Source organism: Athene noctua, chromosome 2 (assembly GCF_965140245.1).
Source record: "Athene noctua chromosome 2, bAthNoc1.hap1.1, whole genome shotgun sequence".
NCBI lineage: Eukaryota > Metazoa > Chordata > Aves > Strigiformes > Strigidae > Athene > Athene noctua.
Genome location: NC_134038.1, coordinates 28,036,840 through 28,181,018, shown reverse-complemented (window position 1 = coordinate 28,181,018; position 144,179 = coordinate 28,036,840). Strand labels below are relative to the sequence as shown.

At 37.5% G+C, this 144,179-nt stretch overlaps 2 protein-coding genes across 4 annotated transcripts; both read left to right on the top strand.

Moving 5' to 3' along the window:
• Positions 1-6,753: 6,753 nt before the first annotated feature.
• On the top strand, positions 6,754-19,140 carry OTUD6B (OTU deubiquitinase 6B). Of its 3 annotated transcripts, none has more exons than XM_074898739.1 (7): positions 6,754-6,898; positions 10,200-10,354; positions 12,217-12,312; positions 13,698-14,010; positions 15,607-15,668; positions 16,340-16,446; positions 16,957-19,140. In XM_074898739.1, exons 1-7 carry the CDS (start codon positions 6,808-6,810, stop codon positions 17,039-17,041), a joined length of 909 nt encoding a protein of 302 aa, XP_074754840.1. In that variant the 5' UTR covers positions 6,754-6,807; the 3' UTR covers positions 17,042-19,140. The 3 variants fall into 3 exon arrangements, with proteins under 3 accessions (XP_074754840.1, XP_074754842.1, XP_074754843.1); XM_074898741.1 differs by having other exon boundaries at positions 10,200-10,358; positions 12,221-12,312; XM_074898742.1 differs by lacking the exon at positions 12,217-12,312.
• A 22,366-nt stretch (positions 19,141-41,506) lies between these two features.
• On the top strand, positions 41,507-111,992 carry SLC26A7 (solute carrier family 26 member 7). The gene is made up of 18 exons (XM_074897640.1): positions 41,507-41,699; positions 57,621-57,731; positions 62,433-62,605; positions 70,901-71,065; positions 78,029-78,181; positions 79,555-79,637; positions 81,235-81,382; positions 83,460-83,573; positions 86,621-86,698; positions 88,138-88,233; positions 95,251-95,357; positions 97,535-97,625; positions 102,305-102,442; positions 104,200-104,248; positions 106,727-106,827; positions 109,678-109,732; positions 109,820-109,923; positions 111,957-111,992. Exons 1-18 carry the CDS (start codon positions 41,507-41,509, stop codon positions 111,990-111,992), a joined length of 1,995 nt encoding a protein of 664 aa, XP_074753741.1.
• Positions 111,993-144,179: the final 32,187 nt, after the last annotated feature.

Sequence of the window (144,179 nt, the reverse complement as noted above, 5' to 3'; positions counted from 1 at the left end):
AACCTGACCTTGAATGTTTCCAGGGATGGGGCATCTATCACCTCTCTGGGCAACCTGTTCCAGTGTTTCACCACCTTCACAGTAAAAAAATGTCTTCCTTACATCTACTCTGAATCTATGCTCTTCTATTTTAAAACCACTATCCCTTGTCCTACTGCTACAGGCCCTGTTACAAAGTCTGTCCCTCAAATTTTCCCCCCTTTGTCAAACACTCCTTCTCCAATTCCCTCTTCCATTTTCTGTACTAGCTCCAGACATTCCTTCCTCTTGTCACAGCCATGATCTCTCTCCAACCATCACCTCTCTAGGCCAATGTCCCTTTCACAGCTCTCAGACAGAGTTTTCCCTTTCCCTTCCCTGTGTCTGGGTCTCTTTTCTGAATTTTCTGAATCTTTTTCTGAATCTTCTGCTTATTTTTGACTTGTCCTTAGGGTATTTAAGTTAGGCAGATTCCTTTCTTCCCTCCCCAGGTACCCAGCAGATGGGAGCATGAGAGGTGCGCTCCAGTACTCAGCCCTGTGGAGGGTAACTGCAGCCCAGCATTGGGATTAAAGGATGAATCTAGTTTAGAGCTTTATGCCTGGCCAGACTGTGCTCCACCAGCCTGTGGGACCAGTCATATCCAGGTGGAGCAGTGCCAGGGCTGCTGATGCAATCTTGCATGCTGACAAGCAACTTGGAAAAAAATGAATCTGAGAATAAAAATTTTATGGTAATCTTACTGTCTGCCGTATTCATACTAAACATCTTTCTGATAATCACAGCTAATAAAGGGTTTGTTTTGGTGGCTTCCTCATTTTGTGCTCACAATTTAAATTAGGAGGGCAAAATCTTATTCCTAGCTACGAGTTCTATGCATGGCATTGTAGATGAAGGTCCTACTTACAGATCTACTCACAGTGGAGCTGTACACTGTGTGGGATTTGAAACTATTCACAGATGAACAGCATTAGGATTGTTACCCAGCAGGTTTACTCTTGAACCCCCCTGTGCCCCCCCCCCCCAACTACTGTTGCATATGCTTGCGTGTGTAGGTTCTCTGCTCAAGTACATCAACAGTTTGTCTGACATGGACAAACATTTTTGGTTGAGTTGTGACAATGATGGAGAGAATTAACCAGTGGCATGCATGCTGGAGAACAATGGTCTGGACTAAAGTGTAATTGTATTTTATTGATACAAGAATTATATTGCATGAATGACAGGACAAATATTTAGTCGTTTATTTGTCTTGAAGTCTATGTACAAGTAAAATGCAATTTTAGCTGGAATGCTTACTATTTAATGCTACTTTGAGAGTCTCTGAGATTATAGTAACTGTCCAGTTATACTTTTTAGCAGTTTAAGGAGTACCTAGAGTCCCTCTTTTCTTCTTTTTCATTATCATGAGATCTGGGAAGATTACCTGGCAAAAAAAATGTCTGCTTAACATGCGACACTCTTTTTCATTGTTTTATAGCATTAAGACAAACTATAGTTGGCAACTCCACAGTCTAGAAAGTATATAAAGAGCATAGTGAAATGACAGAAGCTTCAAGGTGTTTAGCAGAGAGGGGATTATGGGCCAAGATTCTTGCCAAGACTGCACCAGCAAAATGTGATGACATTCAGTGCTAAACCTGATTGACAGTCTCTGCTGAATGCATTAAGTGACTGTACTTAAGTACCGGAAATCCCAAGTGTTCAATTTTAAATTTTTTTTCTACTGAAAAGCAGTGTGAAGAGCTGGAGCTGGCCTTTTTCTTTTTGCTTATTGTTTCTGAGCATTTAGGATGCATTCAAGTCACCTGTTGAAAAATATAGGTCACATCTCTCAGTCATATAGCCAAGAAAACTGCTCAAAAATCCATACTCCTGGGTTTTCATGAAATCTCACCATTTTAGCTCCTGAGATTTAAGAAAGCAAAACACTGGGAAGCTCAATACATTTGAAAAAGTTGGCAAAATTGTGCTAGCACTAACACACACATTTCCCAATAGCAGTCTTCAGAGAAATCAAGGATGTCTCCAGGTAACAGCCACAGTTCATCCCAGCATTTGTAAGATAACTGCAAATAATGAGTGACCCTGAATCTGTTTGCATGAAAAGAGACCCAAAATTCTTTTTACACCTTCTAGTGCTACAAAGAGAAAAGGTAAATACATGGGTCTTTGTGAGCTCCAAAATGTCAAATCCAGAAATAAATCTCACTATTTTGTTTAACTGATAAATATGACTCATTGCAGATTTTATTGATTGGATTAGCATTAGGTCCTGATGCTTGTTAGATTTGCATTGAAAAATTATTCGAAAACAGTTTCACAGATGAGAGATCTTAGCTGCAGATGTCCTACTGCGAATATGTTAGCACTGTTTCCAGCAAACATAAACTAACAACAGGAAAATCTCAGCTAAGTCATTTACAGATATAAGTGAACTTTCATACAACAATATATAGCACATATACCACACTAGGAGATTTTAGGAGCCTAGAAGTATGTGCCATATTGATCGTCGTGTTCTGTGGAGGCTCCATTGCAAGGTCACGTACACGCCTTAATTCATACAGAGTAATTGCAAATCTTACTACCAGCCAATTTTATGGCATAGACTAAAGTTTAGCTACTTTTGCTTCAATATCTGGGATCAAGTGACCCAGATTGACTAGTTATATAGTCCATAAATCAGAAAACTCTCAACAAAACCTCACTGAAACAACAGAGCCACTTTATAAGAGTTTTGTGTATAGCTACAACCCGTCTAAAATTCACTTTAATGCTCAGCAGGAAACACCTTGGAGTGGAATGAGATGCATGCTGGCCTAAAAGCAGTAAGACAGCTTGTCTGCTTGACCAATGTTTTATATAATTTAGCTGAGTAAGATCTGGATATTCATTACTGCTGTCATGAAAACTGTCTGCTACACAGCATTAGCTTATTGGTTTTGCAACTGAAAAAAAAAAAATCAGTATTTTTGGAGAGTGACAGAAGTACCAGGGGTCCCACCTTCACTTACTCATAAAATACCAATGAACAAATGGTCTTTCTGATTTCCAGCATGCTTACTAAAGCACTGTGAAACAGCTGGGAGAAAGATACTAGAAAGGATGTCAAAGTATATAATACTTTAAATAGCCACTGATGTTTTCCTTCCCAGAAAAGAGATAGGAAACAAGGAGAACACCACAGCTAGTTAATTCAACATCCAAGTCAGCTGTTATTAAAGGTAACCCTTAGTCACTGACTTCAGTGATTAACGCAGCCATATTCAGTCACATTTCAAAAATGCCCTGTAATTCTGAAAATTTCAATTTTGACAGTGTGTAAGACACTGACTGTGTTTAGTACAGAGCATCTTGCAGTTATCACTGATTTCAGTGGGAGGTTCAAGTTCCTACAGAACAGATTAATGAAGTCACAAATTTTAATATCAGAAAGGGTCATTACAGTAATCCGGTCAGATGACTTTGAATTCTGAGAGAATGTCAGTAAATATTGCTTGCATGGAGCCTATAACTTACAGCTGAGCTAATATACCTATAGGAAGGCTATCAGTCTTGATTTAAAGACTTGTGTGACAGTGAACCTATCACATCCTATATAAAGTGCTTCACAGTTAGTTACCTCAGATTTCAGTTCTTTTTTTTTTTTTTTTTCATTTCAGCTTCTAACCATTATATTCCGTTATGACCCTATCTGTTAAACCACCCTTTCCACGCAGGAATCATAATTAGTCGAGCTGAGCTTACATGCAGGAAGGTTTTATTTAAGTGGTTTGTTTTCAGAGAGAAAAAAACACACAGAATTGGGGGGGGGGGGGGGAAATGCAGGTACATGATCCTGATGAGCTGGCAGCTCAAGAGGTCCCTGAGGAGCCAGGGATCCTAGGGCAAGGAGGCAGGAACAGATGGGGCCCCTGGGAGAGGTAATGCAGGCAGGGAGAGGAGGTGGCACGCTTGCAGACCTGTTAATCCTGCACGAATGTCATGACTGCAGGTCCCCATGATGACAGTTTCCCCAAATTCAGAATTTTTTCCTTTTGTAAGTGGATTTCTGAACAGCCAGAAGCCTTTGGTCTCCACCATACGTGCACCTTGTATGCCATAGGCATACCCTGTGATACTGGAAAGCACTACTTTCTCAGGTCTCAGCAAATGCCTCCTCCTGTTGCTTGGTTGTTTTTCTCTAGCGCAGCTGCCTCTTTCCTTTGGTATGCTCAAAGCAGCCATCTTCATAACTTGCTATGTTGTGTTTTTTTTCAACCAGTAATTGGCTATCAGTTGGTTGTTTATAATGTTAGGTCCTTTGTTTTCAATGACGTTTTCAAGGCCTTTGCTGTTATCCCACGTTAAGCTCCAGTTTGTAATAGCTGTCTGGCACAAAGCTCCAGTTCACAGGGCAGGTTCTCACCACAGGTCAATAACAAGCCCCACAGGCCAGGACCAGGGTCTTGTGAAGTTGGCACTGAGCCTGTGGCCTGCTGCTAGCAAGAGTAGTCTCTTCTTAGTAGCTTTCATTTGCTCAGTGTTTCACAGCAGCAGAGGAAACTCATCTTCAGCTGGCTGTGCAGTGTGACCTCCCCAGCACTGATCATATAATTATTCTCTAAAATGTCCTCCCTCATACTTAGTGTGCCCTAAAATATCTGTTCCCATGTAACTTTAAGTTTAACTGTATTAAGATATGTGTTGTTCACATGAGGCTAGTGTATCGTAAGATCATTTTAATCAACCTACTTTCATCATCACATAACACTTCACATTTGGTCTCCTGAGGTATTTATTTGGTTGCTGATATTCTATATTCTTTTGGATTTCTGCTAAAGGTATGGCAGAAGTCTGGGCTAAAACCAGTAGTCACTGCAGAGACCTCACTGGATGTATCTCCTCTGACTGGGGATAGATGTGCTGGAGGGAAGGATCCTTTGCTACCTTTTTTTCTGAAAGATTTAAGCCTGTAGACCTGCAAAACACTGGAGAACTTAGCCTGCTTGAAGGATGGATTGGGTCATGTCCAAACATCTAATCACAGTGTCTTGTTATAGTAAAAAGATAATGTGTTTTTTTTCTTTGCTGTAATTTTATAATGTTCTAAAAGAAATTTAAATGCAGATGCTATAAACCAGTATTTATTATTTTAAAATACACAGCATTTTAAAGAACATGTGTTAAATGTCAGCATATTCATATGGTTATACATGTGTGGACAAATACATGTCACTGACAAACTGATACAGAGCACATATACATGTTAGTCAAAGCAAATCCAACTTGGATTTGTCCTTATTTTGGATTTGCCTGTGGTATACAAAAATATTTATAGAGTCACCCTAGTGTTTTCCAGTGCTAACCTATTTTCCTAGCTAAAAGCCAATGGTACCCCTCTCATTCTTTTTTGGATGAGACTTTTTTTTCCTAGCTGGTCTGTGATTTGTTTTATTCTAGCAGGCTGGGAAAAGCAGGGAGAGGTAAGGGAAAAATACATTTCCAGGTATTGATATACAAATCTGAAAATTATTAACATTTCAACAGAACTGTAAAGGAGATTAAAAATTGGGTGATCGTATACAGCAAGAATTCGATTCATCACCTTATGATTCTGTTTCCTTTCTTTGCAATTGACAGTATACTTCATAGAATGTTTTAGGTTGGAAAAGACTTTGAAGATCATCAAGTCTAAACCTAACACTGCTAAGTCCACCACTAAACCAAGTCCCTAAGTGCCACATCTATGTGTCTTTTAAATAGCTCTGGACGGGTATTCTTGTAGAGGTTCTGTTGATAAAAATGTAAACGAGTAAGAGCAATTGCGAAACAGTTAAGCACAAACTTACTGTTCCATTACCAGAGTTTTTACTCACTTTGAATAGTTTTAAACCCAATTAAATGAAAGTTTATAAATTGTATCTTGCCCAGATGAACTGAATGTTCCACAAAATAATAGTGACTTAACAGAAAGGCACCTCACCCCACACTGGCACTCAGCAAGAATTTGTAGTTCCCACTTTGAGGTGGGTATTAGACCCCAACCACGACGTCTGGATTTTACTGTAATAAAAATGTAACACTTTATGAGAGATAATTTCACAACTGTGAAGAGACTGAGGAACATCACAACTTGGAAAATCAGGGTCTATCTGGGTATTTTTTAGCTTTAAGTAACTTAAGATAAAACACTTGCACAGAGCGCCCTCACTCTGTATTCTGCACAAAAGTGAACAGGTTATTTTTTTATTTTTTTTTCCTTAACGAGATAAATCACATAAAACCCTTAACCAATTCCCTTCTCACCGTCAGCCTTCCTCTTTTAATAGGATTTACCTCTAGTCGAGCTAAGCGAGCCTTTTTTTAGGGAAGACATGTCCATGGAAGTCCTTTATTGGGCAGATCGAGCAAACAGCTCCGCAGTTATTTTTGCCTGGATACACAAATGAAGGGGAGGGGTGTCGCTTTCCCCCTAAAACCGGCCTTTTCCGCCGCGCTGTTCTCGTGCTCCCACAACCCGGTAAGAACAGAACGCTTCCCTCTCCTGCCCGCCTTTCCCGCTGGTGGGCGCACGGGGCGGCCCCGGGAGAACGGGCTGCACGGAGGCCAGCCGCTGCCGGAGGGCGGCAGGCAGCACACGGAGCAGCCCCGCGGCGAGGGGACGGCCCGGGGGGCGCGGGAGGCAGCCGCCCCGGCCGGGGAGGGGACGAGTCTCCCGGCCCGGGCGGGGCCCCGCGGGCGGGGGCGGGGCGGTGCTGCCGGAAGCGGGGCGAGCTCCCGCCTCGCGCCGGGGTCGGGGGTCACGCGCGGCGCCGCCGCGGGGTGAGGGCGTCCCGCGGGCCCATGGAGGGCTCCGGCGACGAGGAGGCGGCGGCCGGCGGGCCGCTGCAGCACCTGGTGAAGCGTCAGCGCAAGGAGAAGCGGGAACTCCAGGGTGAGGGGCGCCGCGGCCGGCGAACGGCGGGCGGGGGAGAAGGCTCGGGAGCGGCGCGGCGGGGAGCGGCTCCCTCAGGCTCCCGCCTCGCCGGGGGAGGCGGCGGGGAGGCGCGGGGCGCGCTCGGCGTCCCGCTCGCAGCCCGCTCTTGCGGGACGCTCCGCGGAAGCGAAGCTGGAAGCCCCGGGCGGCAGCGGGAGAAGCTCGGAGCGGGCGGGCGCGTTCACCACGGCAGGGCTGTGGGAAAGGAGGGAGCAGCCCTTGCACCGCCTCCGCAGGGGGAAGAGGACGTCGGCGGTGAAGACGTTGCGCCTTGGCAGAGGCGTCAAAGCCATGCTTTGCTGATAGACCTGGTTCTTGCCATGCAGGCGGTCCGCTGAGTTCGCCTGGCTGTCATCTTGGGAGCCTAACAATGCTTGAGAGCCGTAACGTAATGCTAGACCGTTAACGTTATATCAACATTTTTCTACGCTGCTTATAAGATGAAGGAGGTGTGTTTTTGTAAGGCATTTTAGATTGAAGAGCCTGCATTAGGGTCCTTGCTTCATCCAAAGTGCAGTTGATTTGGAACTTTCATGTTCTGCCCAGCCACGGTCAAGTGTCTATAGTAGAAGAGCTCTGTGGTCTTACAGTGCTACATTTGAACTGATCATGAGCCACATTTTAACTATCCCATTACAGTAGATTAATATCATTAAGTAGTTCTGTTAGCTAGATTCCACTGAGTTTGATAGTTGATTATAACCTTTTTGTTAAGCCTTTCTTATTGCTGGTGTATTGATATGGCCTTTTCTTTGTTTTTTTTTCTTTTTTGGTATGTAATGAAGTAGGTCCATCTGCAGCCTTTATCAGTTAGAGGGTTAGAGAAGAGGATAGACACTGTTGGGCTGCATGCTGCCATTACATCTATAGGGATTTACTATTTTGAGATGCCTTTTCCTCAAATTTGGTTGAAATTGAAAAGAGGGGTTAGGAATCAAGCATTGTGATTAGGTGGCTGGAGCACATGGCACATTGATTGGGAGAGTGTTTTGCTGATTAGGGATAGCAATTAGACACCAGAGTGAAAAGAGCAGGCATATTTTACTTAAAATAACTAAATAATGTAACAGAATAATACAGATAACATACAGTAAGAAAAGACAGAACAGCGTGCTTAAACAAATAGGAAAATACAGGGTAATACATCAAATCATTATTACCAGAGAAAGAGAATAGTGATTAAGAAAGATCCATCACCACTTGCATACTTTATCATCATCCAGATCCGCAGTGGCTGGGGAGCCCCGGATACAGCAAGGGTTTGGAGAACCTTTCCCTGCAAGTGGGGGATCCTACGTGGTGAGGCTTCCAAAGTCTTTGCAAACAGGCCCAGCCTTATATACCTAAAAATCAGCAAGCCAGAATAGCTGGCATCTTTGTTTTAAGCGGAAATATCTGGTTTTTTTTTCTCATGTTAGATTTCCCCAGAGCCTGGCCAGGGCTCAGGGGAGAAACTAAGGGTGTTTCCCACCTTATCTAATTGATTTATGAGCAGGGTCACACGCCAGGTCACAGGGCCAGACAGCTGTCTCTGTTACCCTGTTATCTTGCCTATACACAAGGAAAGATAAGGATATATATATATATTTTCAAGATAAACATGTTTAGTACAATACCTGCTAGTATAATGGTTATCATCTATAAAATATACAGCATTCATCTATAGGTCAACTCTGGCTTGGGCCTATTGTCCAAGCCTTAGCACTTCAGAGAGGCTGAGGAACAGAGGGTTCTTCCACCTAGAGAAGGTGATAAGAGGGTATCTACTTGCAGCCCTTCACTACCTAAAGGTGGCAGGGGTATACAGAAGAGAGCGCCCTAGTCTTTCCAGTTAGGAGAGTCAGGTAATATGTAGGCACACATTTTCCTATTTGAAAAATACATTCCTGATAAGTGCAATGATTAACTGTGTGACAGATAGAAAAACAGTTGCTCATAAAAATTAATGTGAAGTGTGTCTCAGCCTCTGAAAATCCAACATCTCCTCCAGTTGATGGTCCTTGTCTCCACCACCTCCCATATACTCTCCTTGTATACTTGCATGTGCCTCTTAGGTCCTGGATTTCCTGCTCTCCCATTATGTTAATTTTTATGAAGAGCTTTTTTGTCTGTCAAACTTGGCTGATTCATCTTTAAGGCTGAATGCTTAACATAAATCTTTCAGGGTGAGCATTCTTGACGGCCTCCTCTTGAAAAGATTCATTATTATCGCCATTATCTTCAGCTCAATCGTGTCAGTCAAGGATGAAGGACAGGAGAAATGTACAGGCGATGAATAGCAGGCAGGGTGTTAAATAATTGGTGCTGTAACTCTAAAACAGTGAATATAGAAGTGATGAGAGCTAGCAGGGAGTGTTCATGTAAGAGCACAGGCTGTGAAAGCTGTGTTTGTTCAGCCTGGAGAAGATGACTATGGGAAATCTGGTTGTAGTTTCCACGGTGTGATGGATGGAGCCAGACTCTTCAAAGTAAAGTGTAGAGAATGGACTAGAGACAATGATTGAAAGTGGTAACAAGAAAAATCCTCATGAGAAGAAAAAGGGAAAATATTTTCATAACAAGAATGGTTAACCATTGGAAAAAAACTGCCCAAAAGTGTTTCAGAATGTCCATCCCTGGAGACTTTGCACAGTCATCTGAATGAATTCCAGATCAATGTGAATTAGCATAAGCTGATGTAACTTTGAATTTCAGCCCCACTTAGAGGAGAAAATTGAACTAGATGACCTCTGAACATCCTTTCTAATCAAACTATGATTTGAGAAATGGAGCCTAAAACTATTTATGGAATTTAAGCAAGTGAAGGATTTTTTCCTTCATGAATACCCATTTTGCTTTTAGAAACTTTAATTTAAGGACAGGTAAACTCTGTTTTTACTTTAATTTGCTGCTTGTGTGATCAAAAATTTACACATCTTTCCTGTGACAGGATTTGAGATCTCAATGCCCACATAATCTTTTTGTAGGCAACAGACTGTGGTCTGCTGTGTTGATGAAGTTCATAAGTATTTATAATAGTAACCGGGCACAAATTATTATCTTCAGATACAATGTTTTAATCTTTTAAGAAAAATATTGTTGCTTTAAAATGTATTGATCGTTAATGGGCAGTCTCATAGCTAAACTGTTAAAGCATACTAATATGCTGATATTTGTAATTTTTTTTTTTTTTTCCGGTATGACTTGCAGTTCTCTTCTGCAATGTCTGTGGAGTATGTATATTTAGAAGTAATGTTTTATTTCACTACTTCTCTAACAGCAAAAATTCAAGGCATGAAAAATGCTGTTCCCAAGAATGATAAAAAGAGACGAAAACAGCTGGCTGATGAAGTTGCCAAACTAGAGGCAGAACTTGAACAGAAGCACAAGGAGGAATTAAAGGAGATGAAGGAAGCTTCACCTGAGCAGAATAAGGTAGGTGCCTTAACTTTAGCTGAAGTTGTAAGATACAGTATGCGTTAGGGCTTCTTTAACTTTTAAAAATGATAATGAAGTAACACTTTAAAGTATTTCTCCTTTTCTTTGTAGTATTAGTAGGTCTTCATTTTTGGAAAGATTCAGCTATTACGGTGGGTGGGTGTTGCCAGAAGGGGCATTTAACAGTGGGTTTTTTTGTTGTTGTTGAGCAGTATTTGGTTTTGCTCTTAAGTCTCAGCCATTTTATGGGGTGTTTTTTCAAGTTTCTGTTACATTGTCACTCTAATTATCAACATATGTAGACTACCAGATTGTTGTTGGCCTTCAACAGGCATTTGACTGATGCAGCGTGTTTTGTCTATCAACAGTATAACTGACCTTTTTGTAAGAAGACACTTTCTGTGATGATAATTGTCTTCTGCCATGTTAGCAACACAGCTACATCTTTAAATGCTTCCAGTTTGCTGTTTGATGGCAAACCACTTAGTTTTTAACAGAGTCTTAGCATTATTCAAATTTAGCTGCAGGAAATATGGCCACCTGAGTAAACTATGTACTATTACTTGACTGACAGAAAAATTCACCTATGTTTTAGCACTTATTAATAAGTAGAGTGTTGGAAACTCCTCTCATAGTGAATTTACAACCCATGGACTTAATTCTGTATATCCAGTACAGAGAAGAACTCTATTTGTATCATGTGCCTGAGTTTAAGGACCATTTGTGCAAGTAGACCTGTTCATATATGGAAATAGAGCTTATGGCTAAATTGGTGCAATACAGTTATCTGTGAATGATGCTAATGCTTCATGCTCATACGTTTCTTTAAGTGTTTCCCTGACAGTGTGTGTCTTTTGGCTGTTTAAGTCTTGTAAAGAAACAAACAAAAATCTGTCTGCCTGATGCTTTCTTGACTGATTTTCTGATTAGTAACCTAACAAAGAGTTAAGCTGAACGTACTTTTGTTTGAAAATGAGAGTGCAAACAGTTCTGAATGACTTTTAGGGAAACAGACTTGATTGAGAAGCGTCTGATGAGAATCCTTGTGAAAAAATGTTTTTTCCGGTTGTGAAAGTTATGACCCTATAACAACTTGGAGTCGTTTTTAATCAGATGATTAAGTAGATGCATAAACATTAAACATAATGCTTCTGTTTACCTGTGTCTTAGATTAGTTTAAAGAGTTTGTTTTATTTTGCTAAATGAGCTGTAAAAACGTTACCATAGAGAACCTTTCAAGCTAAAATCCTTGCCCTGGACATAGTCTGCCTGAGAGGATTTTGTTTTGAGATCTATGGTTTCTTTTACTTTTCAGTCTTTCTATTCATATTGAAACATGTCCATGCTTCCAAAGGTGACATCCAGTTCATACTGTTACAGGGTTAGCTTTGTCATTTTTCTTGGAAAATGTCAGCTCTCTGTCTTTTCTAACTGCTGTGTTGTGCTTTGGTGTGGAAGGTGGAGCCTTCTCCTGACTTAATTGGCACAGAACTTGATAATGGCTGTTTGGGTATTTCAATCGATCAATGTGATGAGGAAAACTCTCTGTTTCAGCCAGTAAGCAGTGTTCACAGTTCAGTGTGTAAGCTTGTAAGAGATTAAATTTGAGATGTGCAGTTCATAACTGTCTCTATTGAGATTACAGAAAAAGTAATGAAATGCATGACAGTGGTTTGAGATGCAACGTGCTTTACTTTTGACTTTGACGGGTTCTGTGCTCTGCACAGGTCTTTGTGGTTAAACTTCATAAATATACCCTGGAGTTACCTAGGAACATAACTTAAAATTGTTTCAGGAGATGCACATCTCAGTTACCATTATACTAATAAGAACACTTAACTTTTTTTTTTTCTTTTTAGACAGATTCTATAGCCGATGGGGTTGCAAATTTAGACCTTGAAGGAGCAGAGCAACAGATTCAGCATCCTCGAATATCAAAAGCACAGAAGAGGCGGGTATGACTTAACATTTAAAAATTTAACAGATATTTGATTGAAATTACATTCACTTAAACTTAACTGTAATAATCAAAGTTTGCAGTAAACAATTTTGCAGGGGACATTACCTGGCTAATTCACTATTGATGCTGTACCTACTGGGTGCCTTGAAAATCTGTAAAGCTGCTACCTGGAGATTTGTAAGCATTTTCTAAATAGCTGTACATCTTTACCCTCAGCCATGAGCTGGGAAATCAGAACAGGTCAGGAGATGGGAGCCAGAAGAAAACAAATTATGTAAAGCAAATTATTTTAAAAGAACTTCACTAAAAACATTAATAAAGAAGTAATTGAATTAGAATAATGTAAAATATTACCTGGAAAATATGCTAGTAGTAGAACTATACACATTTAACAAAAGAACATTAATACTGAAATTCTTATAAATTTTTGATTTGTTAAGAAACACTACCTGGTGTCCAGGCCATTAGGGTTGTTAAACTTCAGTTTAAGTCTTGTTAAGCTTCGGACTGTGATGGATTAACATTCTCACTGTATCTGCATGAATCTTGGTTCAGGGCCAGAGGAGCGCTGCTTTATTGCAGTCCATCCCCAGTTACGTGATCATTGTTGCAGAGCTGCCTTGTAACAGATGTAATAAAAGGATGTTCTTAATTCGTGGCACGATGTCTAGGTACACTAGAAACTGTGTAGCCTAGTTTTCCTATATTGTGGTCACCTAAACCAGTCTGGTCTTGATTTGTGGTGAAATCTAAGTGTGAAAGGGAAAAGATCATTCTCCGTACTGCTTCCTTTTATATTTCCTCATTTACTTTGACTCTTACTCCCTTATTAACTTAAGCGTAAACTTACAAAGCAGTCTCTGAAAGTAATTTTTATGTTACATGTTATTACATCCCCTGTAGTTCTCTGCGTATGCATTCTTATCCATTCTTTAGGTTAGGAGCAGTCTTTTATGATGTATAGTCTAGCCTGAGGGAGTTTCAGTTTTGTGACATTCGTGCCATTATGCAATCACATGCGTAAGTGGTAGATCCCACGCTTACTAGGAAAGAGCAGTATTTTCTGTTTAATTAGAATTCCCATACTCTAGTTGTTTGCCAGTGGTGAAATAGGTGATCCTGAAGAAACAACTACTATTAATAGCCTTTGTACATGTGTTGTAAGGTGTTATTTTGCATGTTGATTCACTTACATTTGCTAAAGTTTGTGTTTAGAAGGTCTCTAAGATTCAGTAGTACTGATTCTGGAGAACATTCCACAGCTATGTATGTACTGAGAAAACGTTTGAAGAGTTAGAAGCAAGCACTAAGCCAAGAACTGTACAGGCATCTTCTAAATTTTAACATTTGATGTAATTTTTATGTGGTTTTAATCTTAAGGAAAAAAAAGCTGCCTTGGAGAAGGAAAGAGAAGAAAGGATAGCTGAAGCTGAGATAGAAAATCTAACGGGTGCTAGACATCTTGAAAGTCAGAAACTTGCCTCCCTCTTGGCAGCAAGGCATTTAGAGATTAAACAGATCCCTTCAGATGGACATTGCATGTACAGAGCAATTGAAGATCAGCTCAAGGATCGACAAAATTCCTGGACTGTTGCAACTCTGAGGAACCAAACAGCAAAGTACATGCAAAGTCACTTTGATGACTTCCTGCCATTTCTTACAAACCCTAGTACTGGAGACATGTATAGCAGAGGTAAGACTTGTGGCATAAGAGATTTTGAAAACTGTTAAAACTATTTCTGATAATTGTTGATCTCAGTTACAGCTGAGTTGGGACTAATCCATTACGGTGTTTGTTTCTGAACTCTGTTACTTTGTTGGTTTGACTATGTTCTGTGGAACACAGAATTACGATCTGCTGTGAAACTTGGTACACCTGAATCTTTGTAATTTATCTTGTTTTTAAAAAATTTTTTTTTTTTAAATAATCTAGCAAACATTATTCCCTGTTTAAAAAAAAAATCAGAACTTGCTGGTTACTAGATGGTAATAATATTCTGCCATGTGATTTAAGTTGTATTATAAACAGATTGTCTACCAGGTTAGGGATGATTTTTTGCCACTTTTATGTTGGTGTTTTCAATTTACATAGGAAAGCTGTTAAAAATGAGTGTGAAATTCAAGCAAATTATTTTATAATGGTTTGCATAGATGCTTTTTCTTATTCTGCAGTTTATTTTCACTGTTTCTAATAGGTCTTTTGGAGCCCTTTCTTATAAACATTAAAAAAATATAAAAGCATTTAGTGTGGAGCAATGGTGTCAGCTGAGTAAATGCAGTTAAATGGAATTTATGCATTTCTTATTTGAGCAATACATGGTTTATTAATTTCTTACTGTGTGTATGGAACACCATGGAAATGACTATACATGTTTTTAACTTACTGTTACATTCATTTAATAGTTATTGCTGTGGATTTCACTTGGTCAGTGGAAGCTGGTGTGAAGTAGGAGGCATCTTCCCCTTGTTGACTGAGATAATTGTCACAGGATAAATGTGCCCCAAGAGAAGACTGAATGAAGTTCTGCAGAGCAGCAGGGAGTGGTTTTCTTATGTCCCTTAAGTCTGCTATAAGGCAAATGTATGAAAAACAATTCTGAGCAGTCTTCAGAAAATCTGTTCTTTCTTTATCAGAAGCTATTCATAAGGTTCAGAAGGCTGAAAGGTTGTAATTTATGTATTTGGAAGCTTGGTTTCTTTAGAATATAATCTGCAAAAGGTTTATTTAGCTATTAAAGGAACTGTTGGGAATAAATAATTAAGAGGTTAAAAACAAGACAGGTAATTGTAAATAATAAAAACCCAAACAACAGTTGAACCACATAAAGTTACAAGATTTTAAAAACATACCTGACACCTAGCTAACCTAAGAAGTAAGCACACTATTTGCTCCTGGATTATTTCCTAGAGTCTCAAAACAACACCCTCTGAAACTTAACAGGAAGAGTTTTCATACTTGTTGTTTGTCACCATACTTGCAATTTCATACTTGTTGTTAACAGTTCTCTACATAAAAAGTTTAAAATATAAACCTGTACTTCTTTTTATTGCCAAACTTGGTTTTATTGCATTCTTCAGTCTTAATTTTTCTTTCTAAAACAGTTACAGGTTTTTTGGGGGGGCCTCTGGTGTTTTTCTTTTCCTTCTCTTCAGTGAGCATCCATATTTTCCTGTATAATGTGTTTGGACTTTTTGGGTTCTAGTTCTTCATTTTACAATCACTATTTTTCCTCAGTTGCTTGTTCTCCAATAAGAGAAGTACTAAAAGTTGTCTTTTCTTTCCCCACAGAGGAATTTGAAAAATACTGTGATGATATAGCAAATACAGCTGCATGGGGTGGTCAGCTGGAAGTAAGTATTTTACTGTTAATTTTTATTTGTGAAATTCTGGAGTGGGTGAATATACCTTCAGAAAAGAGCTTCTTAAGAAAAACTGCTTGAAGGCATACATAGTTATAAATAGTTTATCAAGAACTTTCTCCTATGCTTATAAATTGTTTTCCCAAGTTAGCAGCTTCTCTGATTGTGTGCTGTTGTTCTGATGTATTTGATGATATGCAAGTTAATGAATTCAGTAGTTCTGAGTATCATTAGAAAGAGTGACAGTATGAGTGAGGGAAGATATTTTCTAAGGAGAAAGCATTTTATTATGCAGATTTACCTTGTAGCAGAGCTGACTAGAGGGGAGCAATGTTAGACTTTTGTAATGTAAACCAGAATCTGAGCTTGATATAATACATATTTATTTTAGTTTGTCTTATTTATTGTTTTATGAAAGAGTAGTTACCAAATTACTGAAGCTACCTCAGTGTTACCTGTGCTGTCATCCAAACAATGCTTAATTTAAGGCCACGTGTTTTCAATTAAAGTTTAATTTTGCTTATTTTAATAAAGTTTGTTTTCTAACAATATTTGAAATGTTATGCCTGAACTCATGTCTGCTAAAACTAAATGACATGTCTTACTCTCTCCTCCCTACATTGGATTTAATCCTATTATTGAATTGTTTTTATGCCTTAAAGCTAAGGGCTTTGTCGCACATTTTGCAAACACCTATTGAAGTAGTGCAAATGGATTCCCCTCCTATTATTGTTGGTGAAGAATATTCAGACAAACCAATAATACTTGTGTAAGTATGTAATTTTATCCCTTCTTAAAATTAGTGCACTTACTTCTGTAGCAGAGGGCTTACGTGCTCTTTTATTTTCCGTTGTGTATCTGATGTTGAAACACTGCTTGAATAATGATCTTGCAGGTCAGAAATGATGTTTGTGATTGACATACTTAGTTTAAAGGTATTATAATCAGAGTTGACAGTCTGAAGTGTGATTCAGTCACTGCTTTATAGAATGCTACAAGGTCATTTTTACCTGTTATATCAATTTCACTATTATTTTGTAATTACCTAAGATGCAGTAGGAAACATTTTTCTCTTTGAAGTTTATGTCAATCTGTGCCTGGAAGTTGTCAGAATTAAAAACTGTCTTTATTAATGCTCCCCCGTTTAATGATCCTATATATTATCTGTGCTAAAATTTGAATTTATTTAAGCTCTTTTCCAGTGATGTTCATGTTTGGCATGACACATATTTTTGTTAAACTGGGCACTAATTCCATATTTCTTTTTTTTTCTTTTTAGGTATATGAGACATGCCTATGGATTAGGAGAACATTACAATTCTGTAAAACTTCTAACAGACAGTGCTACAGAAAACAGCAGCTAGCACACAAGTGTCATAAATCCACATGGGTAACAGTTGCATTGTGATATGTTGGGCTCTAGACAATTCCCAGAAAGATTGGAAAATAAGACTAAATGGAATGGACAAAAAGTGAAAAAAAAAAAAACGAACCCAAACATATAAGGTTTGAGCAAAAATCAGAAATAGCTCTTGATTTAAAACAACCAAACCAAAACCACACAACAGTATTTTGAACTGGATACGAATCCTGTTTAGAAGATCTCTAAAATGGTGGTTGTGTAGATCAGATTGATTTTTTTTTTTTTTTTTTTTTAAGTAGAGCTTCATCCCATGCTGCACTGAGAATACTGAGTAGTAAATATTTTGTTAATCTGCATCTCTGCTGAAGAATTAAGGTTACCTGAAGGTTCCTGTTACATTATTTCTGGCATATGTTGATGATCATGGAAGAGTTAAGGCATTTAAAAGAGTTGATTTTATTTTGATTGATAGAATATGCTCCACAGTGTTTCTTTAGTTCTGTCAGGATCTAGCTTTAATGCTGCAGTAGGGATCCCCTTTATTTGGGCAGAGAAGAGCTGGAGGCAAATTCAGTAGTAGAATATCCTGCTTGACTGAAGGAATTGCGGAGTCTTCTTATTTTAAGGACTTTCATCTAAGATTTTACCAAGGTTTGAGGACTTCGGTACTTTTTTTTCTTTTTTCAGTTGACAGTAGGAACTGAACACTTGATGCTGTTCCTAGTACTGAATCTGTAAGAAGAGTACTGTTGTTTATGACTATACATCATAACATTGATGCAAGTTAACTGTGCTGTTCGTCTTTCGTAGTTTCTCATCTGTGTATTTCAATGATACAATAATCTTACAAACAAAGCTCCTTATTGTCCTCACTTCATGTAGTGAAACTCATCTGGACTCGTAGTTTCTGGATCTGTTGATCTAAGAACTTCGTGATCTGAAGTGTGATGTTTTATAATGCTTAAACCAGCTGGTTGCATACAGATATAAAAATAACCACCTTGGGTTTTGTCACTAACTTCAGAGGTGATGTGCAGAAGAGTTAAGTTTTTCTTTTAATTGCTCCTTATGATGCACGGAGACTTGAAAGGTGGGTTTTTCAAAATGGCTTGACTTTTTACATTAGAAATGTAGATTATTTTTTTTGGTCTTTAAATCACTGTGAATGTGACTCCAAAATTAGCAGCATACTGAAACCAAAGTTATAATGCAATTGTTTTTTAACGATAGAAGTGATTGTTTTATTGTTTTTTAAAGCCTCAGTCAATAACATGATAATTGTATTTTAATGCTGAGGAGTTGGCTTGGAGAAAATTTAAACACCTTTGCCCTAATTTGAGGTTTATGAGCTAACAAGCCTGCAACTTTTAGTCCTTCAGTAAAGCTAGTCAGCAGATTGATGTTCCTGGGAATTACAAATGAGAGAGACTTACTTAAAAAGGAGCTAAGTGTTCACTTTATGGATCAGATTATGTCTGATTTAAAGCACTTGGAGAGGGGAGGGGGGTGGAAATCAGTCAATCATAGCAGGGGGCTTTGGACAAGCAGAACTTAAATTATGACTTCTTTAGACTGGTGCATGCCAGGAAAACAAAGTATTAATCAGACCAGGAGTTTTTATATTCTTATTTATCTGATACGGTATAGTGAATAGAGCTGTACTTACAGCAACTGGTTTACTGTAGAATTTGGTTTACTACCTTGATTGTATAAAATGATGTTTTTAATTTCAAACCAAAAGTCAGATACAATGGTATGGGAAAAGTGTCTCTAATTCATAATACCACTGAATTTCACTAAAAATAATTAGCAGAAATACATCCATATTGCTTAGAGTTGGTGTGATAGGAAATGCACATGCTGCTTTTTGTAGATGCCCTGTGAAAAAAGCTCTTTGGTTTACAGGGTTTTCATTCTTGTTTGATTAACTGACAGAAAAGATGCCAGAATGGTGGAATGCCTGTACCAACAGTTTGTCCTGTTGAAGATGTTTACAGTTTGTATAAAGTGAAATAATGTTTTAATATCGTGAGTGAAAGATCATTGCTCATGCTGTATGGAACTTGCCAAAAAGTAATAAATTGGTTTATTTGTGGCAGATTTTGTTGTGCTCACTTTTAATTTTATTCACTTCTTAATTCCTAGCAAGTTTACTCATTTCATTTTTATGACTTTTTAGGATCCTGCTGTAGTATGAATGCTCCAGTGACTGACTGTTCCTATTCAAGCAGTCAAGGCTTTACCCTTTATGAAATGAAGGTTGTTTCTAAGTAAGTTTTTTTGTCCTCAGCATATTAGTGGTTAAATTGAACTCTTCTGAAAAGCTGTATTTGAAAGAATGATCATAAGAATGATCAGGTGAAATTGAGCGGTTTCTTTGTCAGATAACCTTTTCTTTCCAAAATAGCACTATTTTATGTATTTAAGTAGCTTTTTCTGCTTATAGCTGCAATGCGCTGACATCAGTTTCTTCAGTCCCTCGCTCTTTTAAGGGCTGTTAAGTCGGTCTTTTGTATGATTAAATGAGGTTAGTTTCCCGTAGGAACACTCATGTGAAAGAGAGAGAAGTTCTCTGGTGGTCTGCAGTAAATGGTGTACGATATTCTTAAAAGGAAGAAGGGTTTGCTTTGGAAGCCATGGGTACAGAGGTAGGCCCTGAACTCCTGGGGGCGGGGTCAGGGGGCGCTCAGCTGTTGCCACGGTAACAAGCGGCAGCCGCCGGCCTGGGCCGGGGCGCTGGGGGGGGCGGCTTGGCCTGGCCTCGCCTCTCCTCGCCTCGCAGCCACGCTGGCCTTCACTGTCCGTCCCCTTCACTTAGTCTGCTCCTGGCCTCTGCTCTGCCCCGCGTCCCCCGCAGGCTGGGCTGTGGCCAGCGCCAGAAAGTGGGTGGGAGATGGGTGGCAGAGCGAGGGAGCCCAGGCCTGTCCTAAATTACTTAAATATTCCACTTTAAGGATTTTTTTAAGAGACATAAGATGCAATGAGGCAGCGATTGTTTCTTATGTGCATGTCTACAATTCTCATGATGTGTTGTGTTTGCATGTATTAAAATATTGCACCAAAGCTACAACACCATAAAGAAGGGGATTCTTTTCATAACCACTTGCCTCCAGGCATAATTGTCACTAGAGACACTTTTTGCCTCCTTTCCGTGCTCTGTCCTTCCCTCTCCTCTTTTTAACAGGCAGCTCAGCAGGAGCTGTGACAGGCCCCAGGATAAAAACAAGGCTGAAATTGGGTCTATGCGGAGCACATGGCCTTAGCTCCTACTCTGTCTCAAGGAGAAGAGGTGCTGGCAGCAGGGTGACTGGGCAGATCCAACGCTGTGGGGTGGTGTGTCCCCCCCCTCTGCTGCGCTATGCTTGATGTAATACTGTTATGAATCACAGAAGTGAGAATCATCATCGCTAAGTGCAGATGGGATAGGGGCACTGCCTGTTATGGTTGCTAGTGGGGCTAGTTTTGCCCAATTTTCCAGCCTTCCTTCTCCACCAGTGCTGGTTGCCTTGCAGTTTATGAAGTCACTTTTGTGACAGCTGAGTAAGTGGAGCTAGGCAGCGTTTCTTTCCTAGGCGACGTGGGTGGTTGCAGTGCGGACAAACTGTGGTGTATTGAACATACATGGGGCGGTCCTGATCAGACATAGTGCATAGGTGTGCTGGATAAATGGTATCTTCAAGGGTGCAGCAGCCTTCCTGCCAGAAGAGTGAATGCTGAATGCCCCAGAGATAACCTGAAGGCTGTGGTGAGAGTGGACATCCAAATATGCTATCTGCATTGCCTAGGTAGTCTACAAGACTTCAGTCCATGACAAGTATCCTGTGTTCATTACTTAATCTGTTTAAGTAACTGAGCAGAGTTAAAAATAGGATGTGAAACATGGAAGGCATTTTCTGGGCTTTTCTTGGCTCCAGCAAGAACACTAACCCACCAATTCCTTTGTTTTGAGAGACTAATAAAAGGAGCAGATGGGTTATGATTAGTCATTAGAGGCATATGGTATATGTACTTCTGAATACAACTAAAATCCTTAGCAATTGTCTCTGTATGTTATAAACAGGTGTATAATAAGAATTGTTCACACATCAATTTTTCATTAGATTTCCAAATAAACTGATGTAATCTCTACGTTTCTGATTAAATAAATACATCAAGGTTTTGACTGAAAAGCTTTAGCCTCTTCACAAACTAGAAAAATCGGTGTGCATAAGCTTAAACAGTAACAAGATAAAAAACATTCCCAGGGAGTTACATTCTCTGTAAAAGCTCCCTGAACTTCATCAGTCCTGCAAATGTTTTGTCATGATACCTGAAGAGATTAGATATGTGCAGAGTCTGAAGATGCTGTGTTGTCCAGAAATAAAGACTTTCCAGGTGTGAGTAATGCTGTTCTATCTTTTTTAAACCTTTTTTTTTTCTTTCTTTTGGGGAAAAATGTCTTATGAAAACTTTTGAGTAATATATCTTTTTTGGAAATGATTATATAAGTCATGAAAATGCACAATATTTACATTCTGAATTTTATTTGAATTTGAGTAAGCTAAGGGTGTGGAGATCTTACATTAATAATTTTTCCTTATATACATATGTATCCTATAAAACTCAAAATATGAATGAAACCTCAGCAGTATAAATAGGCGGTAGTTTTACTTCCCAGTAAGGCTTCATTGACTTGTGAAAGAGCAAGGGATGAAAGCATATCTCCTGAAGAACAATTTTTATCTGTATGCAGAATGTTGGAACACAAAAAGCCAAAAGCAGAATAGGGAAAGTTGTTGCTAACTGGGGATACCTGAATGAAATGTACAAAATGATCCAGTTTAAGAACAGTGAGGCCAGAGAAAATACGAATGTGAGAGCTAGAATAGCTACAGGACTAGCCAAGCAGAGAGATGGCAAATTAAGCTAGTAGCCTGTTTTCCAGAAATGAAACATGAGCTGTGCAGGTGCGTTGTGTGTTATCCACAGAATCTCTTCCTATGCTAAAAAATGTTTCTAAAGGGAAACAGAAACGAAGGTAGGTGTTTGCAGCTTTTCCTGCTTTTTCTAGCTCGTAACTTAATGATATGAAAAATATCAATATACAACTTTTTACAGGTCTTGTGTGTGTATTTACACATCATGTGCTTCTGAACAATTGCGCTGTATAAGCAGCAGCCTCAAACATTCAGGATTTGATGAGCTCCCCAAAAGAGAGAGCTGTTTTGTAGCTTCACTGGAAGACTTCATTGCACTTTCTTCATTGGTTGGTAGAACTGTGGATTACTTCAATGAGTTTTGAAAAATTTAACATTTTAATCTCTGGTAAAATATCTATCAATATTAGGAACACATAGTCCTCTCGTTCTTCCAATAAATAGTTTTCATATTTTCATCAGACAACTAGTCCTCATTTGCTCTACTAGATTAATCTTGCTACTTGAGTGACAGTTTACTGGAGAGCTAGAAGTTGTCAAGTTCAGCCCCTTTAAAACACCAAAAAAGATCAGTATATCTGAGATTAACACATAAAATTGTCTTATATTTGACTGATTTTAGATGTTCTTTAATTTTGTTATCTATGTGTTTCAGTGCAAATCACAGAGCAGTTTTAATAGCAGACTGTCTCGGCAGTGAATGTCTTGCGTCCAATTTTTCAAATTAAAGTTGACAAATTATTTATTAAAGCACTGTACAAATTAATTATGTATCAGTAAATCTTAACTAAAGAGCCTTGAAAATTAAAGGAGCAACCTCACTTCTGATTTTGTATTTAGTACATCCAAAACCATTTTCTTTTGAAATATAGAAGGCTGGGAATAGATAACCCATAACTATACCAAGTAACTCAAATTACGGAACTACGATTTTGCATGTCACTCATCTGCCCATGGACATATAAAAATAGACTTAGTCTTAAAAAAAATCTATTCCACATATTTGGTACTCCCCCCCGTTTATTTTCTAAATCACAACAATAGTTAAGCAAATTTCTGAAGTCAGTGCTGAACATATTACTGGCACACAAAGCACATGACATTCTGTTCATTCCTTTAATGGCTTCAAGGATAGTTTAACCAAGTATTTGAAGGTCTGTACACCAATATTAGAGATAGGATTAAAATATCCTTTACTTTTTATCTCTTAAGTATAATAACTTGTTTTTAAAATAAAGCCCAAGGTGAGGGAACATGGGGTTGGAATATGGGTCTCAAAGCTGGGCAAAAAAAATCTTGACAAGGTTATCAGTGGCCTCAATAGCATATGTTATTATAAAACTGAGCAAGTACCTTCCAAGAGTTGGTTTACAAAATGTCAAATTTTGATCATGCTTTTCTAAAATGCAGTACAAAACAGATGAGTATGTATGAAGCACAATTTTTGTATATCTTAGTTTTGAAGGGATCTCTGGTGGTCCTCCCGACTGACATCCAGCTCAGAGCAGCACTAAGTTCAGATAGATCAGCTTATTTTGTCTTTCACTTTATTAGCACTGTCCTTCTGTATGTGGAAAAGGGGAGGAAAGGCTACTGAGAATGCTTGTTCTGTGTGTTTGCTTCAGGCTGCAGGTCCCTCTTTCCTGTGGCCATGCTAGTGAAATGGACCACATTTCTCAGAAATTATTTAGCTGAGGATTTCCTCAGTTAGATCTGAGTTTTACAGCTTCTTAAGGTTCAGCCTCCAAGGTGAGGGAGACATTTGTTTGGGGTTTTTTGCTCACTTGGTCTTTGATTGATAGAGCCAGCTGACAGACTAGAACAGCTTTAATGGTATTTCTGGTTATTCAGCCTATTTACAATGCTGGTGTGTTGCACTCAATAGGATTAACTCACCTGTTGCTTATTCCTTTAGACAAGCCTTCCATTCTTATCCTTAGCCATGCATTTCTCATATGAGCTATCATACTTTGGGCTTTTCAGATAAATCATCTTATTGGAAAATAGCTGAAGCGTTGCAATGATGGGGCTATAGTCTCTCTCTGCTGGCGCTGGGGACTGTTGATGTTGTTATTGAAGAGTTACGCCTGTTTGACCTCAGTCCTTCCTTGAGACTCCTAGAGCTCCAATCTGTGTACTGTGGTGGTTGTGAACATATCCCATGCAAAGAGGTCATTTTACCACATTTGAGCGGACAGTGAGCACCCTACATTTTCCACTTGAATTTCAGTTTGTTGATTTTAATTTGTATTTCCAATGATCTTTTTATAATTGCACATCCGTCCAATTTAACAGCTGCTACGCATCTCATTAAAGCATTTTCTACTTCTTGCACCTTATTAAATGAAGGTTATATAAGACTGGACTGGACAGCAGTGACTTTGTCACACAGCATTAGCTGTCTCACTCAGTGGATGCCTTGTCCTTTTGTAATTCACAACTGAGTCTATCTATGTCATGGAGCACCAGTCCCAACAAGTATGGAGTGTTTCTGGCAGACTTTATATGTGGCATCAAATACTTTGTTAGTTGGACATGAACTACACCAATTATTACACAGAAATCACGCATTTCATAAGCCTTTCAGCACTTTTGAAAAGATTTTTCCATCTCAGAGGAGGTAATAATTTCTCTGCATGTGTATTTCTTACTGCCTCTGCTGTGACTGCCAGTAAGAGTCCCAACCATATGATGATTTTTTTCAAAATCTGGACTTCATCCATGAGTATCTGGACTCAGGCCAGGGAGCTATATCACATAGTTGTAGTAACAACTCTTGATTATTACTCATAGAGTCCATAATGAAAAGAAGGACTTGGAAATGGAAGGTCCTAAATTCCGTTGCCATCTCCCTCAGCCATCCAGTCCTCGAGACACACTTTCATATATATTTACTTTCTGTAGCAGTGATAATCCTAGCTTTTCCCTAGATCCTCTTAAAGTTACAGAGTTTTGGGAGTAAATGATTTGTGTGTTGCATAATGAACTTTCAACCCCATATGAAATGATGTAATGCAGTTAAAGAACTGGTCTCGAAAGAGACTGAAGTGGATATGCCTCATTCCAAATGTGTGTGACTTAAAGGATCCCATTATGGAAAAATAAATGTAGCTTCATAGCCATAATTACTTTAGCCGAAATGTTTAGCTGAGCAGCAATAAAATATACATCATCTTAATATTTATTGTTAATCTTGCCAATGATTTATATCATGCAAGCTAAAATTACCTCACCAGGTTAGATAGAATGAAGTCAGTGAAAAGCAGATAAACTTGATAATTTAAGATAGATAAGCAGATTTTTTACTGTTTACTATATCTTATTGTAATTTATTTAAGTACTAAAGAACAACATGAAATTCCTTCCTTGTAGCTCTGATTGGTCCTGCTGTGGATGAGTTCAAACAAAATAGATATTTCATAACTGTAAATATGCAGAATTTTATTTCATTTGGAGGGCTGTATTGGAATGTGTAAGATTTTAGGTTAAGAAATACCTCCAGCCTTGAAATTCTTTGATAACTCATGGAAGCAAAGCAACAGACAAGAGCACTTCACCATTTCGTGGTTTTCTTTTCTTTTTTTTTTTTTTTTTTTAATGTTTCTGTCTGTACTGCTTGGGAGAGGACTTTTTTGTGTAGGTGTTTTTCTTGCTCTCTTTTCATCTGAGGGAAGTCAGTGTGGTGGTGACAGGAACTGGAAGTATTTGTTAACAGCAGAAAAATCAAATTGTGTATTAATCTACCTTTTTCCAATTGAAAATAATTATTATTTAGATCAAATGTACAGCATTTATACTTATCAGAATGTTTTCAAATACTTTAGCATAAAATTAGATAATTCTATTTCATCAGCCAACAATATATTTTCAATTTGACCTTCAAAACAGTTTTTGTAGCATCATTGTGCAAGCTGGGTTTATCAGTTCACTAAATTTTTTTAAGCATTCCATAATGGAAATCAGATAAGCAATTTCATTAAAATAATAGAAGCAGTAATTCAGACCTAAAATTTTGAGGAAAGAAATTCCATATGTTTTTACATATTTTTGTCATTGTTTGACATTCTGTAATAACTTGGAGCAATATCTTAGTCCAAGGTTTCAAAGAGCTACACGGTCACTTAAGTGTGCTAGCACTTATGTTCTGTATGCCAGTCAATATAGTAAAAGACAAATCTCTTCAAAACAAAGGCCTGATTTGATAACCTGTTTGCAGTTATTCTTAGTTTTTGTTATCACTGAGTTGTAAATGATGTGTTCTTATGCAAGCCTAATTATTAGGAGTTGCTGTGAATGAATGGTTGCTCCTTCAATGCTGTCAGGTGCATCTTTGTGCTCGTTATACAGGCCAGTGATTTGCTATGGTCAACAAGGTCATAGAGGTTAAATGGCTTGTAATACGATGAACTGTACAATAGGAAAGATAATTGAGTTACACGTGGATGTGTGATGAGAAATTGAGATGGAATTGTAAATCTCTAGGAAGCGTATGTACTGTTCAGCATAAGCATACATTTCTATGGAAGTAAATTAATTTTAAAGTGGCCACAGTATTTGGATTTTAAAGCTCTGTTGTTTTGCTGGTTCTGGATGATCCTAGACAAGAGGGCTTAGAGTACTTTTCATTGAAGGACTTAATATTTGGTTGGTTTTTTATACAGCTGTCCAATAAAAAGCCTTACTCTGGTTTGTAATTTATAGGTTTGTAAGGAATTTTTAAGACACCAAATATGAACGCATTTTGGGTTCCAGTGTAGGTGATGGAAGTGAAGGTTGAAGGTGGCCAGCACCTTGGAAACCCAAATCTCTTAAGAGCCATTTGAAAGTGGAACTCCTCCCAGCCAACATTAATATAATAGCTGGATTTCACAATAGCCTGAACAACTTCCCAGCTGGTTGTTGCTTCTGCTCCCATTTCTGTAGACACAATTAACATTATAAAAAAAAGAATGATAAACCTGAGGATCTGTTTATGGCATCTGTATAGTGCTTACCTTGTTATTACTTATTCATTTCACGGGGCCTGGAGAATTACAGAATCATCTCAGTTGGAAGGGATCTCCTGAGATCTAGTGTAACCACCTGCTCAGGCAGTTGAAATCTCTTGGTATGAGCTATGGATAGAAATGCAGTTAGGTTTTTAAAGATGTTAAACTGAATGTTGAATAGAGAGTAACATTAACTTGATTTTTGAAGAGAGCAGTTACTAACCTGCTGGAAGCATCTCGCAGCTGTGCCTTGACAGGGAAGGCAGGACAGATGGCTGCCACAGCCCACTGCCAGGAGTCAGGGTGGTCTTCCTCTGTTGCCACTCTGACTGTCTGTCTGTCCCATCTCTTTAGCCTTAGGCTGTCCAGGACCAGAGCCCCCTCTAGTTATATGGGTGGTCAGTCCCAAGCCATGAAGCCAAGTGGCACAGGCTGGCTGGTGTCTGTGTTGTACTTCACAGCAGCCTGTCCAGTGCTGTGTGGTGCAGCAGTGCTTTAGCTCTCTGCTGGACCCGGCATGGTGTATCCGTGGCTCTAAGAAACAGCCTATTATTTGTGTTCTCCTCTCATTTAAAAGTTTCTGAAATAATTTGAGGGCTGTCCATTTCACCAGAGCAATGTTTTTATAGGATGGAAGTGAAGGTATGTGTGCATGTTTTAGAGTGCAAAATGAGGATTTTTAGGGGTTTGTGGGGATGGAAAATCTTCTGGGATGCTGAAGGACTGGGTAAGCAGAAAAAGACAGAACTGATATAACCTTATTCATAATGACTTTTGGTCATGTTTTTTGAAGTGAAACGTCCCCCAAACTTTTCTGTTACCTGCAGCCCAAAAGATCCAGGGGATGAGCTAAAAACGAAACAGCATGGACACTAAAGGATCCAATAAAAAGTTAATTTTCTGGCCCTCAGTTACTGATTGGTGTGGATGTTTTCCATGAAGTCCCAGTTAGTACTGTACTGCAGTACAAATAATAAATTAATTCCTTCTTCATAAATTAAAAATAATCTAAGTTGCTTTTGTTGTCTCAGAAAACTGTTTTCTGCAGCAACATTACTGTCTGCTCCACTCTCATTGTTGCATATGACACAGCAGATAACAGTGGCCCCTATCCTAAGGATCTTTACATTTAAATATTAGTCTTGAAGACAAAATTTGAGTTTAAATTGTGCACTTGGAAGCCTTTGTGCCTTCTAAACCATTTACAAAAACCTAACATTTTACAGGATATTTGACAGAATAAGAATTCAGCAGTATTGGTAGCACAGATTTGTGGAAAGTGATTTTGAAATACTGGTGTTATAGCTTTTCTTCAGAAAGTACGTACTTCTTTTCAGAAGAAAATTAAAATAAGCTGAAATGTACATCTGCTACCTATAGGGATGGTGCTGTTCTCCCAGCCAGCTTGGTCATGGACTGATTGCTGTTTCTGTGCCATAGAGCAAGCAAGGAATGCACTCAGTAGATCAGTCAGATTGCTCTCTTTGGTATTGTTTACAATAATTGTGAATTAGTTTCCTAAGATAGTACCTCATTTGTGGTCAAAATAAAATGTACACCAGATGGAGAGAAAATGAATTCTGAAGTAATAATCTATTCATATACATAATTATTCCTTGTAACTGTAATGGTGATGTTGTGTGTTTAAACTCCAGCAACAGATAGATCAAGCAGATGACATTGCTTAAACATTATTCAGAGTTTTATTGGGTAAATCATAAACAACTGATATATGATTGCTTTTTGACTGGCTTCTTCCATGTGTTGTAATTTGATATTGTGATTAACATTTTTTCATTTAGAAATTCTGAATTCAAATTTTAAAGTTACAGAAAATGTTTGGATGTGCATAGAGTGTTACTTCTAACAAGTTTCAGCATTTTCATTATAAGTCCTACTTCTTTGTTTTGAAATTAGCTTTTAAAATGTGATGTATAGATGTCAATGGAGAAACAGATACATTTAAAAATGAAAAAAAAAAGATCAGGTTTGAAATGTTTGAAGGTTTTGTTTTTTTCTGGAACAACTTTCAAGAGGCTCTTACACCTCACAGAAAACACTGAGAAATCATGAACTACTTTATCTATGGAAATTCTGTATTAATACTCTGGGGTTTTTTTATTCCTATGGACAATTTCATGTGGAAGCAAGATTTTTACTTTCTTTTATGCTAGGAAACCAATTATTTATGTCATTTTTCTCGCCCCTGAAATTACAGTTGTTTATTATTATCCTTTTGAAATTATCATGATATTACAAAGACAAAGCTGATCTAGGAAACGTATTCCTAAATGTAAGTATAGAATTGGTCATTTGAGTGGGATTTTCAATGTGCTTGAATTTAAGGATGTACTTAGTACACTTCTTCAGGGTGGCCCAAAGTTACTTATTTTGAAATAATTCTACTAAATCTACTACTCCTATACTAGATACTTGTAAAGGCTTAAGAATAACTAAACAGAAGTTCCACAAAGAGGTGCAGATTATTTTTCTATAGGTTTTCTGTTTAGAATAAAGGATCGCTGGAGTGCAAACATTTCTGGAGACTTTTGGCTTCATGATGGAGCCAATGGAGAATTCTGGCATGGCCTTTTCACTTTGAACAATGAGAATGGCTGAGAGACGATAAACTTCTTTAATACTGTTGTGCAAACTGTGAGGGGTGTCTCAGTAATGCTCCAAATATTCTGACACCTTTCTGAATCTGCACATTTCAGCAAGAGAGCAGTTTAAAAGCAACTTAATCAGGTTGATACAGTGCTTAGGGATATGGTATAGTTGAGAATGGTCAGTGTTATGTTAATGGTTGGACTAGATATCTTCAAAGTCTTTTCCAACCTAGATGATTCTGTGATTCTGTGAATTCTTTTCTCATTTTGAGGTAGAATAAAAATGTAAACACAGCATATTAAATTCATATCCTTATCACAGTAAGAGGATGTTAAGAAGGCTATGGGAGGTGCCCAAATGTATGGGAGTGACAAAACAAGAGTTGGTTGGGGGACCTTAGTTGTGTTTTCCCTTTAAGGTCTTTAGAAAGGAAGGTTTTCTGTGCAATAAGATTGTATTTCCAAATAGAAGAAGATGAGCATCAGACTATTTTCATAGCTGCCTAGTTTAAGATATAATTATGCATGACATAAAAGCGAATTATTTAAAAAATTTTTAGATTTAACTCATTCATGTAATGTATATAGTGCTTTTTCTTTGGGTAGGGCATAAATTAAAATCCGTTTATGATGAGGAGAAAAATATATTACTGAAGTTTACAGAAGTGCTGTCACAGAGCAAATGTCCTTGTGGGCACTTGCACAAACTTTGTCTGTATGTAGGAAGATATCCACACATAGAGGTTTATCATTTATAATAGAAACCTCAGGAAAACATGTATACATAAATAATTCTGTAAAACTTTAAAAGTTCTTTGTAAATTATATACAAATATAATTCCTGTCCAATACCAGTTTGATTGTTAAATTTAGATATTCTAATTCACACTGAAATGCCATTTTCCTTTCCAAAAGCAGCTTCATTACAGCATCAAGTTTCACAGTGTTTCCTGTTTGATGTTATATTGACATTGTTTTAAGTTGTTGATTCTTTAAATAACACACTTTACAAATAAATAAGGCAATATCAAAGTAGTAGGTATTAATTATACATGCAGATAAAATAAGTCTTTGATGGCAGACAGGGCCCTCATCAGACACTGGGCTCCAAGATGCATTGAGACAGCAGGAGATAAAAGAAGAGTTGGAAAACGAAATCATGGTGTGGTGGTTCTGGTTCTAACAGCTGCCCAAACCTTTGGTGTCCCAGCGTAGGTTCCCTTTACACCTTTTTAGTTCTTTACAGTCTGCGTAAAGTAGCGTCATCAGGCATCTCACTGCTTTACCTTCTCATAAACTTCTCTGTAATATTTCCTCCTTCTATTTTTAGATGGCCAGAGAGCATCTGAAATATATTATGCACTGTTCTGCCTAATATCTAACTTAGAAATATCACAAATTTCTCAATGAAAGATTCTGTTGAGGGAAGCAATTCTAAACTGGGAGAGTGCAAAACGTCTGTGAGAGAAAAAAATTAGTAAATAATTGCATCAGCGCATTTGAGCACATGGGACGTATTTTAATGGGGTGGAAGGGAAGTGCCTGTGTGGAGTATGATAGTCAGAACATAGAAATCTGAATAAGAGGAAAAAAACCCAATTTTAAACCAGTGGAAGACAAAATCAACACAAGAGCTAAAAAGTCTAAATTTTAAAAATAGCAATAGAAAAGGAACTGTGAGGCAAAAAGGTGAAAAAAAAAATGGTTTGTGTCAATTGCAAAAGTAAGAAACTAAACAAAGCCACCTGCTAAGCACCAGAATCAGCAAACTATCCAGCCATATACTCAAGTGCATTTGTATTTAACAAAGCACTCCACAGTCAGTTAAGTGATCACTGGGGTCAGGAGAAATCTTTCCATAACTGCTATAAGAATTAATCTCTTGGACATTTTTTTTTTTTTTCCTATTTCAGTAGTACGTAGATTTTGTGTCCCCATTGTTTATGGGATTCCAGAAAGTGGGGCTGAGAAAATGATTTTAAAAGTTTTTTAAAGTTTACATGTGAAATTTTAAATGCATGTACAATGAAAAGTACAGTCTTCCTGATTACTTTCCAAAATGTATTTGAAAAATTTACATATAATCTTTGGCAATGCATCTTGCAGGTTCTAAAGTATTTAGGAGAGAGCACTGGCATGGAATAATCTCAGTTGTCTGTGCTTCCTCAGCATGACAAGGGAGTGTAGCAATTTCATAAGATTTGGAACTGTCTAGGGCAAATCTTGACTATTTTGGAAAACAATTGCAGTTCTGCAGCAGATGTCCAGTAGCAGTGGTATATTTCTCTTAGCCTTATGAGCACATTTCAAACAAACATTTCAAACATCTTAAAAGCATGATTTAATTAAAGTGTGCACAATTCAGTCACAAGGAATTAACCATTTATTTTTAGCAGATCATGGCCAAAGGTCTTACTCTTTCTCCCCACTCCGTCAAGCAGGATGGAACAGTGTACATCAAAGCCTCACCAAGTGCATTGTCTCATCTTTATCAGCTGTTCACTCTCTAGTTGGTGCTATTTTCATATTCCTAGGAAAAATGCGACATACTGTGTTGTGAGATGTAAATAATTTTCCTGGAACTCCAAGCAATGGATCATGTTTCAAAGCGATGAGGCCCTTACTGAGACTACCTAATTTACTACTATCTAATATTAAATTGTCTAATCTGAGTAACAGCTGATGCTTAAAGAAAGCAGGAAAACATAATTTTCTTCATCAATGAGGTCATTAGCAATCACATCAGAAGAGGAGTATATCTTAATCAGCATGTGAAGCAGAGGTATAAAGACAGAATGCATTGCACAAGATCTAGAAGAGCTTTTTCTGCAGTAATTATAGACCAGTAACAATTAGGGCAAAAATGTCCAAATGTTAGAGTCCAGATCATGCAAGTCTGATTGTACATAGAATTACTTTCTTACATAATCAGTTGTATAAATTGTACATGGTTGCATAAAATGTGCAAGTAGCTGCATTTTGTTGCGTTGTCACCTCAATTATTCTGTATTTTTAATGCAAATTAAAATGGACTGGTCTTAGGAATCAGGGAGTATAGATCTGTGTAGTGGGAACTTTGAATAAAATATATGGACTCATCTGGATGGCGTCTTTGAATGAGAAATCTCTTTTTCAATATATATTTTCATGGCTTCTTAAGGGCTTGGCATGAATTACTGTCCACAGTCTGGGTTGTTTTTGTTCCTGACACCTTGGCAGAAAGTGCTGGAGAAGTAGCAACAAGGTTCCTGATTTCAGAGCACTTGGCAAGTATACCAGGGGATTTAGTTTGATTTATTTCTAAACTGTTGGAATTTGGAATTACCTTTTATATATATATATATATATATATATATATATATATATATATAAATCTATGCATGCATGTATGGGGTGGTTTAAATACTTTCTTTCAAATTTAAGTATTTTGTGTGTGTCAAGTTCACTAAGTGCCAAGCAAGGATGAGACTTTTTATTGAAGTAAGCAAGACAGTTCATTACAACTGTTTGTTGTGTGAGTTTTGGGAGGTCACTAACCTTTTTAGTAGTAAAGTTATTAAGAAAAATGTTCTTATGCCTCTATATATCTTTATGGCTTATTTCTGGAACCAGTAAAAGTTGATGTTATAATTCAGATTATTACTAGCACAGATGTTTTTGTCTTCTCTCTAACTTCTTATCCATGAAAGCATTGTATAAAATACATTGGATTTTCATGTGTACTTGCTGATGATTCTTAAGTCAGTTTAGCAAACACTAATTTTGGGGAGGGAAAGCATTTAAGTTTTTCTGTCTTGTGCTTGAAAAGTAGCCCTTTTTTTATGTAGTACACACTGCATTCTTCATGTGAAACTTTCTGTAAAGTATACAGACTACAGGTTAGTAGTCTTATAAAATGCCTTTTCAGATATTTTAAATTAAAATGAGGAAACAAAGGACTATGTGAATTTGTTAATGCTTTTAGATTGGGTTTTTCAAGAACTATTTTAGCTGTCCCAGAGGCTTCATGGAATTCACTTGACTGTGGCCCTGGAATTCCAGCGGTTTGCCATTTCTGAGGGCAGCAAGATACTAACTATTTAAATACTAAGTTTTAATTATTACACTTCATAGGCTTTCCTTTTTGAATGGCCATGTTTTCTGTCATGTGTTGTAAAATCTATTACCACTGTGATTTATATTATGACAGCCTACAGATCTGGATTAATATGCTGCCTTATAAATACACTGTTAATTTAGTTTCCTCAGTGAGGCGATTAAGTATCCATTTCAGCTAGCTGAAATTAAGCCAGTGAGTAAAGTACATGGACACTCTAAAATTGTTGATTTTTCTAACTACCTTTTGTACTGAATGATGTGTCTCTATAAAATACTTTGCAGCAGCACAGTGCATTGTGAGAGTGGGTAGAAACAAGGCATTTAGGAACTTTCACACAGAGGAAAAGGAGTGTGATAAGAATATCACGGGATACAAGAGAAGGGATTTTATCCGCTAAGGGTCTGGAGGGCAAGGTATTGCTGATTATTCAGATCGTGGTGTCTTCTCTCTGTAAGGATGTCAGAACAAAAATTTACTATGGAAGGATGCTATGTAAATTAGGATAATCTTTGATTTTGTTTCCATCCTCTGCTATAAGATGATGATTCAAGAGAGAGAATGTGAAAAACTTCCTACATTGCTCACAGTGTTTAATGCAGTGTATGTTTTGGGGAAGAAATGGTAACCCAGAAGATGCTACAGGAAAGTGACTCTTTCTGCACCACTTTCAAAGCAAAAGGGCAGTGATTTCACATTTCAGCGTTCTTTTCCTCCTACTTGAAATTTGTTTTATTGATCTATTATATGACTATTAAAATTATTCTTTTTCATGACCCTGATGGTAGCTAAGGTTTTCCTGTTTTCAATGCACTCGCAGGCAGTAGAGTTACAGGCACAGGGGTAGCTTTCTTCTTAGTCACACACTGCTACTGTTTCACTAAAATGAAGTTTGTTGCACTTGCCTTGAATACACTTTTTGCATCTGAAGGCTTGCAAACAACTTATGTTGTCTGTTGCTATAAAAGACAATTTTTTTGATTAGCTTCATGTGTGGTTAGTTTTCTAATAAGACTGCCTTAGTTTTTGAGTCCACTTGAATGTGAAGTTAACTGAAGCAAGAGACTCTCATGTCTGAGGAACAAGCAAAGGAAAGTAATAGAGTAAACAGACCAGCCTGTTGTCATAGTTGAACAGCAGAAAGACAGGAGGCAAAGCTCACAAGCAGTAGCAAGGGAAATTCTGTTTGAATACGTGGGGGGTGGGAGGGTGTCAGGGAATGCAGTAAGGGGGTTTAAGCACAAGAACAGTTTGTTCCCAGGGCTTGTAAAATCTCCATCATTGAACATTTGCAGAATGCTTCCAAACAAGGTCCTGAGCAGCTTGGTCTGCCTTTGAAGTTATCCTTTCTTTGAGGAAGTGTTTGGAGATGATCTACAGAGGTTCCTTTTCTCTGAAACCATTCTATGATTCTAAGGATATCTGGAGATAAAGTTCTTCAAGAATGCTTGTTTCATGATAGTTGTTCCCAAATAATTCTCTCATGACACAAACCATAATCACTGAGCACCTAAATGTTCTCCAGTTGATGAGAACGTTATATTCACTCAGGTAAAAAGGAACTTGATGTATGAACCCTTTGGTGGCTTGGGAACAGTGAGTTGTGCTTTTTCAACACAGTGACATTCTAGACCTATCTGCTGTCTGTCTAATTCAGAAGGCTCTTGCACCTGAATTCCAAGACGAATGGAGCCCTGTCATGGGAGGTCAGGTTTGCTCTTACTCAGCTGTGTCAGTGCCTCAGTGCCCTGCAGCCTTTGGTGGGCCAACTCTCAGCACTGTTGGTTACAGGTTACGTTGCAGACAGAGATGGATACTTCTTCAAGATGTGTTTAAATGCTCAGTACCCACCGAAATGAAAGGAAATCTGGCACGAGCAGAGGTTTTGAACGTCATTCTCTGGTGGTCAAGGCTAGAACTGAAACCAGTGAAGAGCTGCTTCTGCAGTGTGGTTGCTCCATCCCACAGGCTGCTGAGCCCCTGCCAGCCCATAAGGTACACAAGGGAAGGAGGTCACTTGAGTTTGGATCTGTTGGTTTCCAAAGTTAAAATTATCTCCTTCCATTGTGTGGCTTATAGGCAGGTTTGTGCACTCAATAACCAGAATATCTGGTTTATGCACTCTGTCTTAACATTTGGGTAAGTGAATTAATACGAAGAAACTGATGGTTGTGGTTTAAACGTTTTTTCAACATGCGTTTCTGCATGTTGAGACCTTAAACAGCATCTCTGTTGTACAGATGAGTCTGTGTCAAGGCTAAGATTTACCACAAAGTATTTGTTTAATGTCGGTATATGTGTATGCATATTTATGTACTTTGGCTATAAAGATATGTTCTCAAGTGTATGAGTTTGTAAATCTCAGTTTCCAGTCCATTCTGTGATATTTATTACAGTTTAAAAAGAAAAATTTAAGCTTTTTTTACTAATTTGAAGGTAACCTTCAAACAGCTGTTAGACACAACCTTAAAAGAGAATGAAGAGTTGTTTTTTTTTTTTTTTTTTTTACAGGTGTTTTCCCTAAGAGATGGACACTACTGGGTTTCGTATGCTCATTTTAGAAGTGCTAAAGTTATTTAATATAGCTTCCCAATAATTTTAAATATTTTTTCTTCATTAACACTTGTATGGCAATTTATTAGCAGACAGCTATAAGTATCTCGACAGGAATGCAGCTTAGGAGGATGGTTGCATTATTAGATTTTATTATGGTTTTTGTCTGTTCTGCACTTGCTTTTTTCATTCATTAGATGAGCTGAGAGCAAACTGTACCTGAGCATTAGGAGCTCCTGTGATTCAGTACCTTGCTAATCTCTATCAGTTGACCTCCTGTCTTAAATTCCTGACCAGTAAATAAATTTGAAATGCAGTAAGTAAACCTTTTATTGATGCAGCTCTTTGATTTTTAACATACTGTTTAAACTATGTAGTTAATATTATCCAGTTCAAAAAACCATGATGTCATGAGGCAGTATCAGATGTAAACAGTGCTCTTGGGCCCTGCAATAACCGAAGAAAAATACCAAACGAAGCCACTCGATGTCAGTGTTGCTTCACACAGTTTTGGGCAGCGCAGCATCATTAACGGTGCTGAAAAGCCCGTTTACCTCTGTAAAGATGTTAAAGTCGAGCCCAAGCCATTTGAGTCTGGACTGACTTCTCCGTTGCCTGGATGCTCACCTTTATATTGTGATAATACTGAATACTCTGTGGCAAAGGGGCTATTAATGTCACTGTGGTGGCTCCTAAATGTCCGGTATGATGAGGGATGGAGATTTTGACTTAATCTGTTTTGCGAAGGGTAAGAATAATATATTTTTCAATTTAGGTCCACATTTAAGTATTGAAGATTGAAATCAGGAGTATTTTTAAAGTTAGGTATTACTGAAAATAAATGCATTGCATCCAGCTGTGGAAGATATATTATCAAGCTTTGGAGTTTGTGAATTATGTTTGGTTTTGATGCACCAGAATTTCAGAGGGGGAAGTTCCTTAAATTTCAATAGTAAATAATTTGCATACTTAAATGTGTGCTTATTCTGTGACTTAATTTTTTATGTAATAAATGTGATTGATAGCCTATTTTTTTTACAAATTCTCAAAATTCAGGAATTTTTTTGGAAGGATTTTTGTCACTGGTTTTGTGTTATTCCATTTGTCAGCACTCTCTTATCATTCCAGTAGCTTGTATAATATTCTCATGTGCTTATTCTATGATGTACGAGTTGCACACTTTAGTCTCTTTGAAATAGTACCTATCACCCCTTATTTTAAATCTGACTTCCATTCCCATCCAGCTATGCTTTGTCAAACATACTTGGAATTCTTAATAGGTTTTTTCTTGGAATTTTGGCCATCTTTCCTAAAGACACAAGCTTTGTGTGACCAGGATTTTTGCCTGTCTATTTTTCTTAAGTCTTTCATCTGAGTATCCTCTTAATCCTTTAGCCACCGTCATCTGTATTCGACAGAAAGATAGCAGTATCAAAACTGAGTTCATAGAAATTGTTGGTCAGGATAGGGGACAAGGATGAACGGAAATTTTTTTCCCCACTGAAGAATAGGTGAGGGAAGCTCAATCATTATATATTCAGAGCTCAATCATATTCTGGCAGTGGCCAGCCAGCCAGAAAGGTACATGTGTCTTTGGATTAATGATAGCATGTACTTTCCCTTGCCCACTGTGGGTAGATGAGAGAACATGGGGAAATTATTTGGATGCACTGAGTGTTCTTGGGGAGCAAATGATGTACATCAGCAGGAAAATCCACACTGGTTTAATATTGGATGTTTGCAGATATTTAGTAAGTGATCTGTCTTCCTGAGAAAACTTGCAAAGAACAAGTCACATTTCCATCATGGCATCTATGCCTGCCTAAGGTATGAATAAGTTCACTGAACTTCTCTGAGCATATGTAAACATAAGTATAGTTCTTGAGCATTAGTGTCAGTTTATGTGAGGACTAAAAGCAGTTCTCATGCAAGAGTCCAGTGATTCCCTACAAAAGCTGCTTCCATATGAAGGGGAGATTAGGGCTTCTATCTCAGTTTGTCAGAAATTTTTCTTTTTGAGGTCTAGGTTGGAGTAAGGTGTTAGATTTTTTTTTTTTTATATATTTTGGGACCAGAGCTAGAGAATCAAACCTCCTACCTCAATATATCCACCATGTGTGTAAATATCCAATGTATGTAAATGTCAGAGGAGCTGATGAAAATATAGACTGCCCCCACAGACGTTACCCCATTTTTATGGAACTGACTATAAATCAGGTTTGAAAAGACCACCAGACCTGATCTGTGATACAATAATTCTTTCCTTTTGTATACTATCTGTATTCTAAATTTCGACATGGTAGTTTTCTTTTTAGCATTGTATGTATGTACGCTACTAGAATCATACTTTTGTATATTTCCCAGAAAAAAACTTGAAAAATAGGCTTTAATTGTATAAGATAATCAAAAGAGCTAAGTGTAAAAAAATCTAACCTTACAGCAGTGTGTGTATGAACACACTGACTTAAATGTATAAAAACAAAGATTACTCATGCTTATCCTTTGGTGTTCTGGAAAACTAAGTTTTATATGCCTGTTTCAGGAAAGGAGAGGGTCTCAGTCCTGACAGTTCAGGTACGTCATGACACAGTTGGAAGTATGACAAGTTTGCATAGTCTACGAGTTTATAGATTATAGGTTAATGAAAGCCACCTGATGGAAAAATGTTTAAATATCGTGTGTGTGTGATATGGTATGTGTTTCAGTTAGGATATTGCTGTGTTTTAGGAAAGTAGGTTTTGATGTTTAAGATTCAAATGTTGGATTACTGTGTAGTGAAGTAGAGACTGACTGTTATGCATACCTGTACATCTGTTTTCCCTTAAAAATTTTGATTTATTTGGGCAGTTGTAAATGATATGCTGCTTTGTGTCCTTGCTAACTAGGAGTACTTTATTAATTTAAAAATTACAACAAGGAACAATGTTTTTCAAGACTAGTGACGATGTTATCAACTCCAGATTTAATGACAATACAATTTTTCACTCATCAAAGTAATTGTTGGAGTAAAACAAAATTCCTGCACAAATTCCACATCAGCATGGAAATCCCGAAGGCTTCACATGTGCGGTTCTGTCTGCATCTAACAGGGCTTATTTTCAAGTATTGGTTGTAAGATGTTTGCACTCATGCATGCACACACCCATAGAGAGAAACCATCCTTGTGTTATTGGCGAGGAACAAAAGTCTGTTGATATATCTAATCCTAGGAGTTCAGATACTAATCTGGTATTGATGAAAACTGTCCAGATTTAATGACTCTGCAAAAATGAGGTGGGAAAGTCTCAATTACAGACTTTTTCAAACAGCTTCAGCATTTTGGTGTGAGAAGTTTGAAGAATGGAGTGTATGTTCTTGTGTGTTCAGTGGTGGTTCTTTGGTTTCATAATAGGGGTTTTTTGACTGTTTAGCATATCCAGAGCTTGTGGTGAACCATGTTTTGGTGTTTTTGTTTTTGTTTTGTTTTGTTTTATTTTTTTAAATGGAACTTATCTTCTTTACACAAGTACCCATATTTGTGTACATTTTTGTATACACATAACTTATGTGCAGATATGTATTCTGATCTTTTTTTTTCCCCAATAAATGCTATTACAGCTAGAGGTAGTGAATGCTTTATCAAAACTAAGCAACCCTGATAGCTGAGTAACTGAGTAGAAGGATTCCTGTCTACTTCTAATCACTGAAAGTAGGGAATGGTCTATGTTGTGAAACATTTGGCACCCATAAAAGCCTTGATTATGAAGTCCTTGAACATTACTTTCAAGCTAAAAGCATGGACACACACATAACACAAAATTCAGATTTAAAAAAAAAATAAAAAAAATCAATGCTTAGAAGTTTATTCCAGCATACAGAAGATAAACCTTTCTTCTGTTTCTTTTGTTTTTTAAAAAGTGTACATGATTAAAGGATGGGCAAGGCAAAGAGTCAGTATGCCTGGATCAGTTAAAAATGAGGGTCTGTCTTAGGCAATCTTTTCCCGCTGTTTTTTTTTTTTTTTTTCTCTTTACACTTCTAAGGGACACAACCGTGGATACCACTTGAATGTCAGTAGAATGAACAGTGGTACATTTGCCCTTGTGCTTTTCTCCCTATTGCATTTGGAAACACTCTCATTTTTCTGAAGTTGTTTTGGATGGACATTGTTTCAGCATCCTTCATCTGGATAAATATATAAATAAAATGGAAATATTTAAAAAATGTATTTATTGCCTACTGTGGAATAGTGATTGGGAAGACATTTCACCCATATGATGGATCTTACATTTTAACTTAAATGTTTTTGCCATCCAGAGATACAAAAAACTTAGAGGAAAGCCGCTAACTCCTTGCTTCATATCAGATGACATTTAAATGTCTTGATGTTTAAAGCTCTTCCATGCTCTTATCAATTTGTGTCTGAGTACTTTGTATCATACACAAGGTGCATGACGTAATTACAAGATCAAAAGTTACTTGGTGAAATGCCTTCACTGAGAGACTCTTTGCTGGGTGTACTAGCAAGAGGAGAAAGGAATAGCTTTGAAGAATGATCGTCACAAGCATTTTTGGCACTTTCCACGTGGAGCTGATAGCTTGCAGTCCATCACTGCACTTTGAGCTTGTTATATTAAGTCTGAGTCTTCAGTTTACAGAGGGAATCTGTGAATGTTTGCATCAGGACTTACTGCTACCTGGTGTTCTGCATTTTCTACATAAACAAGCTTTTTACTGTCATTTAGAAGACAAAAGGTTGATGGAGTAAAACAACCTTGCTAGCACCAGGGTTACTAAGGACTTCATGCCCTTTGACTGCAGCCAGAAAATCTCCCCCCAGGAGAGGCAAGGCTGCTCTCCTGGGCTTGGCAGAGAGATGCCTGCTCTGCTGGGCACTTCCCGCTTGTATTAGCAAAGCCCAGCCTATATCGCACACACACCCACTAATACCTCATTTTGACACTGGACTGAGGCCAAAACACAAGCATTACAGGGAATATAAAGCAGGAGGTTACTGGAAAGAATCACAAACTAATGTGAGACTAGACCAAATTTTTTGCAAAGAGCAGAAAATATGATCTTTGCTATAAACAGTTCTTGCATTTCATGTAGCTGTTTATACGACTGAATTGTTTAATAAGTGTTTTTATTGAGTATAGTTAGAAAGCAGCTGCAGAAATCTTAAGTGCTTCTGTTGTTTTTTTTTTTTTCTCTGTAGTTTTCGAACTGCAAAATCTCAGAAGAAAACTGTAGACTGACACAGATTAGGGTGATTACTCAACTGTGTACTCTTGTGGAAGAAGAACTGCTTTTAGGGGGGTGGGAATGATGACAGGAGCAAAAAGGAAAAGAAATGCAATCTGGAGGAAGATCCAGGCTGTTCGCTTTGAAGATATCAAAGTCTGGTGTATGAGAAGGCTGCCCATCTTGAAATGGGTGCCTGTCTACAATTGGAAGGAAAATTTGATTCCCGATACAGTTTCTGGGATGATGCTAGCCATCCAACAGGTGACTCAAGGTACAGTTAACTCATTTCAGATTTGTACTTTGAAATCTGGTCATGCTGAATTGGTCTGGTCTTTTTATTATTTTTTTTCCTTTCTTGTGTAATATTGCCATAAATCTTTGGTTAAAACAAAGACATGCTATATAACTAGTGTTGGTTTAATCTAATAAAAATATAAGGAACAAATATATAGACTTATGCATATATAATGGATGTACAAATGAGGATAGAAATATCTTGTATTATTGTGCTAATTTCTATGAGCTGGAACTTTATATCCCATGCCTTTGACAATTTTTCAAAGACTCAATATAGAAGATAAGAAAGCAGTAACTATTCACACAGCATATGGTTATATACAAAGTTTTATCTGTTAAATGACCACCTTTTTCCCTATTTCATATGAAAACCAAAATATATCTATGTGATAATTGCATGGTAAGAGATGCTTTTCCAGAAGAAACATTGGCATTAATACTATTACTTGTGGAAGCCCGGAGCACAGCAGGAGAAATTAACAACTTTTTGTGCATAAAGGGTGCTCCTGCCAGAGACATTACCCACGGAGAGGATCTGCCTGCATCTTCAGCTTGTGTACTTCATCTTCTGTGTTGATTTAATACTGTATTACATTACATTTCTTTTCAAGCAGTAATACAAAGTAGGTGTGGAGCTAGACTCAATTTAAAAAAAAAAAAAAAAAAGAAAAAGTTCCTAAAACAAAAGCCTGCACAATGATCTGCAGAAACCTAAAGTCCCAGTAATCCAGGTTTGTAAAGTGATTGCTGCTGGAAAATAATATTTTTTTTGTCAGTTTTTATGTGTCTTTGATAATGTTGCTTTCTTTTGGCAATATTTTATATTTATTTCAGGCAAGTCACAGCTTCTTATCTGCCTCAGATGGACTTTAACACCTTCCCTTATATAAATTCTATGTTTTATTTCTTTAACAATTCCCCATATTAGATATGCTTAGCTATCATTTGTGTTGTTAAATTATAAGCACTCTTTTAATCGGGTTATGCTGGAGCTGGAAACAACTGATTTGTGTAAGTATTTGTGCTTTTAAAGTAATTAGGAACATCTGCATTGGCATGATTTAACTTTTAAGATCCTTAATACCATAACACTGCAAAGTACATAATTTCACTGGTATGTGCATATACAACAATTGTAATTAAAATCTTGCTAATAACAGTAGGTTGAAATTCGTCAAAAGTATTAAGTTAAACAGCAGTTCTGCACTGATGGTAGTTTTAGCCAGGATTTTCTTGTTTGAGTCTTGTACTAAGAAGTAATTTTAGTAATTTTAGAAGATCCAGTGAAGACAGAAAATACTTGTTTTGTTTTTGTAGATTATTTTGAAGGACTCTAGAAATAATTTTATTCTTATTTTATGTTGTTTAAAAACAAATACTTTGGAACTCTTCCCTCCTGCTGACCTGTTCTTCCTTTCTCTCTCCTCACTGCTTCTCAAAATTTCGTAATGATTTTAGAGAATGGAAAAGGACGAGCACTAAATACCAAAGCATTTTATAATGTCTGTGGCGAAGAACTTGAACACAACATATTTATTTAGACCCTCCTTACGTTACCTCTTTGCTAGTGTTGTAAGCCTTCCAGTTACCAGGACTATCCTTTAATGTTTTCACAGAGTTATGCAAGAAAATAAAGGTGCCATTTGCTATATAGCATGAAAGGAAAAGACCCCATATTTTGAGGTCTTATTGTGTCTGTTTTCTTCCACCCACAAAATAAACCAAGAAGGTTTATAATTAAATGAAAGGCAGAAATTCTAACAATGACAGGAAAAAATTAGTAACCAGTGATAACTGAAATGTAGAGCCCAGTGTCATTTGGTGTTGCAGCAACATGTTTAAGTAAATTCAAGTATATGGAAATAAACTTGAGTTATGGAAGTATATGGAAAATTCTGAAGTTGTATTTGTATGCAACAGTTTTCTGAGTGATGAAAACTGCATACTCCAGGGTGGAGAGCAATCCAGTAGCTTGAGAATAATAAAGAAAGACCTTCCAACTGAGCTGTTTCTCACAGTTTCCTATTGTGGGATTTCTTACTGATCTGGCTTTGGCCACGTTCAGATTATTCAGGCTGGCAACTTCTCTGATCTGGTGTAACGTGTCCATGTTCCAACTTCTAATCCAAATTTTAGATGATGTAGCTGGCTTCCCTTTGTAAAGGAAGGAAGGAAAGAGGAAAGTCACTGTCCTTAGTGTGTTATAGTGAATGCAACAAAGATAATGGTTATAATTGCTCCTCACATAATTTTCAGAAATCGTTTCTGGAGAATTCCTATTCAATAGCAGGTTTTCATGGCTGCCTTATAAGTAAGAAAAACAAAAGAGCAAATTAATAGAAACATCTGCAATTAACATATGCAGATAAAGTTTGCTCCCCAAAAGTCTTTTATAAAGGTATAGGATAGCTCAGCATAGCTGTTCTTATGCCATCTTTTATTTTGGATAAAGTTCTAAAGAGATACTACCATTCGTCTTCTGATTTTCAGGGTTAAAATTATTAGTTTCTAAATGTGACTTAAGCTTTCAAACTCCTGTAAAATACCTTCAAGTCAGCTACTTGAACACTGAAACTCTTGAGCTCATATATCAGTTTAGGTTTAAATGTCTTCCCTCATGACACACGTAAATTAAAAACTATGTCCTGTGGTGACAGTCTAGGAATGGTGTACAAGAAAGGCATGTTACCTGAGTATTTAATTGTCTTTACTTCCATGTAGTGTGGAAGAAGTGGATCTTTAGAAGGTAATGTGTTACCTTGCCTAACACTGAACTAGCATAAAACCATATGCCTCTGTGCCTAAGGTGTTATCCTTACTCTCTCACAACGTTAGCCAATAAAGAATATAATAATTACAAAAGAATCCATAAGAAATTATGTAATTTCTGCAGAGAGTGAATCTTCTGATGCTAATTTTCAAATATTTGAAACCTGTTTAAAACATGCCCAAGTCATATTTGACCATTCAGAGGGAATCCATTGATCAATTAATGGATCCAGTATTGAGATGGGGGAGAGGAGACCAAGGAGTGTAGGAAGATGGGAAGGAAAGGCATGGGCTTATTGTGATGTGGCACTTGGCATTTGTGATGAAAGTAATTGTTGAAACCAAGCATTCATTCTCCAGGTGTTCCTATAGTTGTTTCATTGTCTGTTAAAAATGCCAAATTAATCTTAATTCGAGTTCCAAAATTCACTGCTTAACTCTGCTGTCCTACATACCTACTGAGACAATACTTGTATGGTCTCTGTGTATGTCCTCTAATTTTAGAGTCCTTTAACTAATTCCACAGAAGATAGAGAAAGAAGTGTTAAAGATAGTTTCTACAAATTTTATGAAAATGGCCAGTGCCAACAGATCCTACAAGATCTAAAAAGTGATAAGAGAAACTCATACCTTGTTAGGTATTAGATGTTCTGTGTAGAAAAACCCCAACCAAACAAAAACCAAACACCAAGCCCCCACCCCAAAAAACTGCCAACCAACCAACCAACCCACCAAAAAAAACCCCACACCAATTGCTGGAAAGATTCAGTTGGAGCTTGCACTGTCTCAGACCACAAAGTCACTCAGCCATGACTCAAAAACAGTAAAAGAAATTAGGCTTCATTAGTTCCACCTATCATTTAATATTAGTTCTAACTGTAATTTAATAATACAGAGCTCAACACCTTATTTTTCAGATATAGAATAGTTCTTTTTACTCTGATACCTAAGGTTGAAAAATAAGCTTTGAATCTAAAATGAACTTAGTCATCCAGTCTTGAAATTTGCTATATACTTTCACAGACAGTTAAGAAATTTGAGCTTTCATGTTTTGGTAACCACTACCTAATTTGTCTGCTTTTCTCAAAAATCTGTTATGGATAGACTAGAGCAAGATGTCTCTAAATTAATAAATAAATCCTTAATTTGCTTCTTGGACTAGCACTTCATTGTTCTCTTCCCTTTCCCTTTAAAACTTATTAATATCCCATCAACGGTCATCATATGAAGATTTTTCTTTCCCTTTCATTCTGTGTTCCTCACCCATACACACAAATTCAATTGCTAGATCCATGTTGATGTCTCATAAGTGCCTCATGCGTTTTTTGTTTGTTTTTTGCTTTTTTTTCTCACTGAATTGAAATTTTGCTAATAAAACAAAGATTCTGTAGTGTAGGTATCTAATTTTCAGCAAGCCATTCTTGCGTTCCTTACTAGTCAATGGAGATCTAGTTGATAAGAGTTAGTGACATTTATGGTGTTCAATCTGCTTGTGGGAGGTTGTGAATGACTGCCTTTACATCAGTTCTTTCATTCACTTATTAAACTGTCTTTATCTTGACCCACAAGTTTTCTCACTTTTGCTTTTCTGATTCCCTCCCCCATCTTCTGAGGAGGAGTGAGTGAGTGGCTGGCTGAGTGCTTAGATGGTGGCCAGGATCAACCCACCACAGGCGTGAGTCATCTGACTAAATCTGATCGTATACTTTACTAAGATTGATTTATTATATTGGTAAGATTTCCACTGAGAATAACAGGGGACTGACTCAGGTGTAGACACAGACTATATAGACATCAAAATTTAGGTGACGTGTCTCAGCCATTAAATCTGTGGCATTGTGGGTAATAAATGGTTTATGTTCAACATGGTTAAAGGGAGGTCTTACTGTTTTCTTTCCTGTAACTCATTCTTTGATCTGTCACAATAATACCAGAATTCTTTTTTGTGGCTTTTTCATGTGACCTGGACACCACCTACTTGTACAAGAAGTGCACTTTGATTAAGCTGTGTCTGAATTTTTCTCAGTTTCCTTGCATGATATTAAGATGCATTATGATGCAGTCATTCCATGTAGCTAAATCTCATAAAGTTGTCACCGTGCTTTTTCTGTAGACTTCTGAACATGCGCTATAGCCCCTTCATATCTCATCAGAATGCAGCTGCTTAGCTCATTTCCACAGACTGTGGTAACTTTTTATAGCACTAAGCAAATTATTCATCTTTACTTTCAAGGCCTTTCATAGGTGATCTTTCCTGTCATCATTTATTCATTACAAAACTGTTGATCCATCTCTCATTTTGCTAGTCTTCCTCATCCAATCTTGTCTTTTCAAACAAATAGCTTTGTGCCTTCTCTCAGGATTTAAATTATGTTGGTTGGTACATCACATCTCAGTATTTGCTTTTGGATTATGTTTAGAATGTGTTTGTTTTGTTTGTTTGTTTTGGTGGGCTTTTTATGGGCACAACTATGTATACTATTCACAAAGACTGGCATCTAGAAACCATGTAGGTAATGCTGCAACCCATCAGTAAGCTCCTCTGACTGACATGTACTGTAAAAAAGCAAGTCTGAGTTTGTCTGAAAAATGCTATACAAATATACCCTCTGTTGTGTAGCTGAGTTCATCACCAGAGAAATTATTCCCAAAGTTAGTCTGCCTGAATATGTGTATTAGTGTACATAACTTATTTAGGTACATCAGTTCTCTATGTAGTTAGGGAACACAAACGTATCTGAAATATTTTGGTTAGGACAGGACACTATATAATGTGAAAATTAAGTGCTCAGCTTAACATCTGAAGTTGCCTTACGTTTTCTGGATGTAGGTAGTGTAGGTACCTAACTTCGTACAATGTCAACCCTTCCCCCTAAGCTGCTTCTGAGAGCTCGCTTGAGGTTTTGATAATTATAATCCATTCTGCAAGCCGTTAATGACCAGGGAGACTCCTGCTTAGACAAATACATGATTTAATTTTGTCATTCACTGGGTGATGAGAATACTTGCACCTTGCACTTTTTGTTATAGCATCTTAGAGCTCTTTACACTGTCCAGTAACAGAAAAATATATGGGGAGGGAAATTAGAAACACAAAAGTCCTTTTTCTTGAAACATAGAAATGACTCAACCAGTGCTGTATTGACAGTTTAAGGTGCAAAGTTTAAGTTTCAATTGTTTACTATTAATATGAATGTCCAATATCACAACTGAGTTAGACCCTTCCAAAAAAAACCCCCAAACCACAAATGTTTTTTCAGCCTCAGGAAAAAAGAAGGCAAAAGAATGACATGGGGTACTTCTGCTTAAGTATTTGGTATAAACTGAAGCCTCAGTACAAAATTTGTACTTTGTCTTAGTTTTCCTGAAAGATGATAATGTTGCCCATGTGGGAAATGGTCAAGCAAATGGGTATATAACCAAGATTAAACATAGAAAACAAAACACACTCAGATAAAGGACTGAGATGGGTAATCATCAGGATTTTAAATGAATCGGTAAGTGACACTGCAGATCCAGTAACAAGTACCTTTGATGATTCTGTCAAATTTGGAATGATATTCTATGACTGGACCATAGTGAGTACAGTATTGTATCCAAGTTACAAGTCTGCAGATGAGGGACTGGACCAGATGCAAGCAATGGAAGTATATTTCCCTTTAATAATAATAAAATAATATTTGCATGTATAGTCACAAAGGATACCAGAGTGATCGATTCTTCTACCCAGTTCTGAAGCAAGGCTCTAGGACAGCTAGTCGGTTTTGTTTCAGATTTATATACACATTCTAAAGACAACTCTGCTGATGCTCTCAGGTAGGGGTAGTTTTAATGCTCTGTTGGAAAATAATTACCCTATTTGAAAAGAATTCGTTGTTAGTGGGTTAAGAACTGCAAAGAAGTGGATGACTACAGGTAGTGCTGAGTGTTGATCCGTTGTCTGAAATATAGTGAATCCTGTTGATCCTTTGTCTGAAATATAATTTTGTTTGCCTCTCTTCATGGAAGATGATTTCAAACTTCAGCAGAAGAAAAGTCTAGGAGAAGGATCAGAAAAACAAAGTTCATATTTGTGAGAAGACTTAAATTGATAGGACGGGCTAATTAAAACCTGATATTTTTCCTTATCAGGAAAGGCATTTAAAGACAGTTACAGCACATGAACAAATGAGTATAAAGTAGCATGAATATGTTTAGACTTGAAATTGGAAGTAGTTCTAAAAATACTCCGTTAAAATACTGGGATAAGAAGATGTATCTCATCACGTAATTCCATTCATAGATGTACTAAATTACATATTTGCCTGTCATAAGAGGGAACAAAACACAGGCCACAAGGGTGTTCCTTCACAAGTTTATGTTTCCTTTCAGTATCTGCTGCTGCTCAAAAAACTGGGAAGTTTTGAACTGAGGTGTATCTATTAATAAGTTAAGACAAATGTGTGGGGGTTTTTCAAAGTAAAATACTGTCATTGTATTTCTGGATTCAACCTTTATCTTGTTAAGTTCCTGATATTTGGCTGGATTCATAAACATTGTGCTATTTGTTTTGATATATACATCTGTCCATGTGCTATACTGCATATACTCAGTAGTTGCCCATGTGGAAGCATTAGGATGTAAGATTTGGCCTTTGAAATTTGTTAGATTTGGGACTATGGCACTGTTTGTAATATTTTTAAAAAAGACATTTTTTATAGTCAGCTAGCACATGGATATACTTCATATAGAATTTATATGTAGTGTTATACATTTGCTGCCTTTCCTATGACCTATCATAAATAAGAAATGCTTTGGCTCAAGCAGGTTTTGGTGGGCTGCTTTTTTGGGGGGTGGAGGGCCCTTGAGATATATTTCCTCTACAAGTGAAATATATAGATGGCATCTGATGAAATCAGTATTGTTATTCCTGCCAACTTATTTTTCATTCTGCAAGCCTAGTAATAACTCCCTGAGGACTGATGTGTTTTGTGTGTTTTAATTAAAGTTAATTTAATCTCAAACTGGATTTATTGCTGAACAACTAATTCCTTAACACTGGCTGGAGACCTTGCCATTAAAAAATGAACTATACTGCCTTCATGCATTCCAGAACTGGTGCCCAGTGTTTTGGAAGGCATCATGCCAAAAACTCATATATGTATTTTTTTTAGCTTTTCATGGAGGAACCCCAGCTGTGTCTTCTCAAGGGCGATGGTTGCTGGGATTTTTTTTCAGGCTCTGACCATAAATGTAGACATAAATATACTCTGAGCAGACTAGCTGGAGCTAATAATTTTATTAAGAGGAAGAGCTGTCTTGTAAATATACATCTGGCATGTAAATAGCATGTGTAGATGAAATTGAATAAGCATATTTGGAAACAAAACCAGAAAAATTTCCCAGAGAATGCATTGGAGAATCCATATAGTTCATAAATGATTTTGGAAGAGATTGTCCAGCTGAACTCTGTTATAGTTCTCCCATACAAAGAATAATGATGTAAGCTGATCATGAAATGTAACATGTTAGTAAGTAAATGTAGGGCTATGTTTCATATTGTACAACTTTAGAGCAGAGGAGAAAGGCACTGATGCTGCTGTGCACCCAATATTTAATTTCTAATGTCTATTAAAATTCTTCCAAATTACACATGTACAAATACGGACCTGTCTGAGAGACTGCTAGAAATGTGAATTCATCTTCTGAACGACGTCTGAATCCTTTAGAGCCCAATGTCCAGGTACACTTGTCTTAGTATGACCAGATAAACTGTGCAGATGTGCGATCGCCGTGCCTGGGGCGTGCCTGAGCACCATGGACAGAGACTGACAAACCCAGGGAATGTTCATTCCCTGAAGGAAGAAGAAATTACTTCACCTAGAATATTCCAGATCAGAGAGAGCAGGAAAAATCTTAGTGCTCAGATCCTTGGCCACCTATTTGTCAAAATGGATGCCCTTTTCATAGATTTCAAAAAGTCCAGTTCATCTTGATTCAGTCCTGTCATCAGTCATTTATGGTCTTTGTTTCTCCACAGTGTTGGTCCTTCTCAAAAGACTACCACATAGTTACCTGCTTGCCATTTGCTGTTTATTCTTGCTGAGATGCAGAGGGATTTCCCTATAATCTACTTTCAAAATGCCTCTTTAATTTTATTTTGGAGATGGCTAGATGCTTCAGGTATTATGGCTGACCAGTGTATAATAGTTCATAGAATTATAAAGTTTCTGTGGTGTTCAGATATAGTGTCAAATCCGTTCTAAAGAGGTCTAAATATTTAATCTCTGATTATCTGTCAAGAGTCATAGCTTTTTTCCGTGATCTCCAATAAAAGAAATTAAAATACAACATTTGTATTTTCTGTCTGGTTTGGCTGTGTTCAAGCTTTTTTATGTATAGAATATCAAGCTATCAAATAGAGAATTCATAAATAGAATCACAGAGTCATCTAGGTTGGAAAAGACCTTGAAGATCGTTTAGTCCAACCATTAACCTAACACCGACCTTTCTCAAATACACCATATCCCTCAGCGCTATGTCAACCTGACTCTTAAACACCTCCAGGGATGAGGGCCCCACCAGTGCCCTGGGCAGCCCATTCCAACCCCTAACAACACATTCTGTAAAGAAATGCTTCCTAAGATCTAGTCTAAACCTTCCCTGGTGCAACTTGAGGCCATTCCCTCTTATCCTATCTATTACTACTTGGTTAAAGAGACTCATCCCCAGCTCTCTGCAACCTCCTTTCAGGGAGCTGTAGAGGGCGATGAGGTCTCCCCTCAGCCTCCTCCAGACTAAACACCCCCAGTTCCCTCACCCGCTCCCTGTATGACCTGTGCTCCAGACCCTGCACCAGCTTCGTTGCCCTTCTCTGGACACGCTTGAGTCATTCAATGTCCTTTTTGTAATGAGGGGCCCAAAACTGAACACAGGAATCGAGGGGCGGCCTCACCAGTGCCGAGTACAGGGGTCAGATCCCTTCCCTGTCCCTGCTGGCCACGCTATTGCTGACACAAGCCAGGATGCCATTGGCCTTCTTGGCCCCCTGGGCACACTGCTGGCTCCTGTTCAGCCGGCTGTCAATCAACACCCGCAGGTCCCTCTCTGACTGGCAGCTCTCCAGCCACTCCTCCCCAAGCCTGTAGCGCTGCTGGGGGTTGTTGTGGCCCAAGGGTAGCCCCCGGCATTTGCCCTTATGGAAACTCCTCCAGTTGGCCTCAGCCCATGGCTCCAGCCTGTCCAGGTCTCTCTGCAGAGCCTCCCTACCCTCGAGCAGATCAACACTCCCACCCAACTGGGTGTCATCTGCAAACTGACTGAGGGTGCACTCGATCCCCTCGTCTAGATCATCAATAAAGATGTTAAACAGGAGTGGCCCCAAAACCGAGCCTGGGGGACACCACTCGTGACCGGCCGCCAATTGGATTTAACTCTGTTCACCACAACTCTTTGGGCCCAGCCATCCAGCCAGATTTTTACCCAGCGAAGCGTGTGCCCATCCAAGCCGCGAGCAGCCATTTTCACCAGGAAACAAGTGATGAAGTCAGCTTGTTTCTTTTACTGTAATGCTTGCATATCCTTTCTATTGAACACCAAAATGCAGTCAGTATCTGGAGATTTGCAAAGTGGCAGTATAGAACAGTGTCTTCTCAAATATACCTTTGATGTAATTGTCAGATGGTACACTGGGAGAGTTGCATTTCAGATACTGTGAAATACTGTGAAATACTGTGGATTCAAGTACTCGGACTAATAGAGCTGAGATGCTTAATTCTCACCAGACTGAAGGAGACAGTTGCATGGGAAGGAACTGTACTGAAGCATCCTTCAAAAAAGAGAGAATGGTTGCTAAGTCAACATTGTGTGGTCTCTGAAAGATTTATGATACATTTTTCTGAATCTGTCCTCCCATCTTTCTTTTACATTCTTCATTTGCCTCAGGCTTCGAATGACAGAAGAACTAAGTAATTATTTTAAGCTCTTGGTAGCTCTTTAACTGAGTCAGACAGAAGGTACAGTCCAAATGTGTAGCCCCAGCAAATGGTGCCATTAGGAAACAGAGATCTCACAAGCATGAGGTGTATGTGTGCACTATTGAGAGAACCAGTACTGAGCTTTCTAGTTTTTGGAGGTAAATGACATTATTTCCAAAGGATCATTTTGTGTTAATAGCTTTTAACAAGCCAGTGTCAAAGAATCTTCAAGAACTGTAGGTTTGTATTGGAAAATTGTTCAGAAATATAATACTGGAAATGTTTTCTGTGGTTTTATTTTTTTCTTCAGTGAAAGTTAGCTATCCTGGAGTTACAAATTAAAGCCTGTGATATGAATCATTGAGTGTCTGATTTGTTGGTTCTCCAAGAAGGATTGATAGGAGACTCATTAAATATGTGTTAATTCTACATTTTAGGGCATCTACAGGAAATACCTTTCTTACTACATAATTCAGCTTTGTGAACAAAGGGAGATTTTTATTTTTTTTTCTGAAATGTCAGAGAGTGACCCCAACTGCAGATAGCATTTTGAGTGGTATAAGACGTATTAGTGTCATTTTGGGTTCCCTAAACTTGGGGCCTGACCATCTTATTATAGTCACATATAAGAAAAGGTTACAATAACAAAAAGTTATTTGAATATATACACTATCAGAAAAGCTTTTACATGTATACCTTTTCACAGTGAATAGTAAATGATACAAATTTTGAAACTCCTCAAATTAATTATAGACTTACTACTTTTCCTGCTTCTTCATTTTATTTTCTGGTTTGCATATCATATTTCTAAATGACATGGTATAGCTTTCCTCAGAACATATGTATGTATTATGATCATATTTCCAGATGCAGAAAATGGTTAACTAGTTGACTATACTCTGATGATTCATAATTATTTCTATGGATTTTTTTACTTTTTTTTTTTTTTTTTTTTTAATTGCTGTTGTTTTGGCACTAGTCTAATTAGCAGAAACTATCAACTTAAACTGGGGACCCTTCTGCTGTGGTAGGACATGACCTTGTTTCTATTTGTACCAAGCTTGTTATTTTGTAGTTATCTGCATTTGACATTTACCAACAGTAGTGCAACATCTCTTGCTTTTCAGCATGGTGTGCCAGAGGACTGTTACGCATCTGGTGCTAGTCAGAGAGCATGGTTTTCAATGTTATCTTATGATCAGGAGGTAGTTAAAGCAAAGAACCACAATATTAATGTACTGTATCTGTACTTACTGCTCATTCTTTGTTTGCATTTCTTTCCATGGAGTTTATATTCTTGTCTGAAAACCTTAATGTCACTGCCATGGGGGCTTCTCCATATTACCAGTGAAGATTATGTGGGATCCTTATTTTATGATATATTTCTTTTGAGTGTTATTACTGTTTGGAATGAAAAAATTAAAATAATGCTTCCTGCCATTTGACTAGTTCTACAGCATATGGAATGCATTGTTTAATATGAAAATTAATTAAATTAGCTGAAATATACTACTGATTATATCTTTTAAAATATTTAAACCTTTAGAACATTATATACCTAATCAGAAAACCTGAAGTCTTTACTAATTCTGTTTTGTAATGCCTATCTGCTCTTGCACACAATTGACACAAAAAGCTAACAGAGCTAGAACTGTTTGTTAGACTGGTAATTTTATCTCTGTCCTGACTGCCATGACCTCACTGTGAAAAAAACCCAAGACAAGGCTTCTAGAAATTTAGTACAAAAAGATTGTGAGTAGTTTACACGTGAAAGGGAGAAAACAAGGGCTGGATTTATCTGTCTGTAAAGAACAGATACTTCTCAGCAGCAAGTCTGTAAGTAAAGCAAAGTTCCTGTTGGATGCTGGGGGTTTGTTGGGCAGGGTAACCCTTTTTCCACAGTTTTACAGGACTCATGCCAGATTTCTGTTGGCCAGTTCTATGATCATAAGGGTTCATTCAGGTTGTGCTTTGTTCCCCTCAGCCTGTGTCAGAGAGCTGAACTGAGATGTTGACCTATTTTCTGTTTGTGATCTAGGGCTGTGTTGAGCTTCTTGTCCTCTACCCACAACATGTACAGTTTATGCTGGATCAAACACAGCCTGTCCATAATTGTCAAATGTTTCAGATTCAGAAGGTCTCAGGAAACATGAAAGCAAAGTAAACACATGTAGAGAAGCAAGAATAGGCTTTTACAGGCAGATGGTGACAGGATATTTTGTGGTAGCTGAACCCTTGTTTTCCTTGTAAATGTTGAGAGGAAAGAACAATGTATACTGTTCTTAACCCTGGAGTAATTGGAAATATTGAAAGGTAAAAGAGCTAGTAGTCCCTCTTCTGGAAATATTTTAGCTTAGCCTGCAGTATGTTACTGTACCCTTCAGTTTTGTTTTGTACAATTTCTAAGCTAACCTCCTCTTGAACTGATTGATAAGGTTACTTAGGGTGAAAATCTGTTGAACTGTGTAGATTTTATAATGAAAACTTCAAGGTCCAAAGTTAATTCAATTGAAGCACAAACTTAAAAATTATATGAACATAATCTGTTTTCTGCAAAATGAACTTGGTATTTCAAAACATATCTTTCAAAATTGTTAACCTTTCCTAGCAAAGAGGGAGTTTTTGTGCTTCTCTTGTAGTAACCGATGGAGTCCAAACATTAACAAAAAAAAAAAAAAGCAAGGAGGAGAGCATGCAAAGAAACTCACTGAGGTGAGTTCTCTATGCATTGTGTAGCTGTTCTGCAGTGTGTGAACAGTACTTTTTGGAAATAGGAATGTTTTCAGATGAAAATGTTCTATATTTGTAATTGTCTGCTTCAGTAATAGAGAATTCCTTTTATTTAATGAGTATCTTAAACATAGAGAATTTTGCAGATCTTAACTAGGATTTATAGATCTCTTCCCAATAGTTCTTGTAAAGTACATACCTGGCTCAGCATTCAGTACAGAATCTTGTGTATTTCCCTTATGCTTGTCCACACAGAAAGATAATTTGATTTCAATTATGTTATAATTAAAGTGTGGCTGAAGTTATACAGATTTTGCTGGTTCCTTTACTTTTTGAAGAGTAAAATAAATTAGTCTTGTGTAACGTTTTTGGGTTTTGTTTTTTTGCAAGACAGGAGTATCTGTGTGAGTAGTACCCTATTAGCAAATTTATGACACAATTATTGTTTCATTTTGGGTTTGTTCATAAAATGGTTATAATGAAAGAGCTTTTCAGTGTTGAACAAGCCTTAAAAATCTCATTCTCCTTTTTCTTGATTTTTTTCCCCATGCTCACTTTTGTCTGGATAGGGTCATGCAGTTTTCTTCTGTGCTGCTTTTATTCTTCTCGAGCACACTCTTCTGTGTTGCTCTTGAGTCAGAATCTTCTTTTGCATCTATTGATTATGTGAACATGGATGTAGAACTATAATTTCAAAGATCTTTCTGGTTCATGATAGTGGTGTGCTAAGAGAAAACCAGAAATGATGATCAGTAGATATGCTTAATTAAAAGGCAAAAGGGCAGTGAAGTTCATTTCTGTTTAAAAGAAGGCATCAAAGTTTTAAGACTGACATGTTTTAAAAGTTCTTCTTTACTCTCCAAGTCATAACTGATAGTGCTACTTTGCTGAGCTTGGTGTGGATGAAGGTGATCCATGTAAGGTCCATATCGGCAAAATCTTCACTGTGATATTTTTCTGAGAACAGGTGAACTGCAAGGTTCACCTTGTCTGTTTCACAGAGAACTTGACACTTTTGGTCTTCTGGCATTTTATTTTTTCTCGCCACCAAGTGCTCTTTATTACAGACTCAGATGCAAATTCAAGAAGCAAGCTCTTGAATCAAAATGCTCAGAATTGCTACTGAAATCCTATAAACAACAATACTCTTTGGCACCCTCCATATTAAAAACCCCATACACCAGTGTTTCAGGTAACAAATGCTTTCTGGAGCAGTCAGGAAAGTTTGGTTAGAACAATTAATCCTACACATTTGGAGATTTCAAATGTATACAGAAGGCAACTCAATGTCATAGATCTGAATCACTTCTGTCACAGATCATGAATGGTCATCCTCCCAGTACACACACATATACACTAGCTTAGACTGGTCACTCAGATTGAAGGTGGACTTCAGAAAAGCACCTTGTATGTGACACAAGCCAATCCTGTCTTCCCTGCTGCATGATAGGAATTCACCAAGATTTATGGAGCAACTCTGCCAGACAATTTCTCCTACTCTTAGTTTTTAGAGTGAAAATGAGAAATTACAGTAGAGGCTGTTGGTCTGAAGCATAGTCTGGGCAGTCTCTCTGATGACTTGCAAGAAGTCAATGCAGACTTGCTTGCCTTCTTAGGTATCTGAAGTCGAACAGCAACCAAAGCTGCTGCTTTGCAGGAATGTCTCTGTTAAAAGATGATTTCTTGGCATATTCTGAGACTTTCTAAGAAAAACATGAATTCTGTCCTCTATAGCTAAGCAATGAAAGTAACTACTAAGCCTGTAAAGTTAAATCCTAACCAATTCAGTTCATTCTCTATCTCAACGTGAAAGTCAAATACTTTCTGTTTCTGGACTGACAGCTTTATGTAACCAAAAAAGTGTTAATATCTAAAGGATAAAAAACCCCCAGGCACCTAAAGACAATGAACTCTGGAATATTTCTTTTGTTTAAGAAATTAGAAGAAAGCAGACTGAAGGGACTCCATCCAAACCAAAATTATAGGTTTTGAACTGTTTGTAAGAAATAACCATCTGACCGCCTGGAGCCCTGGCAGTCTCAAACCCATGTGTGATACATGGGGGTGAAACAATGCTGCCTCCTCCTGTGAAGATGGTCTATTAAAAAAGGTTTGGGAACACTGATGGAGACAACCTGGAAACATGGTAGCTGGTGCCATAGGTTGTATCTGTGCCCTGTTTGTTTCTGCTGGTGACCAAGACTCAGAAGTGTGAGGACTTTGGTAACAGACAATAGATGAAAAACCTTTCACAATTCTTCCTGATCCTCATTGTACAGTAGTTGGCTTATGCTCTAAATTTTTGTAAATGAAGGTGGGTTTTTTCTTATTCTTGATAAAACTGTAGACATTTCCTCATTAAAAAAAAAAAAAAAAAGCAAAAAAAAAGCAGAACAGTTTTATCTTCATATAGTGAAGTAATTCCATTTAACTTTCTATAGGGCTGGCCTTTGCGGTTCTGTCTTCAGTCCATCCAGTTTTTGGTTTATATGGCTCTTTCTTCCCTGTCATTATATATGCCATATTTGGAATGGGACATCATGTTGTGACAGGTAAGTGTCTATTTGCTAAAAAATTTTTCAGAAAAAAGGAATTGGAAACTGAACTTTTTGTTGTTGTTATAAGATCAAGGAAAATTATACTAAACAGAAATAAGATGGTTTTGTGCTTCTTTTTACAACTATTTCTGCCAGCTCAAGTACTTTAAAGAGCCTCATTAAGAATATATTGGAGTTACTCCTGCCATTATAATATAATATTGCATTGACACTTCCTTTGTAAATGTAGTTTACTAAGGGTTTTTGTATTTTAACTCTAGAAATCTGCTTCGGGCTATGATTTTAACAAAGAGCTCAGCCAACGAGATACATGCTAACAGGAATGACAAAAGGCTCGTCTGCTTCTTAAACTGTAGAAAACATACTTCTCACCTGGCTAAAACACAAACCTTGCATGTCTCACAAAAAAAAAAAACCTTTCTGTGCCTATTATCTGCAATTGTATTAAAGCTAGAGAGTCTCCAAATGAGTTCAGTACAGCTCCTGTCCACTTGCAGAGTAATTAGGCAGCAAAAGGTGCTCCCTGGTTACTATGCTAGTAGTTATGAATTACTTGTTTACCCTCAGCACAGCCAACAGCGGCTGCAAGAGTTGAATGACTAATCTCCTAATAGGTTGGTGATGCTCTGTTTCTGACCCCAAAGAACAGCAGTTATAGATGGTTGCCAGCATATCCTGGGTTGCATCAAGAGAAGTGTGGCCAGCAGGTTGAGGGAAGTGATTCTCCCCCATTACTCTGCTCTTGTGAGACCCCACCTGCAGTCCTGTGTCCAGTTTTGGGGTTCCCAACATAAGAATGACATGGACCTGCTTGAGCAGGTGCAGAGGAGGCCACAAAGATGATCAGGGAGCTGGAGCACCTCCCTTATGAGGACAGGCTGAGAGAGTTGGGGTTGTTCAGCCTGGAGAAGAGAAGACTCTGGGGAGACCTTATAGCGACCTTTCTGTACTTAAAGGGGCTACAGGAACGATGGGGGGGACCTCTTTATCAGAAGGTGTAGTGATAGGATGAGAGGTAACAGTTTTAAGCTAAAAGAAGGTAGATTTAGATTAGCTATAAGGAAGAAATTCTTTGCTGTGAGGGCGGTGAGACACTGGCACAGGTTTCCCAGAGAAGCTGTGGCTGCCCCCTCCCTGGCAGTGTTCCAGGCCAGGTTGGACGGGGCTTTGAGCAACCCGGGCTAGTGGAAGGTGTCCCTGCCCATGGCAGGGGGGTGGAACTAGGTGATCTTTAAGGCCCCTTCCAGCCCAAACCAGTCTATGATTCTATGAAGGGAATTGGAAATAATACTCATGAGATTGAACCACAGATTCTTTGGTGTGCAGTAGTGGACACTTGGTGGCCTCTGAAGTTTGTGGGAAGGATGAGACAGAACCAGTAGTCAAGCACAGTAGGACTGGGTAAAGGGGAACCGCTTCTGTGGTTGTCAGAAGATTTCAGCAGGAAAGAGGTACATTTTCCTTGTGGAATAGAAAAACTGGAAGGAGGAAAGATGGTTCTGGGTAATCACACATAGAATGAACTCTGCAGAATCTGATTGTTCAGGTGTATGCACCGACAAATGTTTTAGTAAGAAGTTAGCCATGTATTTTAAGCACCTTTTTTGTTCATACTCAGTTAAATTATTAAAAATTGCTGAATGGCTATAACTTGTCTTACAGCAAAGGGAAAGATGAAAGTTTTTTCTCCCTAAAGGCACAGAAAGTATCCGGGCCTTCTGATGCCTGAAAAGGATCTGTGGATGCTGTTAATAACTTGATGCTGTAATGAGTGATGACATGTACTCAGCTCATGTAAGAAAGAGAAGCATTCAAAAAAAAAAGAAAATTTGGAATTTTGAAAATAATTTTGACACTTGAGAGGAGATAGATTAGTATATTTTTTGAACTTATTTTCATTGACTATATTAAAACATGAAACTATATTAAAAATTGTGTATTGTCATCAGCTTGTTTATATAAGATTATTAAGAAGACAAGAATCTATCACATGATCCTATGTAGGAAAGTAAGTAAGTATCTGTCTGACATAAAATCTAGTAATGAAAACAGATGATCAAATGGGTAAGTACAAGAAGCTAAGGCTGATGTTTTATCCTTAGGAGGGAATAATGTTCAGAGAATGATTTGCTGAGAGTCCCACCACTCCATGGCTGCAGATTCCTGCACAGTCCCTGGTGTGGAAACCTGTTCCTTTCACAAGTGTCTGTTCCAGAATTTAATCTTAAGAAAAAAAGGAAGCAAAACAGTTCTCTTGCAGACATGAAGATTTTTTTAAATAAATGTGTGTGACATATGCTGTTGATCCTTTCAGTAGAGATGTCTCATGCACTCATCCCACCAGCCTTGGTTAAGGCATTATGGTGTGCAGGCTGAACTGGAGCTATACCTCCTGCCTCAGATCGCCAAATGCTCCAGAATTCCTCACGTACATTGGCAACCGCCTCTTCTCCTACCAGCGTTTTCTGTAAGATCAGTGTGGCTCTCCATAATTATAGAGGCTATCAATGTGTCCTTTGTTAGTGAAGTCAGTTATGTTAATATGAAATGGAAAAGTATCAGTGGCCCAGTTCTGTCAACTTTTAACCACTTGAAATGTCTCTTCTGTGACACAGCTGATCTCCTTTAAAAGATTACTCACCTGAGCAACTAACACCTACATCTTTTACTTGACTGTTTTTGGTATAATTGATCTTGGAACATCCTCTGAGACAGCTTCTTATGTCATAATACCACATATAGATCCTTGATTTCAGACAGAATTTTATGTAAACTTTTTTTTTTTTTTAAGAGAAAACAGGTTTAAAAGAAAAAATAACAATCTGAAAAGCAAAATACCCAAAACTATCCTGAATGTTGCCTGAAAAAAATGTATTATAGGGCCAGATCAAATGTTTATCATGATTCAAGAAAGAAAATGTGATCCAAGAGAAGCCTTCATGGCTCAACAGGAAAACTAAGGGGACTGTCATAAGGAAGAGTTTGGCACTTGAAAAATGGAAAGCTTGATCAAATGAGGTGAGCAGGAAATTAAATGTGGCAGGTCAAACATATGCAGGAAGTTTAGAAGGCTAAAAAAAGGGATTTGAAGAGTGCCATGGAGAGGATGACCAACTGATAGTTAAAGTTTTTTAAATACATCAAAAGCAAGAAGCCAGGAAAGAAACTGGTAGGACACCTTTCTGACAAAGGTGTAACAGGGATATTCTGTAGCAAGGCCACAGGACTGTCAAGTTACCAGTGTAATTTAATCTGTCTGTAGGGAATCCTGGGAACTGCAGACCTGTCTTGCACCTCTATTATTACAGACTATGATAAAAAAAAAGTTCACTAAAAGATATCTACAATCAGAGTCTGTTGGAGAGGAGTTAATGTGGTTACTGTAAAGGAAAATCCTACCTCAGTAACCTCCTAGAGTACTGTATGAGTGTCAGTAAGCACATGGGAAAAGGAAATACTTTGAATATATCAGAATGGTCGAACAGCTACTGATAAGGTTCCACACCAAAGGTTACTAAAGAAACTAAGTTGCCCTTGTGATAGAAAAAAAGTTCTTTTATTAATTATTAGCAGGTTAATGGATAAGAAACAACAGATAGGACTTATTGGTCATATTTCAGGGTAGAGGTGTCCCTAGTAGGTTCCTGAGGAATTCATGCTTGGAGGTTTACTCTATGAAGGCCAAGGTGAAAGTAGAACGGTGTTTACCAGGTTCTGCAACAGTAGAAATTAAGGAGATTTCAGTGAAACCGGTGAGAGATCATTTTAAAAGACTTTTAAAATATAGTTTAAAGAAAATAACACAGCAGATGGTGAACTTCTGGAACCTGGTCCCAGAGGACATTGTGGAGGCAGAAGTACAAGCAGGTTGAAACAGAGATTCAACAAATTCATGAATACTAGTCCATAAACAAGATCTAAATGGGCTGGATAAGGATGTACTTCCCTAAAATGACAGCTGTGAGTGCTGGAGGATTATGAGGGAGATGGCCTGCAGAAAATGGCCAGGTTTGTGTGATTTCTCTGGGTAACATCTCCAATTGTCACAGCAGGAAAGAGAGTACTGGGCAAGGTGGACTATTGGTCAAACATAGTAGGGCATTTCTTATGCTCTTAGAGCTCTGCATGACATGTTTGTGCTTTTTAATATTGAATTATCATCCTTATTTATCTATACGTCATTACACGTGCTTTATCTCTCAGCAAATAAAAATTTCTCTCATAATATGCCTCTATTTATTCGAGTGGAGGCTGCTGAGATATTGAACATATACATCTGCTGACTATAATGGGCTAGGTACTATGTGTACAGTGTGAATTAATTGCCCTAGAAATTTGAATAATAAACATTTGAGATCCTCAAACAAAAGCTGTTTCATCACACCCAGAGAGACTTAAAAGGACTTCAGATAACTTGAAATCATTGTGAATTGTTGTGTTTGAACCTCTTTTGTTAACATGTCTAAATGAATATGCTCATAAAAAAAAATATAAAATCTCTAATTCACATATGCAGATTGTATTTTACATAAAGAAATGTGAGTTACATAAAAAGATTACCTTAAAAATTGTTCTTAGCATGACAAGAATGGACAAAACGGCACTTTCACTCATAATGGTCAAGTTTTGAAAAAGATACCATGAGTACAGACAGTTACAGAATTATTGGTGACTAATGTCTGGCTTTTTCTATAGGAACTTTTGCTTTAACTTCCTTAATATCTGCCAACGCAGTTGAACGTCTTGTTCCTTCAGTCAGCACTAATTTTACTACAAACAATAATTCAGGAGTTTTGGGCCTATCAGAGTTTGAAATGCAGAGGATTGGAGTTGCAGCAGCAGTTTCTTTTCTAGGAGGAATCATTCAGGTAAGTGGCAAATACATATTCTGTATGCTACTGATGCATTGCATTTATGACAGCTATGACTCTTGTAATTTTTTTTTTTTTCACTTCTATGAGAAAAACTGACCATGGGTCTGGATGATGAGTGATGAAATTAGTGTGTTTTAAGAATTTGTTTCTCCTTTGTTATGATGTAGTAATTGCCTGTATACATGCTCCTAGGGTGTTACAATATGAAGCAAAACCAAATTTAGTCAGCACTAGTATAATATTCAGTCACTGCTGGTGCTCCCTTTTCTTTCTCCTTCAGAAACAAAACATGAATCAGCTCCTGGTAAGCACTGACATATTCATGTGTTTTTCTATTGCTCTTGGCTTGAAGAGAAATACTATACACTATTCAATAACTAAAAACAGTAGGAAAAATCTTTAAATTCTCTTTAGAGCTCACACACCCATCATTAAAGCAAAATAAAGTAATAAACCAGATGTCTTCAAATGGCTCTCCAAAGCTTATTCAAATGATCAGTGGTCTTTTAAATTTTTTCTTTTTTCCTATTCTGACCACAAGTGCCGAGTTCCTTTATCTATTGCCAGTTGCTTAGGTCTTCAAAGAAGCCTCCCCTCTTTTCTTGTAAATATTAAATGGAAGAAATGTTCTAGCACTTGACTTTGCAATGCCTTCCAGGTGCCTGGCCACCTGAAAGAAACCTGAACCCCTGCACTCGGTGTTTTGGATCCCTCTACCATGCAGAGGATGAGCTAAGAATCCCAGAATGAGATCTTCAGTGCCCTGCAAGGTTGACAAGAACTGGGGCTTATGCTTATATTAGTCAGTAGGATATATCAAAAAGCATGGTAATTTCTGTTGCATGTTTTTCATTCTTTTATTGGTTACAGAATTATGACTTGGGGTAGCAGCATGAGAGAAACCTTACAGACAGCATATGGAGTAGAGCTGATGCTGATTGTACCTGCCTGCTACATGTGCTGTCCCATTGCACCAGTGTGTGCAACATAACGCTGCATCATGTGCAGGATACTTCTAACAGCAGAGTCCTCTTAGCGGGCACAGAGCTCTTCACATGGGAGCGCTGTGCTCACAGCCTGACTATCTCTTATGTCGTCCCCAGAGAGGCTTGAGTGTTAAAGGCCAAAATGCCTCAAGCATGAACTTGATGCCTGCATTTGATCTAACTTCAAAATCTGATGCAGAAATTTCTTGCTTAGCTGCTGCAGAATCCCATTAGGTGTGTAAATCCTCTGGACATCTTACTCTTTCATTCCGAAAAGTTCTGCTTTTTCATATGCCTTCAGCTGCTCCACCTGATTTATCTCAGCCTATGTCCTGTTTAAGCTTGATTGGAATGAGAAGAACTAAAATCCTCTGCCTGCATCTTTAAAGCAGGTCTGATAGGGAACTGTGCCATGTGCATGGACTCTTCTCCCAGGTCAGTAATGCCACTTGCATTAGAGTCATATTAATACAGCAGGTGCTCATAGTGCTGCCACTAGTCCTTTATGCAAGTTTAATGGTTAGAGACCAGATTAAAATACTTATTTCCTAGAGGATTGTTTTAAAGGTACTGATTCATGATATTCAAGTGAAGGTCTGGATCAAGGCTGTGATTAAACTTTGCCATCATCTCAGGTGTTGTTAAGTGTAGGAATCTATGTTTCTCATCATGATTCCAGTCTCCTGGCTAACAGTTGCTGCAATTCCCAGATAAAGTGACAGGGCACATCTTGCTGGTAGTGGAGAGCTTAATCAGTGACCTGCTTCTACTTATCAGACTAAACTAAAAATTAATGAGTAGCCTGGGATAGATGAGGTACTCAGGGACAAGAAGAAGATGATGTATTTTGGAGCCAGTTTTCTGTTGAAGACATCCTGAAATACAAAGTAGAATTGTTAGTACAGTTGTGACAGTACTTCTCTGGGAAAGGAGCAGACCTCTGCTATGGTGTCTGCCCATAAAACTGTTTCTTTATGCTAAAAAAAAAAAAAAAAAAAAAAAAAAAAAGCGCAGTGCTGGAACTAGCCACTAATTACACAAAAACAACTGATGCTATGACTATTCCATATCTTGGGCAGCTTCCACAGGAGGGATGAAATGTTCCTCTCCAAACCAGCTGGTTCCTTCTTAGAAAGAGTAGGTAAAGACCTGAACGTCCTTGGCCAGAAAAATGATTTCTTAGTATTTTTCCAGTAGCCTGGCTAAGTAATTAGCAAATAATGTTAAAGGAAAAAAAAGAAAAAACACATTAAATAGTGAGTTACAGAGGGAAGGCAAAGGGAAGAGGTATTTTTCTGAGGCGAACTGCTGTTAGCTGATTTGTGTTTTGTGAAGATCATAAGTGTGCATCTCTGTGTGAGGCAAGCTCTGAGCGGGCTCTGTGAACCTCAGTGCCATCAAAACATGAAATAAGTTGGAATTAGTTTCTGATCACCAGGAGCTCATGCCATTTGAAATTTTGGGCTTAGCTGCCTAAATTTTTCAAGTAGATTCAGTTTCCTGAGTGTTCATAAAAGAAGGAAGATGTTTAGTTATTTTAAGAGGCATCCTGATGAAAATAATGTAGTATTAAACCGAAAAATAAGTAAACATAAAATAAAAACTGTAATTACAAAAGCATTTAATATAATGCATTCAAAGAGACTATTTCATTTTTTAAAGCAGAATAGAAAGTATAAAGCAGATTTATTTATTTTTTTTTTGTTTATGTAAGTGCTACTCTATAAACAGGGCATGGAAAGCTAATCATGTTCATTGAATTATTCCCTGATATTGAATACCTCAGAGGTATTTACGGGGAGAGGAAATGACAGAATATAACAGATGCCTATGGAATGATTTTGTAATTATAACTGGATGATGCCTTTACAGCATCAAAAAATTCTCAAAAAGTGTTTTTGGGTAAGATTTTTTTTCCTATTATTATGTTATACATGCAAAAATGCTTGCATAAATATATGTGTCTATAAAAATCCCCAATATACTAAACTGAAATTCAGCATTGAATTTGGTGAATAAATAGAGGAAATCTGATTGCAGTTCAGAGTGAGAAAAAAATAATTTTTTGTCCTAGAAAAAAATGTAGTGTTCTCTTAAGAACCACAGCACTACAGACTTCAGTTGTGCTGCTCTTCTGTAAATCAGAAATGGCTGGTTATTGCATTCCAGTCTTCTGTTTTTATTGGTAAGTTTTTCAGCTGCTGTATTTTAAAAACTTATAATTAGTTGCTGATATACAGTATTGGAAAGAAAAAATATTTCTGATTATCTGGAGGACAGATTTACATGGTATATAATCAATTTGCTTCATAATGAAGGAGCACATTTGAATATGAATTGTGGTTTTGTAAGGCTAATATTCTTGTCCAAAGGTTTGTTTCCCTGTGGGGAAAACTGTGCTGCACTGCTCTATGTTATACATAGTCATTTATTAAATACAAACATGAGTTTTAATTATACAGTGACAATCAGGAAAAGAGTTCATTTTTCTTTTACAGTGGAAATAACTTCTTGCAGGGTCATATTCTGTATCTTTAAAAGGACAGCTGGGCTGGGTGGCAGTCCTGGTTCCCACGATTATGGTACAGCATGATACATGTTAGTACACAAAGACCACAGAAAGAAGTCTTTTTTGCGTCCTGAAGTGAGGAAAGCTCCCTCCACACACCATCAGAAGCTACCAATCACTCTCAAGCAACTCACAGTGAATTTAGGAGCTGTAATTCCAAAGACCAAAAGATCCCAATTACAGTGTCTATCAAAACAGACCAAAACCAGTTTTAAATAGGTGACTCAGTCAAGCTGAACTGTCTGTGACTGACTGTTGGTCTCCAGACAGTCCATAGATGTCTTCACCTTTGCAACCTTTGATTTTGAGGTAACCAATGCAACATACTAAATAAGAGGCTTGCAGTTTGTACTGTTGCCTTCCAAGAGATACTCCCCATGGCTGACTTCGTCTTCTTAGCCCATGCAGCAAAATATCTGAAAGAGTACCCCACTTTTTGATTTAATGGTGAAAAAAAGCCATACCTTCCAGAATGTGGAGTTTTGGGGTATTTAAAATTTATTCTCCAAAACTGAATTCATGCAGGAGATAACATTATATTAGCCTTTCAATTACTGTGGACAGAAATTTTGAGATTAGTGATTTCCAAAGTGCCTGTTATGTGATAAAAATTTTTACTGGCCATAAAATTAGTTTGACTACACAGTGAGATTGGAATTTTAATAATAATAAACTGTGTGTGTTGTCATGGGAAGAAAGTACTGAAAGTGGACAAGAACCAAAAGGGCTTAAATTAATGAACATGGGGGCTTTGCTTTTCACAATTACTCATTTCTCTTCTCCTGGCTAAATCCTCATTCCCTTCTTCCACTTCTCAGGGTGAAATTATGGAGCAGTGAAGACAGCTGCAAGGAAAGGTTCCCTTTGCATTATCTTTCTTCCATTCTCAACTTAAGGGGTTTTTTTCTTCTTTTTTTTTTCTTTTTTTGAGATCCCACCTTCCACCACTTCTGTCTAATCACTTGGTTTTATAATTTGTTCCATAATATTTTCTCCTTTACTGTGCATTTATTCAAGGCTTCTTGCCTTCACTTTCTCTTGTGGTTTTTTCCTTTCTATGACAGTTCCTGATTTCATTCACAAGAATTTAATCAAGACTGCATAACTGGTGAAAACAAAATTAATCTCAAGATAGTTACTTCTTAATGAGCCTTTTAACATAGTGTAATATACTGAAAAAGCTGCACAAAGAAACTGTAGCTATGCAACTTTCAAACCAGTTATTACTGTGATTGTTCTCTCTCTGAAATATTCCTTCATCTCCTACAAATTAAATTTTGAAAAATGAAAAATATATGATCTTTTTTTCCTTTTACAGTTTAAGAAAAGGCAGTATTCGTATAAATAATGAAGGAGAAAACTATTTGCCTTTGGCATTTTCTTGTACATTTTTTGTTGTTGTTCTGTCACTTCACTGTCAGTTTTCCCTGTAGTTTTTCTGCATCAAGAAAGAAAAAAATCATACAATATATCAGAAAATAAGATGAGAAACCCACATCACAACCACAGCAAAGATAAAGTGGTTTACTAGAAATTTCTTCAAGAATATTGAACTTTCTACATTTTGATTATTTCTTAGTGGGTGAAAGATTTTATGACATAATGCAATGTGATGCAATCATGTGCTGTCAGCTCAGTTTAGTTTCAAATGGTGTTTATGCAAAAGACAGTGTCAGCCAAGCTGTTGAGCTGGATGTCTGTTCCCAGGCATGGAGGGTTAACTGGAGAGTTGATCTGGGCCTCTATAAATCCTAAAAATATTAAGTACATTTGTCAAGAAATCTCCCATGCAACTAGATTTGGGAGGCTTGTTTTAAAACAAGTTTTTCATCTAAGCAGTTTCTGTATATTGCTCATGTTGCAAGGACAGCAGGAGTTTCCCATACCAGTTTATGCTGAAAATTACACCCTCCTCCCCAGATATTTTCTGTTCTGGTTGCTTCATTGTTAGTTCTTCACCATGGAGGGTATATGGATGCACATTATATTTATTTAACTATAATTTAAATAAAGAGTAGGATGTACATGCTGATGAAGCACTGCCATTTTTTCTGGAAGTCCTGAGCTACCTTCTGCGGTGAGATACAGGGGACCAGCATAGGCTGCTGCTTGTTTAACTGAGTGGCTACAGAAACTGTCTACCAGAAATTATACTCATGGATTGGATATATTTTACATAACTCATGATTATAAACAATCAATAAAATGTGTGCTTGAAATATATGACTTTTTAGTTACTGCCTGCAAAGCAGGGTGACACCCCACTAAAATGCTGGAGATTTAAAGTAAAAAAAAAAAAAAAAAAAAAAAAAGTAAATGTGAGAGTGGTGCTGAAGTTGTTAAGTTCTGCATTCATGACATCATTTCTCTCTAATTCACCATAATAGCTTTCTCTGAAATGCCAATATTATCTAATATTTCTCTGTGATATTATGTGCTTCATAGAATTGTCTCTGTCGTTTTGAATCCACAGCTAAACATCCATCTCATTCTCTGGAAACAGCTGTTACACAGAAATTTCACATCCATACAATGCAAACTGATCTTAAAAAAACAAAAATTCACTAGGGAAGGGAGAGTTTGTTTCTTACTGAACCTTGCTACTGTGAACAATGTTTTAAATGTATGAATAAGGACACTCAGAACAAACAGCTAAACAAAATATCTGAAGTTAGTAATTAGCGGTTTTAGGCCTGACTTACTAAATTACTACTCATGGAGGGTATAACAGTAATTATCATTGTTGGGGTCCAATCTTGAATGGCAATCAATGTTCTAATTGTTTGTAGTACAGAGCCATTCACATGCTATTAGTGGGAAATAGAAAAAAAAGTCTCAGATTTAATCTCTCAGATGAAAGAGGAAATTGCTCACTAGAGGTTTTTGTGGTAAAATAAAAGCCACTCAGTTTGGTATTTTTGCTTCTTTTGTGCTATTATACCCATTGCTCACTACATACAGGTGAGATTTAAGGTGAAAAAAATAAATTATGTGCAGGCATAAAGAATGATAACATTTGGCAATAATTATTTTAGTTTCAGAACAAAACAAAATAAAGCAGGGAAGACTAAGATATATTCCAAAAGGATGATATGGAAAGGTATGGAAGCACAAAATAATCGTTTTAGAAAATAAACAACTCTGTGCCAAGAGCAGGTACCTTTTCAGGCAGAAGAATAACAAATGCAAAAATTATGGAAGTAAGAAATGGCTTTTTTATCTAATGAATCTGCAGAACTCATTGTAAGAGGACATAAAAATGGAATGTAATATTTTGATATGGATCAAAAAAAGGATTGTTATGCTAACCACAGTAACATCTGTAGGTGTGCAAGAACATTTTTCAAAGAATTAAGAGCTGTCAAATCTCATTCTTCAGAGGAAAAGAGTGAATGCAGTCTGGAATAAGGGGGGAGAACATAGTAGTACACAATGGTACTTTGGGTATTTGTCCTAAACTCCTACAAAGTATCTACAGTAGTTCTAGATTCAGCTGTATTCCAGATTCCTGAATTAGGGAGGAATATTATTCTTTCATTATACGCCTGTACTAACTTCTGTAAAAGTTGCAATGAAGCTGAAATAATCTTCAAGGTCAAATATAGTTGAGCCAAAGTCTAGTCTTTTTTTCTAGCAGAGAAAACCAGTTTCTATATAGGATATTGTTTATGAAATCGGGTGTTGAATTTTTCTTCCTGTTTTAAATTTTCAGATTGTGTACAGATATCCTACCTTAAGTTATTTCAAATATTTCTCAAATGCACAGGAAGTATATTCTAAAGGTCTTTAAAATAGCTTGCTTTTACTATAAGTTTATAAAGTTTGTTCATAGAGAACATAAAACTATATAAACATCCCTGTTTCTTTGTAAAGTAGGTAAGTATTTTTATATTCTCTGTCATCTGAAGCAACTTCTGTTGGTCCCTTGAATACCTGCACAATCAGAAATCTCAGTGTATGAAACTGATGTAACTAGAGATAGTGGACAGGTGATATTTGACCTATTTGATATTATGATAATGTAGCATGAGTGCACCAAGTATCACGGCGTATTGAACCGTATGTGCAGGGTCAGTGGGATAGCAGGAGGCTAAGGGTCTGTGGGAGGAGCAAAGTACTTGTGTGGCTGCGTGGGAAGGGAAATCTGATGGTGCAGCAGGCTGGGGCAGGGCATGGCTCTGCGGGATGATGGAGCTCTCACCATGAGACTCATCTCTCTCTAGTTTTAGCACCTAATAAATTTGGTAGCTGTTGAAATTACTAACGTTGGGAATCCTGATATCGACATGTTGGCAGCTGGTAAACTGGACCAAGATGTGGCCCTTTGCCTACTCAGGCTGAATAGCAGTGGAGCAGGAATGAGTCTTAATATACCCCCACCTTTAGAGTTGCTTTATTTCATGTTGCTGTGTTGAATTGATGTTTTATAGTGTTTAGTGTGCTCACATATTTGAGTAGGAGAGAAAAGCACTGCACGAAGATGGTTTCTCTGAGTCTGCTTTTGTTACTAAACTAATGTTAGAGTCTGGTAAATTAGCAACGAGTAAGATAATTCAAGTAAACCCACAGAGTTTCAATGGGTTCCATTTTCAACTAGTTGTCCCTCGAAGGATTTTTGCTTTTTGTCTTTATCTCATTTATCCTGCAGTTTATTGAAAGGATGCTGGCTCATTGTCCTATCCCCAGGAAGCTGCATTTATTATATTTGATGATACTCATGCCTTTGCCTTTTAGGTAGCGATGTTTATGCTGCAGTTGGGCAGTGCCACTTTCTTATTAACAGAACCAGTGATAAGCGCAATGACAACAGGAGCAGCTACACATGTTGTGACTTCGCAAGTGAAATACCTACTGGGAATGAAAATGCCATATATATCGGGACCACTGGGTTTTTTTCATGTGAGTTCAGTAAAAGAAATGGATTATTCCATTAGCTAACATTTTCTTAAATAACTATGCTATTTGGCTATATAGAAGTGTAAGAAATTTGTTATGCATGTCTGTGAATGAACAGAAGGTGTAATACCAAAACCTTCATCTTGCTAGGTCTGTTTATTAAGAACAGATTAGGAAAACTTGATGAAGAATTAGCAGGAATGGGTCCTCTTTTGAAAGGATACAGTAATAAATTTAAAATATGTGTATTACAGCATCAATAATTCCATTTATTATCCTGAGCAATTACACACTTGTACAGGGAGGGTTAACTCTTTCTGGATCAACATGTAGGAGGGGTATATCCTATTATCATTCTCATCGTATTTTCTTCACATTTTGAAGAATGAAACCTGACCACCATCGTGATAAAAGGAAAATTAACCATGATTTGTAGATCTGCTATGCAAAAATTACTCTAGATATGTTACGTATTGCTTTATGATATGCTATTACTTTGCCATAAACACAGCAAGTGTATGGCTTTAACGTAAATTTTATAAAATGCATACAGCCTTTCATAGAATTTCATGGTTACTTCCATTGGAAAGTATATATTGTTGGCTGAAACCTTAAAGGGCAAAGTTCTGTAATCTTATTGTATAAAAGATATGAGAACATATTCTTTATGGTAGCTTATTCCAGTAAACCCCAAATTTAAGTGCTATGGAGCATAATCTCTTGGCAGAAGTATTAGTAGTATTACAATAGTATCTGTCAAAATATTTTGATCATCATAAAAATTTATTTACTTCCTGAGGTGATATTTACATTGCACTGATAGCAATAAATGAATCGATTACCAGATGAAGTGAGGCTTCATCTAGTTAGTCACTATATTAAGATACCTTATTTAAAAGCACTGACTATTTTCTTGCACTGCTCTGCAAGTGCTATTTCCTATTATTTTGGGAAATTTGTTAATGTGAGCTCTGGGATAAGAAGATGTTGCTTTTTATAATGTTATTTCATAGTATTTTATAAATTTGATAACATTTTGTATGGATAATCCATTGGTAAATTTTTTACAGGACCAATCTATTAATGAGAATTAGGGACATGTAATAAACACATGTGATTTATCTCTAGGGACGTAACTAAAAGTGTCAGCCATTTTTATGAGTTGTCAGTTGGCCTGTGAGACTGTTACAAATGATTCATCATATATTAAAATATTCTTTAATTCTTTAAAAACATTTTCATAAATACTTCTTAATATAAAATGTGACAAGAATCTTTTTCGTGGCGTTTCTGTGGAGACTATACTTACATATAGGAATATTGTCATCTTGTAGGGGTGACACAGCCAAGACATAATCAAAATACACATTTTGAGCAATAATAAAGAACAGCAGTGATATTTCCACGTTGGTGTGCTGATGATATCATAAATGAGGTCATTCGAATGCTTTGAAAGAAACCTATTCCCTTATCCCTTGTATTTTTTAATGTATCTGAAAGAAGTTTTGCCCTTCACTTTAAAAATCAAACACCTTTGAACATTTTCCAAAGAAAATTTTTCCTGATATTTTAAGGTTCTGAATTGCTCTGTAGAATTGTGTGAAAACAAATAAACAAACAAAAACAGCTCTGTACAACTTAAAAGAATAATTAAAAAGTATCCGAATTTAGAAGGGACAATTTTACCATACAGATATTTTAAAAGGTTTCTGGTATCTGTTTAGACTAATGGGTTACTTTACAAGGTCCAGTATCTCAGTCAGATGCACTAGATTTAGATTTTAACAATCTTTTTTTTCTTTTTTTTTCTTTTTTTTTTTCCCCTCTGGTGGTAGTTTCATATGAAAATTATACTAATTAGATATCTGTTAATGTGCATATGTGCACATGCGAGTGAAAGGCAAATTTGGCATGTCTTTCTGGACACATTCTTTACTGCAAATTTTTGAAACCCTAAGACTGGTATTTTTTGCTTACTTTTTTTTTTAATTTCTCCACTCCAAAACACCTCCCACTCACAAAGCCAATTGCTTCGCCTCAGGCAGCCTTTGGGTTGGCAAAGCAAGAATAAGAATGTTTAATAAAGTGTGATAGGGGAGTTGAAAGTAAAGCAAGCCAGTGAAATGAATTCTTTATAGAAAGTGAGATCATGATTAAATATGTAAAAACGAACTTTGCATATGGAGAACAAATCTACTACACTGGCACTGAGCCTCTGGGATTTTTGTGTTTACAAAGAGTTTATGTAATTTATTAAATTTGCAACTGAGCTGCACATTGCAGCATCAGTTTGCATTTTGTGAATGGGAAAGGCAAGGTGAACGTGAAGAGAAAAATGGTGAAGGAAGACTACATGAGATCTAATTTTTACTAGAGACAAGAAGAGCATCAAGTTTTGCTTAGTAACTGAAAACAGAAAAACGTGTCTGTATTTGCCTTTTATCCGTGTGTAGATATATTTATCCTTCCACGAGTTTCTGAGAAAATGCAGCACTGCAAAATGAACTGCAACGTAACAAACCCAATTTACAAAAGGGTTTTTTTTTGTGGTTGTGTTGCAAGTTTGTTGCAAAATCCTTGTGGCTGTGCTGCAATTAGCTGAAAAAACCTTCATGTTCCCATTATCAGTCCTTTTTTTCCCTTTTATTTCCAGTTTGTTCCCTATACAGTTCATAGTAGTTGCCTGTACTTTTTTCTCACAGTGTTTTGTATTTGTTCAAGAAACAGCAGAATGAAACATTTTTGAAAATGCAATGAGGTCATCTACTCTCAAGCTATATTGTTTTAACTAGTATGTTCCTTTAATTCTTTTGTTTGCTTCAGCCTCATTTTAGAACTAATCTTTTGGGTTTTCATGTGTACATTAAAACAGAAGAACTCAGAGAATTTCATTAATACATCAGAATACATATACTTTTTAGAATATAAACCATTACAGTGTTCATTATTACCCTATGACAGTATGTGAAAATATAGTGGCACTCAAAACCATTAATCTCCCATGAGATTAAGGACATTCATTGTATTCAGTGTGCAAAGTTAGAATATTATTTTTTTCACTTATGTGCAAATTTGCATCAATTGCCAAAGTTCACTGATTCCTCATAATATTGCCGAATCATTTCCATTAAAAATCTTTACACAAAACTATCAATAAAAAATAAAAAACAAATTACAAACGGCTCAATATATGATTGCTGTATTTTTAAATTTTGTTAATTATATAATGACACATTCCTAATTATATAATAATTAGTAATAATAATTAGTATTAATTCTACAATAACACAAAAAATGGCTTTGTACAGTGCAATATCAAACTAAATTCTGCTACAGAATTTCTAAATTATTTCAGTAAGTGCATCATCAACATATGTAAAATACTGAATTAGTAATAATATTTGTGATGAAAACATTTGTAAATATTTCTTTTGCATCAGGTGCCAGTGCTATTATAAACTTCACCTTTAGGTGCTTACATTTAGGATTTGTACTTTCAGCTCATATAAGTACAGTAACTGCCTGGACAGTATAACATGTGAACTGTATAGTATAGAGTGATGGCTAATGTGTGATAACCACATTCATGTGTAAGAGCCACATGCTCTTTCTTTCTGAAGAACCTGTGAGTGGCTTGTGAAATGGTCATACCATCAAATGGGTGTGTTTAGGTTATCAGAGAATGGTTACCTGGGAACAGACTAGTCAGTGGAAGTTCTTCAGTCTGATGTAGTAATTGATTTAATATTTATGTATTACTGTCAGAATAGTTTTGGTGTACTACAGACATTCTGAGGATAGGGCTGCTGGTGCTACTGAATTTATATGAGCTCTGAAGCATTAGTAGTCTTATTCTTTTTGATTTATTGGCTGATGTAGGCTACATACTGAAGGGCATGATTTGAAGAGAAAGACCAAATAATACGTTAGGATGTTCTTATAAAGTCTTTGTTGCAAATTCTGAAAAAGCTGTGATGATCTACAAGATTTGGCTATGTATTTTAACAATTAAATGGAAGCTTCTTTTTTAGTCAATTTGCAAAGAAAGACAGAAATTCTACAAGCTTAAGCCTATTTCTTTGTAAACTTTTATTAAAATTATATTTATTCACCCAATCTTATGTTTCATTTTGTCTAGGAAAATCAAATTAAATGTCTTAAACACAGAAAACTAATGCTGACACTTCAACTCGACACTGTTCATTCCAAAATAAGCTCACATCTCTTTGACAATTAGGAATCAAATCAATTTTCCCCCTTTTCTTACCACTTCACCTTAGATCTAGCTCAGCATTTGGTGAGTTTGTGGGCACAGTTTGCAGTATAGTTTTCCAGATTGCCTCATGTTGTCCTAATTAATCACAGCTTCTGCTTAGGCACTGAGCCAAGTCCTGTGCTCTCTTGAAAATGTGTTCTTGGAAAATTATGGGTACAGAGACTAGTCCCTAGACACTCAAGACACAATCCACATATTGTCTGATTACAGTGGGGCAATGCGTGGTTAAAAACTGTGGTTTGATTACCATTCTTCATATTTATGACATATATAGATCATGTTATTTAACAAGTTGATTTTAAAATGTTTTCTTGTGTTCCGAGAAACATTTGTGCTGGGTTATGCTGTGTATCCTTAACCAAAAGTCCAAGGGCTAAATTTCAAAGGACTGGACTAAATTTTTCTCTTTATGAGGAAAATTACATTTTGTGCCTTTTTATGGGAACATTTTTATTTTTTAAAAAATTTCTGTTTTTTCTCATAAATTACGATAATATTCTTAGAAAGTATGAGAGAGGAAAAATCAGGAAGTTGTTTTAATTTAATCATTCTTTAAAATGAGCATCTCTCTTCAAGGAGTGACAGAATCAGGTCAGTAAAAAATAATTTTGTCATCATATTGACCACCTTTCTGCTAGAACAGTGGTCTTTTCTGAGATAATTTTTTCTAGTACTTTTTCCTGTCCAATATAAATATATGTATTTAAGCTCCAAACTGTCAAACCTTGTTAATATTATACATGTATTTGAGAAAAGGTTCTCTGGACAGAAAATTATTAATCTTTATTTTGATAAAAATACAAGTGTCATTTTTCTTTTATTTTAGTGGTTGTCTTTGTCATTGACAGACAAAAAAAATTTTTAAAAATATTTTTATTATTTCAAGCCTCTGTTGCTTGATTTTATTATCCTTTATGTTGTGGTTTAAGAAGTTACTTGTGATGCAGTCTAGATCTACATCCTAGATTTAACTCACGTTCTCTCTATGGTTTACATTTCAGGCTACACAATAGTTCCTAGAATATAAATGCAGATTTCAAAGGACTGAGGGTACTTTGGTTTTTTTGTCCTGCAGCTTTAGTAAGCATAGGTATTTATATTCTTTTTCATGCCTCTCTGTTCCTCCAGGAAATAGACTATTGCTTTTATTCATGAGACCTGAAAACAACTTGTGATAAGGATCTGATTGTTTATCAGGACAGAAGTTCCCTCTAACTTTCTGCGCCCCTTCTAACCACTCCAGTAAACTTTTAAATTTTTTCATTACTTTCAGTTAATCTGTTATCATACTGATTTATGCCTCATTTTCTGGACCCTCAAATTCAGAGTAGAACTGAAATTACAGTTCACTCTATCATCTGTGCTGGTGTGAAGGGAACTGCATTCTCCTGAATGAAATCCTGATGAATACACTGTATTTATCATCAAAGATCCCTGTTACCCGTCACCAATGGTCATTCTATTTTTATTCCGTATTTCTTTTGCACATGTTCTTTATATTCAGCACCATGTTTCCTTTCTTCATCATAGACCCAAGTGTGTTTTTCTACCCATGTTGTACCACACCTTAACCTTTGAAAAGCTGAAGGCCTCCCATTTGCAGCTCCATAGCTCTGCTTCAGTCTCCTCTTCCTCTTTTAGCACTGTCATCTGCCTCTCGCATGCAGCGATGTAGCCATTCCCCGACATCCCAGAGCCTGCGGCGGCAGGACTTGGAACCTTGTGGCCCAGCAAGCCCCACCACTTGCACCCTTGCACCTGCAACTCCTGCACCTTGCTGTGGAGTTTCCCCTGGAAAGCACTTGCCACTGATGTCTGATTCACTCCTTCTTTCATCACTCTCTTTTTACCTCTTGCTTTGCCGCTTTTAAGTTTATGCTAAGGAAAGAAACAGGGCTTAGTAGATAACATTAGTTATTTAAATAGCCAATAATTGACAGCTGATTAGTATGTGCAGCATTCAGACCTGATCACAGCATGCTCCATGGAACACTGTTTGTGTAATGGGCAAAAGCAACCAAGAGGGGACCGAGTGTGCCCTGCTGAAGCTATACAGTTACTCTGGAAAAAGATATGGATGGATCCCCTTGTGCCCTGGAGAGGATGTCCTGAAGAGGATGCTCATCCAGGAAGATTCCTGTTGCTTCTCCTGTCACTACTGCATTTTTCTTTCTTTTGTTCTTCCTTTCTCTCCTCTTTCTCCTTTCTTTCTGTCTTTTAGAGTTTTTCCTCAGAAGTAACTTTTCCTATTAGAATTGATGGATGTTCTGAGCTATGGACACTAGAACTATGGAAAATAAATCTTTGTGCATGGAAGCGCGTCTCAACGTTTTTGTGCAATGCTCACTTATCACACTGAATTTAATAAGACTGAATAAGGAAAGGATACATATCACATATACTGTAAATTTCTTGTTTGCTTCTACCAATAGAAAACTGTAATTCATATGTACGAATATTTGCTGCATTTTTTGAGTTTTCAAACACCCATAGTAATAGTAAATTGGTGATTTTCTTCCTTGCATAATCTTAAGTGTAGGCCAGTGTTGTCCAATGACTCAGGTCCTGTAGTATTGATTCAGCTCTCACAGATTATTTAAGATGTGTGAAGTTGTGTAGAATATGCCATGGCATGTAACCCAAAATGATGTACTTTTTGATCTGTGATTGTTATTTGCCATTCACTGTAGATTTATGCCTACATATTTGAGAATATCAGATCAGTTCAGTTGGAGGCTTTACTTCTCTCCCTGCTGAGCATTGTGGTGCTTGTACTTGTTAAAGAACTGAATGAGAAATTTCAGAGAAACATTAAAGTTGTTCTTCCCATCGATCTAGTTTTGGTAAGTACAGAATCAAATATCGGACTTTTTGCTTACAAAGCTTTCAGTGGTTCAACTAATCTGCTGAAGTTTACTGTGTTGTCTATACTTACCCACAGCCACACCTGCCACTTATTAAATGGATAGCTAATTTTCATGACCGTATGTTAAATGTAAGAACAGGAAAGAGTTTGGCTAAATAATTAAGACGTGACATACGTTCCCAATTTGTATAATATTTTTCATGTGTTTACTACTTTTTACATAATCACAAGAACATGAAGCCTAGAATGTTCAAGTGTAAGAGGTTTGAAATAGAAAATGAAAAGTACCTGGCACATTGTAACTCCAGGCAAGTCTTGTGCTGAGTAGCTGTGGATTAGATGTTGTTTGTTCTTTATCTGCAACAAAGTTAAATAGCTATGCTATTTCTTTCTGTAATTTTACTTACTGTTTTCCTTTCACATGGCATAGGCTAAATTGAAATTAGCTTTCGCATTTTAAATCCCTGATTTAAGGATTAAGGTGTAATCAAACAATAAGCAGCAAGACAGAAGGTTTCTGTTTTTCTCTAGTCCTCTAAAAGAAAATTTAAAAAATGAAGGTGCTTTTCAGAGTGGATCATTACAATTACTCTTCTTTTGCTGTAAAAAATTATTTACAGAAGTATGATTTTTCTTGGGCAAAATGCTGGAAAAGAAGGTCGTGTTGTTCTAGTCTCTGCTCTATTTCTGTGTTAAATTTAAACAATACTGAATAAAATGTTCCAGCCAACTGAGGATCATAGACTAGAACCTGTGCTTGTTCTGCTGGAATTTGTGTGTTCATCTCATAAAAAGTACGGGAAGTGAATTTGAACATCCCCAGAGCTAAACTTTCCACTCTCTCAAGCAAGATTTATACCTGCTGGAACATAAAAATGAGAGGCAGCCACATCTTCTGCTGTGTTTTGTGTCAAAGTTGACAGAGAACATCAACTGAATCAGACCCCTCAGGACCACCTAAATTATGAATTTTTTTTAAGCTGCTCATGTGAATGGCAGTGGTCTGGGGTGCGTGGTGCATAAAGGCAGTTTGAACACTGGTTGGCAAGGTTCCTGAGGCTTTACAGAGACTTGTACAGATCCCTTTCATTAACATAGAACATACAAACTCCACTACAGTCCTTGTTCAGCTATCTTTTCTAAATTCATTATTGTGTTCAGATCTTAGTTTCTTCTGACTCTCTTCCACATTTGCAAAAATTTTCATACTAATACTTCCCTGTCTTACTGGATTTATCTAAGGATAAATGCATGAACACTGTCATGTGCTTAGGTATGACGATAATAGGGACCATGTGAGAAGCTAAAAGCAATAGAAACATAACATCTTTTTCTGTGTTGAATCAATAGATAATTACTACATCCACTGCTTGCTACTATGCTGATATGGAATACGTGTACGGGCTAGAAGTTGTGGGACATATTCCTGAAGGGTAATGTGTTTTTTATTAGCTTGTGGCTTTTAAGTATGTTTACTTCTGAGAACAGTCTCTGAAGAGCTAGAAGTAGTTTTCTGAAATAAGAAATGACAAAAATCGATTGTGTTCATTTCCAACCTCCTCAAATTCTTTCTCACAATTCAACCTCATGTTAACAAGTTATATCTGTATAGAGATCATAATTAAAATGTAGACTTTCTTGCATATTTTCATAGCTTTTTTATTACTTTATGGAATAAAAAATAGGTACTGATGATGTTTGATGGATGTATAACAGGAGGGCAGAGCACTCTATATGATTATTGCAACCTGCTTTTTGAGGGTTGCCCTTGGCTGTTGTAGCAGAAAGGACTTGTGATGAGATAAGGTTTGTAGATTACTACACTTTGTACTTCTCCACTCACTTATATAGTAATTTTTAAAAATGTGGTTTCTGAGGAATTGTAAAGGATTTAGATATGCTTAATCAAGAAAACAGCATTCTGTCTATTGATATTCTGACTATTGGTATTCTGATATTGAGATTCTGACTTTCTCCATGACCTTGAAGAGAAGGAAAAAAAATCAGTACAATTAGCTGGAAAGAGAAATTATATTAGATATCAGAGAGAATGTTCAAACTCTGAGGCCTGGTAAGGAATATCACAGCTGTTCTGTGTTCTCCTCTTTGGAAATTGCAGGGTTTCCCTAAATTTCACAAAGTACAAGTCCAATACAGCATGAGTGCATGTGTGGGAGCTTGCACTGTTAGAAATAAAATAAAGAAAGTTGCTGAGAAATACAATAGTTTTTAAGTATTTATGGCATACTATTACATGCTCTGTATCTGAGATTAAAACAGTGCTAAGTGTGTCCTTTCAGTATGCGTTATGCACAGTTAAATTATATTCATGAAGCTTTAATTAGGAGACTATTTTTTGTCTAACCTTGTATGAGAAGATTCTGTAGTGTTGAAAAAAGAAGCAAAGCTGGGATCATTCCTATGTATTTTTAGGTATTTACCTGAAATATCTAAGTGCCTTGTCAGGGGAGAGCTTTTAGGCATAGTGATTTGTGTTGTGGAGAGACTGAAACCTTTATGTGAACTACAGAGACAATCTGGGCTGGTTTGGTTCTTAACTGAGGCATTTCATTGCAGTTCCCATTAGAAGGTCTCCATTAGATGGAATAAATGTCCATACTGTCCATAACCTACATGCATACTAAATCGTTTAAAAGTTTTAAATTAAGCATTGCAGGAAAGCCAACTATAAAAAAGAAAAAATATACAGCAGAGTCTCTTTTACTGAGCATTACAAAATTAGGGAAACATTGCTGATTTCTTCTGTCAGTGAAGGAGATAATTTATAATTTCTCAAATTGAAGTTTGTAAATAGAATACTACATCTGAAACTGTTTCATCTTCTTCTGAAAATTCTCTGAAATTCCCCACAGATCCTACTAGTCTAAAATATTGAAAAATGTCACCTTAGAAGTATTACAAAAATTATCTGTGTATGCAAAGATTTTTTCTCTTGTATTTTCATGAATTACCAGTATATTGAGGCTATGTATCAGGCTTTGCAAATGAGACTGTCTCTATTTTTTATAGATTACCATCACCGAAAACACCACCCATGAATGTCGTGCCTGAAGTAGTCACTGAAGCTTTCGGAGTAGCACTGGTTGGTTATGTAGCATCATTGGCTCTTGCCCAAGGCTCTGGTAAAAAGTTTAAATACACTGTGGATGACAACCAGGTAAAGCTCTTTCTCCTTACTGTCAGTAAGATTTGAAATTGCTTCACCATTTTGGAAATGTATTATAGATGAATGCCCAGTAGGAAAGGGTATGCTCCATATGACAACCTGAGGTCTTCCAGTGACTACAGTAAACCCAAATCTAGTCCAAACTATCTCTGCAGAACGCCCTAGGTGGTTGAGCTGCTCCTTTTGGGGAAGCACATTCTTCAAGAATAGTCTTGTAGTTTGCATTTGGTGCAACATTTGAGTGTTAATGAGTTTTCCAATGCTCTAAGATTAGATAGCTTCTCCTCTGGCAGCTGAGCTGTTAAAGACAAGCTGAGATGGTAAATCAGACAATGACTAAAGAAACAAAGCAGTTCTAAAACCAAACCATCTATTTACAGCCCCAGGACATGTCTGACATTATAAAATGAAGTTTATGCAAAGTAGGTCTCATCCAAAATTTGTGTAAAAGAAGCAGGATGGGTTCAGAGAGTGCTACCAAATCTGCAGCCATAGGAGCTTTCTATGTAGAGTTCCACTTTACAGTGGACATGCTTAAACAAAAGTGGGATGTTACTTTCTGCACTACCCCACTGATCGTCATGGTACGTGGGTAACTCCAAGCTAATTGTAGATCCATGGAGACAATAATTCAAGCACTGTCGTAAGAAACACTCAATTTTAGATAACTGACAAGAGTGCTGATTGATGAAAAAGCTGCCTTCACCTTTCTCTGAAGTGGTTTAAGATGAACGACATAAAGTTGAATGAGTAGTTTGTTTTGCAGCTGGAGGTCTATTTGAACACCTACCTAGACAGGTCAGTCTTGCTACATCAGCTCTTGTCCTTTACAGCTCTTATGTCACTGGGAAATATGGTGGGAATGTTCTTTTCTACTCAGGTCTCTAAAATATTTTTCAGAGTGAATATATTGGACCATGAATTTCTGTTGATCCTTCAGAGCCATGTTTTCTAGGGAGCAGAGGGAAAATGCTTTGAGCTTAATACAGGTCAGATTTCAGGGCGATATGCTGCTTTGTCTCAAGGGAGCTAAATGAGCACAGCAACCTGTATGTCTTTCTGTGCTTTTGGAAATCTTGTAGCTTACACATTACTGAGGTGTTGGAAATTATGTGTATGTCTGCACCAAATAATGGAGCAAAAGAGCAAAACCTCTATGAGAACAGAGACTACAATGGCAGCAGAGTGTTGTAGCTGTATTGCATTCAGGGGCCAGGCATAGTGCTCTGCATGGTAGCACGTGGGTGTGTGAGGCTGTGTGGGGAGCTTTAAGGTGGTTCTGTCCTGTGTTTTGAAGACAAATTTATGATCAGGAGGTGGCCTGGCTGCATACAATAGCATTTGTGTCCTAAGCACTTCTAGCAGGACTGAGGTCTTTTCTTACACATGGCCCTCAGCAGACAAATGAGCTCCTTACAGTCTGGGGAAGAAGACTTATGCTAGGCAGCCAAGTTGGGGCACTTTCTTAGAGAACACTGTTCAGCTGTGCAGGGTGGTTTCTCCACTTTTGCTTCTATAAATCTTTGTTCAGACATGTCTGCATTTTGAGTGTAAATAAACACCAAATACATTTGTAATGAAAGACAGCATGCAGATAGTATTGCTACCATACTTCACTTTCACTAAAGCATCTCTAAAAAAAAAAATAAAAATCAGTGGCTGTCTTTTTTCAATAGAATCATAAACCAGAAAAATCCTGGACACTGTCCAGATCCCACTACTTGAGATGCTGGCCTGTTAAAAATTAGATGGGGATCAAGATGTAAATATTTTGGTTGAACTTCGTCTTCAAAACTTAGCAATACCATTTATTCTCTGAACAAAATGTGCCTCCTGCTTTTGATGAATCTGGTGCAGCAGCTCTATCATTCAAATTAGATATGAGTTGTGAAAACATATATTCTGCTGGGAGATCTTTTATCATGTACATATGTGATTTTTTTCCCCTCAGAAATATGGCCATCCTTTGTCATTGCTAATATTTACGTAGGGGACTCCTTTGTTGGCAAGAAGCATTGAAATGACAGAACAATAGGAAAAAAACATATTCTATTTAACAACTTTGCAGGAATTTTTGGCTCATGGCCTCAGCAACGTGATTCCCTCATTTTTCTTTTGCATACCAAGTGCTGCAGCGATGGGACGGACGGCACTTTTATACAGTACGGGCGCCAAAACACAGGTAATGGGTTAGAGTGAAGTATGTAGGAGAATTAAGGAGGATGATACTGCTCACTGGAACTGATTTATCCCTTTTAACTCCCTATTCTCCCTTTTTCTCTCTCCTCGGAAATGACTCTGCCCTGTCATTTTTAACAATCTGCATGGAATTGCATCTGATCAGCAACTGTCTTACTAGGGAAACTAATGCTTCCACTTATTCATTTTTACATTTTTATTTCAATATAAACTCTAAAGTCTGTGGCAGTAAAGAGGTTAGAAGTTGTGTTTTCAGACTGCAGGAAGCCACACATAAGCCATTTCAATTTTACGTGAATTTGTCAGCACTGTAACAAAAGTGCCCTCTAATGGTGTTTAATGCATTTAATGGTACAGGCTAAGCTGAAGTTTTAGAAAAAGATCAGTTTTAATTTAGTGCTTCTATCTGATTTTCATAATACAGTGAAAGTAACCTTAAGAGCTGCTTGCTAAAAAAACCCCCAAGTAATCTCCCAATTTCTGCCTTGTGACATGGTGTACTTGTCCTGTCCCTCAGTATACACTGAGCCCACAGAGATGACACTCAGATTTCTAAGGATTTTTTCGGCTACTTCCTACTGTTGGAAACTGAACCCACAAGTTCTTATTGCAGTAGCTCAGAAAAGAGGGAACTGCAATTGATGAAAATGATGATAGTGACCCTGTGAGTCTGTTACCTGTCATAATTGTGCTCATGAACAAGAGAGCAAACTCCTCACCTGTGACCTTTGTGTGTGATGGCACCACGTGGGCCACCACAGCCGGGAGACCCTTGGGGTAGCCCCTAAACACAGCCTCTTCCTTCTTCCTCCGAGACCAAAGGGTCCATCAGTGGCATCTTGCCATATAAATGTTATGTTCTTTGGAGTTTGTTACTATGGTCTTTTTATAACTGTTGCTCTTGCCTGTGTAAAGGACATTGCTTGCAAGCAGAAGGGTAATGAGGTACAGCTGACAAGGCCAAGTACAGTCTATAGGTATTGTCTCTTCTCGAAGACCTACATGACCTACAATTATTTCTCATGCGGATACCACAATATTAAGAAATTATACAGGGCTTTATTTCAAAACTCTAAATGTTAATTACTTGCTAGTTAGCCACACAGTACTCTGAACTCAATTAATCATAATGAATAATTTATCCAATAATAATCTTGAAAAGCATTTACATGCAAATAGTTTAGCTACCACTTTGCTGTTAGTTATTTCATATCTTTGAGTTGGATTCAGTGTCATGCCATGTGCCCTTATCCTCACAGACATCCTCTTCTGTTACCTGTTCACAACAGTACAGTTTGCAGTTGTACTGCATCATGGCTTTTCTAAGGAAACTTTAAGGTAACTTGAAGGCCTATACCCTGAAGACATATAAGGTATTTGATCAGTTTGGCTCTGATACATGTAGGCAAAGACACCATAGAAGGTTATTCAATATATGAAATGGAAAAAGAAACCGCCATACTTTGATTTCAAGGTAGGAGGAAGTACATGGTAAAAATAACAAGTATCTGCTTGGTTTTATCCATTGGTTTCAAAGTATAGAGAAAGTTAATGTGCCCATCCATTAGCACTGCGAGAGTACTTTAATAAACATAAAATTCTCTCTCCTGCCTTCTTTTTGGAAGGCAGCACATCCACTTAATCCTCTACTTTTGGGGCTGTCTAGGCAGAATGAAGAGATGAAAAGAACATACTAATAAATGTTGGTCAGATCATAGGCATAAGGAAGCGAGGAGTTGCTTTGACTACATAGAGAGAAGTCAGTTTACTGTGGCATATGTCATGAAAGAAATGCAAAGAGCCTTTCAGGGGCTCAGAGCAGCCCTTTTTTCTCCAACACCTATACCTGGGATTCAGTGATGTCATTTGTTCTTCAGTGATATCTTTTCTTGGGAGAGAACAGCAGTGAAGGACTGTATCATGAGCTAGAAATGTTCTTCAAATAGAATCAACACTTTTTTTTTTTTTTCTTTTTTTTTGGGGAAGGCAAAAGGAGGGAAAAGTTCCGTGTGACTTTACCAGCAGATTTTGTGTCCGTTTTTCTGTAAAGACTCTGTCTATACTTCTTGATGGTATTTTTAAGTACACCATGGCTTTAATTTTCTAGTGTTTTAACAACTTGTCTGGTTTTGTTTTTAACAACTTGTCTCTTAAAATGAAACCTAATTATTTTAGTAAAGAAACATACTATCAATATAAAAATAAAGTGAGCATCTGTCTACTTATCATCAAAAACCTTCTGTGAATCTGGACTGTATCTTAATGAGGCCAAAAGTACTCTACTTCGTGAGCAGAGTGGAGTAGGAGACTGCAGTTTTACTGCAGTTTTCCATCAGATTAATAACATATAATACTGTGAAGAAACATATTATTCTTAGACCATATATTTGTCTGGATTCATGTCACCTACATTAATTATAATTTTTTATATATATGAAAAAGTAGTTCCTCCATTTTCTAAAGCAAAGTCCAGTGACGTTAACATAAAATCACTGTGGTTTCTGATTTAACACAACCGTTTCCTTTCAGTGTTGATCCCAGTAAAAGAAGTTAGAATTGGGAAAAAATGATGACACAGTTCTCCATATATAATTTTTGCTCAGTGCTATGACAGAGTTGTTATTTAGTGCAACATAGGGTGTATGGCTATAAATACGTTACAGAATGACAGTGGGTGCTGTGAAACTTCTGGGATGAGATATTGCACACTCACACACTCCATGGAATAACCAAGTATGTAGGTGATGCTGTGGTCTGTGTCTATGTGCTGTCAGCAGGGTCAAGCACAGATGTTGCGATCTCTTACTATGTTTTCACTGTAGTTGGCTGAAGGTAAACACCAGAGATTAAAACTGAAATTATATGCATCTGCAACCCATGGATACCTTAACAGCTAACACCTTCAACATCCCGTTCTTGCCTTTATCTACAATATTTGATACTTAGTCCTTTTCACACATTTTAAGGTTTGGTTTTGGTTTGGGTTTTTTGTTAGACTAAATGATCTGCTTTTCTTATTTCTTGTTTTAGGTGGCTTGCCTTATCTCTTGTCTATTAATACTTGTGGTGATCTATGCAATTGGACCTATGCTGTACTGGCTGCCTATGGTACAGTACTTATCTTCTTTTTTAAAGATTACATCAAATATTTTCTAATTACTTAAATTCTTTAAGGGAAAGATAGTACTATTTCTAGAAGAGCTCTATTTAATTTCAATGGAAGAAAGAATGGTAAGGGCACAGCAAGTCTCAAAATCAAAATACAAAGATGACAACATAATACATATAGATTTTACACATGTATAGTTGTATATAGAGGCTATCATGTAATTATATAAGAAAGCATTTCTCTTCTACTTACTTTTGGCACATAGTTTATGAAAAACATATATCCAGATTGCTGTGGATTTGTAAATTGAGAAAATGTGGTAGAAATTAATGAAGATCCACAATTTTTCTCCAGTTATAAATATGATGTATGACTTTGCTTTTCAAATAAATTTGACACAAACGCTTGTAGATAATGATCTAAGATTAATTACAGAGATATTATGAGGTATTCTTATATCTCTGTCATGGAATACATCTTCTACAGTAAGAGTCTGTAAAGCAATATGGTGTGTTTTCACATAAGTTATATCTAGCTTTTGGTATTACAAATTAATAATTAATTTTAACTAGAGGCATATCAAAGATGCATAATACAGCTCCAAAATTATCCATACTTCTGCCATGTTTGTACATGAAATTTTAACACAACTGTGTTTTAAATATTCTTTGTGCTGTTGTTTACATAGTGTCACACGAAGGTTCTCACTTTTCAACACAGATCCTTTTATGGTTTATTTTAAGTAAGGACACTTGAAGAGGGGTGCACAATATGTCCTTTTTCTTTCTGCACTGCTTTCCTCCCTTCATTTTTTTATATGGATTATATGTAAATGTTGATTGGTTTCCTGTAGATTTTTTCCCCATATTTTTAAAAAACTTTTCATATGTTGCTTTCTCAATATTTTACTTTTCAACCCTCTCCACCTGAGCACTGCAAATCTATCACTTTGTACTCCATCCTTTATGGCTTCAGATGATTTCTTCATCCATCTCCTTCCCCTTTCAATTTGGAGAACAAGAAATTATTTTGTTCAACTTAATGGATTTTTTGCTCTACATGCCTTCTCTAGGTAGTGACGAAGGGGAATTAAAATTCCTCACTGTGTAGAAGTTGGGTCCTGATTTGTTTCTGAGTCCCCTAAACTATAGCAGAATGTGGTTGGTCTGGTGATGCATGGAGAGTCTTGGGAAGTCCTGAAGATTCTGTCATTTTTTTCACAATTAGGTGGCTTATAGATTGCCTTCAGGAAAAAAAAAAAAAAAGGTTTGATACTGTTAGGTTTGTGTCACAAGGAGACCTGTGCTCATCCCATTTTTTAAACAATAACTTCAGTTTTTTGATAATTTAATTATAATATTGACTGCTAAATTGAAGAAAGAGCATTTGTTTTCACTACCGAGTCTGCAAATGGATTTTGTTTTCTATTTCTTTGCAGTGTGTGCTAGCAAGCATTATTGTTGTAGGCTTGAAGGGGATGCTAATGCAGTTCCGAGACTTAAAAAAATATTGGAATGTGGATAAAATAGACTGGGTAAGTGAACTTAATCTAAGAAGGTTTTCCTGAGACCTGCTAAATAAACTTTAATAGTTCTGTGGCCCTAGAAGAGGTAAGTGCAAGCCATTATTATTATTAGGGGTTTTGTGTACTATCAGCTTATTTTCTGTCTCAAGATAACAGCATCTGTAATGTCATCTGTATTTTAAAAAATGGAAGTTTACCAAATGATAAAGAATCAAATATCAAATCAAAAATAATTTAATGCTAAATATGTGTATACAGGTAGATCAGATTAATCTCAGCAAGTGTGTGTATAATTTTGTATGCCTTTTCTAACTGGTTAGCGTGCTTTTGCTATTGTAGTATTATTGAAGATATTATGGTACCTTTGTCCTCTGGGGATACAGAGTGACCGTACAGGACAAACAAAACTGGAAACACTAAAGGTGTAGAAAGATAGATGTCCTGGGGTGCCTTATCTCTTTCAGACTTTGCAAACAGTATATGTATTTTTTCATCATAATGAAAATTCTGTGGTATGTGAGGAAGAATACATCAGAAAAAGCAGATAGATGGAAAGAGACACAGTATGAAAATCTGGTTTAATGCAGTCTGAATAGTCTGACTACATTTGCACAGAGTTCCTAGCAAATATTAAAGATGACTCCATGTTTAGGAAGGCTCCTGGATTTCTATTCAGAGGGACGGTTTGAATGTATCGGCTAATTAGTGGAACTGAAACCTCTATCTGCATACATAAAGACATACTGACATCCCACATAGCTTTTGGAAATTCTGTTTATGCGTTTTCAGTTATCAAATGTTGAGAAAGGTATTTTGGCCATATCCTTCTTCTCTGTGGTAGGAAATATAGGTTACTGGAAGTAATATTGTACTTTGTTGAATTCACCAGTGATTTAGTATTCTACAGCATTAATGATAAGTATAGACTGAATAAAACATTTTTTAATAGAGTACTAGATTTCAGTATGGAAAGTAGAGCTGAGTAAACAACATCGTTTGGCTATGTGAGATTTTTCACAGCTCATCACAGAAGACTAATTATTTTTTTGTATCATCCAGAAGAAAAGCTCTGTCTTTCATGAAATCTTATGTTCCTCAAGCAGCAAAATTCTGAAAATATTTTCTACTATTTGTACTGTATTTTTTCTTCAGTTTAACCCATATTACCAGTGACACAAATGCCAAATAATGTGGATCAAGAACAATTTTGGGGACAGTGGACTTAAGAAAATTGATAGTTATGGGAGAGAGAAATAGCTTCTCTATCTGTGCATTGAGATAATAAGCAGTTAAGTTTTCCAACAGGACATTTTGAAATCTCAATAGACTTGATGCATCTTCACAGATAGACTAACCTGATTGATTTTTGCTTTTGTGGTTTTGGCAGAAAAGAATGGGTGAGTAGTTAGTTATTACATCTATGACATCTGTCATTATTTCTAAGAAAGGTTATAGAGAGGGGGAGTTTTCTGGGTTTATCTTTTTGACTGAACATTCTTCAACAATGATTTGTCTTCGAGTAGTTGTACCATCAGTCCTTAATCTGACAGGGTAAATCATCTTGCTTTAAATAGCATAATGTAAAGTAAGGCTGTAAATGTTGATCTTACATTGCTGCCTGGTCTGAGGAGCCCCACCAAGACCAATGATTTGAGTAACTACACTGGTGTTGATTTTGGCCTGAAAAGATTCACTTCCTCAATTGACAGCACATTGGAAACAAATCAGTTCCATTACCCAGGTTATCCAAAGTGTTTTGAAGGTAGAAACTCTAACAAAACATGTGGAAATAATTAGCAGCTGTCCTTTCTGGAACCGATTCTTTGAAGGGTGTGTGTCATGTAACATAGAAGTCAGGTTTGTTATGCTTATAGGTCTGGCAAATGACAGTGCATGGAAATGGAATGTTATGGGCTTTGTTACCTTGTTCCTTCACACTTCTTTAAGCTTCCCATTCAACACGAACAGGATGAGTAATATTTATTGATTGATTAGTTCTTCATAAAACATAATCCTCTTAAATATAAAAGGTACAGCTTGAAAGATACAGCTCAGGAGTTGGACTAGATTATCCTCATGGGTCCCTTCCATCTCAGGATATTCTGTTATTCTATGAAATCTCTCCTTTCAGCCATGGATTGCTTTTTCTTGCAGATATGATGTTTAGCAGCAGCTGAGTTCAAAGAGGCAGCTGACAAACTTAAGTAGCTAATACCAAATATTATCAGCTGAATATTACTGTGTATATTCGTTTCGGTTTTCTTTCAACTTGTGTTCTATCAGTCCTCTGAAATGTCCTGTTTTTACATCCTACCTCTCAAATCACATTTGATTTCTTTTCAGCTAGAACCCCCCTGCCTTTACTCCAAAGAGCCCTTTACTGTCATAAACAGTATTCATATGAACCTCAAATGTCTCCTGGTTCAGTTAAGGTCTTCTGGCAGTCCGTATACCATCTTGGATGATTTCAACAATTTCAGATCAATAATTGCTCTACCCCGCTATATATGTTATATACATAACTGTATGCATAACAGTATTTGTCCTCCCTCTGCTGTCTTCATCTTTTGGCTGTTTCCAAAGTGATGATTCAATATGGTACCTGTGTTTTGTATGAAAACAGTTTCTCTTGAATTTTTGCCTCTTCTTCAGGAGATACCAAGAAGTTGATCTGGAGTTTGTCTTTAAGTGTATCTCATTTTCCAGGTCCTCAGGTCAAAAATTGATTTCTATATCCTTCCTGCAAGTTTAATTTTTTATGCAGGCCTACTTCTTGACTGATTTCTCTTTTCTATTCTCCAGTTTGATAGTGCACTTTTCTAGTATCAATAAAAAGGCCAGTGGAGTTCTTGTTAAATCTTGTTTTTAAGGCTGAGCATCCCAGATAAGATGCAGCCATTTAAGCTAGGCAAAGACTACTGCCTGGTAATTGACTGCTGAAGAAAAATTTTCTTTTTGCTGTTAACTTGAAAGTGACCAAAGATGGGCAAAAATTATTTCAGAAGGTGATGCTTTAAGTGAAAAATGACAATAGAATAGGGGTTATTTTCATTAGTTAATTATTTAACAGGGATTTGGGGTATTCAACAGAGAAATACTATGGCATCTAAAGAGAAAAAAATGTTAAAAAATTGCACAAATTACTTGGCCAGGAAATGACCACAGCTGAGATAGACCTAAATAGTATGTGTGATTTATAAAGCTGAAGGAATGGCAACAATTTATGGTAAAAATTACACATTCTCTATGTGGTATTGTGATGTGAGAGGCAGTTATAGAAGTATGAATTGTAAGTGTATGTACTCATATTAATATGTAAGGATGTAAAGAATAATCCTAATTCAGCAATTAAAGTAGATGCAACAAGGAGTGTGTCATTTTCGACAAGTGTCCTGCAAGATCTTGCCAGTGTAAGTTTCTGAGACATGGATCCACCACCTTGTCAATCTATTTTGTCAAAATGGTTTGGAGAAGGGGGCCTAGGGAGGGTCTTCCATGGAATTTTGGAGCTCACTGGTGCAATTTCTTGTATTTTTAGATCTTTTAAACATATTATCCTCAGGACTGAGATGGCCTTTTAGATTTGTTCAGGTATTCATCACACAGGAGCCCTGATTCATGAGAGGTCTCTGAGGGCTTTGCTATATAATAATTTTTCACAGAGTAGGAAGCCATCTCTTCTATGACAATAATTTTACACAAATACTTCTAGCTTATGACATCCTAGGGAGATTTGCTGTCTTTCCTGCATTAATAGTTTGTCTCAGTGGGCTTGGAAGGAATTTACAAATGCTTGATCCATTGAAAGTATGATTGCTGAATAAATTATTTTTAAAGAATAATATTTATATCAGTCCATCTGTCTCCAGGGCAGTTTGCAAACAAATACCCTCTCAAACATTGTGTATGGAATGCCTGTGAAAAATTACATTAAAGAACTAGCATACCACTTTACTATTAAGTGGTTCCTTCTCTATGGCTGTGGTGGTCTTCAGCACTTGAATTGTAAGTTTTGAAAGGTATCTTGAAGATGTATGCATGCATCAGTCATTTGTCTACAGAAGCATGTGGGAGCATGGGAGTGTTGCTCAACCTCCTTGGAGCCAGAGCCTCCTCCAGGACTCCAGCATTTTCCCTGCCAAGGCACTCTGAATGAACAGGACTTTAATGGGATTCTTCTTTTGGCTGTGTTCTGGTGACTGCAGCACAGGCCTATATTTGAGCAAGCCATAATAGCCTTGCATTATAGACAGCAGAGAGCTGGTCAGTTGAGTCCTGTTAGGGTATGATTCATCTCTTCCTTAAGTAGGCACTAGCATAAACAGGTAGAAGTTAGATGAAATACATCCTAAATTCCCCTCACTCTGATAACCAAATCTCTATTGACTATGGTGGGAATCTAGAGAGCTCACCCAGCTGTAGACATCTGTGCTGTAGATAGTTAACGCCAAGTGAAATGAACCTTACCCAATAGCTGATCATCTCCCCAGTCTGCAACAAAAAGGGAAGTTTATAATCTGGTTTCTAAGTGGCAGAGACACATTTAGCATCACAGTACCTTAGTATTGCATTGTTTAGCCGTTGGCTCAGAGAATGTGCTCCCACTTCCCCTGTTTATATGCTTTTTTTCTGCCAAGTTCCCATTTCAGACTCCTCTCATTGGTGGATGTGTAGACTCTATGTAAAGGTCTAGATGGAAACACACTGTCCACAGAGTTTTGGAGGCAGCTACTATATAGACACAGTCACTGTACCTCTCAATGCTTCAACATAAATCCCTATCTTCTGCTTGTTTCTTTTCTCCCTCTTTAGATTATTTTTTTAAATTAATACAGTACAAACGTATTTTGAAGGTGGATTTTGTTTTGACTTTTGAGAATAACCTGCCTATAACACATTGTTGCTAAGATTTGAAGAATGTGTAGATTCTATCTGTCCTGGAGTATATAATAGCCATCTTGAAGTAAGTTGCTAAAGGAAAGTTTGATATTTTTATGACTTCTTTTTTGAACCTTGTGACAACCCATGAATTAAAAAAAGTCTATCAGATTCACATAACTTCTTTCTACAAGTTTGATGATACCCGGCCTAAAAAAGTACTGACTCCAGGCCAATAAAAAGCACTGCAAGGGTGATTGACGAATGAGAATATGATTGTTTTGGCTCATCCTCTACAACAACGGCAGTCTCTGATTAAAATGTGAGATACTAGGATGCTAGAGGCACTCAACTTTCTCAGTACTCAGCACTTAAACATTTATGGCTTTGATTCCTCCTATGTAGACTTTGTATTGGGTTTTCATGCTTTCTGTTTTCTTCTGAGACAAGAATTTTGAGGACTTGCAGCAGTGATTTAGTTAGATGTGATGAGGCTCAAGTCCATAGCTGAAGCGGATTGCTTGATCTCAGGTGTTGTCAAGGATTCAGCCTAATCAGGATGAGCTAATTCTTGGTTCCACCTGATTTTCAGGTTTGTAGTACTTCTGTTAGCCCTTTCATACCCAGCCAGCTCCTTTATAAATACATATTGGGTTTGTAAATCTTAAAATTACTTTCCACTGATTAATCAGAACTTAATGTTTGTTGCTCAAAAAGGTATTCTTTGCAAATACATATGCAACAATTTGTGTAAGATGGCATTTAAAAATATAACTGGAGATTGAGCACTGTTTCAAAGAATGAACTACCTCTACCTAGCAGCTGTGCTGTTGAAGAGACTGCAAAATCTTTTCCAGTAGTTTAGAATTTTGAAGATGAGGGAGGAAAAGGTTTCTTGGTAGAATCATGTAACACTCCATCCTCTGCAAAGCACAAATTAGTACAGTATGACTTACATTTTGTAATTCATAAAATAACAACTCTGAATTCTGCTCAAGCAGAATTCCTGTGGTTAGGCTGAAAGTATTCTATTGTCTCTGGCTTTTCTGAGCCAAGTGAAAGCATCAGAAAGGATAATTTTAACAGTGATTGTGCCATTGTAATGTGATCTGTTCCTCTGCAAACATTAACAAGAAGCACTGTAATTGTTGAAATGGGCACCTATGGAGATCAGTATATCCAGAGGAGTGAAAATACTTTCCATTCTTTAACACTTTTTATATAAAGATTAGGTGTCAGTCTGCTTAATGGTCCCTCAAGGAAAGAAATATGTGCTGACATTATGTTGGTATAAGAAATCAAGTAATTTGTACTTTTCTCCTTTTAATTGTAAAATCTGGGTATGACTCAGCCATACACATCATTGTAATATGAAAATATAAGTGATTGCTTCTGTTTAGAAATTAATTAAGACAAAAATCTGAAATGTTCAAATATTTTGGGGTTTTAGAATTTTAAATCCCTTTTCAAAGTGATTTTTGTTTCAGATATGCACCTTTGTATTTTTAAAAAAATTATATTTAAAATTAATCCAAAGTTTTATTAATCAAATATTAAAAGATGGGGAAGTAGTCTGAAATCTCACCATTTCCATGTGAAGCAATTAGTTCCCCAATAATTTTTAGTTGTTATGGTGTTGGTTTAGTCAGCTGTACTCTGATAAATGCCACTTTCTAATTAAAAGGAGGTTAATTACCTCCTTACAAATTATAATTCCCACTTACATGATTAGTGGGAGAAGAGCTCTCTTTATGTGGCCTTTTTAGTACCTCATTGAGTAAAAGGAAAGTAGGATTTTAAATGTGTGCAGTGAAGAAGGTGACAATAACTTACAGTGTAAAAAATAAAATATAGGTTTACAAATCAACTGGGTTCATTCTGAATTATGCTGTTAGTGCAACTACATATCCTATTTTATGTAACTCTGACAGGAACCTCTGTGAGCATTGAGTTGAATAGTGCCGTGTCATATGTGTTCTCCCATGGGGAGGCATTATTTTAACCACTAATTCAGTCTTATTTTGTCAGTTCAAAGATCCAAATGTTCACCTCTGAGAAACCATCTTCATTTTAAAAGTATTTCTGAATCATAAAATGCACGTTGCTACAAAATTTAAAACTAATCTCGTTCTGTTTCTCTCCTTAAAGAGCATATGGGTTAGTACCTACGTGTTTACAATATGCTTTGCTGCTAACGTGGGACTGTTGTATGGTGTTGTCTGCACAATAGTACTTGTGATTTTCCGCTTTCCCAGGTGAGAAACAATTTATTGAAATGTTCTAGTAGCACATCACTATGTCTTTCTGCCACATTGCTTCACAGTCAGGATAGACATACAGTATACTAAATTTAACAATGAAACTTGGGTTAAACAATAAAAAAGTTTTTAGTTGCAGAAAATTAGAAGATGAGACAATTCAAAAGGAAAAGCCACACCTGTGCATTTACGGTAGGCTAAAGGATCTCTAAAACATTTCATATTATGGCATTATTTTGTGATTTCTCTTAGTATTACACATCTGTATGATTCATTAGGTGAAGACAGCATAAGAGCAACAGAAGGATCAATAATACAAGCTTTTTTCCATTAGGTATTTATTTATTCCTTAAGAAGAAATTATGTTTGTCAAGCCTTAGTACTAAGTGCCTTTATAAACTCCTAGATACTATGTTGCACAGGAGCTGATAGTTGACAGTTGCACTGCTAATACATGTTAGTGAAGCATAACTGCACAACTGTTCTAATGGCTTATGAAAAGTATTAATTCTATGTATGAATTAGAAAAGCCAGGACAAAGAAACAACTGCTAACACAGATTTATATATTCTTTTGCATATATTACAGTTGCTACTTTGGATCATGAGTAAAGGAAAATATCAGCTGAGGTTCATGATCATTTTGTGCAACAAAATTACTCCATAGCTCACCAGTCCTGGAAATTACTTGCTGCTTGCAGGCAGTTGTTTGCTTGAACATTGAATTCCACTGAAATTAGGCACAATATAGCTCACTGTAATGCTTATTAAGGGTAGTGGTGTTAACTATTTGTGCATAGCTCTGTTCTCATGGAATAAGTTGCAGAACCAGAGTAAAAATAGCTCAGAATTGCAAAGTAATTACAAATTATGGAAGACGGTTTCTGCTTGAATCAATCAGTGTCTTTTTCGTAACCTTTTGCTACTCAGCAAATTCAAATTTTGGTAAGTTCTGCTAATAAAGGAAAAGGCAAGTTTTCATGTTGTTTATACCCTGTGCCTGAAAGTCTGAGGTTCCTCAACAGCAGAAAGGGAGGGATATCTGACACATGATCCTTGGTTGTCTGATCTGACAGAGACCTCAGTCTAAACCTGCACTAATTAAAGTAAGTAAGACTCTTCCCAGTGTTTTCTGTGGTCTTCAGTCAGGTTGCACATGATTGTCCAGGATTGTAAAGGCAGTGAACAAGCTCACAGCCTTAAAATCTGTACCGGCTTGGATGAGGTTAGCAATAAAACATATAGTAAGCCATCCAGTTGTGGGCAAAAGTGGCAGCAAAAGTAAAGCAAGAAAAATACCATAGATGATTTATTGTGACATTCCTATTCAAACGCCAGAATATTGGATGTGGTAAATGTTATGTATCAGAATGTATTAAAACCAGCAGCAGCTACAGCTCAATTTATGCAAACAGGAGAGAACAGCTGAATTTTGCAAGCCTCATTTAGCCAACGCCAGTACCTGCAAATAGTGACGCATCTATTAAATGTTTGTATTCTGGGCTTTTTTCCACTGCCTAGCTTTGGGCACAGAGCTCAGATGATAGCTAGTTTCATAGTCATCTTGTTCTGCAGTTAAAAGTCTTCCTGAAAATGAGGCATTGAAGCAGAAGGTCCTACACTGAGCTGCTTTTTCAAGACAATCTTTTCTTTTTACTGACTGTGTAGAGATCACAGGGATACTGGCTTTTCCAAAGTCCCCCACTTTGATAGCTGGAATGCAATGTTCTGCTTTGTACAAGGGTGTGTCAATTTTAATGACAAATAAAACATCCTTAGTTATCATAACCAGTAGCTATTTGATTTTTTTTTCTTTCCTTACAATATGATTTTGCAGGTAAAAAAATATTAATTAAACCTCTGTACTTTTGAAGTTGTAGTTTATATATTAGCTGCTTTGTCTTGAGAATAGCTCTCTGGCCAGCTACAAAAGAGTAATGAAAATTAAGATTTCATTTACCAGAAATTTCCATTATTCATAATTTCAAAGCAATATATTGTAATTTTAAAATGTGCTTTTTACTTTATAACTGCACCATTATCACAAAAAAGTAAGCTTTATATGCAAGAAAATACATATGGATTGCATTGTCGCAACTTTAAACTTCTGTTTTACAGTTTTGGGGTGTGTCTATTCCTGTTTCTGTTCAAGACTACTACTGATTTGCTTTACAGATTTTCTCTGTGTATTGATTACAGAGCAAAGACACTGAATTTGAAAAATGCGAAGGAAGTGGAATATAAATACAAAACAGAAGATAACTGTGTAAGTTAATTTTTGTGTGTGTGTGTGTGTGTGTGTGTTCCACTAATTCAGATTTCTTTATTTTCTCTAGTTAGTTACTGGATTGTAATCAGTGAGTCAAGGGAACATTTTTATGATATGACCACTTGAAACCTAAAGCCAGTATGACATAGCAAGTACAAAACTAGTCTGGGCACCAGAAATTAGAATATTTTCCTGTTTCTGCTGCTGGTCTGCACAGTGAAGTTAGGCAAGTCCTCTTAGATCTGTCTTAGTTTATTTGGTACTTTGAAATTAAGAATTGCTTTTTGTAGAAGTTTCCTAATTCCTAAGTCTAAGGAAGTTTCTTGGCAGCAAGAGCAAGGGCCATCTGAGCAGACGATAGCTGTCTATATTTTTATCAGATATCCTTATTTACTGCAAGTCCTTTGATATTCTCATCATCCACAATGTCTTTTCTGAGACCTCTCTGGCATCAGCCTCTTGTGATCAGACTGTCCAATAGGACACTGTGTGTGGCTAGGGAAGGAGGACAGCAGCATGAAGTTGTCACAGACTGCTTCACACATCTCACCACGCTATCCTCAAACAAGGGTACCCTCATCTGAAAAATGGATGGAAGAATCTCTCCCAAAGGCTGTGCTTTTAAAATTTGGCTTCTTAACAAAATTAATCCTACCAGTCAGAGATTTTAAATTCTTTTGGTTATTTTCATTGCAATTATCATCAAAGTTGCTTGTGGTGAGGCCCATGGTAAGAAGAGAAGAGTAATGACCCAGAGAGCTGAAGTCCCTCCTCCAAGATGTAATGGTGGGTCAGCAGCCAAGAGAGAAGTAGAACCATGTGTTCTTTTAGCACAGAGTCCCATCACTAGGACCTCCTGCCTTCTCCACTGTGGCAGTTCCTATTATGTCCTCTTTCCTAATACTTAGGAAGGGTCTTATGTATCAGTGAGCAACATGCTCAGAAGTTATTACCTCACCATTAAGAAGCAATCCTCTAAAGAATTTTTTTTTGCCTGACAAATGTTTTCCATGAGAGTTGTCTTGGGCTCAAAATCTGAATTTGGGTCAGGGCCATTTACTGTTTTGGCATGCTGAACAATGCTGGAATGTGAAAGGTACATGAGAATGGGGAGGATGCTGAAATGTGAATTGAAAACACTGTTGTTGGGGCTGGCCCAGCTGTCAATTATTATATCACTTTTCATTCTTAAGAAAAATGTTGGATTAACTTTGTCAGAGATGGGTAACTGAAATTTGCTTTGCCTTCTTTTTTTCATATGAGTTCATAAAATATTTTGTACAAATCCCTGTGTGTCTTTTTTAAAAGCTAACTGCTCCCCTGCTTTTTTTTCCTTAATCATTAAGGTTAATGCCAGTAACCAAGTAATAACAAACTAGTGTCTGCAGACAGTGGGAAAAATAACATCTTGTTAAGAAAGCAAATTGCTCAAGAGCTTATTACACAAAACAAAGAAGGAAAATATTTTTAAGATATAGAAAAATGCCTTTAATTTAATTTAGAGTCACTGGGTTGCAGCAAGCATTTAGGGTAATTTTTAATGTATGAATGTTACACTGATCCAAGTTCCCCTGGTAAATAACTGCTTAGACATAAACAACAGGACATTTAAACACGAAAATATGCAGGCTTAATGATCTACCCTGCCGTTAAGGTCTGTGGATTTATAGGGGTTATTTCATCAATAGGAGAAAAGACACTTTAATGTGGAAAAAATCAAGAGGGTATTTAGAAGCTTATGTGAAACACATTGCATCACAGGCATTCACTGAGTTGAACTTTTATCCAAGCATAGACACTGCTGTGCAGAGTGCATGGGGCAATTGCCAGTATCCTTCTAAGTAACAGCAGGGATAGGCCACCTGAGATAGTTTTCTTTCTTTCTTAGCAAGGACATGACAAAGAGGAAGTTCATTTTTCTCAGAAGCTTTTTCTTACTAAGAAAGGAGATAGAAACAAACCAGAGCCAGGAATAACTGATCCAAATTTGGCACAGTTGTTCTTGCCCATCCTGGACAAAAGATTATACATAAGTCTGCCATCTGCTTGATTTGGCCTTATGATTTGAGCCTTTCAAGTTTCCAGCTTCCAAGTTTTGTATTTTTGGAAGCTTGTTGGCTTCTTGACCATCTCAGGCTTTGATCTTTGCACATCAGTCTTCTTTTCTCTTAGTTTTCATCTTCCACTTTACCACTTCTGGTATGGCTCTGAAGTGCCCAGTTGTCTCCACACCAACCTGTGTATAGCATCGTTTTTAGGGGAATCTGTGGGATGTCAGAGTATTTCTTCATTCAAGCATATATTGCCCTCTGTTTTGCCCTTATTTAGAGTTTTTTCCCTATAATCTTAGCCATTTTAATTGCCAGTTAGGATTTTCCACTTGATTGACCAAGATATGTTGGTGATGTGATATTTACCACAATCACATTCATAGGTGAATTGCGTAAAGTCCCTATACATGGTCTGGGGTTCATTGCCTCAGTTTTAGATATTTGAAATGTTTCCTTAATCTGTATGATGGTTGCTGTGGTGGTGTCTGAGAGATTGTCTGGTTCCCAGAAGTCTAAACAGCAGTCTACAATAAGGAGGTAGTTTGTGTGGCTTGTGGTGAAGATTTCCATTCCTGTTTTGCTTGAAGGTCTGTTGGGAAAACTCTGTATCTTCAATGCAATCCCACACTTTTCTGAACTACTTAAAAAATGGCCTGTGTGTTTGGGTATGACCTTGTTACATGTCTCTGACTCTTTTGAGGAAGAAGAGAGGCATTTTGAACCTATATTCTTGCAAATTCTTGGGTTACTTCCTGTTGCACTGTCACAAGTAGTTCATTTTTGAGAGCTGATGCTCACATGAATCAGATATTTTATTTCAGTAGAAATTGGATATATTCTGTATCCAGACCCCTTTTTGCACTTGTTGATAGGATACTCGATTACGTATAGCACTTTTGTGGACTGAAATTCTTTTGGAGAACTTCTCAGAATCACATCTGTTGATCTGCCCTCACAGTTTGCTGCTGACCTGCTGAGGTGTTGCCAGCTGCAGTGTTTGCACATTAAAATCAGCAGAATGGTGTCTCTCATCCTGTTTTCATTCTTCCAGAGTGGGCAAAATTTTTTATGAGACTTGAAGCTAACACTCAGTGATACTGGTTTGCATGTCGAAACACCTAGTGGGAATCATTGCTGTGCAATGTTCAGGTGGTGTGTTCAAGGATCCTCTTTTCCATTCACCTAGAAGGAGAACACTGAACTTCAACATGTAACCTAGAGATGACAGCTTCCATAAAAGACATGTCTGAAAGGCAAACGAATCCTATTACTTTTTTGGCATGCTATGAGCAGTGTTTCTGTGGCTATTTAAAATTCTCCAGTTGCATGCATGCTTGTCAGGTAGAAAAAGTATAAAATGCTACTGAAAGTATTGGTAACTTTGACATGCCACATATGATTCTGCTTATTCCTGTTTACAGCACTAGATGCATAAAAGCTGAATACAGTTGTTTATTGAAATATACATAAAGATGTTTATAAGTAGATGTAATATATTTTACTAGATCAAACAGTACAACTGGAGAATGTAGAAGACCCTAACAACTGACAGACTTTTCCTCAGGTCTGAAATAGAAACAGCAGAAATCAAAGCAGCTGTGCTCCACGTTGAGTGTGGTGTGTCTCAGATCTAATTCTCCTAAGGCAAAGAGAGACATGGTTCACAACATGGGGAAAATGGAGAGCCGGGTAGAATTAGCTTAATTCTACCTACCTACAAAACCAGTATTTCAACTGAACTTGTGCTGATATCCAATATTTTTATATATTTTTAAAAAATATTTATTTTATTACTGGCTTTTGAAGGTGTTTTATAAGTCCACTTTGTGTTTGAGAGAAATAGTGCCTGTTTTGTGGTAAATGTTCCTCACAGGTACCTGGGGGTTTCTGACCTTTATCTGGTGCCCTTCAGAAATTGTTGTGGTGTGTAAGGTCTATGTTTTAAGCTGTTCACTGAAGGTACCTGATGAACTGGTTGAAACTTATTCAAGGAAGTGCAGAGATAGGATTGGGGGCGGCTGATAGTTTCTCATGTAAATTATTTATTGTGTTGGTTGTGGATATGTGCTGGCAAACTTTTAAATATGTCACGCAAGCTTGGTCTGAATCCACTGAGTATTTCCATGAAGAAATATCCCTGTTGTTCTAAAGTCATCTTCAGATGACTGAGGTGAACAGTTTCAGTGTTGCCCAAACCACCTGCATTGTTTGCCCCAAAAGCTTGTGTACTTTTTCCAGTACATATATTTGTCTAATAAAAGATACTCCCTGTCTGCAAACCTTGTCTTGCCTATGTTTGGGGATCATACCAACTGAAACAGTGCTACTATTATTTGCCATATAACAATTCTTAGTATTATGCATCACAGTGGATATGGTTTTTCTTTCATGCTAACTTGAGTTAAGGATAATTTTCCTTACAGGTTACTTACTTATATTTCCTGTTTTAGTTCAGTTGTCTGTGAAGACTGATCAATACTGTCATCTGTTAAATCATTCTCACAATCCAAAGCTCCTTCTAGGTTGATTTATAGGAATTTTCTGGATTTTTAAAGAAAATAATTTGGTTTTTAGTTTCCAAACCCAAGATAATCTTTTCAGTATTATGTTAATTTCATTCCACAGGAATCACTAAAGCAGGTAAAGATAGTTTCAATCAACAACCCGTTAGTCTTTCTGAATGCCAGGAAGTTTCATGCTGACCTGATAAAGATAATCCAGAAGGATAACATGAACAGCCAGGCATGTGAAGATGTAAACAAGGTAGGATGTGCTGTATGCTTCAGTAATCATAGTGGCAGTGTTGAAGGTCATGATTGCTTTCCTCGCACTTCCTAGAGAATGCAATCAGATACTGAAACAGATATAAAAAAGTAATATTGCAAATGATTAATTTAGAGTAGAATAAAAGTTAATCTTTACCTTAATCAGATTCAATATGGATTATTTTCTTATTATTACTTGGAAAGAATATCTCTACTATTTCTGTATATGAGCCTGTAAGAGATATTAAAGCATTGATCAAAAACACTTCAAAATTTCTGGCAAAACTTACACAACCTCAGCTAATATATGGTTGTAATTTAAAACACCCCCAATGAGTAGCTACAAATCTACTGGAATAAAATATGATTCTTTTGCTGAAGATGAGTCCATGAGAGATAGACACTTCATTTCTGTTTCTACTACAAATAATTCCAGGAGAATTAAAAAGAAGATACAAACTGGCTAAAGTTTTTCTCAAAGGTAGTGTTTCTTTTTCATTTTCTGCACTGTTTGTATTGGAAAAATAAACGGTATACGAATTACATATAATTTAGTTTTAGAGAAAATCTCTGTAAGTATAGTATTTTTCAAGTTTATCTGCACATAGCTACTGCAACTTCCTACAATGTTCCCTAAAAGGGGGAAAAAAAAAATCTTAGTATTTTTCTGTCATTACAATGAAGACATTCCAATACCATACAATGCAATTTCATCCAGTTTGGCAAATTGGGCTGAGAAAATCACAACCATTTCTTAGGTGAGTTAAGACAGTGTTCAGCAACCTCTGCTGTCTCTTGCCAAAAAGCTGTGCTGCTCATACTTACTTTGATGGGTGGCTTCTCCCCATTCTTCAGAAAAACACCTCAGAAATTGTGTTGCTTTTCCTCCTTGTTTTTGTTAGGCTAACTAATTTGGATTAATATGATAAGAAACCCCCAAACAGAGAGAAAATACTTGGGTTTTGCATTGCATTAATTTATGAGTTAATTTAATAAGTGTAATAAGTTAATAAGTTAATTTAATAAGTTAATTTATAAGTTACTTAGGAGGGAGATTTTATGCTTTGTCTCTTCTTTAAGGTACTTGGCATTACAGCTGCTTGAAATACTGAGCATAATTTTTTTTGTGGAATAAAGGTTTTTCTGTATCACATAATGGGAGTGAAAAAAATTGCACTTTGAGTTTTTCTTCTCTTCTGTATTTCTGGTTTGACATCATATTTCTGTGGAGAACAACATTTATATTGCAATAATATTAAAAAAATTCACCAGTTAAAGGTTATAATTTAATAAATCCATGTGTCAAAAGTACTCTCACTAAAATATTAGTGTAGCAGATGAGATTGAAGAAAGTAGAAAATGAATCAAAAGTTAATTTTATAAAATCACTGGCTAGAATTTATCTTTTCAAGAACATATTTCCTATCTTTTGACCAATTCTTAATCAACCCCTGCTTCCCCAAAAGTGTCCTTTCCATAATATGCTTTCTAGTGGATCCAAACAAGACAGAGGTGGAACCGTCTAAAAAGAAAAGTGAAATATCAGTTTGGTATAACTTCAGAAGAAAACTGAGAGACATACTCTGCAAGTATTATATATCCAATTGGTTGTTGAATAGAATATGACTTTGGAGAGAAGGAGATAACTCTGATATTGAAAAACAGAATTCTTATGTATTGCATTGATTTTCTCTGGTTACTTTGCATTGGACTAGTTTTCCTTGGTATGTTAACAGTTTGTTGCTTCCATTTCAGTGTGAGCAGAACACATTGCTCTGTTCATTTTCCAATGGAAGTTGTCACGGTGAGTTTATTATCTATAAATTATATTAAAACCAAGATGGATGTAAGTGTGCAAAATGGCTTCATGCTTTTCTATTTATTTCTAGGTGAACTCAAGTTGTCTGGAAACTAATATTTTCAGTTAGACCAAACATTCAGTGAAGCATGAGTCCTAAACAGTGTTTAACTCTGTTAACCTTGGTCTAATGGGTGCTATTTTTATTGTGTTCTTGACTGACTTTTTAAGATTTCAAAAGCGGGGGACCCATGCAAACACTTTTTCTGCAGGAGTCCCTGCTTATTTCACAGGAACCACTGTGTGCATATTGAAACAAGTACGCAGTGGGGAGAACCACTTCCCATGTTACTGCCTAGATTGGTCTTCAGACAAAGGCCCAAGAAGCTGTTTTATTAAGATCTGGTCTTAGTTTTTTGCATTCACAGTGGAACTTGAGTATTAGTATGCAAAAGTAAAAATAGGGTAAGATTAGAGCCATATTAAATCTCTGTGATCTTTAAAGCCACTTAGGAGAATATTTTAGAAAATGTCAGCTGAATTATCAGTGACATGATGGTCACCAGTATTGTACAGTATATCAATACAGTATAGAATAAAGAAAAAAAACTAAGGGTTTGCTTTTAATCAAGGATTAAGCTGGATAATTCCACTCTTCCCACACTTTATAATGCTTAAATCAAACCAGAGCACATTCCCATGGAAGAGCTGCAACAATCTTTTGCAAAAGATACTTTATACAGATGACTTAATTGTGGATGGAATTAAAACAGTGTGTTTATTTAAAACACTTATAAACATTAAGACCACAGTAGAGAATCTGTTTTGGAGGCTGTTGTCTGAATGTTTACAGTTATTAACTAGACTCATTACGTTTTTATGATACTACAGTGTTTAGTTTACTTGGGAGTGACAGAGTACTTTGCTGTAACACATAGTAACATAATGATAATGGCTGCCGAAGACTATACAGAACTATACCGTAAAATACTAAAACAGTGCACAGCACCCTATGTGTGAGAAGATCTTGCCAGTACATATTTCAGTCTTCTTTTAGATGAACTGGTTTCTCATGTTACAGAAGCGACAGACAGCGCAAGACCTCTTTTCTGATTGCTTAAGTCCTGCCTTGAGGACTTAAATGTTCCTTGTATCAAGAAGTTTATGGTGACTCTTCTTGGGGGCTTTATAATAAAAAACAGAGAGAAGAAAATAAATCCCTATAAAAAAAAAAAAAACAACAAACCAACAAAATGTGGAGATTAAATTTTGAGGAAGGGGAGGCAGGAGGACATAATCCTTATGGCAGTTGTCACGGAAAGTGCGACAATTTACATCTTTGTCAAAATCTTTCCTTTCTCCTGCTGGGTAATACCTATTTGATATTGGTCTGTATCAGCAACAAATGAAACATCTGATGTTGCCCTTTGCCACTGGTTCAGAGAGGGAGCAGTTCTGTACCTATCCCCCTATTTAGAAGCCAGGCAGCCTCTACTGCAGTGCAGGATGCCAGCTGGGTTGGAAGGTAGGGAGAAAGAATAAGTTATTTTGTTTTGGAGGCAGAGAAAGTAAATAGACATTATTACAGTGAGCAGCCTAGCAGACCTTATAAATCCTTTCTGGGTTTCCATCATAGTAATGTCAGGCAGGAGGTTTTCTTTAAAATCTCTGGAGATGCAAGTCCAGAAGGCTCTGGCTCTTAGACTTACATTCAGAATTCCTTTCCTTTTTTTTTTTTTTTTTTTTGTTAGCTTTGTGCATTATGATAACTAACATTTGTTCACAAAGCAATGTAAACAAGATGTGCATTATTTTCTAGTTTTCCCTTTATGAAAGTAAGGAATCATTTATCTGTGTGCTAGTTCAGGACACATTTAGTATAGAGTGTGCCTAGTTTAAGCACAAGATGAAGATCGGAGTATAAGACCTTCCCAACTCTTACCAACATCTTTTTTTCTCCAGCATCAATATGCAGTAGTATATAAAAATTAACCAAACAAAACCCAGTACAATAGAACCTTAGGAAAAGGAAACACTCCACATATTTTCATTCCTCACAGGCAGATATTAGTTAAGCCACAGGCAGGCATTAGGCACTACAGAAATGCATGTCATATCAGAGCTGAAAAGAGATATATTTTCTGGGTATCCCATGTCAACTCTTCCAAATAAGCAAAGATATTATCCTGAATCATTTAGAAATTCAAATCTGAAGAAGCAGTTCTTTAATTCTTGAGAGACTGTTCCTGTCTAAAACATTTCACTAATAATATGTTCTGCCCATCATCACTTCATTCCATGGCTCTGAAGGTCCTTCATTTGTGCTTCTAAAATGTGTCATTTACTTGACTTTTACTAGTTACATAATAGTAAAATTTTTATTGTGATAGTTTGGTCTTATTTTATTGAACTATTATTATTCTTATTAACATTCCTTAACTATTCTCCCTTTTAATTAAAATTTTACATTTATCAAATTTGTAGGTGAGTCATTGCAGTCATGTCACAGTGAGCGACGTGTTTTGATATTAGACTGCAGTGGACTGAATTTCTTTGACTACACTGGCATCTCAGTGCTGCTTCAGGTATTCACGACATCAGACAAATTCTGTGCATAGAAATATAATCACACGTATGAGCTACTGGGGCCAGCTACTAGTAGCCTCACCTATATCAGTGGATAAATATGTCACTCATAGAAAAGATGAACACAGATCTGATGTTAAACTACACTGCATTTATATATAAAAATATATAAAAATAATTCTAAAGATTTTGGGTGACATCCAGTGCAAATATAACTATATGTATGTAGCAGAGATGAATTTCTGAACTCTTTTTTTTTTCTTTTTTTTTTTAAGTTTTAAAGCTGTGTTAGGTTGTATTTGACCCTGTCAGGTCAGTTGCAGTGGAGCCCTTTAAAATTTCAGCTTTTAATTCTGTGATTTTCTGTATGTCCTGCATTCTGCTAAGCCAGAGGCCTTACTAATCTCCATGTTTTCTCCTATGGGTTACATACCTAACAGGCTGGGTTCCTCAGGCAATGCAGGAGCTCCAAGAAGCTCCCAGAAGACTAAAGCCAACAACCACTGGTTACTGTGGTGAATAGAGTTAAATCCAGTTGGCAGCCAGTCACATGTGGTGTTCCCCAGGGCTCAGTATTGGGGCCAGTTCTTTTTAGTATCTTTATCAATGATCTGGACAAGGGGATCAAGGGCATCCTCAATAAACTGGCAGATGACACCAAGTTGGGTGTGAGTGTTGATCTGTTTGAGGGAAGGTTCTACAGAGGGATTGGAACAGTCTGGATCAATGGACTGAGGCCAGTTGCACAAGGTTCATTAAGGCTAAGTCCCGGGTCCTGCACTTGGGTCACAACAACCCCATGCAATGCTACAGACTTGGGGGAGAGTGGCTGGAAAGCTGCCCAGCAGAAAATGACCTGGGGGTGTTGGTCAAGAGCCAGCTGAATGTGAGCCTGCAGTGTGCTTAGGTGGCCAAGGAAACAAATAGCATCCTGGCTTGTGTCAGAAATAGTATGGCCAGCAGGACTAAGGAAGTGATTGTCCCCCTGTACTCGGCACTGATGAGGCCGCACCTTGAATCCTGTGTTCAGTTTTTGGCCCCTCACTACAAGAAAGACATCCAGGTGCTGGAGTGTGTCCAAAGAAGGGCAACAAAACTGGTGAAGAGTCTAGAGCACAAGTCTTATGAGGAGTGGCTGAGGGAACGGGCGTTGTTTAGCCTGGAGGAGGATCGAGGGAGACCTTATCACTCTCCACAACTGCCTGAACGGAGGTTGTAGCAAGATGGATGTGGTCTCTTATACCAAGTAACATGGTAAGACAAGGGGAAATGTCCTCAAGCTGTGCCAGGGGAGATTTAGACTGGATATTTGAAAAAATTTCTTCACCTAAAGGATTGTCAATCATTGGAACAGGCTGCCCAGGGAAGTGATGGAGTCACCATCCCTGAAGGTATTTAAAAGATATGTAGATGTGGCACTTAGGGACATGGTTTAGTGGTGGACTTCGCGGTGTTATGTTAACAGTTGGACTTGATGATCTTAAAGGTCTTTTCCAACCTGAATTATTCTATGGTTCCCCATAATAAGCAGTTCTATATAGTGGATGAAAAATTATGTTCAAAAGCTATTTCTTAAGTTTCCATTGGGTGTGGCATTTAATAGTAATGTAGTGGGTACAGATTTCAGTGGGTATGCAAGGTTTGGTTCATATAATTTTTCTTAGTAAGACAGAAGACCAGATTTGAGCTTGAGTCTCAGCCCAGGCCTTTTCTTATCCTAACCATTTTCTCAAAATAAGCAGTGAAGTAAGTGCTGCCTTAAAAATGTTAAATTAAAACTACATATATAGGTGGGAGTATAGTCAAAAGGAATGCTGGAAAAATAAGGTTAGTGAGGGTTACTCTTTGTTGCATCTCTCCTCCAAATATAGGGCATTCAATAAAGCATTAATTAAAAAAAAAAAAAAAGTGAAACTGGTTTCCAAAAGATCTTAGAGACCTCAGAACTATTATGTCCAAGAGGTGTTTGACAAACTTGTGAGAGGTAAGTCCATTATAGGCTGTTAAGTGTACAGGTTGGGAGTGCAGTGTCTGAGTGAATGACTGGTCCAAACCTGAGTTACTCAGAGGAGGAACACACTCAATGTGTCCTCGTTATTACTTTCCTTCCCAAAATATCATCACTGCTGACTTGGAGGGATTTTTAGACTGAGTCAGGCTTTTGATTTATTATTTAAAAGAGTGTATTCTGATTTGGTTCTCACTGAATCTCTTCTCTCAAAATTGTTCCAGTATACATGAATTATTTAAACATTTTTGGAATCAGGAACTGCTTTGGATGTTCCTCATTTGCCAGAAAAAAGGTCCTACTCTTGTTCTAGAGTTATTTTAAATTTTTGGTTTATTTTCTAGCTTATTAAATATTTAGTCTCTCTGAAGTTGAACATTTTCAAAGAAAGAACAAAGAACAACTTACTGCAGAATGTAACATGATGGTTATGGTGCTTTTCTGACAGACTGCTGGAAGTCTCAAAGTTTCCTAAATCTGATTCCTGTCTGTGTAGACTGGTAGGTTAAGCATATGGAGAGGAGATGGGAAAACTTGCTGAAAACGGAGAACTGGAAAAAAACCCTTAAAAATGTAGTAAAAATGCAAAATTGTTAATTAATTCAGGTTTAGTTCTCAGCAGAGCTGTAGAACACTTTCAGGGGAAGAAATTAGTGTGGGTTTGTGATGTTTGGATTATAGAAGGGCTCACTCTGGTGGATGCTGGCAGTATAGCTTCACCAGCAACACTCCATGCTTTCTGCCTGCTTTGAATACTATGTTCTTGCATATTTTATTCTTTGTTGGTATTTTAAACAGGTTTTTTTTTTTTTTTTTGAATTTCATGTTTTCACACATATAGATTTACATGGACTGTAAAAACAGACACATCGATGTGTTGCTAGCACACTGCAAAGGCAAGTATCAGCTTACAGCAAAATTTTTAACGTGACAGTTTATATATCCTCACTACCTTATCATTGCTCATGTTTGTTTTATTGCAGCTTCCTTGATAAAAGCAATGCAGTACGGTGGAAATCTTGAATCTGAAAATCCCGTTTTCTTTGAATCTATTTCTTTGGCAATTGATGCTGTTCAAATTCACAGGGTAAGACTTACAGCAGGGGTAGGTGAAATCTGGAGGGCTTCTTGGATGCTCCCAGTAATTTGTTAAAGTCTGGAGAAATCTTATTTACTCAGTGAACCTTCTGTGCAGAGATCTTTTATCTGTCTATTCTCTTCAATTGGTCCGTAGCCTCTGGACTGCAGCTAAGAGGTTTTTTCTGCTAACAATCTCTTCCCGTCACTGCCTCTCCTTTAACAACATTTCGGTCTTCTATGCTAGATCCCAAGGCTCTGTGTTGTGGTGTATTAATCTGGGTGCACGCCCCACTGGAAAGTGTAATGTCATCTAGAAACACCTAACATAGCCTCTCAGTGAGGCAAGTTAACTCACGCACAGTTCTGCAGTACTGAAACTACACTTCTCCATTCCTCAGCCTCAGCTGCTTAAAGCTACTTCACATAGCACTGCACTGTTCTGACTGAAATGATTTTGGATCCTTAGCAAGTTTGTTTCGAGCTAATAAGCTTGTCTCTACCCTGCACTGTAATGTGCTGTGTTGGCTCACTGGTGGAAAGAGGGGAGAGGAACCGCATGAGGTGGAAGAGAGAGCGAGAGGCAGAAGGATGGCTTGGCTCCGAAACTGAGGCTTGAGGCTTGAATATGCATTTACTTGAACATGTATTTATTTGCTCAATAATTGTTGCATTCCTTGTTAAAAAGATGTAAACCTGGGCCTTCCTCATAAACCATGTGAGCTTTTTCCATTGTAATCCCAGTATAACTGAGCATGCATTACAAGTAATGTACTTTCCCATGATTCCAAATGGCTAGAGCTTGGCTCAGAGCCTCCTCCAAGAGACATTAAACTCATCACGGTCTGTGGTTTGGGGATTTTTTTAAGTTAAGTTATATTTTATTAATTAAATGAGAGTCGCCTATGGACAAAATCACTTTACATTGATTTTTCCAGATAAGGTGAGTTGGCCCAGTTGGCGTAGTGGATTGACCAGAAAACCATGTTCCCTTCAGAGCTTTTCAACATCTTTCATTTTGTTGCCCTGCAAAAAATAATTTACTGAAATTGTAACTGCAGAACAAAAATAATGGGGATGGATATTGTATATTTTGTCTGGGTCTGATTAGTTGAATTAGGATGATTGTTGTGTTATAAAAACGTCTGCATTCTTTGTAGACATTAATTAACCTTCCTAACATTCTTGTAAGATACTAATGTAATAGCATTCCCATTTTATGGAAATGAGACATGGTCAGACCAGGACAAATGTTCTAGGTGAAAAGGAGGAGTTAGCACTCAGAAGCCCACTTTTCTAGGAACTGGTCCCATGTTTCTACTAGAGCTGCTAGGCAAATCAAAACTGAATAGTGGTTTAGTGGATTAGTCTGAACGCAGACTCAAATTTTAAATGTAGTTATGAACAGTGTATATATGCTGCTGATGCTTCTTCAGAGTATTCAAAGTATGTGATTTGATTTTTTTGTATTCCTTGCATTTAACACCTGAAGATAAGATAGACAGGAGTAAAAAGTCAGGGTGACCACAATAGCAGCTCCACACTGTGGCTAACAGAGTCTGTCTCTGTAGTCTGCCTGTGCCTTTTTAAGATGATGAAATCAGTAGGAATGTTGGATGTTTACATAGCAGAATAGGATGGGATAGGATAGAAAACAATATGAACAAGGAGTTGGAGATTTATAGAAAGTGATTCCTTCCAATTTACGTTTCAGCTTCGCCCACAGCAGTCTTTCAGGGGCAGAAAGTTGAAGCAAGAGGGCTTTGTGGTTCCTTTTATCTCTGCTGCTGTTTGAAATGCAAAGGAGCTCTTATCTACATCCTCCAAGGATAACATCATGTAATTCTCATTTTTATATTGATAAGTTGATCAGAAACTCATCTGTTGCTTTATGCAGTTCATCCTCATCATAAATAACTTTTTGATTTATTAGTCTTTATAACGGTGGCTTTTTAAAGCTAGCACTGCTTCATCTGCTAATTTTGCGTTATATTCTAGGAAAACATTATAATAATTTTTTTTTTTCTGTTTCTCCCAATTTAGAATTACAGCCAGTTCAGTGAACAGAGTGAAGTGTGATGTCAGCCCATTGAATATGGCTAGTTTCAGCTGCTCATATTCAGAATGAGCTACACCATGGTTTCTCCTTAGCTTTATTCTCCAGGGGACCTCATAGATGATCTTTTGTATGCCATATATATTTACTACATTCAGTAATGACAGATCTGCCATTCAGAAAAAAAATCTTTCAGCTGCCGTCACTCAGAGAATGTTCATGCAATTGTTCTATAGTGGTTTTGTATAATATTTTTATATACATTTAGATATGAATTATTAGAAAACAAACCTGAGGTACTGACTGTGTTTACCAGTGAGGTATATTCTTTTAGATATCTTCTGTTATAATATTAGTTGTAATACGCATCTGTAGTTTTGTCTATGGTATAATGGGACATTATGAATTCTTAAAAACAGTGTGTTATAATCGATATATGCAGGCAGTTATATACCAGTGCATACTGTTTCTAATGGCTTTAGTTACCCTTTCTTCTGTTCAAGACAGTCATTTGCAATAACAGCATCATATCACAGCTAACATGCACTTCCATTTTTCATACTTGGTTTTGTATGCTTTTTAATGCCTACCAAGGTCAGTGGGAGCATTGCGTACTCAGAGAAGCAGATGTATCTTTGTTACCTTCACTGCATTATCTTTCCCTCTAGTAGTTGCTATGAGTTATTATTATGGTTTGCTACATTTTCAAAGCCACAGGTATTCTTTAGCTCAGATTGAAGAGGAAAAACTGTTAATATTTTCCCCAAACTTGTTCTTGTTTCCAGTATAGAATAGTCTGCATTTCCAGTTTGAGCTGTGATTTATTTGGTGCTGAAATCTTCAGCCATGGTATCTGGGAGATGTCAGTGGAGAGACACCTGAGATGTGTGCCACATTTCAGCCCCAATCCCGATGTGCAGTACTGTGTGCAAGCACACAAATAGGGTGGAGGAATTAAGGTTGAGTATTTGGCTTGTAATTATGGATTGCCAGAAATCAGATTACGCTGTCATATCAGTATCATGTTATGTGGCAACATGTATGACTTTTTTCCTCTTGCCTTTGTTGCCATACATGAACACTAGGAGTAAAATGGAAGTTGAGCAAAAAACAATCAAAAAATGAGAAAGGATGAGGGAGTAGGATTTTTGCTCAATGACGTAAGAAAACTTTGGAAGCTAAAAGGTAAATGAATATGGCACAGCCATAATGGCCATCTTAGAACTACAGAGAGGAGAGAAGTGCAATGATGCGTTGTGCAGCTGGAGTGTATAGGCAAACTCTAATACTAAGCAGCCTGTTTTCAGCAGCAGTTACATATGTATGCTTGTCTGGACTCTCCTTGCTGTCTGCCTAAAGCAACTGCCTGCAATAGATGAGGTGGCTCATGGAGTGACTTTCACGCCTCTGCATAGTAGTGTTAAGGTGTCGATAGGCTTTTCTTGTGGTATGGATGATTCCACACCACTTCAAGACAATGGGAGAGAGCCATGGAGATTTTTACCTTTTCAGTTATAGGTGGCTCTTGAAGTTATTCTCCACTTTGTCCTACAGACGACCAGAAGTGTTCTGTACATATTCTTCTGAGACTGTTTTCAGAATTACTATGTGAGGGGTTGATTAGTAGCTGTGAGAAGCTTGTTAGGCACAGGAGAAATAAGTTCTGTACATTGTCCCAACCACATTCATTTCAGATGCTCTAGTTGATTGCAAATGACTCATTACATCCTTGGACTCAATAACAACCTATAACATTTGATTAATAATTTTCTCAAACAGTTTTAGTAATTTATTAACACTTTAGAAACTACTTACAATGTACTATAATTGTAGAAGCATCAACTTTATGTCACAGCTAAAGATCTCAACTGCAAACTGAATAAATAAATAAATTGTATCTTTTCTACTAAGTTCAGTATTTATTCTTTGATAACTAAATGTTTTTTCTGAAAATTTACAGAGAAGTTAATTAAAGAAATTGATTAAAATAGCCTTTAGCAAAGATAGCATCTACCAGGACACTTTTGGTTTTGTTCTGAATGCAAATGGAACAACACAGATACTTTTAAAATTCTTTGTAGTGTTAGCCCTTGATGAAACCCTCTGCATCAAATTAACAATTTTGTAGTGCTCATCAAAATTACTTCCAATTTCCACCGCTTTCAATATGAATAAATTTTCCGCAGCTAAATGGCTGTTTTCAGATGGATATTTGTCTCCTGTTAGCTCATAGACCTTCTTGTGACACGGTTGTTTTAAAGTGTTTTGTCAGTGTAAGACTTCAAATTCAAAATGTCTTAATGCTACTTGATTGTCTCTCAGGGCAGAATCAGGGATTAAGCACATTACTTTCCTTAAAACATTTAATCATAACGAAATTTCCTAACATTCCAACACTGGGATTTGGCATATTTGTAATATTCCTGTAATGTGTTTTTCTTTATATAATTAGCCTAAATTTCTTTCTATTTCTGAGAATATACATTGTTAGTTAGACTCCCTTTCTGACAAGCAGCACCACTTGGGATAGTTTTTCCTCAGCAAAACAGAGTGTTCAAGGGATCCTGAAGATAGCTCCCTTTTAAATTGCTTCTAAAACACCTGTACTGAGTTTAAGCTTTGTCAGACCAGAACTGTTTTACAAAACCATTGTTAATGTGTGAGGGAGGGTCATTTCTTTTTACCATTGACCTAGGAGGGAAAAATACTTCACTACTGATGTAGTTTCTGTTTCTCCACCACTACCCCTCTGAGCTATTGACTTTTACTAAAACTGGTGATTGCACGTTGCTTGTCTTCAAATGGCCAGGATGACACACCATCAGATCTTACGCACCAGTGACCAACTGCCAGGAGATTGCTAGTTGCTCTGCTGGTGGGCTGCGAGTTGCTTAGAGTCTTGCCTGAGTTGCTCTCTGCAAATCTCTGGTGATGGTGTGTTTGCTTCAGTTGCAGAGTCAACTGACCCACAACTGCTCAATTCTTTGGTGAAGATTTAAGGAAGCACTCTAAACCTTCGAGATAAAGTTTTGAAGTTTACTATCAGTTTCAACCCTTTCCTCAATGCTTCTTTGTATAGACTGTCCACTGGCTTCCCTTCGGCTCTCAGGAAGAATTACTCTGTACCAAATCATCCCAATTAGCTTCACTTGATTAGAATAGAATAGAATAGAATAGAATAGAATAGAATAGAATAGATTTATTCTTCTGATTGAGAAGGGCAAATTGACCCAAACTCACACTGTCAGAAAAAGACCGTACAAGGTCTGTGTCTCCTTACAGCAGTGCAGGCCCTGGTCTCACTATCCACATGGAGGTGAATTAGAGCCATTAAGAATAAGGGTTTTAGTTATTGTGCTCTCTTGAGGCAGACATTCATCTTAGTACCTTCCAGCCTTATTGACTTGAACATCCCTAGGGAGTTTTCAGAATAATGCGAAGTTTTATTAACTGTGCTTGCATACGTAAGCTCGTGCAGTGTTAGCAATAAGGGCAGAGTCGTGCAAAGTGCGGAGCTCTCTGTTCTTACTGATTTCTGAAGCTGTGAGAGAGAGACTGCGCCGTCCAGCAGAGGCTCAAGGAAGTCACTCATTTACTAACAGGTTTCAACTAATGAAACCGAGTTTACTACCCTGAGTAGTAAACAATTCTGAAAATCTAACCATTCACTTCGATTCTTATATGTATACTTTGATGCACAGATTTTACATTCCTAAACTCAAAATGTATGAAACACCTTGCTTATTAAAATCAATGCTTTAGTTTTGCACATTTTGTTGTATTCTGCACTTGATAAGAAAACATTAATACAAGACTGTTTTCAAGAGATGGCCCAATATTTTCAGAGGTGTTATACTTGCTTGATGTGTTTAGGAATTTTTAGTTATTCTTAGGAATTAATTCTAATTGTTAGATAGTACATTATGTGAATGAAGTTATCTGGAAAATTTAAGATGTGATAATCAGAGTATATGAAAAAGGGGATCTGATCATATGCTTTTTACAGAATTTGCGTTTCACGTGATTCAAAACAAAACAAGCAATGAGGAAAAAAAAGAGTGCAAACTGATATTAAGAAATTAATATAATGACAGTTATAAATCAAGCATAAAATATGTAATAAGGAAAAGAGTGTTAACATATTTATGGAAATTAAATGTTTCCAATTCTCATCATATGTTTTTCTTTTAAAGGTTATTTGCCCTGATTCTATGATTCAAGTGTCACAAGGTCTGGATTTAGCTGCTTTGACATAATTTATTTGCCAGTTCTGTGTATCATAAATATATAATATAATAAGAAAGGTATCTTCACTGTTGAATGAAACCATTAATGCATCAATACTGTGTATGAATACTGTTTGACATTTACTAGTTAGAAAAATAAAATATAAGTATGCCTTGGAAATATGGCATTCCTATTTTTGGAAGATACTTTCTTTGTCTACAGAGAGTAGTGGCTCATAAATAAATGAAGAAGTGAAGTTCCAGAGTGGATGCTAAATGGTGCTTTCATCATTAAGATGGATTTTTAGCAAAGATCACATATTCTGTAGGTTTCCATATGTTTTACAATGCATTTAATTATTTTTTTCTTGTTTCAATTCTGTGTATTAGCATATGCAACAATAAATTTATACGGAAATAAATTGGAATATGAGACAATTTGCATGTAGAAGGCAGAAAATGACCTCATTATTTCAATACTTAGCAGCTTTTATTTTACATTCTGTATTAGCCAGCCTGTAATGAGATAGGTTGCCTTCTCCAACCTCAAAATGTATTAAATCTTAATAATGACACAGGAGAAATTGCATTACATTCAGAAGTTTGACTTCCTCACAGTTCTTAGTGGAGTATGGCATCTAACAGATGTTTTTACCTCTGTAAGAGATGTAGAAATCTTGGGCCAATTTTTCCAGTATTGCCCCTATGCATGCACAGCCATTTGAATACATTGTTTTTAATTGTCATTTGCATCTACAGATGGTGCACCTCATATCTAATTTGTGCATACTGATGGTACTGCTTATATACAGTCTGTAGTTTACTCCAGTAGAGAGGAACTTATGGGTAAACCCTCCCATCCCCCCAGTAACTGTGATGGCATTAATGGAAAAGAGATTGACATATCTTTAAAAATTTGGCCTTGAAAGAGCAGCTTAATTTTTCAAGCCTGCTGATTTATGAAAACATTTGCCTTTACCAAAATTTATGCAACTTCTACATTTTTTTTACAGCAGTTTGCAAAATAATAAACAATTTGCAGTACCATAAACTCCTAGATGCTCTACAGCTAAATATTCTTAATGATACTCTTAATGATAAAGGCTATTTTCTAGAGCTATGCCTCTCAGTTACACTCACACAATAGCAAGGAAACCACTTTGGAGTGACACGACTGAGCAACATTATTTTCATTCCCACAACGGGGACATAGAAGTCCAAGATCAGCTCTTACTAGTGACTTGAATGTTAACTTGAGGAGCAACTCCTCCAGTGGTAATCCTCTGGCTGCACGGCATTTCTGTGCAAAAACAGAGAAATGGCTATTTGGTTATTTTTTTTTCTAATGTGTTTTTCAGTAAAGAGCTCTTTTGTGTTGAATACATTCAGGTGGTTAAGAATTAGTTATTAGTCTACAGGCAGAGTGGTGGAGTGTCACAGAGTGATACATATCCCTTGAATGGCTTCAGATTTGTACCACTTGCAACTTCTGGGGTGACTGAACCAGTAAACTGATAGAAGTATATGATTTTAGAAACAAAGGACTAGAAAGGACCTGTTCCATCACTGAGTTGCATTTTCCATGTGATCTGGTAACCAGGCTTTATAATCTCAGTGAATGATCTTTAATCAGAGTGATCTGACTGCTTGGGACATGACTTGCTATTTTACACATCTGAAGCCTGAACAGGCTGTACGAATTATAGCAACAATTCATTTCTGGTAGTCTATGGATGGAGAGATTTTTTGGAAATTAAAAGTACTATTACCCAAAGAGCAGTCATACATCTCCGCCTTGAAGTACTTATACGCCTCCACTTGTGATTACCTGCCCTATTCCTGACTGACTTTCATACACATGTGTTCCTCATGCAACCTCTTCATTCTGTAAACTGCTGGGACAGACTGTAAATGGGCCTATGAGCTGGAGGGAACAAGATCCCTGTCTTCTATTCTCCTGTAAAGAAGCAGGAAGGAGAAGATGATATTTGCTAACTCAGTCTTGAGAATGAAGTAATTGGCAGATCACATCCATCCTGCATGCTCTCTATGACAAAGGGAGAAGTGCAGTGTTTTGTTAGTCCTACAGTTTTGAGGAGTACTGTCTATTTCTATACATCATGCACCAGACACTGAACATCATGTCTGCCTTAGGATCCAACTCATCTGCGGTATCAGTGGTCATTATTTTGCTGTAACATCTATAACTGATCTTCCATTTTAAAGCCTCTGTGGACCTGCTGTGTTTACATCTGTATTAATAAAGTCCTCCTAAAACACATTTCAAAATAACATCATGACATTTCCTGTCCAAGAGAGTTTAGTTGTCCCAGTACTGGAATTGTTAGTTGCTACTCTACTGTGGTCACTTTATACCCCAGTATAAACTAATAATTTCAAACACTCTCAGCATTTTGCTTCAAGTTCCTTTTTCTCCTTGCTCTCTCTGCAACTGCTTTTAAATCCCTGGAACTTCATTCCTTTCTGTTTTAGCTTGGTTCCTACGGCCAAATTCTTAATTCAGAGTACCTCCATAAAGGAAGACATGTTTTGAAAGAATGAGAACAATCCTAACTGAGAAGAAAAAAAAAAAAAAAAAGTGCATTTTTTTTGGTCATGGGTTGCTTCCAGATTTGAAACAGGTTTTGGAATATTACAAATTTGCAATCTGTAATTTGTGATCATTTAAATTTTATTATCGGTAGTAAAATTGTGTTTAAATCTGCCAATCATAGCTCAGGTTCAGCGCTGGCCTGGCTCCGCTGTTGCCCCCATTTCTCACGTCTCCAGTATGCCTCTTCTCTTCAGTTCCCCATCCCATGAAACAGAGATGGTGACCTGCAGAGGACCCATGACGCTCTGCAGACCAGGGGATTGTTTGCTTTGCTCCTTTCTCCTTCCTGTCTCTCCTATCAGAAGATAGTCTGCTATACAGACTGCGTAGCACAAGTGTTGGTGGGTGCAGTACTGACTGAACTAGATGTGAGACGGTGCAGATGCAGAGTTGGAGACCAGGGCTAATACACTGGTGGGCTCTGAGGCTGTGGTTCATACAACTGGGAGGAGAAGGGCACTGGGGTGAGCTGCAGGATGTGGGAAGAGGGTGTACGGAGGAAGAAATCTCAAGGGAATGAGATTGTGTAATATTGTGCATGGATGAAAAAGCTGAAGAGCACAGGGTGCAGCTGGGATGTCAGGCTGCATGGGGGAGCTGGAGGAAGGAAAGACAGACCATAAAAATTTGAACCAATCGCTATTGGCAGGCCCTTGATCAGCATGTGAGGTCATTTCTTCGTAAGTTCTATTTGCCTCACACATGGATATTTTTCCCACACTGACATTGATCCTGCTAATGTGGTTTTAACAACATTTCTATTACTTTGTAGCAATAAAAGAAAGTTTGTTGGGGTTTTGGTTTTTTGTTTGTTTATTTTGTTTTTGTTTTGTTTTGTTTCCTGGAATAAGGCTCCTTTTTCAGACAAAATGCAGCATTTATAGGTGTTTCATCCATATAGGCATGAAGAACATGTATAAGCCAACTCACATCTGCCTCTTTTCAACGTCACAGACTACACCTTTTCAGAGAGACAGGTGGTCCATAAGGAGGAACAGGTGTATCCTGAGCATTACCACCTCCATGTTATGGACACTTATTTGCAAACACTGTGCAATCATTTCTCCAACAATGTTACTGCTCAGATACTTCATCAGGAGCCGGCAGGGGCAATTCCATTCATGGCATGCATCCAAGAAAATTTAGGATAGGACTAGAAGTGTGTTAAGCAAAGGGGGGAAAGGTAAATAGTAAATACTTTCAGCCAAAAGGTTAATTCAAAGCAAGGATAATAGTTTTAGAGTATCTGGACAGTTAGAACTAGTCAACAGTTAGGTATGAAAAATATTGATAGAATTTCTTGGGGACGTGGCACCGTATGCCTTGGTGTGTGCTGCCACTCTGCCCATGCAGGTGAGTGCCAAAACAGGTGGTGCAGTAAACAGATGTCTTTAGTACACCCTTAGAGCTACACTGGGGTACACCCAGAGATGTGCAGGCACTACACAGAGGACTACTGCCACCCACATAGCACAGGGAAACCAGGCATTAGTGTAGCCAGAGGCATTATTGCACCATTTATCGGGAGAGAGACACCCATGTGGGTTTGGACAGCTGATGAATCTGTCTTCTACACATGGTCCTCAGCTTAGAAAGGCAACATCCTGCCTGTCTGGGCTGTGTACACCAAGGTAAGGTCTGAGAGCTGAAACTGAGTATTGCCAGATCACCAAAATCTACTGTACTCATGTCTGGGCTTCCCAGTAGTAGAGATGGCCATACTGAAGTGAGTCCAGCAGAAGCCATGAAGCCTGAAATAGGAGGAGAGGCTGATAGACCTGGGGCTGTTCAGTCTGGAAAACACAAGGCTCAGGAGGATCTTATCCATGTGTATAAGTACCTGACGGGGGAATAAAGAAGACAGAGTCAAATCCTTCTCAGTGGTGGTAGGAACAGGACAAGAGGCAATAGGAACAAACTGAAGTACAGGAAATCCCATTCAAACATACTTTTACTGTGAGGGTGTACAAACACTGGAGCAAGTTGCTCAGAGAGGCCGTGGAGTCTCCATCCCTGAAGATATTAGAAACCCAGCTGAACATCCTGCTGTAGCTGACCCTGATCTGACCATGAAGGTTGGACAAGAGACCTGCAGAGGTACCTTCTGACTTCCGCAACAATCTGAATCTCTGTGTCTGGGGGACCATGACGACTTTGGCCAACTAAAGTGTGCTCTTCTGCTACATGTACTGGCTGCCATGTTGTGCTGGCTGCCACCCTGCCTCTCACCAGCTCTGCGTCAATCCTCTGTCCTCTCCAGACAGGCAGCAAAGGTTGATGAAGCTAATACCATGGTCTTAAACACTGGCTATCATCCAGTATGGAAACAAGCACACAGGCAGATGGGGTCTGGACAGTCTTTTGTGAATATTGCTCAAATATAAAACACACCCTGGGTTGTGAAAGCCATGATGCAATAGCCCCCATTTCCCAGCCTTGACTTCATGAAGGTAGGTACTGGCGACTCTTCTGCGAACACAATGAAAAAGGCTCACTCTTTCCTTTCCAAAACACAGCTGGAAAAGGGCTTAGGCTTTTTGTGCCCTCTTGCATGTTGTCTGGTTCAAACAATATTCTGAGAGCCAAGATGTCCAGATTTAATCACTGTTTCTGTCTGGATATTTTCTGCCACACATTTTCTGTTCCTCCCTTGAGAAGGTGCCTTAAGTCTTCTGTGATTTCTCCTTTCTATGGATGTTATCCTGCTGCATAGAAAAGAGGTCAGCAAGCTGCACTGAGGCCAAAGGCAAAGGCAACAGAGGGCATGAGCTGGCAATCTAAGGTGAAGTTCCTGGGATCAGGTCTTCATAATGGCATTTAACATTAAATATATAAACTGTCCTGGGAAGAGGAATTGGTGCCCAGGAGCTCCCTATTTGTATGACTTCTCCAAGCACTAAAACAGAGTCTGTCCTTTTCCCAGACTGCCCAATTCAGGCTTAAAATGTTCTTAGTATAGCTTTGGTGGAAGGTATCCTCACTCACCAGTGGGAAGAGTATTTCCCTAAAGGTAAATCAGCCTGAGAAGGAAGTTGTTTCAGGATTTCTCATTTTACATGGAAAAAACTGGGCCATTGTATTGAATGAGCTGCTTTAGCTTATGTCTGAAATGAGGGCCACCACTGTGTTTTGTTAGATCTTTGCTGTCAAAATGGTGGAAAAACTGAAATTTCAATGGGGACCATCTTTATATTTCTGCAAGCAATAGGGAAAAGCCTCTCTACTTGGCCTGGTCAGTGGTGGGACAATGATGGTGCCACCAGAGCCACAAATCTCAACGCCAGGTAAAAGCAAGTAAAGTATTCTAATACTGCAGCACCCCCCAAAGTCAGGAGCAACTGCCAAAACCTTTACCAGGCATTGGAGGGGCTGCCTCTGCCTGCATACTTTCAAAAAGGATTTTTCAACTGAAATACTATTTCCTTTATCAAGTGCCAGAAAAAAAAAAAAAAAAAACCGAAGGGATAAAAGGAAAGATGTATAATTCTGTGGTGTGTAAAGTGTGTCTGCATCAGTTGTTTCTTCCCCATGGAAAACAGCAGGTAAATTTTGGTGGCAGTCAGGTTTTTCTTTCCCCTCCAGTTTCCTGGCATTTGTAAATTTAAGATAGGTCCTTAATGTTACATTAACATAGATTTTTATGTGTCAATTAACAAATAAATTCATTATGAAAACTCATTTAGGAAAGGCTGACACCAGACAAAGCCTTGAGGCAGCTGTGGAGTGCCAGGATGCAACATCTGCTCCATCAAATTGCACTCAGATGCTCCCATTCCTCGGCTCTTCGCCGCTGCTCCACGGCATCGCAAGCAGCTACTTACCTCCCCAGGACATACAAGTTCGGACTCAGACCCACAAAGGCCAAATGTCTGTGTTAATTCTCCCAGGCATAACCAGCTAACGAAAGTTGTCAAGATACACAACCTTTTGACATCATGAAAGGAAAAAATCTGAACAAGCTACATGCCATGTTGATTTGTCATGTGAGATTCGCTTTCATTGTTTTATTTACTCAATATTGAATTTGACATCCATCTGACATATTGAATCCATCTTTGGAGCCCACCTATTTTTTATGTTATGAAATTAATTTGGTAATTCAGCTAATGTGAAAATGCCTTCCATTACTAGTGGTGGTGCTTCTCATGACATAACAGAAACTGACTCAGAAAGTAGCATATGCTGTTATCACCCATAATAGATCAGCCATATCTCAAAGATTGGAAGCCAAAATTACCATTTGGCACGTCTGTAAATTCAAATATACCGTCTGTCCCAAGTTGAAAATTAATGGAATTTTATCTATTTTATATATATATCAAAGACTTTGCTGTCATTACTGCCATAAAAGATTTTTCATTTAGTGTTTGTATTATAGTAACTCTCCATGGGTGTTTAATGTTGCTGAAGAACTTACCAGGCTGCAATTTGTAAAACACATCCCCTTCTGCCTCTCTGCAGATTGTTTCCTCCACATCAAGGTGCAGTGCTTCCAGAAACACAGGGCTGGGAGAAGAACCCTGAGAGGCTGTTTATCCGTCAACTTGTCCCAAGGCAGGACCCACTAAACCATTTCCAATAGGTATTTGTTAACAAAATAAAAGGCAATACTAAAATACTGTACATATATACATATACACATCTCTCCATATATGCTTAGTCTATGTCAAAAATTCCTCCATATGGGCTGGCATTACTTACCTTTAGTTTTAAAGGGCTGATAATTCAGAAAAGGACAGTTACTGAGGAGGAATCCTATCTGCACACTTTCAGAAGAGAAAAATCCCTGGCAGCAGGCAGATTTCCATGCATACGCATGGAAGGATCAGGCCTTTCACGGGTAGCTCATTTCTATACCTATAGTTGTGGTGCATTTTCAGCCAGCACACAAGCTCCTTTTGAGGGTGTGTGGTGGGGTTTTTTGCCCAGTTGAATTCACAGACTTTTTTTTTTTTTCAGGCAGCCTCTGCCACTCAAGTGTTTTTGATGAAGGCTTCTTTTCGACAGCTACAGTTTCTAAAAGGGACAAATTATGCGTCCAGTCCTGCAAGCCTGCCTGCAATGAACGCCTTTAGAAATCAGTGGAGCTTTCACATGGCAGATGGCTCCCTAGGATTGAGCTCTACATAATTTTGTGATATTTTAGCTGGGGATATTTTAGTGGCTTTTTCCCTATGCATGACAGCATGATTTGCTGGCTGCTAGAAAATGTCATCAGACCCTTTCTCATTCCACAGTGAAACCTTTGGATTTTTTTTTCACGATCAAAACTGTTTTCTTTCTCTGTTATACAGGACACTCCTATTGGATGAAAAATATCTCCAGATAAAAATAGTGACAGTTGAAGGGTGGAAGGGCAAAATAGCGGTGTTATGTTTCAAAATAGACCTAAAGCCAAAAGAATTGGGGAGAGGTTTTTCTAAAAGCCTTTAAACAAATGTCCTATTATTGAAAATACTTCTGTTCCTTAAAATCTTTGTGGAGGACTCTCTCATGATTTTATTTGTGGTGTCACAAGATTTCTCCTACAATACAATAAATACAAAAATGTGATAAATTCAACAGCTTGATCTTTTTTGCATTCTCACAAAAAGGGTAATTGCTTAAGTGTAAATTCAATGGTTGCTGCAGATCGGTCCACAGCCAGCCTGCCTCCTAGAATAACACAGCAAAAGAAAAAAAATCAGTGCAAACCTCTCCCTGCTTTGCCAGTATTTGTCTCAGTCCCAGAGAGAATTAATTCATGATCCCTGGCCAGGCCTATATCTACATGCAGAGATTTCAGTGGATTACTTTGCACTAGTTTTGTCAATAGACTTTGCAGTGTAGATACTTCTCCCTGAAGTTGGTCACACAAGCAGTTAGTGGTAACAAGGCATATTCTGACCAGCTACTATAGCATTTAAAATGGACTTGCATTACCAACAGATGTTTAAGTTCAAGATACTAGTTAGTGAGTGAAGAAAAGGTTGTCTGGCTCCCTGGACATAAGAGCCCTATTTAGGCAGTTTACATTTCCCAGCGTGTCATTGAATGTATATGTAGCTATAACTTACTACCTCTGGCTAGTGAGATTGATTCTGCTATCATTTTTTTTGTAGGTAGATGTAGTTCTAAGCTTCTATGTCTGTATTATACACTAAAATATGTAGTCTGAATACATCCCACTCCTCCCTAGACTTAGTAGTCTGTAACATCATCTACGTCACACAAAAATACACAATGTCCTTTGTAGTTTTTTCATTCTGATCTTTATGAGTAATTATTCCCTTCTAATGTTTCTTCTTGCTTTCATTAGGCACTCATTTTTCTTTGGCACTTCACTATGATGATTATTCAACAAAACTAAAATTAATATGCCTTCCTCATTTCCTTCTTTATACAGCAGCATAATCAATGATATCAGCTGATCTCTGGAGACAAGAACTGCTAGTTAACTTTCCTTGACACTCTTGGCTGAACAGTTCCCTAGTTTTGTAGGGTGTAGGACATTGTAAATTACATAAAAATAGTGGCTATTCTTAAAAGTATAGTGATATAACAGTGAAATTAACAGCAGGAAGTTTTGGTTAATTATTCATATTGATTGTTCACATAAACACTTCAGGATTTGAGTCTGGGCTACTGAAGAGTTTTTTTCATTCAAAATTGTTCTTAACCATTGGACCAAGAATACTCTGAGACAGACACTAGATCATAAAGGTCTGGAGACTTGGAGTATTCAAAATCCCAGTTGAGTTCTCCATGCAGATTTGATGTGCTGCCCTGACTGAGCCTGGAAATACAAATGGGCAAAAACCTTCCAGAAACACAGTACTAGTCATGACATGGGATCAGTCTTTCCTTTGTAGGATGATACTGTATCAAACAGACAAGTTATAAGAAAGGAGAATGGATAACAAAGAATTTGCTTTGGCTGTTGAGAGTAATGAATGGTTTTTGCATCTGGTAACCAACACAACCAGGGAGGAAGCATGCTCATTACTTCACCAGTGACAAGAAGTCAGTACATGAAGAGTTAATAATGCCACATTTAGAATATTAGGGAAATGGGACCTCGAGGAGTCATTTAAAGGCATAACATGCAAAGCCATTTTTGCTAATCAAAGAGGCATTGCAAACTTGGCTGACATTTGCTTTAATGAAAGACTTTCATTGTTGTCCAGCTCCTCCACAGAGTTCAAAACTATAGCTGAACTCCAAATTGTCTAATATTTTGTGCTAAAGGACTGGACTTCTGCCAACAATCAATGGATTATGAGTTCCCATTTTCCAAACTCTGGCCAGCCAGCATAGGTGACCTCTTACTTCTATCCATAGACTTGTAGCCCTAACTTAGTTCATGAGGATGAAAAGGGAATTAATTTTGTTATAGGAAGAATACATCAGAATTAACATTTTTTGCACAAATTTACTGAACCAGAGCAGATAAGGTCCTCTATAAATTTCACTTCAAAATGCCTACCATCTCCCAAATACGCAAGCACTCTTCTCCATATTTTGGAGGAGCCTGTTTATTGATGTCTTAACATACTGTCATCTAAGTAGTAACTTTCAAACACAACACACATGTGTTAAGAAAAAGAGGCAGCCTCTTAGTCTCCTTTTATATTCCAAAACCTAAATTACACATTGGATTATAACACTGAAACTGATATATCCTTTAAAGATACTCTCTGACAGGGGTTCTTAAAAAGTTTATCTAGTGTAACTTACATAAAAATTCAGTCACAAAGGAGAAAAAAAAGAAAAGCAATATTTATTATCTGAGGTAACATTTTTGGAATTGTCATAATTTTTCTAATAATTCATTTTGTGGAGTCACATATGGAATAAAGGCAATGGTGGTGTCTTCTTCAATCTGGGATTTGAGGGGAACTAGTCCTTGTAGTGGCAGAAAAGACAGACCATCCCTGAGACACAAGGATCATTTTATTGCTTATCAAAAAATATTATCAAAGAAGTTCCGGATTCATGGATGAACCCATGAAGAACAGTTGACATGCTTTGAGATATTCCCTGCCCTGTCTAAAGGGTGAATTCTGACACTAAGCAGCAGCATCATAAAACAGAGGTGGTTAAAGAGAGGATGTGTATGTCAGAACAAATTAATTCTTATACTTTATTCTGAAAGAAATCTTTATTTTCATTCTTTTAGGATGGATTGGGGAGAGGAAAGAATCTGTTTTGATTAAAAAAGTCCAACTTTGTTCCACCAGTTACACTGATTTTGTCCTAAAACGTGGAAGTAAAGTGGGTTTTGTCCACCAATGACAGAAAATATATTTAGATTTCCTATTTTCCTATTAATTGAAAGGATGAACATTCTTGAAATCTTTTAGTAAAACTTTCATGTTAATCACAAAATCATTTCTTACAGGGGAAAACATTTTGATAGAAAATTGTCAATTTAGCCTGATGTAAATGAGAATTAAATCCTTCCATGCCGATGGAAAATAACAGTGATGTAAATTAAATTATAATCTACTGGGGAAAAGAAGTTTAATTTATTGGAGGCAAGAACTCTGGTGGCTGTTCAGCTGAAAATCCTTTCAAAGACTCAGTCTGAATTGCATCCGAAGTTTTAGCTGCTTACAAGATCCGGATTTTAATTCAGAAGATGGAGTTTTCTTGACCAAATATTCTATGGTGTAGTGTTTCCAAGTTGTTACCCATTCCAGAAGATGCTGATAAAGGCAGACTTTGAAAGGCTGACACCTTCCAATACTTTGACCTTGTTCTACAAACATTAACAGAGCTGAGATGATTTTGGTTTTATTTTTTCATCTTTCAACCATGAAAAACAGGAAACACAGTTAATTAAGTATTTAATGGACTGACAATATTGAACAAAGATGAGTTTTAGTCAATATTTTGCATCTAATTCATTTGAATCTATCATTTGAACAACAGGCCTGTACAGATGCTCTACTTCATTAATAGTGAAGTATGCACAGCCTGTGCTTGGACACTTGGACACTGTTTCCAAGAATGAAATGAAAAATAAAAATACTCTTAATCTAAGAACAGAAACAATGTCATTTGATTGTTCTATTTACACTAGATGTTTACAACAATAATATCGATTATAAAATTCAAGCATCATTATTATACAATCATGATTAATATTATTGATTCCATTAATTTGTTAGTATTTCAGTAGTCTCCTGCTGAAAACTACACTTGATTTGTGTTTGAAAATGTTTAAAAATAGATAAACTAAAAACTAATAACAAACAGTATAGGAATTTTACTGACTAACCAGACTTGGGATTTGATATCTAAGAGTAGTACTGCCTAAAAAACACTTTTACAGGACAGCTTCCTGACAAAAGTGCAGTTTCATTATTTTCGGAATACTTTCTACTGATTTTGGCAAAATGTACCATGAAAAAAGTAAACCCAAGATTTATGGTTTCTTTAATTGGTTTAATTTGATATTAATATCCTATTCAAATGCACTGAATATTCTTTATATCTAATGAACATTTTAATATAACATAAAGTCCAAACAAAATATCTAAAATGAGAAACGGAAAATCAGAATTTTTGCAATTTAAAGTTGGGGGATTTTTATGTTCTTAGAATGATGTTATTGAAGTCAGAATAAAATAACAATAGATAGTTTGATGAAGTTATTTCTTCCATGAGCATGTACTAAAATATTCTGGAACTTTTATTCCATAGGAAATTTTGGAATTTCAGCTCGCTATTTCTGTTAACTCAGAAGAGTGAAAACAGAAAATATTACTTAAAACTGAATAGCACTTCACAATGAATGGAATTAAAAACTATGAAAAAAGAAGATGGAAATTCTTGTTCTGTGAGGTTGCATTTATATGTGTAAGGACTGACATTACTTACTATATTAAATGTGCATATATGTGAATGTTAAAATGAAAACAAGGACTTTGACATGACAGTTAAAATATTCAGGGGTTCATCAACTGTATTGTCCTAACTTGCAGAGTACATTTATCACTTCTACAAGGACACATAATTTATACATACTCTTCACATGACCCGAACCACTAATGCAAACAGATTACCATCACTTCAAGTCAGTTTATGCAAAGGCTCTTTTCACTGACAATACACTGCTCCAGCACAATAACCTAACAAAGACCCCATAAAAGACTTCGTAGTGTATTTTTAGGATACTTTGTATAATTTTGATCTACTTCAGTATACTTTGCATACCTTCTCTGTGTTGATATCATTTGAGTTTTAACTACAATGGACTTTTTATAAAACTACAGAGGAACGAAACAGGGAATTAATGAAAAAAATAAAATAATCCCTTCTATGCTTTCATTTGTGGTCTGTCACCACTGTATGCCCTCTCATTTCTTTTGAGATTTGTAGTCAAGAGCAGATCCACAGCCATCTGTTTTTAATCTGCTATTCAGGATGATAGTCTGTGGATCAATGAACTCTAGCTATAGTCTATAGAGAAACTGCAAATCTTTTTGGGATAATTTCCAGAGGATAATAATATTCACAGGAGACTCCTTTTACCTTCCTTATCTCCAGCTACAGTTTTTTCATAAAAGAATGGTATCATAGCTGTCTGTTCCAACAATTGCCTCTGTCATGATGCATTATCACCAGCAAGCTAAACAATTGAAGTTATAAATCTTTGAGCTTTTAACTATCCTTCCACTGCCCAAAGGGGATTTTGTGAGACAGCAGTGAGCTAAAGAGTCAAGCAACTAAATGCAAGAGGGTAAAATGGGACAGACAAGATTTCCTTCTAAAATATTTGATTTTCTTGCAAGAAGAACATAGCATGAAATAAAGTTCCTTGGCAAGTCTGAAATTAAACAGGGTGTACTTGCTTCAGTTAATGCCTAATAGACACTAATCCTATTGACATAAATGAATAATTCTACTGGCTGAACATTACCCTGAGAAAAACATTTCAGCAGGAAATAAAAACTACTACTTGCTGTCCTGGTGCCCATAGACTTGGCATCTGCTGAGAATAAAGTGCACAAATGCATATGGTAAAAAGTGTTAATCTCCCTGGCTATCGTATGGTTCAACCCATTAACACGAGTGGTCTGCAATGCTGCTGCTTTTCCCCTTCCCGTCCTGAAGAAAAAGTGAGGAGATTGTTTTAAACTGCAGGAGATAAAGGTTCTCCACTCCTGAGCTGAATTCAATACATTAGTGTTGGACAACACAGTACTCTCCCCAGAGTGAGCTGAAATCCCTTGACCCTAAAGGATGCTCATTACCACATCTGCGTAGCCATTCCTTGCAGAGGGGCGTGAAGGCATGACAGGTCAGCCTACCAAACTGCTTCAAATAAAAGTAAATAGCAGCAGTCCTTAACCGTTACCACTCCCAGCAAGTTTTGTTATTTCTTTCAGAAATCTGTCCAAAATGAAACTGGCATAAACTCAGGAACACTTTATGATCTGAAATGCAGGCCTCCTATCCGAACCACACCACTGCACTTAAAAATTCTTGTTGATCTAAATACCCATCTTTTCAAATTATTGTTACATACCCCATGTAAACCGCAGCATCCTCATGTCTCTTGAGAAAAACCCAAGGTGACCATTATTTCAGGTTCTTGCAACATTATTTAAGTGTGTTGAGATACTGCATTTTAAATATGAAGAGCTGAATTCTCTCCTCAGATACATAAGTGCAATTCCCACTGAAATCAATTAAAGATGTCTTGAAATCTCACAGAGTACCCTAAGATTTATATCTATTTATATCTTAGAAGTAATTGGAGATATATCATATGAATTGTCTAATGGAATGATGAATCACCCCTATTTCACTATCTGGAAGGAGAACTTGGATACTTGATCCACAGCTTTTCACTTGCTGTAAATTTTCAGAATCACAGCTTCTTTGTACACCTCCATTTGTATAAATTATTTCAATGACATGGTGCTAATCCTCTTTTTTTGGTGAGCCTTATATGGATTTCCTGCCAAGAAAGAAAGAACTATGAAGAAAAAAACTGTATTTTAAGCTTTAACCAAGGCTATTCTTATATAAAAATATTCTATGCTATAATTTTAAAACAAAACAGATTTTATAAGAAAATAGAAAGGCCATGGTATTAACCTGGGAAGTATTAGCCAGGGAAACAACTACAATGGTGGAAATTCTAAATGTTGGAGAGTAGTGCTTGCCCCATCCAAGTCAACAGAGTTTTTTCCATGGATTTTTGTGCAGGGCAGGATTTCACTCTGCTCAGGGGGTGGGACTTCTCTCTTGCCAGTGGAATCTTTAGAGCATCTGACAAAACAATGGAATTGAAATGTCTTCCAAAATATTATTTCAAGAGTGCCTAGAAACACTGATAAGCATATTGTTGATTCTAAAATGACTTTTTACTTCCAAGCTCTCTCTATTTTCTATTAAAAATAGTAAAGATTCTAAGCTTATACAAAATATTCCAATTATGAAACATTTTGTCTGAAGCAATTTCTGAGGTACAACTTCCATTGTTTTAACAGAAATGTTTTATTAGTTTTAACAATTTTAGTTTAGACTGATGTTAAGCTGGGGTGGAAAATCCATTTTAAAGACCTATCTGACTGGGACATATAAGAAGTAAGCCAGAATCTATCGGTAGCCCTTCTAAGAGAGCCAGTAAGAAACATCGTTGTTGAGAATAGAAGTGTGTCATACAACCAGGAGGTAACACCTGGAGTCAGGGACAGGGGAAAGCAGCTTTTCTGTCTTTACTCTGGTAACTGCCCTTACCAGAGGGTGAGTTAACTTCATCTTTGCGTAAGAAATTGACTTCCTGACAAAAGTTTTAATAGAATAGCCATAAAATTTTAATTAAGAGATAATCTGAATAAAGCAATTTTTTTCACAGAGTAATAGTCTCCTGCTGGCAGGCATTAGAAGGTGTTTACTGAAATGAGATTTATCCTCAAAGTAGAAGATATCGATCATGTTCTATTACAATAACAGTATTATTTCTTTTACCAAGTGATTGATGGTGATGCAATGATTTTGATTGATTGATGTCAGTACACAGGAGGGACAGTAGTTTAATGCAATTACTCAATAGCAGACCTCTGAATAGTTCAAATCATAATTGCCCCTTCTGGGGGTCAGAAAACTAGGAAAATTTTAGAAAACAGTGAATGTTTTTTCCATAGAACAGATTTTCCATTTAAAATACCATATGATTAGGATACTTCTTAATCAATGAGCTTATAAGTACTTAATTACAATAATTTAAAATACATTTAACAAATGTTTCCTAGCAATAAAACAATTTTACTAATAAAGTATAATAAAGAAAGTATAATAATTTTTTGCATTCATCCTCAGAGTTTTATGCAAGATTCATGAAGTGTTTCTATGAACACACAATGCACCTGCTACACTCACTCAGTTGTGTATTTTTGGGTGTGACTTCTTCTTGGGTGTGAGAATCTGAATTATCTCTGCACTGCGTGTGTGTGCATATGGGTGTGTGAGGTGGGGGAGACACTCTCCCATCCTGGTCACTCGAGGGACAACCCTGCCTAATCTTACCAGTGTGAGCCATTCCCCCTTAAAAACATCCACAATTCATTCATCCTTTCTGAACATACACAGAAACTCTATGAAAATATATTCCTTTAAAGACAGGTGGGAAAACACATTTTTCTTTTATGTTGTCCATTTTTGCTGAAAGCTGTAGGCAAGATATCCTTTACAAGAAAAATAGTAAGAACTCTAACTATGGTTTCCCCTCTTTTTTTCAATTTATTTTATGTCTTGTTCCTGAGGACTTTGTATATCTCACAAACCACTAAATCTGCCCTAAATATTGTGGTTTATTATTTTTGCAAATTGTTGGGCCTTTCTGACCAGAACAAAACTATACAGTGATATTGGGTAAAAAGTGGTTAAGCCTTTTAATCTTTATTTCTACTTCTTTAATTAATTTGCTGGGGTTTTAGCAGCTGTGGAAAAATGTTTCCTGTAGCTTGTTAGATATTATGGTGGGTTGGGAGCCTTACCAAAAAAATGACTAATGGTGCTCATCTCTATTTTCACAAGTTTATTTAGTTGACACCAAATCCTCTGTGCTTTCAAAGAAAAATAGACGTAAATAGGAATAAAGCATTTTTAAAAGACTGAAAACAGTATTTTACAAAAGATGGGGCATAACAGGTCTGGCACTGTCTGCCAAATGTAGATCTATGCTGTGGGGACCTAACGAAACAGTCCTGCTAAACTCAGTGCTTGTCTTCCCTAAACAGGTGACCAAGAGAGGTAAGGGGCTTTAAGATCTTCCAGAGGCAGATTTTTTTCTGGCAAGTTGAGGCATCTAATGAGCAACAGCCTCCCTTCTGGTGACCTTAGAAGGAATCTAGAGTTTCCTATTGATTATACAGGATATTGCTTTAGCCAGACAGACTATGCCAAAGTTTAAGTGCCTGTCTTTGGTGAACTTTTTGACCAAATATGTCATCCCTTCTGCTCCAGCTGTAAGGAGGTAAGGACAAGGACAGGGTCAGGGTGCATGAACTGGAGTTTTGGCTTTTGCCAAGCATTTTCTTGGCACATATCTTGCTCTTCATGTCTACTCTGGTATCAACCCCAGCAAGTGTAGGCTTGTGTTGTCACATAACAGCTATGCTATAGTGAAATACAGGGATGTACTGAAGTTTGAGCATGAAATGAGGAGCTAGGATACAAGGGAGAATGAATATAAGACTTCCTTTTTATTCTTATAAAATTTTTATATTTTTGTTGTCTTGCTAGGTAGGACTGAGCAATATTGATGTTTCAGAGCTTCAGAGAGCTGCATGTTTTACCTCCCACCTTACCCGGCTCACCAGGCTCTCCCCCACATCATCGATAAGGATGCTGCTAGCCTGCCATGGGACTTGGGCAGCTGCCTGTGCCCTGAAATCCCACAGCCATCGACCCTGTCCTGCTCCTTTCATTCACAGGGGAAAGGCAAAGCAGACAACTCTGACACCCTCGGGGGGAGCGAAGGCAAGTCCACTCCCTGCTCCTGGGCTCCTGCCCGGGCAGGGCCCCTGGCAGCCCTCATCGCCTCCCGCGCTGCCAGCCAGGAGCAACGAGGAGCCCATGGAGGCTCTCGCCCCGCCGCTGGCTCTGGGGGGCCACCAGGCTCTGCGTGGGGGCACAAATGCTCCCTGGCGCCCTGTCGTTCCCGTCTCAATTGGCACCTCCGGGGAGGCCGCCTCTCCCTCCCCAGCCTCTCTGCCACTCACACTGCAGGGACAGCTTGTCCTTCATTTGAATAAAACCATCATCAAAACCATTTGGTTGAGTCAGCTATTAAACCACTTAATTCCAAAATCCATACCATGGGTGATTTAGAAAGGACAATTAAAAAGCCAGAGAACAGTCTCTGTTTTTTTTATTGTGAACTTCATCAGCCCGGAATGCCGCCTGCCGTCCACTTTGCTAATAAAAGTCTCAATACACAAATTGAAATAGTGTTTTATAGGTGCCTGCTTTGCTTCCCCTTCTCTACCCCAGTCTGTCAGAAAAATGTTTTCTTGGATATAAATCACTCTTTTACTTTATTTTATTTTGTTCTGACTGCAGATTTAGGGCTAGATTAGTAATGGCTATGACATAACCAACAGAGAGATAAAGGCAATGAAACAATCACCCAGTGAAAGCTGTGTGGCTCTTTGCAGCTGTGTGCAAGACCAGGTGAGTTTAACACCTTTCTCCTGGTCAAAATAAAGAAACAATGGGGTTTGGGAATAAGCCAGCTCCATCACTGCTACTGTGACAGCAACCCCTGAACAAAACCCCTCCTCAGGACTGGGACCAGTGGTTCAATCTCACCCTTGCCAGTCAAATGCAAAGAAGACAGGACTTATATCTGCATTTAAACTGGGCCAATTCTGCTTTAATTCCAGAGTAACAAAGCTGAGAGGAGAGAGACTAAAACAAGAGAGGCACAGCAGGATTAATCTGAAGTTAAGTTTTCATTCTCAGGTTGTCCTCCAGGCTGCTCAAATAGAAGCTAATGTCATGCTAATGTCCCTTTTCATAGACACTGCATGAAACTTGCCTGTTCACATCCTGCAGTGTCTGAACAAGAACCTGGCCCGGATCATAAGTTCTGCGTCTTCATCTGTGCTGGTGGGTCAAACGGCTGTGTGAAAAGAGCTCTCCCATAGCCCCTCATATTCAGCTAAACTGTCGAGAATCTGAAGTGCCAGGAATTTGGATAGGACTCAGCCTTCTTTTTTGATTAAAAAACATCCAGACAAACACACAACTGAAAGCTTTTCCTGCTTTCCCCAGGTGAAATGAAGGGAGAGTTGGAGCAGTAAGTGGGAAGGGCTTTGCCCTCACTGCTGGGGTGGAGCATGGGGGACAGTGCTAGAGCAGCAGGAGTGGGAGCTGCCTCTCATGACTGGAGTGAAACTTAGCAGATAGAAGTCCCCCAAAAGAGCTAATTCAGCCCACAAAAGAGATGCCTGACCATGCTGCATCCAGTGTGTGGGCCTTTGTGAAGACTTTCTCTTGTGCTCTTCTCTTTGACAATTTGCCATCCCAGCCAATTGCCAAGGCAGTCCCCCTTGCTGGATAGCATTAGTGGAGGTGTGTTTCCTTGCAGTTTCTACAACCGTCTGGTTTTCTACTTCTCTCCCCCTTTCCGTTTCCTGTTGGCACTGCATCCTAAACTCCTAACCTCTTACACACATGCACATTTATTTTTCACTTGCTGGGAGGTGCTGCACAATGAGATCCATGTAGCGAGAGTTCAGTTCCTATATGTCAGAGCACCGCATATGCTAGCCAGTTTTCTCACCCACACCCCTCTCCGTGGGATTTCTCAGCACACTTGCTTCCCAGCTCCTGCACTCAACATGTGGTACAAAGTGTAGTGGAATATCCGGGTCTGAGGCCCTGCAGTGTACAGGAGGACTCTTCCTGACTTGTATTAATATTGCTGCCAGTGAAATCTGTGGCATTTTGATTGCTTTGGAGCTCCAGTGCTGAAACACGTTTCTCTCTGCTTACCCATATGACTCTCCTTTCAGCTTTTTGTCTTTACATGAAAGAGAGGGCAAAAAAATTCTTTTGATGTTTTTGAGAATATTGCAAGATATTCTCAAGAAAACACCATTTCATTTGCTCGGGCTCTTGTTCATACAGGCTTTCATGACTTCCAGGATTGACTATTTTAATTTGTTCCTGGTGGTGTTCCAGATTGTTTGCTAAACTGGCTGCAGATGGTTTTGAATGTTGCTGCTGCCAGAATTGTTACTAGGACTTGATCTACAGATCATATTTCTCCAGTCTCACGTTCTCTCTACCCTGGTGCCTGTTAAAAAGCATATGGCTTTAAAATTCTTTTACTGACTTACAAAGCTTGCACCGGCCCCGATTCTCTTTACCTTCCTGACCTTTTAACTCTTTAGACTTTGGCTTAGGCTCACAGCTTATCTGACGTAATGTTCACTGACAGTTCAGAGCCAGCATCCAGAAACCATGGTCCAGTATGGCTTTGGGTTTTGCTCCTTGTCATGTTTTTCTGTAACTTCAGTGATGTGAAGGAAGTGGGTTAGTTTTCTGCTTCTATTGCCTAATATTCGAACTATTATCCCAAGATTTACACTAAGCTTTATGACATGGATTTACATAGAGACACAGGCTCACATGAAGTCGACATAAACAGTATGCTGCTCCTTTAAAATTAAAAAGTGCAAAGAAAAGCAGTTTGATTCCCAGATGATTTACAAGCAAACTGGTCTAATAAATTCTGGAGAGCCACTTCTTGAGTACACTGGGTGAAGAGGGAAAGCTCCTTGTATGTGCATGGTGTGAAAAAATCAGGAACACCACTTTTATTTGCATGCCCTTCAAGTACTTTGATTACTGAAATTTCAGGAGTGTCACTCTTAGCTTTCTATCAACTTTGTGTCACCTCAGCTGAACAGCAGGTCTGCAAAAACACTACTTTGCCTGGATATATTTCATCACATGGTATTTGATTCCCCCCCTAACTAGGTAGACCCTACTGCTGGTTTTCATCCCTGCCAGATGCAGAACCAGGGATAACAGAAGGGAACTGGGTTCTTTTCACCTGTAACTGGATGTGCTCCTAGAGTTTTTGTTACCAGTGGTACAGCACAAATGCACAGCAGGTGAAATTTTGTATTTACTGAAATGGATGGGAATTTTGTTGGCGGCTTTGTTACAGCCAAGGCTTTAAGGAGTGAGGTTTAAAAACAACTTGGATCGCTAAGGTTGGCAAGTGCATGGAAAGAGTTCTTGCTGTAACCTAAATCAGGATTGCTCTGGGAGACACTTAAATGTAATCAGGGGGTGTCATTGTTTTAGAGCCTCCTTCCAGAGAAGATCCACTCTGTAAGCCTAACCACTGGTATTTATTCTTCAAGGGATAGTTCAGGGTGAATTCCTGTCCTCCTGCTAGCTTTGAGCCCCTCTCGAGCACTGAGATATTTGTATCCACCTGGATGGAATTTAAAGTGCTCCCTTCAGCTCTCACTTCAATCTGCAAGACCAGACCAGGACACCAATGCATTCCATTCCTCTTCCTTCACTGACTGCAGTGCAGTTATTTCTGAGAAGATACATAAGAGTTTTTTTCCTCTGAGTAGCTCTAACTTTACAGATCTCTTTTTCTTCTTAGTCTCACCAATTTGATTCTCTTGATGATCTCCTATATCTTTTGTAGTTATTCTTTTTTATTCTGTCTTTTTACAAACATAAAGTAGAACAGAAGCTCTACTTTCCCTATGGAAAACCATCCCAGATTATTTTTTTTTTGCTTCTTTCACTTCTTCCAGAGTTGATCATATTTGCATATTACATTATTCTGTAGAAATGAAACCAAAAAAAGAGGAAAAAATTGGACTAGGAAGAAAAAGGGGACAAAAGAAAAAAAGGTAAAAGTAGAAGAATTTGAAAACTTATCTCCACTGCCCTTTATTCTAACCATATTCTGTCTGTTTTGGTTTTGTATTGTTCTGAAAAAAAAAAAAAAAAAGGCAAGAGAGAAGAAAAGAATGGACACATCAGCACCTCTTCATAAAAATCCCTCTCTCCAGAGAATTGTTTATTTTATGGAAAAATAAGTCAAAGTTCAGGTTACTTTTTGGAGCATAGAATATATTAAGTTTATTCCTGTATGGTAGATTCGTCAGGGGAGAATTGTAGTACTCTATAAAATGTTAGAGTGCCCTAAAAGAGTTTATGAAGTACATGGAAAGGAACTGTAGCTATAAGGCAGGGAACATAAGACATAGGACATGGAAACTCATTAAAGTTCGTGACAATTTACTGCTGTGATGTTGACACCGAATTACTTATGAAGTCTCCAGGTATACAAGCAGGTCAGTGATAAGTAGAAATTAGGAGTTACTTTTCTCTTGTGTGTGCACTGTTAAGACTAATATGAGCACATGGCACACTGGTCTATTGTCAGCTTTTTGGACAAGATACAGAGCAATTGGAAAAAAAGGGTAAAGGAAAATGAAAAAGAGTAAACAAAATTATCTGAGAGATAGGGAAGTTACTTTGCCTTCACAAACTTGAAGCTCGGTGTGTTTATTTGATTGAAAAGATGGATGTTGAAGTAATCTTTAATCAAACAGATATGGCTACAACAAGTTATGATTGGAAGCTCTGGCCACATGGAGTCAGAAGAAAACATGAAACATTTTGAGAAGCAAGGGCAAGTAACTGCTGCAACACAATACCACAGAAACAGTGATATTGCCTAAATAAATCTGAATGCTTTTTTGGAAGACTCGTGTTTACTCAACACAAGTTTTACTTTAGTCACACACATTACTGAGCTCACTCAGTATGTGAAGACTGGATAAAACATTGGGATGTGCAGGAGAATATACTAAAAGACATGTTGGTCCATCTTGACTTTAAACTTCAGTGACCCGGGAGATAACTTTCTTGGTCAGGCCAGGTTTCTGTCACCCCTTGCTTCACACATAAAGGTGGAACAACAACCCCAAGACATTATTTGTCTCTGCCTTTAAAAGGAAGAAAATATTGAATATCAATCTTTTTACAAAACTAGTTAAAATACATTTCAGTAGATCCTTTCAATTCCTTTGACTGAACTTAAATGCCTTAACATTTCCAATTAAAAATGTCTAATTTTGGTTTGTTGACTTGAACATTTCAGTTCAGGAGTCAGCGGGACTCTGTTTCCTCATGGGAACTGTAGTTTAAATGTAGCATTCCCATCTTTCCACTGTGATTTGGGGTGTCCAGCTCAACTGGATCTTGCTTGATGTTTCAGCTTCAGGAATGTCTATGGTGTAGCTCAGACAAGGTTTTGCAAAAAGAAGAACTGGGGCATGTATTATCTGAACTAAATTCCTGTGGGGCTTTGCTGTGACTTATGTGACCATGAGATAAAGTCTAACTGATCTGGTCTGAAGTGTTTTAACTAACTGAAATGTTTCCCTTGGAGTCAGTGTTTCCCAGTGAAGATTCAGAAACTTCAAGGAATATTATTAATATTTCCTCGCAGTAAAGTTGAGTTTTGCAGAAAATGCATTTTCCATGAGAAAGCAGTCATAGAAATTTCCTGACTAGTTTTATTTAAGGACTAGAGAACCAGCTCTTAATTGAAAGGGGGAGAGTGCCAAATATTAACACCCCCAGGGACAGCAAAACTGATTAAATACGTGTCTAATGTTCTGTTTTTAATCCAAGGGAAACTGCATCAACGGCATACATGTTGTTTTAAGTTTTTTTCATTTTCCTGAAAAAGAGTCTAAGTAAAACAGCATGTTCTTTATGCTGGGGTCCCATTCCCTCGGGTTACTCTCATCGTGCTCATGCACATAAGCACTGCTCTTTTCTCTGAGTGAGCAGACACAGCAGCGCCGTGAAGGCTACAAGCAACAATGAAGAAAACACTGAAGTGGTCCTTGTGTGCGCCTGACTAACTGTTAGGTCATGAGCCATGGTGATCTAGAGACCTGAGCTTTCTTAAAAAGGCATGGTTAGGGTTTCCACTGACTTCCCATGCAGTGCTCACTTTTACCCTTACCAGTGCTGGCTGTGGCAGTGAAACAATCAGGACATGGTGAAGCCACCAAAAGACAGTCATCCTCAGTTACCTTGTCCCTTTCTGAAGCCACATCTCTTATGAACAGCCCTGCTGTATGACTAAAATGAATGGTGTGGGATATTAAAAATGGCAAAGTTTTGCTGCTGAAAAATCCAGCTTTTTTCAGAATCACAGAATCACAGTTTAGCTGGATTTGGCAGGGACCTCTGGAGGTCATCTGGTCCAATCCCCCCTGCTCAAGCAGGGCCACCTAGAGCCAGTTGCCCAGGACCATATCTAGATGGCTTTTGAATATCTCCAAAGATGGAGACTCCACAGTCTCTCCAGGCAATATATACCAGTGCTTGGTCACCCTCACGTAAAACAATGTTTCCTGATGTTCAGAGGAAATGTCCTGTGTTTGGATTTGTGCCCACTGCCTCTGGTCCTGTCACTGGGCACCACTGAAAAGAGCCTGGCTCCTTCCTCTTGGCACTCTCCTTTCAGGTATTTGTACACACTGATGAGGTCCCCCTCGAGCCTTCTCTTCTACAGGCTAAACAGTCCCAGTTGTCTCAGCCTTCCCTCATATGTGAGGTGTACCAGTACCTTTGTCATCTTTGTGGCACTTCGTTGGACTCTCTCCAGCGTGTCCATGTCTCTCTCATACTGTGGAGCCCAGAACTGGACACAGGACTCCAGGTGTGGCCCCTCCAGTGCTGAGTAGAGCATGGAGCATGGAGTTATTCCTCCCGAGGTGCAAAACTTGCACTTGCCCATGCTGAACTTCATGAGGACTTCCTTACAAAACTAGGTGTTACCAGATAATAATCTTTGCTGGACAGGCACAAATTACATTAAAATATAGTCAATAATTTAAATAAAGTAATTTTTGTCTTCTATCAACACTGCTTATGTATCCACTAACAACACTATCAGAGTCATTAAAATATCTTACCTCCTGCTATACAAGATCCACTTTTTCCAGAAAGTGTGCATGTCGTTGATCGATATACTCTAACAATGATGAAAATCTAAAGATGTGGAGCTATTGAGACTACCCTTAACACTGAAATAACATTACTAAAGCTTCCAAATCTCTGCTGCCAGGAGGAGAAAGCAAACATCTTGGGTTTTATCCCTTGACTTGCTACACATGCTGAGAGGCACAATGTACCATCTCTGAAAGCAAATCTACATCTCTGTAGTACAGACCTTTAACTTACTGACAGTGATCAGATGTCTATTGCAATACAGCCAGGTGACTTTAGGAGATATGAATCAGAGTCAAGACTGCCTTGGTAGCTTTAGCTTCTCAATGGTTTTAAGTTTGTAGAATGAGTTATAGCAACGTTACTGTAATAATTGTAATATCAGCTATTTTAGTGCTCATTAAGCCACATCAAGAAGCATAATTTTTCTTGAAGTATATTGCATATTTATATGTATGTGTGTGCATACACAGTTTTTTTGAATTAAATTTGTAAAACGGCCAGCTGACATAAATCTAGGTACAGCGCCACACTCTTCACTAGTACTTATTTCCTGGAAATGCTGGTGGATAACTGTAACTCTGGTAAATATATTTGGTTAGGTGACTCTAAGGCTGAAAGACATCTTTATAATCTGTGGCATTAAATGCCTTTTAAGAAAAAAAAAAAAGTCTCATCCAAAAGTCACATGTAAATGCAGGCAAAGGTTAAATGAAATCTGAACCTCTTTTACAGTACAGAAATGCAGGGCTGAGGTTACACTGTGACCACAACCAGTTCTGTAGGCAACACCCTGAGAAAAAGCAGAAATACTGAGAAAAGCTCATCCACCCATAACAAGCAGGTTCTCATCAGTGAGCACAAAACCAGGGAAGCACAAAAGACTAGCAAAGCATTATTTTATTTTTACCACTAATTTGTGGATGACTAATTGGAGAGCACTGTGTGACAGCAAGAAACAAATGCTCAGTGTTTATATCAAGTAATCCAGTGAAATGGTCGAAGACAAGCCAAATTATTTACAGGAGGCTTTCAGTGTGGCAATGGGTTTCAGAGGGGCTTTGCCAATACACAGTTAAACACTGCTGGAGACATTGCATGTAACTGACTCTCATCAACTGATCCTGGTCTCCACATATAAGAGTAGTGACCATGTCTGTCCGCATAAAAGCATTTAGGTTTCTGCTGTTGCTATCTCTCAAATGTTTAGGAACATGGATTTGGAAACCCCCCCGTGGGAAGGCCAAATACAATCTTCTAGCAAATAAATGCATTAAGTATTTCCTTTCATAAAGACACCTTTAAAATATGATACAGAGCTAATAAATCTTGAAGTCACTAAAATTTAAAATGGAAAAAGGAGAGAAACCTCTTGAATAGCAACATTAGAAGAAAGATAAACATAACAGTTCGGTGTGGTGTGGACAGGTAGTAGGGTATCTCTGATCTGCAATGCCAAAGACATGCCTAAGGGAGGAAACGGAAGAGCTGCAGTGATTGGCACTTGCTTCCAGATCCGCTCCTGGATTAAGTTAGGACTGCCGTATTTGTGACAAGGGTTTCCTGGCCAGAAATATGTGTGCCTGCACCACGCAGATGGCCTACACATGGACTGGAAGTTCATCCCAGCCTCAGCATGTCTGATGTGCTGTGCATGTGCTGTGCAGCTGTGCACACACAGTCAGTCAGATGGATCCAGTACACACTGCATTTACACTGTCATCTGTACAGTCTATAAAATACTGGGGGAATCAGGCATATGGCACATGTACACAATGCAGGATTTCTTCTGGACTTTGTACATCCTAACTTTCATCATGGGGGTAAAAGGAGGACACGCCTGGGGCAACCCAGACAAATGGGGAACATTCCTTCTTACATATGATTTACCCCAAAGGTGATTTTGTAGTTGTAAGATACCTGTTGTGCATTTACAAACCGAGACAGACAGTATGAGCAAAACCAATGCTTTGTTCATCCAGTCAAAGAAAGTAAGTGTTTAATACATGACTTCTGGACCAAGCTGAGAATGAAATAATATCAAAGCAAAAATGCACCGTTCAAGCAATACAACATAGCTCCCAGATGCATAAACCTTTGGAGTAAAATAAAACCACATGATCCCCATTCATAAAAGCAGCCTTTGGTGGCATTTGCTCTGCCTTTGACTTGCAAACATTCAAGCGTGAAAGCTTTTGTTCATGAGGATATGTGCAGGGCTGTGAATACTCCTACACGTACACTGCTGGCTGGTATTAAAAAGTATATAAGTATGCAAACCTCTGTGTAAATAGGCATCTACTAGAGTGATTGTCTTGAATGCTTCCCTTCATTTTGGGTGTCAGGAAGCAGGCAGTATATGGTTTTGATGAAGAAATGCGAAGTTGGAAGACCAGAGCAGATAAGCAGTTCATATAAACTGCTATTATATAGAATTATTTGAAGAAATGTGTGAAAAACAATTCTGTACTTCAGTAAAGCACTGTCTAGGATGAGAATATAATGGAGATGATACATTGCTTATAGTGATAAGTGTGCACATTTTTCAGCTGTGTGTAAGTTAAAATTTTATTGTGCACAAGGAGAGAGTCTTAAAAGATTTATAGAAAGGAAATTCACAATAAAAATGCAGTGAGCATTTTTGCCAATAACAGAACCTCTTGCAGAACGCTTATTTCCCTTGTCATTTCAATTCAAGACCTAAATGTTATTCACTGACACGCAAACTAACAATGACATTTTAAAGCTTGCACAGTGCACATGCATCCAGCTCCCCTAGGAAAAGTCAGGCAAACACCTGACGCCTGCTGGGAATTTCGCTGTGGGTGCCAGACAGCTGCTGCCCATCAGTGTTTCCAGGTGTGCTTATTCGGCTGGGAGGTCGCTCCAGCTGCAGACACAATCATAGCAGGGACCCAAGCAGGCTGAAGAGACAGAGGACATGCTCAGATTTTGCTGCTTGGGCTGCCTTGGTTTTGCCCTGATTTAGAGCACCTGGCTTGTTGCAGGATGCAGATGTTTGCTCTGTTGCCCAAGAACCAGCACTTCATTCCCTTTATAATGAGCACTGTGACCTGGGGGAGTTATTAAATCTGGTTCAAAAGAGTCTAGTTTTCCTCTCTTTTTGTTTCTCAGTTGACAGTCTAAAGTTCACAAACAGATTTGTGACGGGAGTATATAGAAATTAAAAACTTAATTTTCAAACTCCTCTGAGTCAAATCTAATTGACAATTTGAATTATAGCCTGCGCTGTTCGTTGTTTCATTTTTCTTTTGGGAAATCCCTGGTTATAGTTTTGCTTTGTCCTTTACTGTAATTTTACATGCCTATATTTAAAAATTATTCTGAAGCAA

What these genes read in the sequence shown, in the direction of transcription:
- OTUD6B (XM_074898739.1), top strand. Translation starts at nt 6,808, where the DNA reads ATGGAGGGCTCCGGCGACGAGGAGGCGGCGGCCGGCGGGCCGCTGCAG. An exon ending in CTTCACCTGAGCAGAATAAG is followed by an intron (nt 10,355 to 12,216) that starts GTAGGTGCCTTA and finishes TTTTCTTTTTAG; the next exon opens with ACAGATTCTATAGCCGATGG. An exon ending in CAAAAGCACAGAAGAGGCGG is followed by an intron (nt 12,313 to 13,697) that starts GTATGACTTAAC and finishes TTTAATCTTAAG; the next exon opens with GAAAAAAAAGCTGCCTTGGA.
- SLC26A7 (XM_074897640.1), top strand. Translation starts at nt 41,507, where the DNA reads ATGATGACAGGAGCAAAAAGGAAAAGAAATGCAATCTGGAGGAAGATC. An exon ending in TTCTAGGAGGAATCATTCAG is followed by an intron (nt 62,606 to 70,900) that starts GTAAGTGGCAAA and finishes TTTGCCTTTTAG; the next exon opens with GTAGCGATGTTTATGCTGCA. An exon ending in ACACTGTGGATGACAACCAG is followed by an intron (nt 81,383 to 83,459) that starts GTAAAGCTCTTT and finishes ACAACTTTGCAG; the next exon opens with GAATTTTTGGCTCATGGCCT.